This window comes from Arctopsyche grandis, chromosome 13 (assembly GCF_051622035.1).
Source record: "Arctopsyche grandis isolate Sample6627 chromosome 13, ASM5162203v2, whole genome shotgun sequence".
NCBI classification, from domain to species: domain Eukaryota; kingdom Metazoa; phylum Arthropoda; class Insecta; order Trichoptera; family Hydropsychidae; genus Arctopsyche; species Arctopsyche grandis.
In genome coordinates, this window is record NC_135367.1 from 25829860 (window position 1) to 25974038 (window position 144179).

Here is a 144179-nt window from a genome sequence, read left to right on the forward strand (position 1 = left end):
CATTTTTTCAGTTTTTTAATTTTTTTAATTTTTTCAGTTTTTTCATTTTTTTCATTTTTTCAGTTTTTTCATTTTTTTCATTTTTTCAGTTTTTTCATTTTTTTCATTTTTTTCATTTCTTCAGTTTTTCATTTTTTTCATTTTTTCAGTTTTTTCATATTTTTCATATTTTTCATATTTTTCAGTTTTTTCATAATTTTAATTTTTTTCATTTTTTCAGTTTTTTAATTTTTTTCATTTTTTCAGTTTTTTCATTTTTTTCATTTTTTCAGTTTTTTCATTTTTTTCATTTTTTCAGTTTTTTCATTTTTTCAGTTTTTTCATTTTTTTCATTTTTTTCATTTTTTCAGTTTTTTCATTTTTTTCATTGCCGGGGGCGCTGGCGGCGCCGAAGGCGTCAGCGGCGCTGGGGGCGAAGCCCCCGGGGTGCCGAAGGCATCGGGGCGCTGGGGGCGCCGGAGGCGTCGGCGGCGCTGGGGGCGAAGCCCCCGGGATGCCGAAGGCATCGGGGACGCTGGGGACGAAGCCCCCAGGGTGCCGAAGGCATCGGGGGGGCTGGGGGCGACGGGATGCCGAAGGCATCGGGGACGCTGGGGGCGAAGCCCCCGGGGTGCCGAAGGCATCGGGGACGCTGGGGGCGAAGCCCCCGGGGTGCCGAAGGCATCGGGGGGGCTGGGGGCGCCGGAGGCGTCGGCGGCGCTGGGGGCGAAGCCCCCGGGGTGCCGAAGGCATCGGGGGTGCTGGGGGCGCCGGAGGCGTCGGCGGCGCTGGGGGCGAAGCCCCCGGGGTGCCGAAGGCGTCGGGGGCGCCGGAGGCGTCGGCGGCGCTGGGGCCGAAGACCCCGGAGCGACGGAGGCATCGGGGGCAAAGGCGTCAGGAGGTCGGCGATGCACAAAACGTAGTTCGTAATTCGTAATCACTTCGTAATTCGTGCATCAATTTCTTTCCGAAACCAGTCGATTCAATATCTTTAACTTTATTTTTATTCGAGTTTCAATTCCTTTTCGAAACCACCCGTTGAAATCAACGGGTCCAACACTAGTAATAAATAATAATAATAATAATTATAATAAATAAATAAGTCTAATAATAATAAATAATAATAATTTTATGTCTATTCAAGGCGGTCGGTGTAGAAAACGACCTTAATAAAACCTTCACACACTTAAAAGTGTATGTACATATGTTTAACCAGCAACATACATAACTATGTGATTAATGTACAACGCTATCAATTGAAAGACTAACTCAAACATAGCGTAGTGGTTTGCGTGTAATACTATCAACCTAGGGGTAATGGGTTCAATCCCTGGCCCATCATTGCTGGCCAGATCTAGGACATTTGGATATATCGATATGGCCAGATCTAGAATATATAGACTCCTGGTCAATCGTTTCATATCAAAGTTTTTCCAATTTATCTGATAATATCATTACTGAAACCTGAAAATTGGAAACCTTTCCTTATTTGTCACCGTAATTTGTATTAATTGAAATTTATATTTATAATGTTATACACTTATATATAAGTATTCGTGTGTAAATTTGGCCATATGTGTCGCCTTGGGGTAAAACCTGTAATGGCTCCGTGGTAAATATATTTTTTTAATTAATTATTTAAAAAAAAAAGTCATATTATTTACGAAGGCCCACCCCCACTTAATTGGAAATCTAGGATTGTTGCTTTGCACAACTTTCCTTGAGGAGTTGCAATGGTACTTCCTAAATTAAACGACCTTTTGAAGTTCTAGCATATTGTATCAATCATCATTGGATTCATTTTCATGGTGGAAAAAAAAATATATATATGTACATATATGCAAGAAAATCGTTCAGTAATGGGAAATATTTAGTGCCTCTTTATCCCATAAACGTAATCTTATATACATATATGTATGTATGTACGTTCGACATATTCGTTTAAAATTTAAGGTCGTGTTGATTTAAATATATAATGCTAAATTATAGAAGGTTGAGCGCCCCTGGTTTACGCTTTAGCTTAATATAAATCCCAGCCGTAAATTATCTGATTAAATTCTATATTTGTTAACAAGTCAATGGCGCGAACTTTGAACGTCCCAGTTTGAAATATCAATTAAAAGTTACCTGAGACGAGTAAAGTGACAAAAGGGCACTTCCAAGTGGCTTCTCGTCGCTACGTGTTTTCATCCAAACTTTGCAAAAGTAACAGGATGCGGATTAAAAATGCAAAAATGGGAAAGAAAGAGAGGAGGGGAGAGAGAGTGAGAGAGAAAGAGAGAGATTTTGGAAAAGAAAAGTGGAGGGAAAGTTTTCCAGACGATGCGCTCCTCGCGAACCCGCACCAGTCGTTACGCCGCGGATAATAAAAGTTATGAATGCTCAACAATCTCCAGAGAACTTGCTCTCATTGAAATTTCCACTGGTTTTAAAGATAACGAATGAAAAATACAGTAATACCATTCATGCATTACGTCCGAACGCGCTTCGGATAATTTGAATACGTTGACTGGAATTCATTATACAAATCTCAATACTGAATCACTTTAATAACTTGCATATACATATGTACATGTAGAATTTTGTTTTCAAACCCAGAATTAAGTTGGCGCTGAGTCTTAGTTTGTCAATTGACAGTCCGTTTTGGTGCATCGATAAATAAACATGGCAAAACGAGTCTTAAGGTATATTCATACTAGCACAGCAACTGCACGTAACCAGCAGTACAAAAAGTGTGGTAACGTGAGAACACGATAGACAGTATCCACTTTCTAAGTGCATTCGTGGGTGAATAATAGGGACCCCGGATTAGGCTAACGTAACGTAAAATGCCCAAACAAAGGATACGCTGGATTTCTCACATACCCAGTGTTGTGTAGGAGTACATTCAGGATCCAAATGAAAGGCCAAAGTCACTTCACAGCATTTATTCAACGATCTCAGAGGTCCACATGGAACCACCGCTCACTTCAGAATAATCTGATCTACCATCTGAGTCGTGTTCTTGTCGTGATCGTGTACAGACGTTGATTACGTGTGTGGCGATTTGGGCAACGAAATTGTAACAATTAAAAAAATAAAAATAAATTTGTAATATATAATTATGTGTACGTTCTAAGTGTATAATAATGGCATCAGAACGCATAAGTGAAGTAATAACGATTGAAAAAAAAATTATGGACATTTTGACCACAAAAACTAACAGTATATCAAATGACAATAAGACATTTTTAATTACATCAGTAAAAAAATTAGTTGAATATATTTGTGAAAATGAAAATAATGATAAGGAACAATTTTTGGATGTAATATGTGAATTAAGAAGTGAATTTAAAAATTTGAAAAACAATATACAAAAAGACATAAATATGTTAAAAAGCAACAGTGAATTAAACATTTTAAAAAGGGGTGTAAATAAGAATCAAAATAATTTAAGTTATGCAAATGCACTTAAAAATAATAATAAAGACGTAACAATAATAGTTCCGAAAAAAATTCAAGAAACGGACAAAACAAAAGAAGAGTGCAAAAATGTAATAAAACCCAAGGAATTAAAAATAGGAATACAAGGGGTTAAAAAAATCGGTAAAGGGGGTATCGTTGTAACGTGTAACAGTGCACAGGATAGTATTAAATTAATAAAAGAAGTAGAAAATAAATTAGGGGAGAATTACAATGTTAAAAGAGGGGAATTAAAAAATCCCAAAATTAAAATTGTAGATATGTCGGAGGAACTTACAAGTGAACAGTTGGCTGAGTGTTTGATGAATCAAAATCAAGAAGTTATAAATGATGGTGAATTGAAGGTGTTAAAAATATGGAAAAGTAGAAAAAATAATAAATATAATGCGATAGTGGAAGTAGATTGCAATACATTTAAAAGATCAATTGAAGATGGAAAAGTAAATATAAATTGGGATAGATGTAGGGTTTTTGAAGAAATTAATATTCTAAGATGTCTAAATTGTTACGGATTTAATCACAAAGCGGTGGATTGTAGAAACAAGGTGACATGTGCGAAATGTGGAGAAGAAGGGCACAAAAGCGAGGGATGTAACAATAAAATAATAAAATGTATTAATTGCTTTAAGAGTAATAATAAATTAAAATTAAATTTGAACACGAATCACGGACCGTTGGACACTAAGTGCAGTGTATATAAAAGAAATATAAAATTAATGAGAAATAGAATTAAGTATAATAATATATAGCAACCACCAAAAGGTATCGGTATAAATGTACAAAGTTTTTTTGCTCACAAGGATGAGGTTTGGAGTTTAACTGTAAATCAAAAACCATTATTTATAGGTGAAACGCATGTAACTAGTGATTTTGAAGATTTTGAGCTGAATATAGATGGATATTGTGTTTTGAGATGTGACTCTAATTCTAGACATACGGGTGGGGTACTATTGTATTTAAGGGATGATTTAAGTTACGGTAATGTAATAGTTAATAAGGTTGATGGTGAGTTTTGGACAATTGGTGTGGATCTGCTTGTGAATGGAGTTACTGTGTTTTTGCTAGTAATTTACCGCTCTCCGAATGGTAGAAGTGGAAGATTCCTTAAATTTTTAGAAGAATTGAGTGAAAGAAGTATAGATGTGAGTAAAAATATAATTATGTTTGGGGACTGGAATTTTAATTGGTTACAGACAGAAGAATTTTATGTAAAAAAGTTGAGAAATTGGGTAAATGAATTGGGTTTTAAACAAAAAGTGACGGAAGCAACGAGAGTGAATAATTTATCAAGCTCTCTCAGTTATAACGAATATAATGGATTTGCGGTGTGAGGTGAAAGATGTACCGAAAATAGGAGACCATTCTATTGTCAACATGTTTTTGGGACAGCGGTTTAGTAACGGAGGACTTAAAAATATGCAGGTGACTGAAAGAGAAAACATTGATTATCAATTGATGAATGAATTGTTAAAGGAGTGTGTATGGGGAAAGGATGGTGATAGTGTGAATGAAATGTCGGAGATAATGTATCGTAATATAACATATTCTAAAAGTAAATGCGTAAAAACCACAAGAATCATGCATAAGCATAAGCTGAAACCTTGGTTTACCAAGGAAGTAAAGGAAAGCTTAGTTGATAAGAATGTTAGTTATAAAAGATATAAAATTATTAAGGAATGTCTATGGATGGAATCCAATTAGAAAAGGCTTGGTTAGAGTATAAAAGAAAGAGGAATAAATGTGTGAATGTTTTACGTAATGCGAAGAAGGATTGGCATGAAAGAAATATTGATGGTGCAAAAAAAGATCCCACAAAAATGTGGCGAATAATTAAAACTTTGATTTCCGAGGGAAAAAATGTTTCTTTGAATGAATTCGAAGTCGAGGGGGTAGTATATAATGATAAAGAGGATATGGTTGAAAGATTGAATGAGTTTTACATCAATAGTGTGAATGATATAGTTAATTCAATACAAACAAGGCATAATAGTGTGAATGATGATATTAATTTGGGTTTAAATAAGTTTGAAAGGTTTAAATTAGTGGAAATGGGGGGATTAAATGGTGTATTGAAGGGCATGAAATCAGTTTCTAGTATGGATGGATTGACTCTAGATATTTTAATCAACACTTGGGACATGGTTGGACCTCAGTTACTGAAATTAATAAATAAATCGTTAGAAGTGGGATCCGTCCCGGATGCATGGAAGGTGTCTACTATTGTACCGGTACCAAAGGTTACTGGCACACATAAAGCCAGTGAAATGAGGCCCATCAATATTTTACCAATTGTTGAGAAGATGCTGGAGGAAATCGTTATGATTCAATTGAAAGAGTTCATTAGTATAAATGATTGTTTGGTTGTGGAACAGTCTGGATTTAGAGTGAAACATTCAACAGAAACCGCTATCCAATTGGTGGTTTCTGATTGGATGGAGGCGATGGATGAATCTAGCGTGGTTGTTGGAGCAGTTTTTCTAGATTTTAAGCGAGCGTTCGAGACAGTAGATAGGAATATTTTATTACAAAAATTATATAAGTTAGAAATAAATGGTATAGTATTAAAGTGGCTTCAATCATACTTAAATAATAGAAGGCAAATAGTAAAAATTGATAAGGTGTTATCCTCTGAATTTGTAACACCTCATGGAGTGCCGCAAGGGTCCAAATTGGGACCCTTATTATTTATATTATATATAAACGATATTGTTAAGGTAATTAAGATGTGTAAAATACATTTGTTTGCAGATGATACATTGATATATATAATTGGAAAGAATGTTGATGTAATGTCTGAGATTTTAAATATAGAATTAAATTATGTGAATGACTGGTTGTGTGAAAATAAATTAAAGTTGAATGTGAATAAAACAAAAATGATGTGGTTGAATGGTAAAAATAAAAATATATTGAATGAAATTAGAATTGATGATAAGTTAATTGAAAAAGTTGAAAATATAAAATACTTAGGTGTATACATAGATTCAGGACTAAATTTTAAAATGCACGCTGACTATATAATAAAAAAATGGCTAGAAAAGTTGGTGTATTATGTAGATTAAGAAATATTTTAAGTAAAAAAAGTAAAATTTTAGTGTTTAATTCAATTGTCTTGCCACATGTGGTTTATTGTGCCACTGTGCTTAATTTGTTTAGTGGCCAAGATTTAGAAAAAATGCAAAAAATACAGAATAAAGCCATGAGAGCTATTTTGAATGTGAGTAGTTTTAAGAGTATTGGAAGTATGTTAGATGAATTAGGATGGATGAGTATTAGAATTAGTTTAAATATTAGTACATTGTCTTTTGTTTATAAGTTAGATCATAAGTTATTACCTAAGTATTTTGATGATTATATAATAAGGAATAGAGATAAACATAGTTTTTATAAGGACAAACTAGTTGTAAGTAGAGTAAGAAAGAATAAGACGGCTGGGGGTGTTTTTCACAGGGGTGTGCTCATGTATAATGCCCTCCCTGAGTGCGTCAGGTCTGCTAAAAACATGGATGCATTCCTGCGAGGTGCGAAGAGACACCTCTGTGAGGGACAGTACATATAAGTTAATTATAAATTTTAGAGTTAAGTATAATAATTAAGATGTATTTTTAAATTAGCTTGATAGCTAAAATATATATAAATAAATAAATAAATAAATATGTACCTCCTTATAAAGAACAAGTTGCACAGCACAGCTTCCCCGATCCATTAATGTATCAATTGTCTAGGCACTTAAAGGTCCACTCTGTCATACTATTCAATAGTACTCTGTCATCTAATCATACTATTCAATAGTACATGTCAACGTAACGTATCAAGCAAACCCGGTTTTCTTTGGCCACTTTGGAAATATTCACGCACAACGCAAAGTCGTAAATATGTAAGCCAATTTTGCTTTACACTCGGCCAAAACTTGTCTGAACAAGGCAAAATCTAAACGTGCGTTATTGTATAGTATGAATAGAAACTATCATTTACAGTATTAATAGACCTTTATTTGTCGGAAAACGAGTCTTATTGGTAGACTTAGGCTACATGAGGTTTTCGTGAAACACTTCATTGTCAATCTCTTAGAAAGGACATGTTTTTACAAGATTTTTTTGCCCTCTTGCTTTGAACACAATTATTTTTCTAAGAAATTGACCATTTCTGAGGAAAAAGAAAAGTCGTGTAGTCCCCCCCCCCCCCTTTACTTATTGGTCTATACCACGTGTCCCTAAACGAATTGAATCCTACATACATACATCCATACATAGTTTAAATACTGCAATAAATTGCCCTTACATTCCCATATATGTACATTAGTAAGCCGTCTTAAGCCTAAGACGTCAATTAGATGAGAAATAAAGGAATATTAAATGAAAAACCTGATTTTTAGACGAATTTTATATATGTAAAGAAATATATACCTACCGAAGGATCAAATAGTAAGATAAAATGGATCGGATTTTTCAAAATCAGCTATCATTAATAATACCTAGTACATTTTTTTTTTTGTATATACCCAAAACATTTTCAAGCTCATAATTCCCAATAAAATCTTAAATCAATAAATTATGCATATCCTCGCTGAAACTTTCACTGCCATCCTAGATTATCGCTCGTGTTCGAATTTAAGAGCGTAGTCGACGTGATTGAGTCATAACGAAAACTGGTGACTCACCTGAGACCTTTTGTCAATATTGGTCTTAAAGAACAAGTTTGGTGGCTAAAGTGAGGTCGACACTCTCAAGTTAACGTGTGCACACTTACTTAAACTTAATAGTAGAGGAGTACACTACAGGGTAGACCTTTTGCTCCATCCTTCCACCCCCATTCATCCCCGTTACCCCGAGGGGTGTTAAACCGTTAGGGGATGTTCGTGTGCACGATCGATTCTGCAGCGTTAATTTGCACCATTGTCTGTACTCATTCCAAAATGATCCAATACAACAACGCTAATTCGAAATAAACTTGTGTAGTCTATGTGAAGTTTGAGCTTGGAATATTACCCACATAATAGAGACTGTAGTATAATTATATTGTTGAATATCTTTCAAATGAATGAACAATTCAATTATAATACACTTTATTAAAAATTTAAATTTTTTTTAATAATACATTTTTGATCTAAGCACCTTTTTGACATTTTTATTTATTTATTAAAAAAAAATAATTCCCACGAAACTTTTGATATTGCCATAGGCTGAAGCATCTCAAACTTTTAACTCTACTTTTAACCCCTCTTCTCCCATTCTGAATCTAAGAAAAATTCTACTGTCATCTAATATAAAACCCATCACAATCCCGTTTTTAAAAACCTCCTTTAAGTTTCACTTACGATTACGGACAATTTACCTCTTATTAATATAATCACTTGTAGAGCTCTCTTCGAGCTACCAAGAGCCTCACTTTGAGGCCATTCTCAGGATGAGAGCAGCCTCCCTTCGTTATCGTGTCTCTGTATCGTCAAATTATATTATTGCTACAGTGAATATTCATTTCCATCACTATTTGGATGGAGCTGCTTCACCTGACCACCATAAATTATTTATCAAATGATTGATTACTTAATAATTTATTTATTATTATTATGTATTATATATACATATATTATTAATAATTATTTATTTTTATTATATATATTTTATCATTTGTATTATTTATTTAATGTACATATATACGATAGGGATTGCATTATTTTCCATATCGTCTGGAATAAAAAAATATTACTATTATTTTTAAGACAAAATAAAAAAAACCTATAGATTTTTCTAGAAAAATTTGCCCAAAACTGTTTTTGGGCGATCTGTATCAAGAACTCAATTGGACAACGACTCAAAATATTACTGAGTGCTCATGTTATGGATAACTTATTGCATGAGAAAAAGTTAAAATGATCCCCGAAGATATTTTCAAAAAAAAAAAAATATACTGGAATGAATTACGCAATTAAAGTGAGCAATTTGGCCACGATGTAAATATTGTAGAGGTAGCGATCTCTACGACAGACAAATCACTAGTTAGCAATTTTAATAAATTGTATTAAACCAAAAAAAGTCCTGACATACTTTTGTTCCCCACATACTTTTGGGTCTACGAAATCTTGACCTGCTGACGGAGAGTCTCTCCAATGACCGTGATATCGAGAGGCAAAGAAACACAATATGTGTAACATCAAATATGCTAACAAGACGGTTTTACGACTCCAGCATAGAGGTAAAGACACTATTATTTATGTCCTTTTGTAATAGCCGCTATAGTCTAAATACATGCAAAAGGCAATGAAGAGGATAATGGTAGAATACAACAACTGCTATGGTGCTCTCTTCGGGCTACAAAGGGGTTGCAGTGCGACACAGCTGTTTGTAGAATGGCATTTGCCTCACTTTGAGGCCATTCTCAGGATGCGAGCGGCCTCCCTACGTTGTCATGTATTTATATTGCCAAATTTATCAATTTATGTTCGGTGGATAGGCCTACATGCTAAACCAACCACCATAAATTGTCTTTCAATTGATTAATTAATTATTATTATTATTATATTTTATATTATTATTATATTTTATATTATTATTATATGTAGTTATTATACAACTAATGTTGTACCCGATGACATATCATCTCATGGGTGTTGGCATATTAAGTTATTAAATAAACAAAATCAAAAGAAATGTGTCTGTTCGATCCGCACGCGGTCGAATGTTTTTCAAATACCTTTTAAATATATTTAATTTAATATTTATATTTAATAGTTTAATAAGAAAAAAAGGTAAAAACTACCTACCTACCTACATATAAAACACCGATAGAAAAATTAATTAATTAATTAAATAAATTTTCAATAGATGGCGGTAAATTCTCTGCCAAGAGGAAACATTGGTAGCAAATAGTATAAATAAAAGTTTTTTTTCTTTTGTTATTATATTCGTATATATGTATGTTTTGGCAGGTTTAACTTTGACGTACATATGTATGTTCATACATATTATTTCAAATCGAAACGACTATTATAGTCCGGCGAGCGTTATCTCAGACAGACAGACACACAGACAGCATAGCTATATATATTATATATATGATTATACTATGATATTTATTTATTTTATCATTCATTTGTATTTGTATCTACATATTTTTATATGGACGATGGGGATTGCACTATTCTCTCTATCGTCTGGAATAAAATGTTACCTACGTAAAAATAAAACCCGTCAGTCACTCGAGTGTTTCGATTTATTTATAAAGATTCCTTAAATGGCCAAATGAAAAGGCGTTGCACGCCACTGTCGTATTTTCCATACACTTACTCGGTTGATTTGTTATTCTTGACAACTTAAATGCGCGCCGTAGTGAGTTGATTACGTCAGTGACGAGACGATTTCTTTATTTCTTGTGTCGAGTAAAAAATAAATAAAGATAGAAAAAGAAAGAAAGGAAATCCGTTCGAGTATTTCCATCGCTCCCTAATAAAATTTATTCCTGTTATGAATAAATTATTCAGATTTCCAGATGAAAGCGGCGGCGATGGCAGTCGCTTTTCCCGAGGACTTGATAACCGTCAAACGCTGGAAAATACTTCGACATTTTCCTTTATTTGGGTATGTACATATGTATGTATATCGAGAGTGACATTAACAGATATAATTAAGTTGTCAAACGAAATTTCAATCTTGGAATATTTTAAATGGACATTCGCGTCCCAAAGTTTCTAAAGAAAGATTAAGCAAATCTGAAAAATTACTGAATATTTGTAAATCGTACAATCATTTTAAAGAATCAAAGTATGAATATTAATATAAATGGATCTTTGAACACATTGTGTTAAAATAATTTATATTGTTTATGCTGGCCTGAAATATAAACGTTTAATATATGTATAAGTTGTGTGTGTTTTAATTTTATAATAGTGCAATTAAGGAAGAAGAAAAAAAACTCAAAAATATATTCAAGCAGTTTATTGGATAGTCAAAGTCGATACATTTTAGGTTTTTTTACATTTAAAGAATTATTATCTAATCTTAATCGTTTTATTGGTCGTTCTTGGATGCCGGTAGCGCAGAATGTCATTCCTGAAAAATTAGTCTTTTTATTGACTTCGTCGATTTTCCTCTTTCTATTTCCGTTTGTGCTGTCTGAAAGTTTTACATTTAGAGGGTCAAGTTTTGCAGTTTTGATATGTCGTCTTAATCTCCTTCTAAGTGTGCGATCGCCTTTGATAACTTCAGCAAAATATGAATCAAAATTTGAAGCCGTGTATAAAGATCGTCCGTCAAGCATTCTGTAACAAAAAGAAAAGGATTCATTAGTTCAAATATTCACAGAACAATTCAAATAAATCAAAATAAAAATTAAAACAAAAGATATTTACCTGAATATGCCGCAGACGATTTCGACAGGAAGGCTTTTAAGCGCGTTCCTGCAATCAGTAGAATCCACACAGAAAACTGGCAGAATAGAATAAAAAGCCTCCATCTTGGTTTAGATTTCAAAAAGTCGCAAAAAGCTCAAGATGAAGAGTATGATATTTCACAAAAAACGCAAGACTCCGTTGACCTATGCCGGAGCTCGCCGAAATTCACACGAATGTACCTCCCATGATATTCGACGGAGCTCGCCGAAATTAACACGAATGTAACTCCTGTGATATTCGACGGAGCTCACCGAAATTCACACGAATATTTGACGAAATTCACACGAATATTTAAAAAAAATGGTGGCTTGTAATACGTATATTCTGCTTTTGCAATATTTTGGACACATCGAATTAAAATAAAGTGTTTTTCGAACTGACTTCCGCCACTTTCAAATATAACGACTCATATATGTATTTATGTACATAAATACACATTTGAGAATATGATTTTTTTCTAAGACTATATTGTTTTGGGTTTTTTTTTGTACTTTCTTTGTATTATGTATTTGTTTTTTGTCTGTATTATATTTTGATGATATTATCTCCTGCGGCGAAAATTCGAGGTGCGAGAACGCGAGGGGTGGAAAATGAACGGCCCGTGTCACCTGCAGGAGTTTTCACGGAAAACTTTCGCGTCGTGGAAAAGTTTCAAAGAAAACGTGCGCACACTTGTCGAGATTGATGCGTGTCACACGTGCACAATCATGTGTTATTCATATTTGAACTTTTAGCAAGTTATCTTCATTCCGACTCTGATACTCTTAATCCAATTGAAAAAATATTGTATTCATATCTTATGACTAAATAGTATTTTAAAAAATAAACGAAAGCGCATTTTAAAAATAATTGTAGAACTTTTATATATAATTACATAATGCACATAGGTTTTTCTTTTACTAGTGCGAATCATTGCACGTAACACGTGTCGTGAGATGAATGCACTGTTCACGCTATTTCAAAACTATACATATGTAAAACAAACTATGTAGAGTAAGCTAGGCCTACCTATGATGTCATTTTTGCTTACAAAAATATAAAGCATAACAAAGAACAAATTTCTGTATTATTTGAAAGCATTCTGCGACAAAAATCATAAAATAATAAAGTAAAAACACAATTGGGACCAGGAGTTAATTTAAAATTCAAACGACCCCCAAAAATAAAACGGAACCAAACTAAATCAGCCATATTAGAAAATGTGGAGTTGGAGCGGAATTTTCAACGTAACATCCCCTTAAGCCTCTCGTTCCAGAACCACCCCCCCAGATCCACCTACCCCTCCAGAGGTCTCAAAGCGAAGATTTCACACGTGGGTGGGGCGGCCAAAACCGCACACTACCCTCGAACCCAAAATCGAAGCTCACACATGGTATACATACACATATACCCACTTATATATGTGTGCTTGTGAGCTCATGAAAGTACTTTGACTTAACTACACGGTGATTTCCATTTATATTGGTCTCTTTTCCGACACATACGTAGTCGTCCTCCGCCCCTTTCCTCTGCCTCCCTTCATCCCTCTCGGAGTTTTAATGAATGGGGATAGGGGGAGGGGTGTTGGTCCTGTATATATTTTGTAACGCTCCAATCAACATCAAAAAGGCTAACTTTTTGACCAACGGCGTACATGTACACATGGGCGAAGACCACCACTAGGGCAATATTGCCACGAGAAAGGTCTCCCCATCGAATTAATATTGCGATGATCGAAAGTTTGATAAAAAAGGATCCTTCCGTTAGATAAAACAGCTTCCCGAGAAAGGGCGAAGTGGGTGTACATTTTTTTAGAATTAAACTGTACTCAGCGCATGATAATATACGATACAATACATGTTTGTCGTACCACTATTCTTTATACATACACAACTTTTTTTCAAATAAATGAGGAGCTTTCATAGAAATATATCAGCTCATTTCATTTAACACTTGCCGCACTGTGATGGATGGCGAGTGACCAGGATTTATATTTTATTTTATTTCTCCAAATATACTGAATGCAAGGTCAAATATACTTGAATTTTATGTATTACTCGTCAAAATCTCTATGATGCGAAGTATGTCATTACAAATTAAAAACATTGATCAATATCAACAGAAACAATTATTTTCACCGGAAGCCCCTTGTACACTTGTCTCTGAGATGCAAAAGAGAGGGAAATTCAGTACGCCGCGTTCAACGGTCCGTTTGAGAATGATATACGCCTTGGAACAACGGCTCTGCTTTAGCCGTTATTTTTTTTTTCATTTCTTGCACTTATTTTATACTAGTTGTTTTACCCAGCTTCGCCCAGTATTTTTAATATAAACAGCGTAAACATGGCGAATCTTATAGTAAATATCAATTTGTTTTTTTATTAAATTTATTTAAATCGAAAAAAAAATCGACTCGTCGTGATAAAAATATTGACTTGTTTACGAAATTCCCAACCAAAGATAAATATATACATACTTATGTAAATACAAAGTCACTTTCAAAATTATATATTGGATAATTCGACGTTAAATATATGATAAATTGATTTTTATAGCTAACTAGCTATTTTCCCGGCTTCGCTCAGTGTTTGTAATATAAACAGCTTCAACATGGCGAATGTAATAGTAAATATTTCTTTTTTTATTAAATTTATTTTCATCGAAAAAAATATATATCGAATCGAAACCATATCGACTCGTCGTCATAGAAACTTTGATTTGTTTTCGATGTCACCAACAAACCTTACATACTAACATATACATATAGTTACAGATTATATATTGCACTAGTCGTTTTACCCGGCTTCGCTCAGTATTTGTAATATAAACAGCTTAAACGTGGCGAATCTAATAGTAAATATTCATTTGTTTTTTTATTAAATTTATTTGAATCGAAAAAAAATATATCGAATCGTCATAGAAACTGTTTTGTTTACGAAGTTCCCCTCCTGCGCCTCTGGAAGCCTTCGCCTCCGGCGCCCCCCGGGTGTTCGCCCGCTGGCGCCACCCGGGCCTTCGCCCCCGGCACCCCTCGGGCCTTCACCCCCGTCCCCCGTCCTGAAGTCGTCATGGAAATTTTGACTTGTTTTCGAAGTTCCCAACCAATATCCAACCAAACAATATTTACTTACATACAGTCTCTTTCGAAATTATATATTAGATTATAGCTAATTACAATAATTAATAACCTCGCTGATTTTGCATAAAATATATACATATGTATTTCAAGTTTTACTTTGTTCAAGTTTTAATTGTGAATCTGAATGAAGTATTCAATATGTCTATTTCTGTACATATATGAGTATCAAATCAATTCGAACAGATCGCTGAAAAGGTTGTTTCGGTACAAAAAGACCCACGACCTCTCGACGCGCTTACAAAAGTAAATTCATAAGTTGGTGACATTTATAAAGTAACACAAACGTTTATGCAAATATTTCTCTAAAATAACACGCATAATTATCAAAAGCAAACACATTGTGTACGAACGGACCAAGTTTGCGCCATAAACTCACTCCGGCCCGTTGATTAAATTCACTCGTGCTATTGACTAAATTAATTGGCTCCGGATTAACATGGCGCAAAATAATAATAACTTTAAAGAACTTCCGGTGTAATTACAGTAAGTGGTTGTGATGGCTCATTTATATCAATCGAATGAACGAAACGCTTTCATCAATAACTCGGCGAAAGTTTTCCGCGCGGTATATGTATGTAGTTGGCTTTTTCGCAATGCGAAAATTAACCCCCGGCTTATGTAAATTTTCCACAGTGAAAATCTTCTACCTCGAAAGTGAGGGAAGAATAGCTCCGAGGCTCTGCTCCTGCTGCTGCTTATCTGATTCGCCTCCGGTCCTTCAGTTAATTCCCCTCAGGTATCGGAAGCTTTCAGTAGTTTTACGGCTCGAAACTTCACCGTTGCTGAAAGCAGCCTGTTGCTGATCTTCATACAGCCTCCGACTTCAGTTCGAGACGCCTTCACAAGTTTCGAGGCTTGACCCAGAGATCGAGTGGTGTAAGCAAAACCTTGACTTTTTATCCCGGGCAAGTACATGCGTATGCCAGTCGAGTGACAACACATCGTAGGGCGAAAACACACTGGGTGGTATGGGACGTCACGTGTCCTTGACTTCCCACTGTGACCATAAACAGTGGATGTTCCCCGAATTCGGGTAAACTTACACGTGCAGAATGCATATGAATGTTTGGGAGGTCACACGTGTATGCATATCCACATGCAACCGACAAGTTTCTCCTACATTTCTTCAAATATGGGATTCGCCGTTATCGATCACTGTCAAGCAAGGATAAATACAAGGATAAAATATCACCGAAAACGCTCCATGGAGTGATTTTGGGACTGTGTACAATGTATGTACATATATAGACTAGGGGTGCTGCGTTTTTTTCGCATGTTTAAGAGTATCTAAAGAAACACGAACCACTCAGTGTGTTTTCGCCCTTATAATAAAGCTAATCCTTTACGAAGACACTGATAGATGAACTGACTCACAAAAATCAAGCCTTGTCAGGTCAGGTTAGTTCTAACTATAGGTACACCTTTCTAAGAATAAACTTTTTTCAAGGAAGTTGAACTAATATATAAAAATTGATAAAAACTAACCTAACCCAACTGTAAAGCAAAGGATATATTAACGTACAGTTAGAACAATGAACATAATCAAATAGTTTCCATTAAAAATATGCTGCCTTAATCCAAAATGCATAGATAAGTTCGTACTAGAATAAAAGAGTTAAGAAGAAATCCAATCTTGTCTCATTCGAATCAACTTGGTAGGAGGAAGATAAATACGCGATCCCTTTTATAATCAGCTAAAATGTTCTGATCAATATTCAAGCCATATTAAAGGTCACTGAGCTTAACCCTTACCTTGAACATATTCTGAAAGACAATTCCATCGAAGAATGAAACATTTGTCAAGCTTTGACCAATATTTTTAAATTCGCGGATATTAAGAGTTTCATAATGGTGAATGATCTGGGAATCTCATTCTGCGCGAATTTCGGGTTTGGACGGCACATTGATGATGCTCAAGAGTTGCAAAAATCTTGGGTTTCATATTGCGTGTAAGTAAACCTTTCCAGAGTGCATAAGTAATCCGTATCCTACATATGTACATTATGATTAAGTTTTATTCTATTATATGCAGCACTAGTGATATGGTCCATTTTTTGAGGATGAAGTACAGAGGAGGTTCCTCAGATATACCTACTCGTACATACATACTACATGATAGTTTACGGTTGCTATCCTTGGCTTTTTCCTAGTGCTCGCCTACTCGTGGCGCTAGGTTATAATTCCCTGGAGTCACGACGTAAGAGTATACATATTTGGGGAAACATTTCTATAAATTACTGGTTGGTTTTGTGAGCAATCTTCAAATTCTTGCAGAATTCAGCTTCAATGTTCCCAGCCAACTCAGATACGTTAGATGCCGCAATTTATTCTCTTCTCCTGGGGCACGTACCAATTTGATTCGCCTGTTGCCAGGGCCATAAAGCTCCTCAACCAGATTTCTGCTAACTTGGATTTGTTCAATCCAAAGGGTTGATTTTTTTTTATATGTATGTTAATTTTTTTCTCATTGTATCCTTTCTTTTTTTGTTTAGCCATTAGTAACGACTTAGAACTACTCTTTAATGGCAAAATTTAAAAAAAAGTTAATAACAAAGTTCGTCGACAAATGTGAATCGAGATTTATGTATGTAGAATTCGTCTCCTGTCAAGTTGACTGGAATGAGGAATAGGCATACCAGGAAAGTGATAACTAATTTATTAAAAGCCCCGTTTCTATTATATGTATAATGAAAAGCTTCGAAAATTTTACTATTTGAGTTTTACAGTTCTACACATACTACATATTTATGTATATTCATACATTTCATGTAATATATGTATGTATGTATATAGTTGAAACTACAATACTGCAAAACCATGACGAAGCTTCGTAAGTCAGATTACGTCTACTTAACAGAACGCCTTTCTTTCTCAAGACAATCTAATCGACTGTTGCATTTATATGTTATACTATAGAGTTCTTGCATATTTTCTCAAATCGAAGTCAAACGTCTGTAGCGTTTAGATTATGTGAAGATGGATTAGGTCAGGTTTTTTTTTAGTAAATAACCCCCTCACCCTTTTCCATTGCCAAGTTTTTCTAGAATATTCTACAATCGATACATTGGTTCGAGTTATGCTTACAGAAATACGGGCACTCGTTAAGCGTTACTCTAAAAGTGTAGGCGTTCAAATTAAGGAAAGTATAACTTGATTCTTAAAATCGAATATCCGTTCCCATCACTGCTCGTATCAAATATTAATAGATGCGAGCTCCATCCTTTTCTCGCCCCATCCCACGACCACCCCCTTAGCTCTGAAATATGTATAAATCATATTTCGAACTTTTGTCAGATATGGAAGGGGGAGGTTAGGCAAAGTGAGGGTGGAGAAGACGAGAGGAGGGATGGGTCGGTGAGGGCGAAACGTATTCCGGGAAGGGATGGGCGACCGTGTAGCGTTTCATCAACTTTCCTCCGAGTTGAAAGTATCATGCCTGTTTATTTGCAAAATTAATGTTCGCGAAAATCCGAAACTGGCAAGTCTTCCGTTTCAAACCGCTCCTTCAAATTCAGCCAACTTTGCTCCGGAGCGATAAACCGTGTGCGAGTCGGGCGGATCGGGGGAGGCGAATGGGGGAGGCTGAGAGAACCCACTCGAACTCCCCCTCCGATGGACTAAATCATTAATGAGTCTCAAAAATACATCCTCACTCTTAGCGACGAAGTAAAAAGACTAAAATACATATAGTACACACTGATATTTCGGGTCAGTCGAAAAAAATTGCAAAATTTCTTTCTTCTTTCTTGTCTTCATCACGATTTATCGTGACTCACTTAAAGGTCTTCTACCCACTTGGACAGGTGCCATATCCATGCAGATTATTTCCTTGAACTGATCAATATCGTTCTTGTCGCGATGTCATGCACTACATATAAAGCCAATTTCACTTGCCAGCATCCTACACCTGTTCCTGTTGGACCCTTGAGGCTGACCGCACTATGCGACAACCGAACGATCCGACACTTCACAACAGTACGAAACCAAATAGTTTGTATGAAATTGTATGAGACATAACGTACTGCGCGACAGTCGCATGTTGACTTTTCGACCAACTTTGACGCAAGGTGTCGTTCGCGACGTGACGCAAGTGTCGTTGAGAGGGGGTTGCCTTGCGACAATTATTCTCCTTCTTTATATCGTGACTTTGAAATAGCATGTAGCCAAATCCTTTGGTTTTTGTCGATTGTTCTTCTTCCTCGCATATCAAAGATACTATAATAGCGTCCGTTTCGTCCATCTTGCTCCGAGGTACCGAACGAATGATTGGCATAATTTACTGCGTGGTGTCGCATCGCTGTCGTTCAGTGCGGTTTACCTAATATTATCGCACACTGTTGTGAAGTGTCGGATCGTTCGTTTGACGCTTAGTACGGTCAGCCCTTTAGGTATAAATCATTCACACAGAGAAGAACGGCACGTCGTGTGCTTGGCTACCCACTGTGGGGGTTCTACATTTCTTCAAACATGGGATACACCGTTATCGATCACTGTCAAAGGATAAAATTTTACGGAAAACACTCCAGGGTGTGATTTTGGGACGGTGTGTGTTAAGCGTGACTTGAATATGTGCAAGGCATGCCACATTTTTTTCGCATGTTTAAAATTATCTACAAAAAAACATGTGCCGCGTTCCTTCCTGTGTAATTTCGCCTATAGAGTTCTGTATGCCAAAGCAAGTAGAATTCTATGACCATAATTGGAACATAGGTGGATTTATGATGCAATCCTGCGATATGTCGCATGCTTCGGAAACATCCTTAGGTCTTCTCTTCGACCAGATAAGCTTCCAATCTTTCAATATTCTGTAGCCTTCTATGAACGTTTTAGAACTCCAACACCAATACCATTTCATTATTTTACACACAAAACCACAGATAAATATATAATACAAATGGTCTGATCATACGTTTGCATCCACAGACCAAAATTTTAATGAATGACCAATACAAGACGCTGAAAAAATTTAGTCAACAGCCTGCAGCCCCAATGGAACAAAGAGGGATTTTGTAATGCACTGCAAACATTTGTCAGCGCTTTACTGACAAAATTTATATTCATAATTTAAGGTCTAGTGCCAAACAAGAATATTAAACCATGTATCAAAACTTTTTAATTAAGTTTCGAAAAGTTTTGACTGTTGCGTCCGACCGGAGCGTTTCGTTTGGAATAAATGAATTCTGATTTTTAAACGCGTTCCTCCAAAAAACCTTCGACTATATATTTATGTGCATATTATTATATTATATAGTGGGGTTTCAAATCGATCGTAAATAATCAATAAAAAAATTTCACATACTTTTTTCATACTTCAAATATATGTATATAATATAAATTTGACAGCATCATCGAAGCCAAGACAAAATACACTATAAAATTAGCAATCAAACAATTTTGAAACATATCTGAGAGAATACAATCTGATAATTACATAAAAACGTGGAAATAACAATCGACACACAATACGTGGCGACGAATTCAGGATCATCGATCAAATAATCATAAAAGTAATTTGATGGCATTTAGCAGTGGAAAGAAATTATTATTTGAAATTTTGTTTTTTATTTTTCCGTTTGGTCTTCATCGGATCGCTCGTCGGATTCGAGTTAGGCATTGTTTTAGTCGACGTACCCGGACCTGGAGGTGGTACCCCACTCTTTGTATACAGGTTATTTAAAAAGTCTTCCAAATCGGCATCGTGAATACTAAAACAAAAAATAAACAAACAAATAAAATATAGATGCAATTTAAAATACCCACAGGTCTTTCAGGCAACTTTCCAAAGTATTTTTATTTCCAAAGTCCAGATACTCAACCATGTACATTACATACTTTCTAGCGCCCTCTTGAGAGCATTGAGATACAACTAAAAAAAATTATATTCTCCAGAACTTCCCTTTTATTCATTTAAAGATTTTATTACCAAGGTTTATTACCAGGTTAGGTTAGGTTAGGTTTAATTTATCACTACCTCATATCACAGTCAATCAAAATAAACCCATTTCCGTTAACAATCTATTTTTAAAGATAGTAAACGATAATTAATTCTTGTTAATGTGCTCAAAAGTGGACTTCTTTTATCTACCTAACCAGACAGTGATGAAGCTTTTTTTTAGACGATTAATTTATTTTTTTAAATAAAGGTCCACTCAGAAAAACTAAAACTATCGAAAATAATTCAACTGAGCAACTTAACTATATATTAATATAGATAGTGCAATTCTTTATTTCTTTATTTAACAGGAATGCCAGCCATTGACAATAATTTACCATATTTTACTACCAAAACTTAATACATGGCTAGATAATCCAATAGAAAGACCCTTCTTATATTCCCAACATAAGGCTATACGAAGAAACTATTGAAGAGCATATCCTATATAATAATAATACTACTAAATGACCTCAATTTTTTATCGAATTTGCCGAAACTTTTCATTTCCCCCATTTAGACTTAAAATTTCTAATGGATAAGTTCTTAATCTTGACCAAATTGGCGACATTTCCAAATTTTACTGACAAAACTTAATGCATAGTTAGACCACCCAATAGAAAGACTGCTTATATTCCCAATATAAGACAATCTGAAACTATTGAAGAGCATATCCTATCTAATACTATTAAATGAGCTCAATTTTATACGAATTTGCCGAAACTTTTCATTTCCCCCAATTTTGGCTTGAAATTTCTAATGGAAAAGGTCTCGATTTGAGAATTACCATTTTATTTGGTGATATTTTACATCCTGCTTGCGCCCACGTATGAGAATACAAGCTGTATACTTTCATGGCGTGTATATGAGCAAGATGCAAGCCACACTCACCTACACACAAAACTACCATCTCTCTCCAAAATCGCAAAATATTCTTTTATTTAAAAAAAAAAAAAACTTTGGAACGCCACACTTCAAGGTCTATTCACACTATCCAGCAAGGCAACAAGCCCAGCACAACAGTGCACGTAAAACACTACTTCTATTCATACTATACAGCAGAGCGCATTCAGACAAACTTGGGCAGCATGCAAGGCAAAATCAGCTTACATATATAATACACTAGTTGTTTTACCCTACTTCGCTCAGTAATTGTAATATAAACAGCTTAAACATGGCGAATGTAATAGTAAATATTCATTTTTTCTTTTATTAAATTTATTTGAATCGAAAAAAATATATATCGAATCGTCATCATAGAAACTTTGATTTGTTTACATACTTACAAAGTCTCATTCGAAATTATATATTAGATTACAGAACGCGACGATACGGCGCAATACTGCTTGCATCGTATTTGTTAGTACACGTGCACTCGCTACTATGACGTCACGTCGTGCGCGAATACTTCCACAATGGCCAAAGAAAACCGGTTTTGCTTGATACGTTACGTTGACATGTACTGTTGTATAGCATGAATAGATTTTGTCAGCTACTATTGTTACATCTACTCACATACACATTACAGAACACATAAATGTGTCCATATAGAATGGTACCAAAGAATACTTTTCTGTGCTTTGTCCAGTGTGAGTAGACCTTCAATCGTCATTTCAAATATATATATATATTACTTATTATTGGCACTTTTGCCCCCACTGCCCTGCTGCGGCTTATTTCCATGAACAATTCGGTATTGAACGTGATGCGTATTCGCTTTGAGATGTTTTAAATTCTTTTTCTGCAACAAATAATATCCAAAATGAGCAGACACACATCAAACAAAAACATATGTACATATGTATTGAACCAAAATATTACTTGACAAGAAGCCCACTGTGTGATTTGATAGACGGCTCCGTCCATACAAGCGTAGTACATCCATATAAAGCCCCAAAAGCTCGACTCAGCCCAAATATCTCCCTGAAAATCGAAACCAAATTGAAAACCACATTGAAAAGAGCAAAAATCTGAATGTCTCAGCGCACGAGCTATTGACCTCCTTTGCCGAATGGTTGATTTTGCACTGAGCGCAGTAGCGAGCGGCGTAGCACGGTCTATTGGTGGGCGTACGAGCGTGACGGCGAGAGCATCCGCTGCATCGGATCGTCGAAGCGGCCCGACGGACCTTCTCCTGCAGCCTCGCCACCAGGTCGGCCAGCTCGGAGCGCGCCACTTCGGCGTGCCTCGATTCCAATACCCTCTGTTCGTAAGCCTCTCGACGCTCCTTCAAAACAAGCATTTCATTTAGGCGACGATGCTAATATGTATTACTCTTTTTATATATTTGATATACATATGTAAGTAATGTGAACTGACAGGTTCGCCGATCATGTCGAATGCGTGTTGCAATATTTTAAACGCCTCTTCAGCTCCGGGCTGTTGGTTCTTATCGGGATGGACGAGGAAAGCTTGTCGTCGATAGTATCTTTTTATATCGTCGTCTGTACATTGCACTCCCACGCCTAAAATGCTGAAACAATCGTACGGAAGTTGAAGTTTTCTTTTCACACAAAAAGTATATCATTAACACAAAAAAAATGGGTTTCAACATTGAAAAAACTCATTTGTAAGGTCAAATTATCCAATTTAACCCTATATAAACTAGTTATGGTACCAGTCGCTCGATAGAGGAGGCAGTGGACTTAAAATTTTTTTTAAAATGGATGAATGGATGAATTTGAATAATGGATAAAGATATTTCACTTATATTAGTTTAGTTTTGATATTTGTTGAGCTTTTTTTTGGTTGCTTAGATAAATAGTTCCTACGGTTCCACAACAAAACGTTCACAGACAATACATGTAACGACACAACATCCACAACAAAATTAATACGCGATTAAATGTTAACGCAGCATGATTTTCACAGACGAAATGATTACGCGACATAATGCTCACGGACAAAATGATTACGCGACATAATGCTCACAGACAAAATGATTACGCGACATAATGCTCACGGCCAACATAATATCCAGGGATAAAATGTTTACGCGACATAATTTTAAACGTAGAAGAATTCGATAGAACGTGTGATGATGAAGATCTACACACACACACACACTACCGGTTATATGTTAAAGACCAGGGGGGAAAGGCAATTTTCAAAGCTTCGTAAAACTTAAGTAGCATGAAATAATTTGACAAAATGGGTGTCAATTTGTTGCACACATGTTTAAATATCATTTTAACAAAAAAATGGAGGAGTTAGACCATTGAATTGTTTTTTTTTTTTGTGTAAACGCTCACAGTGGGTTCATTGTGGACACACATTTGGAATAGCCCCCATGTCCTTACGCAGCTCGTATTCCAACTTTTTGTTTTCGTACCATCCGATTGAAATGACATCAACACGATTTAAAAAAAACAAACCTTTAATGAATTTGGTTGAGTTTTAAACGATCAGTTCGACTAGTGAAGAATTTAAAAAAATAATTAATAGAAATTATATACAGCAGTCATATCAAGTGAAGGTGGTTTTTTCGATGAAAGTTACGTTTGATGTTTTTGTTTTTTTTTTACTTTTTTGTTTAAGTAGTTTTTAAAATCTGTTTAGTAATTTCAATAGAAATATAAATTCTGAATAAAACTGCGTTTATTTTTTTTAAATTGACGTAAAATAGTATAAGTTATGCTCAAAAACCGTGTTGGTCTTAAACACATGACCGGTAGTGTACATATTTATATAAGTCTTTTGACAATTCTATTATTTGTGCAAATAATTTACAATTAGCATTGTAAAAATCGATTTTGAACTAAGAGGTTAGCAAAAAATTATTATAACCAGTTTATTGTACTCAAAAAAAAAATTACGCCCACTAAAAATTCACAATTAATAAAGTGAAAAAAAATCATTGTTTTCTTGAAACAAAGAATTCTAATTCCAATGATAAAATTTGTTATTTATGATTAGATTTCGATGAGACTGACTTATCTAATATTTATTTATCAATCTGCCAAAGGACGTGTAGATCTTCATCACCACACGTTTTATTGAATTCTTGCATGTTATTTTTTCGTTTAAAAATTGGCTTTTGAACGTATGAATGTTTTGTATGTGAACATTATGTCGCGTTATCATTTTGTCCGTAAACATTATTTTGTCAGTAGACGTTTTATCCGTAAACGTTTCGTCATGACAATGGTCCATAAACCCAGGAAGAATTAGCATTTCGACCATTCGTAGTATTATATAGTCAATATGCATCATACGGTCAGTATTACATATATGTACATACATATGGTAAGTGTTATAGTAACTCAATACAAACCTATAAGGATCTTTTCCTTTACAAGCCAAAAGTCTTCTCATAGCATCTTCTCCGGTTGGAGGTAACGGTATATTTGTATAATTTTTTCTACTATTTTCTGATTCACTATCTGATTTAACTGTAAAATAAAAAATAAAAAAAATTAAGTCTAAAAACAATACTTTATTATACGTTCTTAATTAAAATAAACTTTCTCACCATTAGATTTGAACCATTTTAACTTCCTCCAAAAACCAAAATAAGTGTGTCCAAGTTTACCATCAACGTAATTTCCAAAATTGCATATCCACTGTGTGTTCATCGCCTTCTCTTTGAACAAGCCGTAAGCATTCTGCGTCCAAACAAACGTCTCCGTACACATCGACGAAACTCTGAAACGCAAAAACAAACACATTCAAGCGACAATCAAAATTAAATTCATTCAACCGTAAAAAAACAACATACAAATCGGCAGATAAATGAATGCTCATTTGGCAAATGTCCGAAACCAAATTAAAAAACCAAAAAACGACGCTCAGCAATATCGCTATCCAATTATCGAGGTACGTCTGAAGCAAGGCAATATATCCGGAACCTTTCGACTTCTTCGGCTTGGTCTGGTTGTTTCTTTTGTTCCGGTCCGAGTTGTTTTTCGGTGTCGATCTAGAGTTGTTATTCGGTCGTCCGTCTTTGTTTTTCCGTTTGTTTTTGTCGACTTCCGTGGGTGGCTCTTGGTATACGAAATCGTCGGGACCGTTCGATTCGTCTTGCTCGTCTGCGTCCACTTTCTGTTCGCTCTTCTCGGAAGTCTTGATCGGTGTGTGTTTTTTGGTCTTCTTCTTGGAAAACTTGTCATCGTCTCTGTTCACGAACACGAACTCGGAATTGTAATTGTCCGCGTAACTGTTCTGATGCAGATCCGAGTTCAACGAGTTGGTGTCGTTCGACAAGTCGTCCAAAGAGACCCACTTCCGGTTGATGTTTTCTCCGGCGGAATAGTTTCTACGGCTCGATTTAGTGCTTTTAGTTTCGGCATTGTTCTCACCGCTGTCACTACCCGATGACGGTTGAGATTGCATAACCTTCCTTTTACTATCGAACTTCTTCAACTTTTCGTCGGCGGGCATGGACTTTTCTCCGGAATTGAAACGGGACTTGTCCAATTTTACGTTGCTCAAACGGATTGGGTTTTTATTGAATTCTTTTCCGTTGGACTTTTTACCGCTCGGCTCTGGATTCGGTGAATTTTTAGGCGTTTTTGAAAGCACAGCCGAGTAGGAAGGTCGCATCGGTTTGACTTCGGCGACTATTCTCTTTTTGACCGCCGGATCGGCCAACGGTTCTACTTCTTTCTTCACTACCGGCTCTGGATGTTGACTGTCGGTAGTTTGGGAGTAGGACGAGTTGGTCTGCACGGATAGGAAATTGTGTCCGAAAGGGGTGTATACTCCGGACGAATCACCGGGCCAGTTTGTCAGGTAGCTTTCAGAGGAGTTGTTGTCCGGAATCGAAGGGTGTTCGAAGGGTCTCAACTGAGGCGGGTTCATGGGTTCAAGAGGGTTCATGAAGTTTCTGTTGGAGTCGTCGTAGTTGGGTAGGAGGTGTTGCGAGGGAAAGCCGTACGACGGTTCGTGTCTGGGAGGGTAGGAGAGTAGGTGAGGGGGCTGATGCTGCATCTGGTGATGCATCTGGTGGTGGTGAGGTACGTGGTGATGCGGTTGCGAGATGAGGGGTTGATGCTGTTGGTGATGTTGTTGTTGTTGTTGTTGGTGTTGGTGTTGGTGTTGGTGTTGGTGTTGGTGTTGGTGTTGGTGCTGGTGTTGGTGTTGCGTTTGGAGAGTCTGATGCGGCTGCTGGTTGGTGAAGAGCTCGTAGTTGGTGACCGGCAACATGAACTGCCTGTCGAAGACCAGCTTGTGCGCGAGAAGCCTGGCGTCTTGCAAGTAGGGCGAGTCGTCGTCGCGGCGATAGCAGGCGCCCCCCCAGCCGCACTCCGAGTCGGGGTGCTCCGCCCCCGAGCGGTCCGCCATGGTGTGGGCCGCGAAGATCGCCGCGAAAACAGCCTGAGCCCCCGGCGCCGCCGCCCCGTCACCTCGACCTGCCGCCAATGACCGCTCTACAAACACCTCGATTCGCAGCCATTGCCGTTGACCGCATTTTTTATTTATTTTCACGTGAATTTTTTCACTTTTAGTTACGACATGCTCTGTTTCAACCGATAAAATGTAAAATTATATTTTTGGTGATTCAATTCCTTGTTCACTGCAAAAAACAACAGATTTTTGCAATCAAGAAATGGAAGTCGTCGTATATTTGGTTCGGTGATTATTCCGCAAAAAGCGATCTCACGCACGTCACTAAAATCTCGATCACGGAACATCTGGCACCCAAAAACTACATCAATCGAAAGGTACGCACGTGAAATATTTTACTAACAAGAACACGAGTGCCACTTATTCCATATTCGCAATTTGCGCAATAATCTGTTTACCGCATTTTTATATGTTCTCATTCGCAATCAACTTCCGTTTGATAGGCGATTACCGTGCGTGTTCCGATTGACTTGGAACACATTCACGAGCATATTGTAAAATTTGCTGAACTTGACGATTGCATTAAGAAATTTTAAATGAAACAATTCAAACTGAGAATTTTTGACGACACGTTTGTGAGCGTGCTATACACAAGTCAGTCGCTGCCTTAAATTATGATATCGTTTAAAGGAAAATTTTCATTCGAAATAAAATTTAATAAGTTGGGAGCAGTGACTTCTTAAACGATTATGTGAATAAAAAAGAAAAATAGTTTGAAATGAAATCATAAATCATAATTATAATATTTTTGGCAAATAAAATTTTAAAGCATATTTTAATGTAAGTAATTATGATGCACTAATAAAAAAATAATTAAAGAATAGCCGACTAAACATTTGAACTTCGCATATTGATACGGACTTACGAGTCCGTATCGTCATTTTGAATTTGATGATAATAAAAATCTCGTAAAAAAAGCATATGCTGAGAAATATTTGAACAGTTTTCTGCATAGTAATTTTCCTGTGTAACGAGATCCGCACGCGCGATTTTCGTAGCGGCGATTATTCTGGTAGCTGATGTAACCCGTTTACCCTCTCTTTCATGTTCCCACTTTACAATATGAACAATATTGCTTGTAGTTCATATATTTAAAAATCGAGCGCTGAGAAAAAATAGAATATATTCAAAAATATAATTTAATGGGGCGTATGAAGTGAAACGACTGTTTAATGTGATGGGCGGGAAGGAAGTAAAGTAGCAACAGACCAACATGGCCGAGTTGGTTCCAACTCGTAAGATAGTGAACGAAACTCGACCATGTCGTATAGGCGCTAAAATTTATATTTTAAAAAGTAGCACAAGCTGCGTATAAAGAATTTAAATTGAATTTGAGTCGAGGTGAAAAAAAAATGTACAAATCCTAAGCGACATGGACGCTACGGCCAAAAGTGTCGTGCGCGCGTGAGAGCGAGAGCGTGTGCGTGTGTCAGTGTGTCAGTGAGGTGAGTGCGGTCACCGGTGTCGGTGATTTCGTCATGGCTACTCGACTACTCCTCGCCACCAAGGCGCACACGGTAGGCCTTCGCCACGTCGCGCCCCCGCACCCCCTCCCCAACCCCTGGCCCCCTCGCGACCCCCCTTCCCCTCGCGGCTCTCCACGGAAATGCCGGCATTATGCAACATACGGGTTACCGACTCGACTCGACTCGCCTCGCAGCCCTGACCCTTCCCCTCCACCTCACCTCACCCCACCCCACCCCACCCCACCCCACCCCTCGTGCCAGCTGATTGCCATTCCGATTTGTCCACGCTGGACACATATGGTCGTTATAAAATTAGCATGCTAATTTTGTGCAACGAGAGGTGACCTATTACAATAAATTACGAGTGAACGAGTGAACCAGATCATCAATATTACAATCGAACTCATCTCTACAGTTGTTATCACTTTTAATCGCATTTAAGATGATTGTACCAGTCTTTGATTCTTTGAATATTTATTTTCAGTTATACAAGTTATACTTCTATATGACGGTTTTATTTGAAATTATTATGTTGAAAATCTTATTACATACGATTTTTCATATAAGTTTTATGTAAGAAAATCATACGAGTTTTCCCCCATTCGTATCGATGGCTGAATTTTACAATAAACAAATAAGTATTCTGATATATGATATCTAGATTATGACTGAAAATGCTCATATTTCATAGTATAATTAAAAAAATTAACAAAAAAGAAAAAAAAAACAAGTTACTCTACTACAAATTTACATAATTTTTTACATTTGTACCGACGAATGAACTTGAATAATTTTTACAAGGCTTTTATATGTTTCACTTCTAGTAATATTCCTACATTCTTCCGATCGGTTTGAAACTTTGCCATTTTGCGTGGTTCGGTTACCTGTAGAAATTTAAAATCGCTTTCAATAGTTTGATGGTGAAAAATAATCTTAATAAACACGTTTTAGAACGAAAAAATTTTGGAGACGATGACGTTTTGTGGCCAGTAGCCTTATATGTTTGACTTTCCGCCACCCACTCGTTTTTTCAGATTTTAATTTTTTAAACGCCTATAACTTTCCCTTTTTCACACTAAGAGCACATCTAGTAAATAGTTTTTAAAAAATACATATTTTTAAATTGCAGTTTTAAGTGTCGACTATTGATACTTTTATACTGCGAAAAAAAAATCTCTAAATTTTTTTTAGAAATTTTTAACATCATTTAAGCCCAAAACCAAATCTTAATATTGTTCTAAATGCAGTAAATTGTGATAATTATTCGGAAAAGACGTATCTTAGAAGTTCAAAAATAGATATAATTTTCTTTTAATATAAAGTCAGTTAGTTAATCCATTATACAACTATTTATTTTTTTGCAAAAAATTATAAGCCTCATACATCATTGCTTCAAATTATAAACCACCCACATAACATCACATTGTATTTTTAATTTTTTTTTTTTACTTTATTATATTTGATTCCCAATCTTTATATTTTAACTGGAATTATCAACCACCTATATATTATATAATAGTATCACTAGTACTATATACATATCGAATATATACAATCTTGAACTCTGATATATGTATATCAACTCTCATACTTTCCCAATACCGTATATCATCTCCATATTTCGACAATATGAACATTAATTATAATCCAAATCGATTAATTACAGAAGAAATGCCTGTTCGGAGGAGTGCGGTGTTTCTCCGCAACACATGATGCCGATTTGGTTGTCATCGGAACAGGTCCCGGTGGATATGTAGCTGCCATCAAAGCCGCCCAATTGGGCATGAAGGTATAATATATATTCCGAGCGATGAGCACATTCACCGATTGATGCCGTGGAGTAATGCATATTTTGTCCGTTAGGTGGTCGCAGTCGAGAAGGAAACCACACTCGGTGGAACATGTTTGAACGTCGGCTGCATTCCTTCCAAGGCTTTACTCAACAATTCCCATTACTATCACATGGCGCACGGGGGCGATCTTCAAGCGAGAGGAGTCAACGTATCCGGAGTATCTTTGGATTTGGATACGATGATGGGCGTGAAGGAGGGCGTAGTCAAAGCTCTCACCGGTGGCATCGCACAACTCTTCAAAAAGAATAAGGTATACGAGACGGCATACAATCGATCGACTTGTAATGCAATCATAGAGAAAGAAAAATAGCTCTTATCTGCATTAGCGTTGATGAAACCTATCGAAGCATTGAACTTGTATATATATTTATTATAGATTACGTCGCTCAGCGGCCACGGAGAGATCATCGCCCCGGGTCAAGTTGCCGTTAAGAAGAGCGACGGAACCGTCGAAACAGTCAACACTAAGAACATTCTCATCGCTACCGGCTCTGAAGTAACGCCATTCCCTGGAATTGAGGTAATAATAATATATATATATAAAAACGGACGTGATGTGTGTATGCATGTGGGTATGTGGCAGACGTGTCGACCAGTGTGGAGATTTCAAAAAAACAAATTTTAGAAAACCAGAAGTATACGTTATGCACAGGGATGTGGCGTGACGACGCGAGGAAGTGGGGACCTGGCGCTGAGCGTCTGACCTGTCATATAAATTTATTTTTATTTGTGTATCAATTCCTTTCCGAAGCCACCAGTTGAAATCAATGGGCACAACACTAGTCATCATATATATAATAACGCTACTCTGTGTGTCTGTGTATCTGTGTGCGATAACGCTCGCCGTACTATAATAGTCTTTTCCACATACATATTATACTAGTGTTGTACCCGATGACATATCATCGCATGGGTGTTGGCATATTAAGTTATTAAATAAAAAGAAAAATTACAAAAAAATGTCTCGTCGGTCATGTGTTCGATCCGCACGTGGTTGAATTTTTTTCAAATACCTTTTAAATATATTATATTAAAATAAATATATAATAATATAAAACTACTTACCTACCTGCATATAAACAATATAAATCACCGATAGAAAAAATAATTAATTAATTAAATAAATTTTCATTAGATGGCGGTAAATTCTCAGAGGTTTAGTACCGTCTCATTGTATATACGTTTTGGCAGTGGTTTAGCTGTGACGTACATATGTATGTTGAATCGAAACGACTATTATAGTACGGCGAGCGTTATCTCAGACAGACAGACAAACAGAATAGCGATATTATATATATGATGTACGCCACAGCTAAAACAATGCCAATAAAATGTGTGAATACAATAACAAAAGAAAAAACCTCTATACATACTGTTTGCTACCAATGTTTCCTCTAGGGCAATAAGTCTCTAAGCATTTAGCGCCATCTATTGGAAATTTATTTAATTAATTAATTTTTCTATTGGTCTTTTATATTGTTTATATATATATATATATAGGAAGGTACATATGTAGGTAGTTTTTTCCATTTTTTTTTCATATTAAACAATTAAATATGCCACAATCCATGCGATGATATTTCATCGGGCACAACACCAGTGTGTATATAAACTTCATAGAGAATGCATTCAGCTCTTCTGTTCAAATTTCCATTGATTGATTTTTTTACCAGTATAATGGAAGCTTATTTTTATTGGGTTTCAGGTCGATGAGGAGACAGTAGTATCCTCGACTGGTGCCTTAAGTTTGAAGAAAGTTCCGGAACATTTGGTCGTCATCGGAGCTGGTGTTATCGGTCTTGAACTCGGATCGGTGTGGCAGAGATTAGGAGCCAAAGTCACGGCTATCGAATTCTTAGATACTATCGGAGGTTGTTTTTTATATATATATATATATATAAATACATTTTTTTTTTTTTTTTTTTTATCGTACTTGTATTTCACCGTACGTTCGCTTTCATAGGTGTCGGCATTGACTTGGAAGTTGCAAAAACATTCCAAAAAATCCTAGCCAAACAAGGTATCGAATTCAAACTGGGTACTAAAGTGATCGGTGCAAACAAACAAGGCAATACGATTAGTGTCAACGTTGAATCTGTCAAAGATGCCAAAAAAGATACGGTACTATTTGTTTTTATTTGCAAAACTATCAAGGAAAATTCGGTTTGTAATAGTTTTTTCATTTTTCAGTTGGATTGTGATGTTTTATTGGTCTGTGTCGGACGTCGGCCTTACACGAAAGATTTAGGTCTCGATAAAATCGGAATCATCACCGATGCTCGCGGTCGTATTCCTGTGAACGAAACTTTCCAGACTATCGTTTCCGGGTGAGTCATCAATGTAAATGTTCAATCGGGTCAAATGTTGGCAATCGATCGGAACTCGAAAGGTCAATTGTTTGAATTGTGTTCTGTTACGTTTGGACATTAGACTAATTGTGTGTTTTAACTGGTAAACACAACTGCAATACGATCGGATGTATAATATTTCAAATCGATACGTATTGTATTAATGTTTACAGCTAAGGTAGGCCCGCTACTAGAGCTGTCAGTTTATTGATATGAAGCTTTCAAACCTACGGTGAGGATTGTTACTATCAGTGACGTAGGGCGAAGGTTGTTTATTATATAATCTGCTGATCGTTTGAGTTTGAGCTTCTTATGTGTGTATATATGATTGGTAACACTGAGCAACAAACAAAATGGGGGCGATTTAACTGTACATTGAGAAAAATAGTTTGTATCTTTAAAAAAATTGTTTGTGCATTAAAAATTTGCATTATTTTCGGTGCATTAAACAAAAAAATATTTTGGCATTATTAAAAAATATGTAACGAACATTCGAAAAAATAGATTTTAGCATTAGAGTAGATATAAAAAGTGGCAACGTTACAGTCTTCCGCTATTGACAACTGTCAAAAGTGCTTACTTTTGTTTACGTATTACGTATGAATGATGATGTCAGGTCGGAGGTGTCGAAGGTAGCAAGCTGAAGAGTAAAAAGAAGGAATCTGGTAGAGGGAGAAGCATTGGTCGTTGTCGGTTCGTATTTTGGTATTCGAAACGTTGCCGCTACAGTTCATCTATCATTTTAATACACATTTGATCCGCCGTTTAAGTAGGAAATATTTTTTTCAATGATCAAAGCAATGTTTCTAATGCAATCTGCATCCATCATTTAGAAATGCACACAATTTTTTTTAATGTACAGAAACTTTTTAAATTGATTTTTTAAATGCACGTTTATTTTATAAAATGGACGTTTAAATTGTTCCAAAAAAAAAAATACCGGAGCGTAGACTTATTAATATTTACTAAGTTTGACCCACTGAATTCGAATATGACAATGATTTGTGTTGATTTTCTCTTATTGCTAATCAATATTTACTAAGTTTGACCCACTGAATTCGAATATGACTATGATTTGTGTTGATTTTCTCTTGTTGCTAATCAATACTTACTAAGTTTGACCCACTGAATTCGAATATGACAATGATTTGTGTTGATTTTCTCTCGTTGCTGTGATAAAAAGTATTGGAATCAATAGTCAGGTGTTTTTTCTATTGATTGTGATATTTTATTGCTTTAAAATACTTACAATTAATTATTTAGCAAATTTTAAAGTCTAGAATATACTTTTGCATATGAGTGGGTTCAGGAATGTATGTATGTATGTTTAATTATCGAATTTTGTTTTGTGATCTCATTATATTCCTTAAATACATAGAAAAAGTCATGGGTTGGTCACATACGAATTTTTTTACTTTCTAAACGTACCAATTAAGATTATAACGATAATGATTTTAAATCGAGTTAAAAAATGCGGTTCTTTATACCGTATGCATGTGTCAAGAGTAGTCACCGGAGCCTGAGGGGGCCGTGTATTGTTCAAAGGTTGTAAATGCATTGTTAAAGGTTTGCCGAACAATGGATAGCACTGTGACTATCCTACCTCTAGTCAAGAGCGAGATGAAGAATTGAGAACGCATCACTCCATCTCATTCTCTCACGCCTACTTACGAGCGATAGAACATTTCATATTGTAATTTAAAATCATTTGCCACTCAAATAGCACGTTTAGACAAAATAAAATAATATTTAGATTGAAACCCACCCCCTACTGTTGCGTAGCAACATATGTTAAAAAGCGTCGAATGACTAGTTTGCCATATGATCAGCAATCAGATTTAGGCCCGTTTAATTGTCACTCATCATAAGCACATGATCTGTATTCAGTTGATGGAATCAGCCTGATTTGTCATATAACACTGTTGAGAGTAGGCCTGTTCAATCGTCACTCATTAAATATAATCTGTACTGAGCTGTATCTTACATATATTTTTTCATGTTTAATTTTTCAGTGTTTACGCTATCGGAGATTGCATCCACGGACCGATGTTGGCTCACAAGGCTGAAGATGAAGGCATCGTCTGCGTCGAAGGAATGACTGTATGCTTTAAAATGTCAACGTAACTTGTCAAAAATAGTTATATAACAATAGTGTATTAATTTTATGTGGTTTTTTTTTAGGGTATGCCTGTACATATCGATTACAATTGCGTGCCTTCTGTAATTTACACACACCCTGAAGTTGGGTGGGTAGGAAAATCGGAAGAAGACTTAAAGAAAGCTGTAAGTACATACATATTATTATAATCTAATGGAGTGTAATTCATTGGTCAGTAAATATTTCGAAATTATCAGTTAGTATTCTAAATGATCAGTATAATCAGTTATTAAAGTAAATAATTAGTTATTAATGTAAATAATCAGTTATTTAATCGGTCGATGATTATTATAAGATGATCAGTAATCATTTGATTTTGACAGCCAGAAAATCGTCAGTGCTGCCATATCGCATTGTGGCTCCTAGTATAAAAAATCCTGATGAATTTTGCCACTTAGCAGCATTCTTTTAATAATCTCCCCCCTTTCCGTTTTCAACCCCCTCGGTCCTCGCTCCAGGTTCAGTTCAGTCTCACTGTCATGAATAAATACTGACCCTATATAAATAGTGAATAGGGCCAATCCTAACTTAATCTTAAATGAATAAATACCGACCCTAACAAACTAATCTTAAATGAATAGGGCCAACCCTAACTTAACCTAACCTAATCTGACGCTTTAATAAATAAGTGTTGGCTGCTAAGATATGTTTTTTTGTGAAAATATTGATGAAATAAAACTTAAAAAAAAAAGATATTACGATGTGTTTGGATAGATATTACGGTGTGTGGACTATGAGGAGAGGGGGAATGGATAGTAGCAGGGCGACACGTTATCATCCAACTGTCAAAAATTATAATATCTTTTTGATCAGTATTTAAATAAAATACTGATCAAAAAGGATTTATTTACTGATAAAAAAATAATTATTTACTGAACAATAATGAATAATTTACTGATCGTTTATTAGAATAAGTGACTGATCAAGTTTATAATTAATTACTGATAGATTATTCATTTTTTTACTGACCACTTTTGGAATTATAAACTTACCAAATAATTTGTTGCCTGATCTAATTAATAAGTATTGTATATGGTTTTTGTTTGATTTAAAGTTAAATTTTTATAGGGCATTGCATACAAAGTCGGCAAATTCCCATTCTTAGCGAACTCAAGAGCAAAGACCAACAACGAAACTGAAGGATTCGTCAAAGTGTTGGCCGACAAAGCGACAGACAGAATCTTAGGAACTCACATCATCGGGCCGGTAAGTTCCAATAAATCACACAGATTGTCTTAACATGTTTTTATTAGTTTATAACGTGTCTTTCTGTGTAGGGAGCCGGAGAATTGATCAACGAAGCAGTTTTAGCTATCGAATACGGAGCATCAGCTGAAGACGTTGCTAGAGTATGCCACGCTCATCCGGTGAGTCATCTTCAGGTTGAAATCGTGCATTTTTGATTTGTTAAAGTGTGTAATATAATGGTTATGTTGCTTCTAGACCTGCGCTGAGGCATTACGAGAGGCCAACTTGATGGCGTACTTTGGCAAACCCATCAATTTCTAAGAGGTTACGAATAGTAGTTCTTTATTTATTCGAAGATTACAACAGAAAGCTATTGTATAAAAAATTTTATTCATATTGTAAATAATTTATCGGCTTAATTTATACATAAGTTCATTACATATTTACATGTTGATTTATGTTTTCTTTTTCCAACTCAAATGTGTATTTTTATTGTTATTTATAACTTCTTAGAGAGTATTTAGAGGTAAAAAAAATTAAACTTACTAAAATGATGTGGCATTTATAGAGTATTTACACGCATTAAAAATTACGCCGAGGAATATAATTTTTTTTTTTTAATACACTTTTATAAAGTAAAACACATCTAAAAAAAATGACGTTATTGTGTACGTTGAAAAATTGTAATAAAACTAAAAATGAAAAATCATTTATTCTTTTATTATTTTCTTTACACTTCCGCTATATAATGTGGCAATTAACACACTCAATTCACTAATACACATATAAAATGATATGATAGCCGTCGATCGTATCAAACATTTCACTCGGAAGGGAGATAAACGAGATTAAACTTCGTAATAATGCAACGCAAAAACATAATTATATAATATATATGTATGCAAGTTCAATTGGAGAACAACTCTATATAGTAGCACCGATTTTCTTTCAAAATTAATCGCTTTTGACATCCTTCATAACGTTTGGTGTTCAATAATATAAGAGGGCGAGTGAATAATCAGCAAAAATCACAATTAATCATTGACTCATCTTAAAAAGTTTGTCGATAATAAGGAACAGAACCGATCATGCAGAGTGATCCGCATATATGTATGCAATTGTATACGTTTCATTCTTAATTTCTCTCTGAGAACGATAACAATAATATAAGCATAACAAATGTATAATAAGCGTGGCGATTTATAAAATCAAATTAGGAAAGGCTAATTTACAATTTCAACACAAATACTAGCACAACATGTTAGTAATATTAATAATCATTTTCAATATCAAACAAAATAGTTAGAAAAATCAATTCAAAACTTTCCAAGGCAAGTATTTCAATTTGATGATTTTTTTTTCATAATTATAAACCAACGCAAAAAACAACAATAAAGCTTATCAAATAATGAGTATAACAAATCTATCACAACGTTGTTTTTGTTACATATGAATATAGAAAAAAATTGAAACGCTCAGTTTCTAAAAAACTTGGTAACATTGTTCATTCAAAATAGTACAAAAAAAATTGTCTATTAAACACAGATTTTACAAATACAAATTTGTCTTTTTTTTTTTTAATGAAAGTCTCTAATATATTTACATCAGACCTTCATATGGAAACTAAAGTACTATCTTTGGTTTACGTTTTATACAATCTATATGTTACAATTGAAGTGTATCTTCCAATTGTAATATATATTGACTAGTTGGAATATGTTCCATCTAACCTGGTACCAGCTACCGTTATATTGTGTATTTTCAGTTGTAATATATTTTGACTAGTTAGAAAATATTCCGTCTAACTCACGTAAGTTGATTCATATGGCGAATTACATTCCAACTGGTCAAAATATATTACAACTGAAAATACACTTCAACTAAAAGTTGGTACCAGGTTAGATGGAGAGGTTAGGTTTTCATGAAAACGTCACTCAGCTAGTAAATTGAGTCATATTTTTGTTTTGAACACATTCTTAGAGTTATCGTAATACGGTGCTCATTACCTCTATTCGTAATATCTAGCAAATATTAACGTATTATTGAATTCTGAAGCATTCGTAAAAAAATCAGAGCTGTCAAAACTCAACTGTTATATTACAACTGGCACACATGTTGAAAATGTATTTGCGCTTGTAGAGATATAATTTACTAGTTGAATTGTATTCGAATATGAATGACCTAAAACGCCAGTTGAAATATATTGCAACTGAAAATATACTTCGACTGTAACACGATATACTAATATAAATAAAACATCCAATACAAAAAAGTACAGGAAGACATTAAGTTTAGGACCATGACTGTAAAATATTATCGCAGAGTTCCAAATTGAACGTGGACGAGAGATGCTTCTGATAGTTGATCCTGTCCTTGGCGCAGAACACGGCCGAGGCCATGTTGATGGCCTGCCCTTCGGAGGCCGTCTCCAACAGCACATTCTCCAGCTCGTTCATATCGAGCTTCCTCTCCATCCAAAACTTCGTAGCCTCGTTGATGCAATCAGTCCAAACCTTACTGTCGTCGGGCAACAGTCTCATAACGGCTCTCGTAATAGCAATGGCTCGTTTCAGAACATCCTCATCGGTACTATCATATACAGCAAACTCGGCATTAGTAACCATATAGTTGGGTTCACAACACTGACATTCCAAATCAACATCTTCCAGATCCCTCTCGTTGTTATCGCGAGACGGGTGTAACCATTCTTGACTTAGATACTTGATCTTATTCCTCAACGTTTCACTAGCTCTGGTCTCGATTTGATTTTCCATTTGATCTACGTATACAACCGTGCGTTGTACGTGTTGTACGTACCACGGAACGCATATTTTATGAGTGCCGACATATAGAGATGTTAATTGCAGGTTGAGAGCTTCTACAAAGTCTCCTCGGAGGCTGGCTACGACGGCTCGAAGCTGAGCGTCCATTAGAGGTGTATCGTCGTCGACGAATTCGTATAAGCAGGCTACGACTTTAGTGGCCCACGATGGGTCTTCGAAAGATATGTTTGAGTGGACAGGATTTTGTGGCCAGTCGAATTTGGATTCATAGCAGTCTGTCTTCAGTTGGTGTAGGAAGTTACTCATCTGCGGAACGTGTCGGAACGTTTTCTGCAGGTTAGCATGTGGTTTCGGAAGTCTGACGATGCGCTTTGTATTCTTGAACATGACTACGCGCAATTCACCCTTGGCTGGAAGAACATCCTGAAATAAATTAATACAAAAATGTCAAATGTTTTGATATAGACTTGTTTAAACTAAAAGGGCAATAAATTATTTGGTTAGTTTATACATAATTCCAAAAGTGATCAGTAAAAAAATGAAAAATTTATCAGTAATTAATTATAAACTCGATCAGTAACTTATTCTAATAAACGTTCAGTAAATTATTCATTATATAGTTATACAATCGGATCAATTTACTTATAAAAATGTATCCCAAGTTGTTTATTGTGTTTTTGAATGCATTGTGCAATTTTTACCGATGCTTGCCCATCTTGCAAGAAGTATAAACAAACAGAGAAGTTTTTATCGGACATACGTCGAGCACCAAACATCAAATACGACTGATGCTAAAATTATTTAGAATTGTCTGTGGACAATCGTCACGTGACAACAATATGACGCCTAAAGCCACTTCTATTAATATAACATTTCTCTGATAATATCTATCCAAACACATCGTAATATCTATTTTTTTTATTTCATCAATATTTTTACAAAAAAAAACCTATCTTAGCAGCCAACACTTACTTATTTAAAGGAAGGTTAGGTTAGGTTACGTTAGGGTTGGCCCTATTCATTTAAGATTAGGTTGTTAGGGTCGATTATTATTAATTTAAGATTAGGTAAACGTCAACAGACATGCGAGAACTGAGACTGAACTGAACCTGGAGCAAGGGGCGAGGACAGAGGGGGTTGAAAACGGAGAGGGGGAGAGATCATTAAAAGAATATTGCTTAAGTGGCAAAATTAATCAGGATCTTTTATACTAGGAGCCATAATGCGATATGGCAACACTGACGATTTTCAGGCTGTCAAAATCAATTGATCATTTTTAAATGATATTACTGATCATCTTATAATCATCGACCGTTTTATTCTATTATCCGATCATTTTAGTTTAATAACTGATCATTTAGTTTAATAACTGAGTACATTTCGAAATATTTACTGACGATTTGTTGATCAAAAGCTGAATACATTACTGATCAATATATACACGCCTTTAAAAAAGGAAATTTGAATCGTTTCTTCAAGTGTGTAAAAAATAAAACAAGCAGTACTTGTAAGTACGAATTTCCAGTGATGAACACGTTTCCATCATTCTTGACGAACACAGTAAAATCTCCTCCACAGCTGACATTGGCCAGGAATACTCTATTCGTCGGAGGACTGTCAGCCTTCTTAGCACATCTGCTCGTCCCGTCAGGCAACGGTTGATCGCATTTCACCTTCGTAACTTCAACGGATGTCGGGAGGTAGACTTCATTCCGATCACCAGTGCCTACAAAAACCAAAGTTATTACGGAACATATGACAATGCCTGATTGACCCAAAACAACATACCCAACTGACAATCGAGATTGAGACCCCACACGTACAGATATCCCATACTGTCGACTACGCACGAGTGATGCCAACCAGCAGCCATCTGAATGAGAAAGCCTTGGATTTAGATCAACCACCTTAATACGCACCCTTACAAATACGACACACACCTCGACAATCTTCCCTCTGATGTGTGAAAGGTCAATCTTAGTCGGATACAAATGAGTATTGTCTTCTTGCATGATCGGCAACGACGTTGGAATGCAACTGTCGTCTTGAGATTCCGTAACACCGCCTTTCATTTTGAACAGCTTTGCACTTCTGGCGCCTAATCGTAGCTTTTGAGGACTAGAACCCCACGTCCAAACTTCGTTCTTGAGCGTAAGAGCCAACTGAAAAGAAGAAAACCTTCACATGAGCAAATTTCCATACGTCTGCCTAAAATATGTAAATAGCAAAATACGGCTTACAGTATGGAAGTAGCCGACTGTTATCTTCGTTACTGGACTAGAACCGAGATTGATCTTGAGAGGTACGTTGCTTTTCTGTCTGCTCGAATCACCGATTTGTCCAAAAGCGCTATTACCGCATACGTAAACTCGGCCTTTAGTTGTTAATATGACAGTATGACATGAGCCACACCCAACGTACGCCACCTATGAATAATGTCAAATTTAATCGACGAATGAGCATATTAAGAACATCATACGTAGACTATCACATATAATTTAGTGAAGTTTGGACCAATGTGGCATTACAGGAATCTGTAATGCGACAAAATGGTCGAAAAATACAGAGAGATGAGAAAAATAAAAATATATACATATACACAAACGAAAATACATTTATACATAATCACAAAAAAAAACTAAAGCATTATAATAGTAGCAGATAAAATAAAAAAATTCAAAGTAGGGAATACCTTGCACCTACAGCCAGCACCTTATACATATATAAGAGCCAGCTGCAAATACAAAACAACCCTGCAAGGCCCAAATGGATAGGGGGAAGATCAAAATTGCACTCATATGTACATTACATTAAATTATGAAAATAAGTATGAGTTAAGTTAAGTTAAAATAATCTCTGATAATCTCACTGAGGTGGAAAATATCAGATTCAGGCTCAGCAGCAACGATTTCATTGAGAAGTCTGATAGTTCTTGGAATAGGAGCCATTCGATAAAAAACTGTGTGAGCAGGAGGTACAACCATCAAACGATCTACCACGGAAACAATTATTAGGGACATAAAGTTTTAACTGTTCTAGCAATGATGGGAAGGAGGTATTACCATGTAGAAACATGAGAACAAAACGAATTAATGAGAAGTTCAAAGGAATTATACCCAAGCATGCCCAAAAGGAAACGAGTAGGGTAGAGATGTGGGTAATATCCATACTCTTTCCTATATAGGAAACGATGAAATGCTTTTTCCAATTTCTCAAACATTTCTAAACCAGCAGAATAGACTAGTGGTTAACATATAATGCTTTGAACAGAGTGGTCACGGGTTCAAATCCCACTGGTTTCTGCTGGCCAGATCTTGGATTTGTGACTCCAGGTCGATCGTTTCCTATCAGAGTTTGCCAATTTATCTGATTCTCATTGAAACGGTTCCAACAAATTGGCAACCTTATCCATTTTCTCGCAAAATCTCGAGTTTTCAGCAATCTAGAATTTCGCTGAATTGTATAAAATGCTGCAAATTTACAAATTTGACCATAGATGTGTCTGTGAATATTAATTGATATGTATTTATGTACTTTGTGTAATACTAATAACATTTGTATCAATTTTTCTGGCAAGGAAGGCCCATTCGGGTTACCTGTTAAGCCTTCCTGGTATAAAATTAAAGATAAACTAAATTAGAGAGTAATTTGCTTCATGCAGATTCCACACAATCGTATTATACTCCAACTTGCTTCCCACAAGTGAGTTGAAAAGCAAGCGACAAGACAAAATGTTGAAGAATAGCCTAGCATAATACCTTCATAGATGAACGCATGGTCATAACTTTCTTAGGATAGAACTCATTGTAGATGTAACCATGACCTAGTTGTCCGTGAACTCCCCACCTTAGAACAGAACATATTTTCAAACCGACACAAACAATATAAACGACAAAATGATAAAATAAAAAAATAAAATAAATACCCCCATGTATATAAACAACCCGTATCGGTGACGCAAGCCGAGTGATATTGTCCAGCAGCCACTTGCACCACCCTTTCATTGTGCCAAGCACGACTAGTCTTGGCGCCATCGCCCAGAGACCACTTCTTCATAGCGCCGACAAGCATAGGCGTGTCAATGCTGACGGCCAAACTATTCCCGACACCTAATTGACCAAAACGATTATCACCAATGGAATAAACCTAAAAAGACCGTCACGTTTAGCAAATTGAAACAATCATCGGGCAGACTACGATCCAGCATTTCGTACGTACTCCGTTTTCAGTCAGTATCAGAGTGTGCTCCCTGCCGCACGATACATCCAAAGCCTTGCCTATCATGTCTATATCGATGTGGATTACGTTTTCGGAGCCGCTGCTCCGCAATAGACTTATCTTGCCCTGACTGACGATGCCCCAGTGGGTGTGTCCGCAAGATACGACCGATTGCACATTGCCTTCAAGATCGCTCGTCTTCGAGTTTGCACTGATCGAATCTCTGTGGTGCAATAGCTTTTCCTTTTTTATATCCGACGATAACAGCAATTGGTCGTTCACCGACATGCGAGAATACAATGTCGATACTACACCGAAGAATGTACGGATGAGTCTACGCATGCCGCTTAGCTGAAAACCGTATGCTTATTAACATCAATCTCAAAATAATGTGTTCCATTTACACAAACTATCCCCTTTCTCGTGGGGATAGTTTGTGTAAACAGAACTGAGCAACAAAAAAATTAACAAAGTGGAGACTATACAATAGTAACTAAATTTGACCCATTGAATTCGAATATGACAATGGTTTTTGTCGCTTTATTCTCGTTTATGAGATATGATAGTTTAAAAAAATGCGAATTTTTTTACAGATTTTTGGCTTTTGCAGTCTTTAACTCTAAATCTAATATTGCTGTGCCAAAAGTGAGTATTGAAAACAATAGTCAGTTAGTGATTGTAATTTTTTATTGCTTTAAAATACTTATAATTAATTATCTAGCGAATTTTATATACTTTCTCTTAAACATTTTTTTTCTCAGTATTTCCATATTTTTTTTACTATCTAAACGCACTAATTCGAGCGGCAAATGATTTTAAATTAAGATAAAAAATGCAGTTGTTTATACCGTATGCATGTGTAAAAAGCGAGATGAAGAATTGAGAACACATCACTCCATCTCACTCTCTCACGCCCACTTACGACTAGAACATTTCATATTGTAATTTAAAATCATTTACCACTTGAATAGTATGTTTAGACAAAATAAAAAAATACTTATGTTGAAAACCAACCCTTGTAAACGTAGTGAAATATATAACTGGTCAAATAAATACATGATACTCAAGAAAAACTTTTAAAATTTAAAATTTAAAATTTTAAAATTTAAAATTTTTTAGATACTTTTAAAATTCGCTAGATAATTAATTATACGTATTTTAAAGCAATTGAAAATCATAATCAATAGAATAAACATCTGACTATTGATTCCAATACTCACTTATGGCACAGCAATATAAAATTTTGAGTTAAAGCCAAAAATCTGTAAAAATTGCGCAAAATAAAATCAGTGTCATATTCGAATTCAGGTAATTTAACTTAAAAGATTGATTAATGTCTGCTCCGATAAGTAAAAATTATGATTTTTTTGTTGTTCAGTGTAATTATTAGTAGTATACATACATGAGAATTGGATTGAGATGTACACAAAGCTCTGAACGAGATTCGGAAGCAGTCTTGTAAAGGACACATCCAAAGACACAATTTCTGTAAAAAAAAAATAGATCAATGATGAGATTTGTACCAAAAAATATTTATCACATGTAACAAATCATTGATCTACCAATTCCATTCAAAGGTCAATAAGAAAGTTATTGATAGTGAAAACTTTACACAATATATTTGCATGCGATTACATGCATAAACATTAACACATTGTATGCGGGAGACGGAGATTACAGTCTAGCGTCTTGTTCACAAAATTTCTCAAAATTTAAAATATAGTAATTTTATTAACTAGGATAACCAACCTTTTTATACAAGAGAATTTTTGAATTGAGAAAAGAAATATTCCAATAGTCATCGTGCTATAAATTATTCCAAAATTTAAAATATAGTAATTTTTTTAACTATTTAGGTTAACCAACCTTTTATACAACAAAATTTTTAGTCAGAAAAAATTCTAAAAATATTTCCATCATCTTTATGCTATAAATTATTGCAAATTTTAAAATACTATAATTTTTTGAAATGAGAAAAAAGTCTAGTTGGTAACTCCAATCAAATTAGTCAAAGTAAATTTTGCAAACATTTATAGCACGATGACTATGGGAATATTTTAACAATTTTGTTGTATAAAAAAGGTTGGAACCCCCTTTTTAAAAATCCTAATTGATGAATTAGAAGGTTCTAAACAATCATTAGAACTCCCATTTTAATTTTATGAGTCAGTCGATGTGTTTTAAAGTTTTGTTCAATTTATAAAAGTTCTCATAAATATTTTGAGATTTTCCTTTTTGAAAATTTATCTGATTTGCCCGCTACACGGCAAGGGGCAATTTCGATTGACCCGCAGTGTTAATATGTACAAATTTAATTTACCAATACTTACTTTGAGTAAAAAATTATCGAAAGTATCGCAATATTGATCTATAAATTTGAGAAGTGGCAGACCAGAGTCCGTTATGATAAACGGTGCATAGTTTTGGTTCAGCACGGTGCTCAAAAGTCCTCGGCACGGAGTCGACAAGCGATGAATGAGCGTTTCGAAACCCAACCACACAAGACCCTTGTGAAACGCAATCTTATCTAACGCGTGCCATATTCCCAACTCGGCACACATCCTGGCGCACGTAATCACGTCGAAATGCGTATCAGAACAAATGAAATTTAACCTAAAAAGAAAAAAAATAAGCAATTCATACATTTAAATGCAAGGGATCGCTCAAGTATCACTTACAGAGTCTTCTTATTTTCCTTTTTACGTGTGAGCTCATGCAAAGTATGAGCAATAAAGCAAATGTTGGCAGTGCTGCAGGTTTGAGGATGAAGTTCACACGTTAACATCTCTTTGAGCATTCCCAAAGCTCCGAATCTCATCAAGATATCGTCGGACGGAATCTAAAATCAAAAAACATTTATGAAGAATTCCTCAGACGCTTCTGTCATCGTATTGAGAACAATTTGACATACTTTTGCTAAGCGATACAACGGCAAAGCTCTATTTACGATACCGTTAGTGAGTAATATATCGGCGGCACCGAGTAGCAAATCTTGGAGACGGATCTCTAAAGCAGCTGCTAACCGTTCGGTGCCACTTATTCCGTCGATTATATTTCTAACCAAAAATTCGCATGGATCACAGCTGGAATAAATACGAGTTGAATTAATCAAACAAAAATTGAGCAAAAATACTGTGCAAATCATCTGCCGATACCTTGGAGTGAGTAGATAAACTTTTTTATTAGTTACGACGATACACGATCCTAAATTAAATCGAGGCAATGCTAATTTTTCAACTTCGGTCGTATTGCACCACTGTTTATAATACTGAGGATATCTTTGAGTCCGACTCATAGTCCAGGCGTTTACTAAATATTCACCCTCATTCAAGGAATCTTCCCAAATGACTGTATGCTGATTACTATTCTAAAATGTATGAATAAATATTTAAATAAAATGATATTTAGTATGAAATTTTAATCGAAATATTTGTTCTATTTACCTGCTTCAATGATAAATGACAACTATGAATTTTTAAAGTATTCGTGCTGAATGAATAGATGATTAATTTTTGCCATAATACTTTATATATGTCGATTGGAAAATCTTCCAGTTTGTATGACAGAACGGGATCACGGTTTTCTATATTACAATGCAACTGAAAACATCATATTCACATCATTACAGTCAAATTCCAAATAAGCGTACGCGAAAATGTGAAAATTCTTTTACACTGAATGTGCCCGTGGACGAGTTCAAAATCGAAATGAAATGATAGCCGGCCGCATTCTGAGGACTCACGATCAGCTGGTACAAGTTTGGCCTGTCGCTCACTGCGCCAAAATCAGATTTCATATCGTCTTCGTCGTCGGCAGCCTTCAGGCAGATCGGTGTCGGATTATTGTGAGTTATGTGCGAAGCCAACTTATCAGGCACGTCTGCAATAAAACCCAACATACAAACACATTCTACGAAATCGGCAAAGTCATGCTTCAAACGTGTACTAACTCGAAGTCGACTGACTTCTCTGAAATAAAGAATAGACTTTATCGGATCCCAATTCTTTAATCGACGTGAGAAAGCTGTCGATCTTTTTATTGACATCTTTAACTTTCGCCTGTTGCTTCTTTTTATCGCTGTTGGTTTGGTCGCTATTTTTAGAACAGCGCTTTTCGAGCGTGAGGTGCCATTGCCTGTTTCTGCTGCTCGTTATCTAAAATAAACAATAGCGCATTTATACATATATTGGAATATCAACATTGTATTGCGATTGAACGTACCAATAGATCGACAGTGTCCAAATCATCATCAACACAAATCGCCAGTTCGCAAACTCTTCCTACAATATACGACTTCCCGATGACTTTCAACGTATCTAGAGATAAAAACAGCAAACCTCCCGTCTAAAAAATCAAGCATTTCAGTATATATGTATGTGTGTATAATCGAGCTACGACGAGAATGATACCTGGTCTCCGACGATGACGATGGGAAGAGAGTTGGCAGTTTGCCACCAGGTTATAGCCGTGGGAGTGCGTCCGGCTTCCAAAGGCAACGGAATGGCTGAGAGAGGCCATTCGCAGCTCCAACGGCCGACACCCGGAGGAGCCACGTACGGCTCGTCCGTGAGCGTTTTGAGGGCTCTCACGATGTGAAGCCTCGGTTCCGGTTGAGCGGTGGCACACACCAGCCAGTTTCCCGTGGGGTCGAAGCAGAGGGCGAGAGGGGGGGCAAATTTCCACGTCTCGACGTGCGTCACAGGAGGCCGCTTTCGGTAGTCGGAAGTGTCGTTATGAATGAGGACTAGAAGTAGGGCGCGTTCCGAAGCCGACGCGACGAGGGCGTATCGACCGCATTCCAGAGAGGCCGTTCGCGAGCTGGGAAATTGGCACACCTCTCGCAGGCAGAACAGCGATTCTGCTGGCGCCGGCGCCATCTCTGGTTCCGGTTCCGGTTCCAGTTCCAGTTCCAGTTCCGGCTCCATCGTCCTCTCTTCAACCCGAGGCCGACCTGCAGGCGGGCGAATCGGTTCGCCGAACGGGCATCCCGCGACACCGCGCCGACACAACACTCTCCGATTCTGACAGCTGATCGGTGCTGCCAGTCTGAAAAATTCGACCGACCGTATGATTGCTCGGGTTCGGTGATTACATCGAAAAAGAGAATCACTAGTTCACTACCAGAATAACCGCCTGGCGCACGAAAATTCTGTGTACAGAAAAATTGCCTTACAGAAAACTGCCCAAATATTGCATAGCAAACGCCTTTTTAAGGTCTGTTCATACCTATCCTGCAGCGGTCTCCGTGACGGGCCCGAATGTGAAACGCCTGAAAACGCAAATATCGGAAGGCAAAGTCGAAAGATAAAAAAAGGGTGCATGGTAAACGGTACATACACCCAGCGCAAAACGAAGCTTATCAGTTGCATCACATGCAAATAACGATATATTTTTAAAGACTAGGAAAGGAATTTAAAATAACAGTTTTCGTATTATTTTCTACAACTCTTCTTCATCAATATGCAGCAAAAAAAAGCGATTTCGTCAATAGATAACATTATGAGGGGAATCATTGTATATTTGGAGTAAAAATGATCATTTTTTTTATACATGGAGTAGATTTCATAAATCAAAATATCGATAAAAACGGATTTTTTTTCTTCTTTTTCAAGCATATCAAGGGGACTTCAAATAATAGTAGGGAATACAAATAAAAATGTTTTTTTTATTTTAATATTTAATGGGACCCCCTTTGTTTTTAATAAATAGTTTTATTCGTTTAAGTAGTGATTCATATTATTTTTTTAATAATTCATCACTAATTTCATTGTAGCATACATCATAAATAATGTATTTTAATTATTTTATCGTTTTTGGTTTTTTTTCTCTAATTTTTTTGCCTATTTTGCTTCAAATATTTTCGATTATATTTAGATCCGAGCTGTTTCCTGGCCATTCAATGGAGTTTATACCTAAACTATGTTTAAAACTTGATCGATATTTAAAAAAAAACTAATTGGTGATATACCAATGCATTAAAAATAATTAAAATAATTGTGAAAACAATTTGAATAATTTTGAACGATGCGCCGATGCTGAATCATCGTGAAAGACAAGATCCTTAACCATTTCCGGTAAGCCTTCTCATGAAGGAATAACGCTTTTGTCGATGATTTTTTTATACTCCTGTGAGTTGACTATCCCATCTAGTTTAATGATTGACCGAACACTATACCGTGTGATGGCCCCCAATACCATACCATGGCGAATGTTAAACAGTCAGCACTTAGCACGATTCTTTATAGCGTTCGCCTGATTTTCGTCGTACTAGCGCCATCCCATATGATCCAATCAGGTTGAATTTGGATTCATCTGAAAAAATAATCGTCTCCCAATCTTGAATTGTCCAATTTTTCTTCTCTTTGGCCCACCAAAGACGAGTATCCTTCATTTTCTTCGCGAGGAGGGTTTTTTTTTGCACGGCCCGTTAAAATAGACCAAGTTCATTTAGTTTATATTGAACTGTTCTAAGGCTTACTGTTTTTTCCAACTTCAATGAACTCAGACCTAATTTTTGACGCAGTTTTGAAACTATTTTGAAGTGAAATTCTCTTTAAAATCTGTTCGTCTCGAGAAATCAGTTTTTTGGCATTTTTCCTCTTTCGACAGGTGTTATGTCCATTGTTTTTTTATACTTCTTAAAAAATATAGTTATTTTAGGTAGAATACGTCCCCGTTCGTCGATAAATTTCCACAAAAGAATAATTTTCCTCCCAGAAAGTGACAATTTTTGATTTCTCGGCGATCGACAAAAATTCATATTTTACGCTCAACGCTCACAACACTAAAAAAAGACACGCACTACTTGAAAGTCTGGGGGAAAGTGACTTTAAAAGTTTTTGGCAACAATACGTTGAGGTATGCTGAAAACAACTGTAAAAGTATAAAAACAAAATTGCCAGAAAGTGAGACCCAATAGGGCGAAAAATGGGCCATTCCGGTAAAATTTGTGACTGATAAGCTTCGTTTTGCGCTGGGTGTACTCACTTAATTTGAGCGAGCAGGATACAACAGGAACAAGAGGAACAGGCTTTTCCTCCCGTATTAATGTGCGCGCGCAGAATGTACCGTTTACCATGCACCCTTTTTTTATCTTTCGACTTAAGATCTTTCGATTTTCGATCTTTGCCTTCCGATATTTGCGTTTTCGGGCGTTTCACATTCGGGCCCGTGAGGTAGACTCATCCTGCAGGTGTCATGCAAGTGCGAATAGTATTCTTTGGTACATTCTATATGGACGCGCATGAATACGTAAATGCGCATGCGCGAATGGAGTATAAATACGTCCATATAATGTACCAAAGAATACTATCCGCACTTGCATGACATCTGCAGGATACGGGGCGTGCTGGATAGGTATGAACAGACCTTTATAGGAGATTTTTATTATTATCGACTAGATATATGAACTTCGCATGTTGATACGGACATACGAGTTCGTACCATCATTTTAGATTTTAAAATTCGTTGTCAAGTATCAGGATCACAAATGATAGAAGATATAGATAACCGACTTGCGCTCGCTTCGCATGCGTGTGAAGAGTATATCCGAATTTGTGTGCACGGTAATTGGATTATTAGTCACATTGCGATCGCCTGAAAGACAATTTTTATCTTGAAAATCGCGAATATGGAATATTTGGCACTCGAATTCTCGTTAGTATGATAGCTATCGTTCGTATGATGGACTTTTCGGCTGCCAGATGTTCCGTTATAGAGTTTTTAGTGACTTTTGGGCGAGCACTTTTTGACCAATAATCACCGAACCATGTGTACATCTATCTTTTCCGGTAAACGGGTTACATCCCAAATTCTAATCGCTATCAGAATAACCGCCGCTACGAAAATCACTCGTGCGGATCACCTGGCGCATGAAAATTCATGACGCTTCGAAAAAACGTCACGAATTTTCCTCCTCTCCCTCCTGTTATCAAAAAAATGTATTGCACGTCCAAAAATTTTATATTTTTTATTAAAATAGCCATTTATATTGTCAAGGAATTATAAATTTTTTTAGAATGTATTAATTAGGGTTGCCATAACAGTCATTTTGACCCGAATACTTCGGGTTTGGCGGTCGATCTCCGGTCAAATAGTTTCTTTGGGAGCAAAATTCGGGAATCATTGAAGTAGTTCATCCAAACTGATCAGAAAAAAATTACAGTACAAGCTAGAGAAGTATATGAACGTGCTAATAGTTACATACACAAATATTATGATTTTGAAAATAGTTGTTATAAATATTTAGCAGCATTAAACATTAAGAAAAATGATCTGAAATACGACGAAGTTCTGAAAATTGCATCTGTTTTGAAAATACAAATTAATGAAGATCGATTATATTAAATGACGAAATTAATATTATCAAACAACATATTCATTATTTGAATAATGATTATAACTGTCCAAGCACGGACCGGATCTGGGTGACAATTTTTAAAACAGTCGAAAACATAACTGAAATTAAAAAAATAGTACCAAAAGTTGTCCATCCCAATCAGCAGTGCATTTGTTGAACGCATTTTTTCAATAAAGGAATCCATTTGACATAAGGACAACCATTTTATTCGTCGCGACAAAAATATTTTAAATCAATACATAATTTTAATACGGCAATGAAATTTAGGGGGGGGGGGGTCGATTGCTCCCATCGCCCTCCCTCTGGATCCGTCCTTGGTACGGTCACCTACACAAGCAAACGAACTAGCCGCACAATACTTATACAAATTTATTAGCATTTATGAGTTCATTTTTATTTATTTATTGTTATTATTTTTATTCTGTGAATGTGTGTGTGTGTGAGTGTGCGTTTGCTGTTTAGGTGTGTGTATGTTTTTGTGGTTTGTGTATGTGTGTGTGTGTGTGTGTGTGTGTGTTTGTGTGTGTGTGTGTGTGTGTGAACATACATACATGTATGTTTACTTGAAGTGTGCGTGCATTCGCATGGTACATTTCAGGTATTGTTTCCTAACGCATGCGCGTTTTATGTGTTCATGCGTTGTTGTTTATTTTGTACTTGATTATGTACAGTGTGTTTTTTTTTAATAGAACAGTGATGTGCGGTTGTTCTTGTGCGATATTCATGAACAACCGTCTCGTTCTCAGACGAAAGGGTCTCTTAGACTGTATTCGTTGGGGGGGGTGGTGGCCTCATGTTGAGGGCTTTAAGGGTCAAATTCCTTGACCTTTAAATCAGGCTTAGATATACAAATTTATAATTTGGTCCTATTATTTTTCTTGAAACATGTGCCAAAGTCATGTACAAATGTGTGTGGAATAAAGAAAGGTTGTAAAACGAATTTATATGGCAATCAGCTGATCGAATGAGACTTATTTAAATTTGCAGATTTTAGAATTGAAAATTCAACGAGCGGGCTCACCGACTGTGACTACGACACTTGCACAATGGTTTTGAATAAGCGGAGAGTAATAGTGCACAAACGAAACGAAAAATGAAAAAAGGAATAGGTATAGAGAGTATTAGCGTGTGAATGTTGGCCATATGAGCGGCGTTGCGGGCGAGCGGCGAGCGGCGAGCGGCGAGTGGCAACACCGGGTTCAGTTGTCAAACGAAAATTTGAAACAAACATGGAGGCGTCTTCGGACGAGGAGGCGCCGCTGGGGCGCGGGGCGGGCGCGGGGCGGCGGGGCGCGGCGGGGGCGGCGGCGAGGCTGGCGCGGAGGCAGCGGCCGCCCCCCGCCGCCTCCAAGCCCCCTTCGCACGGCTTCAGCGCGGCTGCCAAGCTCATGCGGCGCGAGGTTCTCTACCCACCACTACCCACTACCCACTGCTCACTGCTCACTGCCCACTGCCCACTACCCACTCCCCACTCCCCACTGCCCACTTCCCTCTACACTACACTCCTCACTGCCCTGATATCTGCGACTCTTCTCTAACCACCACCCGATCGCTTCACGCCCTTACACTAGTAGTCGTTCCAACAAATTATACTGTGCGTCCTTGGCTTTTACCCGAATGAAAATCGTTATAAAAATTTAATTCAAACCTATTTAATTCTTCGATGGATTTTTTGTGCAATTCTATTTTTTTTTTTATTACGATAAGTCACGTTGAATTTGAATGCAATATTTTGGATGAAAAAATGCACACTAAATTAAAATAATAATTAATGACAAAAATTGTATACAAAAATGCAATCATAAAAACATCATTTTACATTTAATGTTTGTAGTTCATAATCATTTTTTAGCTATATATACATATACATATATATTATCAGAAAAAAATTAAATTAATATTTGTTTATTTTTTTTAATTTATTGTGCTGTTAAATCCAAATCGATTGTTTGAATTGAATTTTAATACCAGTAAATCTACACAGGCTGAAATTCACTTTTTTGCTATCAACACTTCATTATCAGTGACTCGCAGCCGTCACCGATTTGATTTAATGAATTTATGTCTTTATACAAACAATAGACATGTCCGGTAGTAATGAAGAAGAAATAAAGATACGTATGAAATTAGGATGGAGTGCATTTTTTAAATCAAACTTACCACTTTGGCCTGAAGAAAAAAATCTTCTATCAATGTGTTATGCCAGTGATGAAGTATGGATGTGAAACTTGGACATTGAACGCTAAGTTGTTACACAAAGTCCAAAACGCTCAAAGAAGCTTAGAAGGTAGCATGATTGGCATAACGAAGAAATATAAGAAACGGAATACATGGGTGAAAAGTATGACAAATAGTAATAGATATAGTGGATAGAGATATTGAAATGGCAATAGGTGGGCCACGTAGTTAGAAAAATAGACGATAGATAGACAAAAGAAGTGTTAGAATGGTACCCAAGAGAATGCAAAAGGGTAAAAGAAAGACCGCAGAGAAGATAGGTAGACGAAATTAAGAAAATGTGTGGGGTGAGATGGATGAGAGTTGCGCAAAACAGAGACGAGTGGAAACATGTTGGAGAGGCCTTTAACATTTCGATTTATAAATAAACAAGCTTCATTTTCATATATATGGCAATTATTCAATGCAATTTGTAATTTGAATTGCATTCAATCCTTATCTATATACTATTTCCGCACTCAATTTCCCGTAATATGTGCTATCTACATATATACACAATACGAACATAATCTACAACACCAAAATTATATTATATATTTAACAATCGAACGTAATTCCATTTCAGATATACGGAACATTCTCCGGAAAGCCGACTCAAATCCACAATAGGATATTCGAAAAGATACCTCCTCGCTTACGCTTCTCGCTGATGGACATCGTTCCGAATGCATTTTTACGCGATCACATCTTCATGGGATTCACACAGTGTGGCCAGTTTCTCCTTAGCTTTACCTACCACGTGAACATGATAACCAGAACCGACTTCCGCGAGGGCTTCAACTTCAAGTACGCAACGTCCAATATGAATGTGTCTTCAATGTGCGTGTGTGTGTGTTAATCGTTTCGATTTCTCTTCAGGTTACACTTCCTGTCGTGGGCTCCCGGCCAGAAAGCCAAACTCGTACATTCTGTGCCTCTATTTGATGACGATTGTGTCGATAATAGGGTCGCCGTGTCCATTGCCCAGTGGAAACACAATCCGTCTCTGCTCGTGGTCTACGGGATAGCGTGAGTCTTTTGTCTTCGGAGTGTGTATATATTTTTTTCTTATTTTATTGTAATTTTTTGGTATTCAATGTGGTTTCAGTGAAACTTCGACTGAGCATTCGTATTTGAGTGTCATCGGTGTGCCGCGTCTCGGTTGTCGGAAATGCTCCTTGCTTGCGAATTCCAATGAAGGTATATATTGTTTATTTCATACAACAACTATTGTACTGTCAATAAACCCCAATTGCATTCCAAATAGCGTTGCATATCAAATATACTGAATATACGTGAGCTTATTGAAAAATGTCTGGAGTTTCAAACTCCAGCCGTTCTTTGTTTTATAGACTATAAAAAAGCTTTTGACTTTGTGAACTGGGACTATCTGTGGAAAGTTCTACTGGACATGGGAGTCCCCATGCATCTTGTAAAAATTATATATAACTTGTATAATGATAACAATGCAGTAGTTCGAATCAATTCGCTAAACTCGACAAATTTTCGAGTACAATGTGGAGTAAGGCAAGGGTGTATATTATCTCCAGACCTATTTAATATATATGGAGAGTATATAATGTGTAGAGCACTGGATGGTTGGAAGGGTGGAGTGTCCATTGGTGGAAAAAAACTATCCAATCTTCGGTATGCGGATGACACAACGCTCATAGCGAATAATCATGAAGAAATGGCCAAACTGATCCGTCGTGTTGAGACAGAGAGTAATGTGCTTGGCCTCCAGATAAACCGCCCCAAAACAAAAATTATGATAATTGACCGTCACCAACAGCTCAGCTTTAAACGGTATAGAGGTGGTCGATAATTTTGTCTATCTGGGGTCACTCATCTAACAACGGCGGCAGCGAATTGGAAATACGGCGCCGGATTACATTAGCAAAATCGACAATGTCACAACTAACGAAGATTTGGAAGAATAGAGCCATTACAACTGCTGTCAAAATCCGACTCGTGAAAAGTCTCGTTTTTTCTGTCTGCCTTTATGGTGTCGAGACGTGGACCATGAAGGCGGCGGATCGATGAATCGATGCCTTCGAGATATGGTCCTGGAGACGGCTACTGCGCGTGCCTTGGACCGACAAACGCACGAGTGTGTCTATTCTCGAAGAATTAAAAATCAAGGATAGACTGTCAACAATATGCCTGAAACGTATATTGCAGTTCTTCGGCCACATTGCACGAAGAGGTGAGGAGAGCCTGGAGCGGTTGGTTGTGGTTGGTAGCGTCGAAGGCAGAAGAGCCAGAGGCAGATGCCCCGCACGCTGGACTGACCAAGTATCTGCAGCGACGGGCGCTTCCACGGTAGCAAGTCTTCGCCTGGCCGAATTTAGAACTGAATGGAGGCAGCTGGTTGACCGGACATCATAGTCACGATCCTCAGTGATGAGGGAACCGACAGCAATATCAAATATGTTTATACAATTTGTATCACTCGCTATTGGAGTGTATGCTTTTATGCTTTTAAGAGCGGAACTGACCGGTAATGGTGTCTCATCCGCGAGATTACTTTCAGGATAGGGAATTATAATTGAACAATATTTTTCTGAGAACATTATAATCAAAAAATATATGTGTGTATGTAAGATTTGGTTTCGAATGTGTAGGATGGTATGGGTGGAATGTTTGTGTACTACCTAGCTACCTAACTACTACCAAGTACTACCTAACCATAGATGAGACACTTGCCCTATGGCATGCCTGATGTAAAGGCGTACAATAAACACTGCCTGATCTAGTCCATGTGCATCATTTTGAACCGCATCCTGATCCTTTGTGTATATACTTTTTTCACGTACAAGCTTTCAGATAGTATTCTACATATACATATACAAATATTTATTTTATTTTACACATCTGGAGTCACAAATCCAAGATTTGGCCAGCAGAAACCATTGAAATTTGAGCCCGTGACCTCTCTGTTCAAAGCATTATATGCTAACCGCTAGTCCATTCTGCTGGTTAAGATCAAGATAGATCAATCATAGGATCACCATCTAGAGGTACATTTCCAACCTTCCAGTGTACTGATTATGAATTATTTTCTCGGAACACTCGGAAACAGATCTATAAACCTGGACGTGTCCCAGTCTACTCAGACGTATGGCAGTCCAACTCTATAATCATCATTTACAGTCAATCGTATTGGATGAATCCTTCTGTTTTGCGCAACTCTCATCCATCTCAACCCTCACATTTTTCTAACTTCATCCAACGATTTTTCTTGCGGCCTTCCTTTCATCCTTTTATATTCTCTCGGGTACCATTCCAGAACTTATATTGTCCATTTTTCTAGCTCTGTGACACGACCATTGCTATTTCAATCTGTTCACTGTCCCCACTATGTCTCTCTCTCTCTACTTTTGTTATATTTTTCTCACCCACATATTCCGTTTTCTATCTCTCTTCCTTATACCGATACAGCGTTCCATATTTCTTTGTGTAACAATTTGGCGCTCAATGTCCAAGTTTTACATCCATACATCATCACTGGAAACCCTCTTTAATATTCTGTATTATTTACTAGTTTATATTTAAAAGTTTAAATCTGAAAACATATTCAAATAGTAGGTAGGATGGTTTAGCCAATTCGATGAGGAACCGCTTCAATAATTAAATCAGATAAATTGGTAAACTCATATAGGAAGCGAATGATTTGGAGCCACAAATTTCCACTGCAGAAATATATACTCGGTAATAAATTCTTTTCAATCGAGGTCAACTCAGAGCTCAAACCCGGCAACATCTCGGTGTTTAGCATTAACGCAAATACCGAGCTATACTGCTGGCTTATTATTCTTATTACTAAATAATAACTAATACAGTGTATAGTTCCTTTGCCTATTCAATGTAATGAAAAGTACCCGAAAATGTTCTTGAATGTGAGGAAAGTCTACTGAAAAGCCTCGAGTTAAAAAAATATATTTTAAAAGTTTCGAATTTGAATATAATAAAGAATAGAAAAATTGTTTATTGATGTAAAATTGATGTATTTTTTTTTTTGCTTTCAGTTTTAGATTGCGGTGGCAAGAGGTGCATCCAACACAACTTCACCATACACACAAAGTTCTACTGCGCTGCCGAGTCGGCCATCTGCGAACCAGTCATCCAGCTAGCCTACCATAATCAAATTATCATATACACCGATTTTATCCATATATTAGAAATAGACTTAATTAAACCTGATCAAATTCAAGACGAGAAGGGTCTCGAGGAGAAGTCGATCAACGAATCTTGCCCCCCGCCAAACATATTTCCAGTTCCTAAAACGTCCCAATCGTCGAACGCCTACGGCTCTTCGGCGCACACGGTCATCCAGAGCATCATCGCCGACTTCACCGACATGGAAATGGAGCCGTACGTGAACGTCAAACCGATCCAAGTGCCCGATATGATCAGCCATGAAGTTTGCATCCAGGCTTTGCGTACGGTGCCACAGCCATCGCCGAGCTGCAGCGAGGTGTACGTCGGAATCGAAGACGGCTGGGACTCGGTGCCATCGCCGAGGACGCTGATCAGTCCACCGTTGCGTTCGCCGAGTCGCCGACCCGCCGAAAGCCTGCTGCGGTTCAACGAGATGCATCGAATCGCCGACAAGACGTACGAGTTCGTCGAAGAGACGGAGCCCAAGTGCGAAAAGCTCAGCTTGTTCCGCAAGCGTCGCCTCGCCGACAAGAAGTATGAGTTCTCCGAAGATAATAGTGAAAATATTGTTCCTTTTAGGGTGCTTCGTAGCAATAGGAAATATTACATAGGGACTTCGAGCAGGGGTCCTCCGAGGAGGGCTAAGTCGCCGCCGTCCGAGGGTGTGGTATTGAGGGTACATAATCAAATTACGCCGTCTGTGCCGATACACAGTGCCGATATTAAATATGGGCCGGTGATCACTCACATGCCTGTCGCCAGGGAGACAGTCAACGACACCGAGTATAGGGTCACTGCGATGCAGGAGGACGGCTCGTTGAAGACTATCGCCATACATGACAACTCGTCCAAGACGCTGTCTGACTGCACGGTACATCCCCAAGATCCTTACCTCGTCCATTCTGAGAACTCCAAATGTAGTAAACACTTCAAGAGACGCTTCATAGAGAGTGAAGACGATATCACGTCTATTATTACAGACTCGGAAGGTATGATCTTGACCTCGCTATAAAAATTTCGATTAATTAATTACATATAAAAAGTGATTTCATTAGCATGTCATGATGCCCTTGAAAATTTTATATATTTTTCAGGGTCATAATTAGAAATCGGATTGTCATTAGGGTAATATAACGGCAATTGTTAAATTCGTAAAAAAAGAATTATTGTCCTCACAAGAGAAAAGACCTTTTTTTGGGTGCATTAGTGTCGGGCAGGCATAAAAATTGTTACCGTAGGTTGCTCTCTTTTTGAAAACGGGACATTACGACGTACCAAAGCTGGGCTTGGGGACAACGGGATAGGCTACCTAAAAGCGGGACGGTCCAGTTCAGAACGGAACGTACGGTCGCGTTAAGTATACCTAACTGGGATCCTGAAATCAACCATTTAGGAGCTTAAAAAGGAATGTAGCATCAGTGAGTCATCGCCTGACAGAAAGATTGCTAAAGGATAGGAGTTTTAAAATATCAAGAACAGTAGTATGGGCAAGATAGGAAAACGGTAGCGTAAGGATTTGATATGTATGGATATAAATTGATAAATAAGTAGATAAATTTGTCTTATTATATGTATACTAGTGTTGTACCTGATGACATATCGCATGGGTGTTGGCATATTAAGTTATTCAATAAAAAATAATTAAAAGAAATGTGTCATCGATCATGTGTTCGATCCCCACACGGTCGAATTTTTTTCAAATATATTTAATATTTATATTTAATTTTTTAAAAATGGTAAAAATAACTACCTACCTACATATAAACAATATAAAACAGCAATAGAAAAATTAATTAATTAAATAAATTCTCTGCCAAGCGGAAACATTAGTAGCGATCAGTATATATAGAAGTTTTTTATTTTGTTATTGTGTTCTTATATACGTTTTGGCAGTGGTTTAGCTGTGACGTATATATGTATGTCGAATCGAAACGCCTATTATAGTAAGGCGAGCGTTATCTCAGACAGACAGACGCACAGACGGAATAGCGATATTATATACATATATGATACAAAATTTAAAGGGCATCTTTACATGGTCAAATTAACGAGTCACTTTTTAAGTTAGATCCTATATGTTTAGGTATATGTATATTTCATACGTCTTATAATGTGAAATATACATACATAACAAATGTCTTTGTGTTTATTTTTTTAGACGATTGTATATCTGGCTACCATGTAGCTTTGCCTTTAGTCGCCCACGGTGCAGGCTACGCACCCCTACAGCCCGTTTCTATGGGTGCGTGGGACAGGATGCGTACGGGAACTCCCGTCCTGCAAGCCTCGCAGAGATCTTTAGATATCGAATTGCTTTGCAACGAAGTCTGTCTCCGACTGTGTCGCCTTCACAAAAAGAAATTCATCTATTGCTTCGACTGGGGATGCCACGTCATCAACGTTTGCCAATCCAGCGGCTGCATTTGTGGCGTAAGTACATATAATTGCTCGGTTATTCTGCAACCCCTTGTCTTCTCGCGTGTTAGAAGTAAGCTAGAGTATAATGCGGTTGTGTCGAATCCACATGAAGCAAATTATTCTCTTATGATCGAAAAAGTGCCAAAAGCATGTCTTCGTTTTTTCTATAAGAAAGAGTTTGGGTACTACTCACATCTCTACCCTACTCCTTTCCTTTTGGTCATGCTTGGGTATAATTCCCTTGAACTTCGGAGAAATTTCACATTAATTCGTTTCGTTCTCTAACTACTGCGTGGTAATACGTCATGCCCGTTGTTGCTGGACCAGTTCGGACTTTATGTCCCTAATAACTATGTATGTGCGTGGTAGACATCATCATTTGATGGTTGTACCTCCTGCTCGCACAGTCCTTTTTCGAATGGCTCCTATTCCAAGAGCTGTTCTCGACTTCTCAATGACATCGTTGCTGCTGTGCCTGAATGCGATATTTTCCACCTTGGGGAGCGTAGATTATCGGATATTATTTTAACATATTTGTCTGGTAAGCTGCGCTCATCATTATTTTCTTGATTTGAATGTGATGTATGAGGAGTGGAGTCTTAATCTACTCTCTTTCGTTTGGGCCTCGCTGTGATTTTTTTCCCTTATGTACATTTTCACGTACTTTTTTTTCTTTTGTTTTATAGTATTTTTCTGCCTTTACCTTTTATTTCTTTTTAATCTATGAATTATTACTATTATTATTATGGTTTTTATTTTTCTCTTATTTTCTTATGGAGGCCATTGTGGCGCATTTGGTTCTTCCTGTGTAATTCTACAATGGTCCAAACTAATGTTTAAATAAATATTATACTCACTTTATATTCAACTAGTTGTTTTACCCGGCTTCGCTCAGTATTTGTAATATAAACAGCTTAAACATTGCGACTCTAATAGTAAAATATTCATTTTTTTTATTTATTAAATTTGTTTGAATCGAAAAAAATATATATCGAATCGTCGTCATAGAAAGTTTGTTTTGTTTACAATGTTCCCAACCAAAAAAATACTTTCGAACAAACATACATACTTACATAGAAAGTCTCTTTCGAAATTATATATTAGATGTGAAACTAAGAATAGGAGGTGCTACTTTAGTATGTGGTCTACCTTAGCATGCGATCTACCTTTGAATCGCAGTCGACTATTTTTTTTTAATTTGTATCGTAGCAACGAAATGTTTATTGTAATTTTTGTTTTTTCCTGCCGCCCCATAATGTTGTTGAAGCATTTCTATCAAAATATCGTCGGCAGATGCATATCTCTCAACCAAATCTTAAATGAATAGGGCCAACCTTAACTTAACCTAACCTTTAAATAAATGGATGTTGGTTGCTAAGATATGTTTATTTGTTGTGAAAATATTGATGAAATAAAACTTAAAAAAAAAAACATATCTTAGCAGCCAACAACTATTTGTTTAAAGGTTAGGTTAAGTTAAGGTTGGCCCTATTCATTTAAGATTAGGCTATCTGGGTCGGTATTATTCAGTCTCAGTGTCACACGCGAGAACTGAGACAGTGAGACCGCATATTAAAGTAAAAACGTGAAGGTAGATCGGTAGATCAGCCAGCAGCATAGCTCGGTCGTTAAGCTTCTGCTTAGCGTCGAGAGGCGCTGGGGTTCGATCCTTGGGCCCGGGCCTCGAATGAAAATGTATTTTTCAGAGTATGCTGTTGGTCAGACCTGGATTTGTGACTCCAGGTTGATCGTTTCCTATCAGAGTTTGCCAATTTTCTCTGATTTCATTGTTGAAACGGTTCCCGGAAAAAAAATTGGCTAAAAATCCTTCCTACCTACTATGTCGGATGCGGTGCATCCGCTCTAAAATCGCCAGACAAATTGAACGACAGATTAATGGACGGCTGCTTTAAATGCAATTCTCGTCTTCTCGAATGATAGATTGCATCTGTGCACATCGATAGGTTACTCGTCATCTGATGTGCAATCTATCATTCGAGAAAACGAGAATTACGTTTACAGCTGCCGTTCTGTTAATCTGGCGATTTTAGAGCGGATGCACCAAACCCACTATGTCACCACTATTTGAAGTATGATTTATGTACAATTCATAGATGTCTCGTTAATTTGCGAGTTTTTCAGTGTCAACGACTTGTAATAAAAATGCTGCATTTGTAATTGTAATTGTAATTTGTAATTGGCCAGGAAGGCGCATTGGGATTTACCTGTAAGGCCTTCCTGGTATATATGTAAAAATAAATCTTCTAATATATAATTTGGAAAGAGACTTAATATGTATGTATGTATCCTTCGTTCGTCGTCCGTAGATCGGTGACGTCATCGAACACGTGATTCGTTTTATATTTTTTTTCGATCCATAGGCGCCGATTTGATTTTTTTCGATTCAATGGATTCACCCCCCGTGGGGGCGCGAGACGAGTAGTTTCATGGGTCCCCGCCAGGGTCGCCACAAGGGGCGCAGCCTTATGGGGCCCCAAAGGTGCGCAGGGGGGCGCAGCTTTATGGGGCGCAGCCTTATGGAGCTCAGCCGCATGGGGCCCCGAAGGGGGCGCAGCCTCATGGGGCGAAGCCTTATGAGGCGAAGCCCTAAACGGCAACTGAGCATGGGGGCAAAGCCCTAGACGGCATTTAATCATGGGGGCGCGGAGGGGCGAAGCCCTAAAAGGCATTAACTAAGGGGGGCGAAGCCCTAGACGGCATTTAATCATGGGGGCGCGGTGGGGCGAAGCCCTAAAAGGCAACTGATCACGGGGGCGAAGCCCTAGACGGCATTCAATCATGGGGGCGCAGAGGGGCGAAGCCCTAAAAGGCATAAACTAAGGGGGCGAAGCCCTAGACGGCATTCAATCATGGGGGCGCGGAGGGGCGAAGCCCTAAAAGGCATTAACTAAGGGGGGCGAAGCCCTAGACGGCATTTAATCATGGGGGCGCGGTGGGGCGAAGCCCTAAAAGGCAACTGATCACGGGGGCGAAGCCCTAGACGGCATTCAATCATGGGGGCGCAGAGGGGCGAAGCCCTAAAAGGCATAAACTAAGGGGGCGAAGCCCTAGACGGCATTCAATCATGGGGGCGCGGAGGGGCGAAGCCCTAAAAGGCATAAACTAAGGGGGGCGAAGCCCTAAACGGCAATTGCTCATGGGGGCGTGGAGGCGCGAAGCCCTAGAAGGCAAAGGCTCAGGGGGCCGCCGAGGGCGAAGCCCTAGAAGGCAAAAAAAAATTTTGATTTTTTTTGTATTTATTTTTTTAATTTTAAAAATTTAAAAAAATATATTTTTTTTTAATTAAATGTTTACTATTAGCTTAGTCATGTTTAAGCGGTTTATATTATAAATACTGAGCGAAGCCGGGTAATACAGCTAGTAAATACTAAAGTAGATATGTGAAGGTACATAGACCGCATACTAAAGTAGCACCATTTTTCTTTTGTCTCTTTTTTTTTTTACTATTGTTTTTTTTATAATGTTTTGCTGCTTTTGCTTTTTCCTTTTTATTTTATGCATGTTCTTGTATTTTATTTTTGTGTTCTTCTCTTTTTCAAATGTAGGCCATTGTGGCGTATAAGGTTCTTCCTGTAATGCCACAATGGTCCAAAACTATAAATGAATAATCACATATTATACATAAAATTGTATTTTATATGGATGAGATATTGAAGTGTACGCTTTTTTTTAGGTTTGTGCGATGTGGCTTTGGGCTTCCGAAGAGGAGGCGAAGAGCAACGGCGGCTGCAATTCTTGCATGGAGAGCGATGCCGTTTGTTCCATCCATCGGAAGCAATACGCAGCTGAAGTGCGTGTCTCTAAATTGAAATATATGATTCGTACTCTTTGCGGTTATTGATTTTATTATGTTCGTTTTTCAATTTGCAGTGTTTGTTTGTTTGGGATCTTGTCAGTGGCTTGTATAGAACGGAGCATGTTGCATTTAAAGAAGACTCGACTCCGGACACTAATAGAGGTTGGATTCGGAATTGGGATTTGATTCGTCTGGGTTTTCGCTGTGATTAATTGTTGGTTGAATGTTTCAGAAAGTGGCAGTGAACGTGCCAGGCAGATGGCTTTCAATTTAGCTCCGATACCGTCCTCGCACGGACATGACATTAAGCTACTTACTACACTTACAGGTGAGTATATGATTAGTATGAATGTGTGTATTGTTTTGGGGCTCTCAATTATAATGGCTATATTCGGTCCGATATAGCGTGAGACTTACGAGAACCGAGCATGAAATAACCTCTCTAAAATAGCTCGCACGACAGATTCGGTTTTCGCCCGGCAAATCAACCGTCAAATGGGTTGCCAGTAACAAAAATAAATACCAACCCTAACAACCTAATCTTAAATTAATAGGGCCAACCCCAACTTAACCTAATCTAACCTAACCCTTGAATAAATAAGTGTTGGCTGCTAAGATATGACGATTACCCAGTGAAAGTGTAACTGGTTATGATTTCACTGGAACGTCAAATTTTATTTTTGTTACTGGCAACCCGTTTGACGCTTGATTTGCCGGGCGAACGCCGATTCTGTCGTGCGAGCTATTTTAGAGATGATAATTTGACATTAAAATGTCGTTTTGACGTTTGTCGTGTAATTTATTTTACAGCCGTGCAAAAAATATATACGTATTCCGTAAGTAAATGAATAATATCAACAACTTGCGTATTTTATATTAAAATTTTATTAATGTAAATATTTCAAAACACGAAACAAACTCAAAAAACTAACAAAAAATAAAAGTCAAATTTATTCATACACGAAGAATGTTGTATTTCTTGACCAAATGCAAACGCGAAACTGAAACGAAATGTAATTGGCTATCGCGGGTCGAGTAGGCGGTGAATGCGACAGCTTGTACATTTTACGTAAGTCTCATATGCTAGGTCGGTTCGACTGTAATATTTGTATATAACATTATGAATACTGTAAGTCTTGTATATATCAAACTAATATCTTTTTGACAAGTGCGAATGGTATATTATTCGTTTCGATGTTACTTCACTATTTTTCACTGTGCCATGTGCTTGTTGATCAGTATCGATGTGTGTCGTTTGCAGGTCGATCTCTCAAACGCTTAACGGACATGGACCACTGCATCGAAATAACCAAACAGCATCCGGACATTTCGGAAACTGACACGTCGACGTCAGAAGACAGCGATTCGGACTGACAGCCATTCTACGATATTATTATTATTAACAAAATGTATGTTTCCAATACAAAGTTGGCTTTGTCTCACTTTGTTTCAATAGTGCAGTACGCTCACGTCTATTGTCGATATTTTTCCAGTATTTCTTTTAGCATTTTATTAAAAAATAAAAAACTATCACACGCCATAGTGTATGTATGTATATTATATGTACGTTAAGTGTGCTCAAAAGGATTTATTATTTTTAATCTCACAATAATTGCATTCGAGTTTATTCAATCATTGAATATGACGCTACTATGTATGTATGTATAATTGGTAAACGGACTACTAGTCATATGTGAACCAGTTACAGGACAACCGGTCGCTCTAGATCGGTCACACGTGATCACCCATCACACTAAAACTGGTCACGCCCTAAAATCGGTCCAGAGAAAACTGGTTGATCGATTTTAGGGTGTGACCAGTTTTAGTGTGACGGGTGATCACGTGTGACCGATCTAGAGCGACCGGTTTACATTTGACTAGTAATCACCGAACCGTATAATTTTACTAATAAAACCGAGTATTTTCCTTCATTTTAGAGTTGGACTATGAATTCTTTTTATTTCGGATGAATTGCAATTCTATTGAATGATATTTATTTTGAAACTGATGGTTGTGCGCTTATTTATTTAATATCACTGCAATAACTCTGATATTACGCTTATTATTAAAGCAAACCCCCCTTCCCTTTTAGGATATATTTCACAACCCTATATAGGTCGTGCTAAAGCTAAACGTTGTGTATAAAACATTTTCTATATATATATATATATATATTATTATTTAAAATATTGCCATGTTTTAATGATATTTATTTATATTTTCACACGTCACGAATTCTCTTTAATGTATTTATTTCTACCTTTTATAGTATTTAATGGCAGTGAGCAGAAAAATATTGTTTTAATTAATTTTAATAATGTTTTCATGTTTCATGCCTAAATTATTAAAAAAAATTAATATTTGTATTATAAAACGGTTTATTTTGGTGTGTGAATGGTCTTCAGGTTGACCGTATAGTGTTTGTTTTATTTTAATATATATATATATATATATATATATATATATATATATATATATATATATATATATATATATATATATATATATATAAAATTTATTTATCTTCTAATAATCTAATATTGAGTTGCAATTCTAACGTATTAAAAAAAAAAAAATTGAATTATTATAAATCACTGGATGTTGCTATTTTCCGTGTATTTTTTTCCTAGAATTCCGATTTTTTTTCCCTCTCGCATTCGATAACTTTCGAAAGTATCTTGTAGTGTAATCGAGATCATACGTAATCTACATATGAACTGATAGTCTATATCTGTAATTATTCTTTAGTAATTTAGTGTAGATATACATACTGTTATCATTGAGCAGATTTTAGTTTAACGTGAACTATTTTAATCGATGATGTGTATTCATTGTAAGAATGAGTGTAACACATAGCATTTGTGACATTGAAATAAAAATACTTTTTTAATTTACTTGCGTTTCTTTCTTTTACTTCATCTTAATTTACAAATACGATCTTTGTAAAATGTGAATCGAGGTTTTGTTGTCGACTTTACTTTAAAACTATTTAATGTTATAGCTTTAGCTCCTGATCTTTGATTCTTACTTATAACTACATATGTACTATTGCCGAATATTAAATTACTATTAAATTAAGCTATGGAACTAAAGTTTTGATGAACGTTGAAAGTAAATATTCTAGTCTTATACGCATTTTAATGAAATACTCAAATATTGAGTACTAGTATTTTTACCTGGCTTCGCTCGGTATTTGTAATATAAACAGCTTAAACATGTCAAATCTAATAGTAAACATTTTATTTTATTTATCTGAATAGTTTTATTTTATTTAAATATTAATTTATTTTTTATTAAATTGAACGTCATGGATTCTACGAATCAAACAAACATACAAAGTCTCTTTCGAAATTATATATTAGATGTGATAGAATGATAATGATGTTTTTTTAATATGAAAATTGTTTAAAAATACAGTTTTCTGCATTCCTACAATCGAATAAGCTCACATAAGAGATGCAAACAGATATTGACATTGGATGCTATTTAGACATTCCACTAGGCCAAGCCAATGTTGGCGTCATGTTAATAGTTTTGTAATAGGCGTTCCGAGACAATTCACGAGACCAATATTATCTTGGCTTAGTGGAATGCTTTAACAAATTCGCCTCGTGTGAATTCAGTATTAGATCCATTTGTGTCTTAGATTGATTTGTGCATATATGTACATAGGTAAACGGACTACTAGTCATATGTGAACCAGTCACGGGACAACCAGTCGCTCTAGATCGGTCACATGTGATCACCCGTCACACCCGAAAATTGGTCGAATATTTGGGTGACCAGTTTTTCGTGACTCATTTTCGGGTGTGACGGGTGATCACATGTGACCGATCTAGAGCGACCGGTTGTCCTGTGACTGTTTCACATATGACTAGTAGTCCGTTTACCCCTGGCTTAGGATGATGAAGAATATTTACCAAATTAACTCAATTTCATCCAATAAATAAAAATTATAACATTTAAAATAAATAAAACAAGTAAGCCAACTAATACATCTGTGTATTTAATTTTCAATTATAATTTCTCTTAAAATTATTTAAATAAACTACAATGAGAAGAAATTTCATGTAAAGGGGGCACCAGAAACACAATGGCACGCATGCAGCCAAAATGTAAAAATTTTAGCAGTATATAATGACAATTTTTTACAAACCTCCTTTTTTATATTTATCCCAGCATGCAATTTTTTATGTTACTTGAGGGTAAATTTTTCAGAAAATGATTTTAAACAAATTTCACACTTGTAGGGCTTTTCCCTCGTGTGCGATCTCAAATGTGACACAAGATCATCTTTACGAACATATGATTTTAAACAAATGTAACATTTGTGTAGTTTTATCCCAGCATGCATATTTTTATGTTCCTCGAGGTTAGATTTTTTATAATTTTTTCAGGTTCGTCTGTGTTCGGTATTAATACAGCTATATGTTGAATATGGTATTTATTTGGTAGTAACACGTATACACAAGTATGGTTAATTGTTGGTAAAAGTATGTCGTTCAGCGGTCTCTGGATATGGTAGAGTGTCGCTGGCTCGGCATTCAGCTATGTTCAGAAGGTCTCTGGATGCGGCAGTGTGTTGCTGGCTCGTTGTTCGGCTATGTTCGGAAGGTCTCTGGATACGGCAGTGTGTTGCTGGCTCGTCCGGCTGGTTGATCTTCCAAGTCCGCGTAGTGTAGTGGTGGCTGGTCAGGAGCTGTATGTCGACGCTTGCTGCTGTGGGTCGACTGGCGTTGTTTGGGTTGTACCTCCTTTTATAATGTTTCTGGAATCACCTGATCGATGGTGGTGGTTTGTTGATGCGTAAGAGAGGAATGCACTTTTGTCGAGGCGTAGAACTTTCTGGAACGATTGGCGCCGTTCCGCTCGATGTATTTTATGGTGGCGGCGTGTTTCGACCGTTTTGGTTCCACTCGACTGGTAGGGGCGTTCCGCTTGAGTTTAATATAATGACTGCAGGTGTGTGTCGTCTGGGTTTCGTTCCGCTCGAGTGTGAAGGGTGGATCATTCTCGAAGGATTTTGGCATCGTTCCGCTTGAGTTGGATTTGGCGCCGTTCCGCCTGAGTTTAATATAATGACTGCAGGTGTATGTCGTCTGGGTTTCGTTCCGCTCGATGTAGTTTGTTGTTGCGGAATATTCTCGAATGTTTCGATGACGATGACGATGACGAGATTCCTACACCAGCATGCAATTTTTTATGTTTCCTAAGGTTAGATTTATTAGAAAATGATTTTAGACAAATGTCACATTTGTATGGTTTTATCCCAGAATGCATTTTTTTATGTGTCTCGAGGTTACATTTTTGAGAAAATGTTCTTAAACAAATGTCACATTTGTGTGGTTTTATCCCAGCATGCAATGTTTCATGTTTCTCGAGACCAGATTTTTGAGTAAATGGTTTTAGACAAATTTCACATTTGAATGGTTTTATCCCAGCATGCAATTTTTTATGTTTCTTGAGGTTATATTTTTCAGAAAATGATTTTAAACAAATGTCACATTTGTGTGGTTTTATCCCAGCATGCAATTTTTTATGTTTCTTGAGGTTATATTTTTCAGAAAATGATTTTAAACAAATTTCACACTTGTAAGACTTTTCTCTCGTGTGAGATCTCAAATGTGAATCAAGTTGTATTTTTTGAATAAATGATTTTAAACAAATGTCACATTTGTATAGTTGTATCCCAGAATGCATATTTTTGTGTGTTTTGAGGTTAGATTTTTGAGAAAATGTTCTTAAACAAATGTCACATTTGTGTGGTTTTATCCCAGCATGCAATTTTTTATGTTTCCTGAGGCTAGGTTTATCAGAAAATGATTTTAAACAAATTTCACACTAGTAAGGCTTTTCACCCGTGTGAGCTTTTAAATGTCTGACAAGTGAACCTCTTCGAACAAATGATTTTAAACAAATGTCACATTTGTGTGGTTTTATCCCAGCATGTATTTTTTTATGTACCTCGAGGTAAGATTTTTGAGAGAATGATTTTAAACAAATGTCACATTTGTGTGGTTTTATCCCAGCATGCAATTTTTTATGTTTGTTGAGGTTATATTTTTCAGAAAATGATTTTAAACAAATTTCACACTTGTAAGGCGTTTCTCTCGTGTGAGATCTCAAATGTGACTCAAGTTGTATTTTTTGAATAAATGATTTTAAACAAATGTCACATTTGTATAGTTGTATCCCAGAATGCATATTTTTGTGTTTTTTGAGGTTAGATTTTTGAGAAAATGTTCTTAAACAAATGTCACATTTGTGTGGTTTTATCCCAGCATGCAATGTTTTATGTTTCTCGAGACCAGATTTTTGAGTAAATGGTTTTAGACAAATTTCACACTTGTAAGGCTTTTCCCCCGTGTGATATCTCAAATGTGACACAAGATCATTTCTACGAACATATGATTTTAAACAAATGTCACATTTGTGTGGTTTTATCCCAGCATGCATTTTTTTATGTGCCTCGAGGTAAGATTTTTGAGAAAATGATTTTAAACAAATGTCACATTTGTGTGGTTTTATCCCAGCATGCATTTTTTTATGTTCCTCGAGGCTACATTTTTGAGACAATGACTTTAAACAAATGTCACATTTGTGTGGTTTTATCCCAGCATGCATTTTTTTATGTTCCTCGAGGTTACATTTTTGAGAAAATGACTTTAAACAAATGTCACATTTGTGTGGTTTTATCCCAGCATGCATTTTTTTATGTACCTTGAGGTAAGATTTTTGAGAAAATGATTTTAAACAAATGTCACATTTGTGTGGTTTTATCCCAGCATGCGAATTTTTATGTTGCTTGAGGTTAGATATATAAGAAAATGATTTTAAACAAATTTCACACTTATAAGGCTTTTCACCCGTGTGAGTTTTTAAATGTCTGACAAGTGAACTTCTTCGAACAAATGACTTTAAACAAATGTCACATTTGTGTGGTTTTATCCCAGCATGCAATTCTTTATGTTTCTTGAGGTTAGATTTATCAGAAAATGATTTTAGACAAATTTTACACTTGTAAGGCTTTTCCCCCGTGTGAGTTCTTAAATGTTTGACAAGTGTACTTTTTCGAATAAACGATTTTAAACAAATATCGCATTTGAACAGGTTTTCTCCAGTATGTGATATTTTGTGTAACACAAGTTCGGATATATTGGGAAATGGCTTTAAACAAATTTCACTATTCTTTCGGTGAATTGTTGATAGTGAAGGCTCATCGTCCCATATTACATCTTCCAATAAAACTTCTTCAGTCTTGATCTTCAAGCAATCATCTAAGCTCAGTAGGGACTTTTCGTTGCTTCGAAAACAAGCCTTTCGAAAGCTGATCAATAATTCCAGATTGGTTTTACACGAAAGACACACCGTGTCTGGCAATCCATCGCTTCTTTTAACCTGCAGATGAAAAAAGTAGGATCGAGCGGTGAGAAGAGTTAACCACAATAATTATAACCTGAATATTATAACCTATAAGCAGCACCGACCTGAATTTGACAGCAGGTCCGAATGCGTTGCTCCAGACGCTCTGGATGAGGATCTGGTGTGGAGCTGAAGATGGAGACGGAAGATTCGGCCGGAGCTGGTCCAAGACAAAGCCTGCACTCCATCGTCCCTGTTTTGAACTCTGACGCAACCAGATCGACTTGCCTTCGCCTTGCAATTGTTTTTGGTCTAAATTTGGTACTAGTTATACCAGAGAAATGGGTTCGGTGATTACTAGTCAAATGTGTACAGTATTTATATAATTTTTTTTATATTTATCCCAGCAAGCAATTTTTTATGATTCTTGAGGTTAGATTTTTGAGAAAATGATTACTAGTCAAATGTGAACAGAATTTATGTATATAATTTTTTTTATATTTATCCCAGCATGCAATTTTTTATGATTCTTGAATATAGATTTTTGAGAAAATGATTACTAGTCAAATGTGAACCGGTCACAGGACAACCGGTCGCTCTAGATCGGTCACACGTGATCACCCGTCACACTTAAACTGGTCACGAGAAAACTGATCACACCCCAAGACTGGGCACGAAAAAACTGGTCACACCCTAAAGTTGGTCACGAGAAAACTGGTCACACCCAAAAATTAAAAATTGGTCGTATGATAACTTTTCACACAAAAAAAAATATACTCGACTAGACATACGTATTATGGGGATGAACGAATGAGATGACTGGCATGTTAATGCACGTGTTTTATTTATGACATCTGAAGGCAGAGTGAGTAGCTAGCTCCGAACACAATCGAGTTGGTCCCCACTCGCAGGAAGGTGACCAAACTCGACCATGTCGTATAGCGAGCCGCCACAATATGTTCGAGCCAAAAGCCCTCGTGGCCGTTGGTTGTGGTTGGAGTTGTGACAATAATTTGTGTGGTTGGAGTTCGTTCGTACGAGGAGTTAGGTGCGTTGAATCTTCTTCCGATGCTCTACTGCTGCAGAGCGATTTAGATTCACTCGTTATTTGGTCACACTCAAATTATTGTCTTCCGATAAGCATTGACAAGTTTCAAGTTTTCATTTTGTAATTTTATTATTTAGCATAATGTGTATGTATGTTGGTTTTATCTATATTTATATATGTATGCTATTTTTTATTTTTATATATATGAGTAATTTATCTTTATTTATGTGTATTTATGTGTATATTCATGTATAATGTTTGTATGTATATGGATGTATGTATTGTATGTGTATGTTTATGTGTATATGTATATATATATATATATATATATATATATATATATATATATATATATATATATATATATATATATATATTTATATATATATTTATATATTTATATATATATATATATATATATATATATATATATATATATATATATATATATATATATATATATATATATTTATGTGTAGGTGTGTATGTATGTGTATGTATATATGTGTATTTTTATATTTATGTATGTATGTATGTATGTGTATTTGTGTATACGTGTAAGTATATCCAAAATATATGGATGGTGTACATATATGTTTATATAATTGTATTTGGCCAGGAAGGCGCATTGGGTTTACCTGTTAGGCCTTCTTGGTGTAAATTAAATAAAAAAAAAAAATGAAAATGTATGTACATATGCACATGTTACAGCGAAATCGCACCATATTTAAGTTACACATGTATATATATATCACAATGAAATTATATCAGCAGTGAAAATATATTTTCACTGACATTTCAGTGAAAACATAACCAGTTACATTTTCAGGGTTGGTTTTATGGAGGATGAACGAATGAGACGACTGGCATGTTAATGCACGTGTTTATTATATGACAGCTGAAGACAGAGTGAGTAGTAGCTCTCCGAACCCAGCCGAGTTGGTTCCCACTCGCAGGAAGGCAACCAAACTCGACCATGTCGTATAAGCGAGCCGCCACAGTTTTATTAATTTAAGATTAGGTTGTTATGCTGCGTACGGACCAAACCAACGACGATTTTGGTCCAACGTTTTAACCAGCAGGATAAAACCAGTAGCGTACAAAATATCGAAATAAAAATTAAATTTAAAAATTGAAATTAAATATCAAAATTAAAACTATTATTATTATATTAAAATTAAGTTTCAAATATCAAAATAAAATTATAATCAATATATTAAAATTAAAATTAAATATTGAAAGTTAAAACAGAACATGCCCAATTTAAATAAATTTTCGAGATTGACCTAAAATTAGATCATCAACAATCACATACAGGTAATCCTCGACTTTTGTTTGTCGAAGATGTTTTGACTTACGAAGATACGCACAAAGATCGAAAAAAAATCAAAGAATTATGGAGGATGAACGAATGAGACGACTGACATGTTAATGCACGTGTTTATTATATGACAGCTAAAGGCAGAGTGAGTAGTGGCTCTCCGAACCCAGCCGAGTTGGTTCCCACTCGCAAGAAGGCAACCAAACTCGACCATGTCGTATAAGCGAGCCGCCACATCACTCCCCCCCCCCAGCATCAGCGATACCAAAATTACAAAGAAACAAATTTTACAAAAGAAAAAAATTATTGTTACAAAAAGAGAAAAAAAATTATTGAGTGGGGAGAAAAAAATTGTTGACGTGGGTCATCCGCTGTGTAGGTGTACCGCCCTGAATGGTCGGTACATTCGAGGGCGGTGACGTCGCGAGCAGGACGGTGGCTGGTCCGATGGTCGCGCCGATGCGATGCTGCGGCGGCGCCGCTCTTCCGAGGCTGATGTCGGTTGGTGGGGCGGCGGGGGCGGCAGGGGCATCGATGTGGTTGATGATACTCCGAGCTGGACCGTGAGTCGTTGTGGCTCGTGGAGGTGTTGTAGCGCTACCGCCCGTCTCGGCGTGACGACGCTCGTGGGGACGGACGGGGCCTTGATGATGATGATGATGATGGTGCTGAGGTGGTGTGTGATGAATCTTGTGGTGCTGGATGACCGTTCTATGTGTACTGGATCGCGCATGACTCCACATCCAGCTGTCAAGATCGTCGTCTCATTCGCTCCCCCATTTTTTTAAGCACCTGTCATCGACGTTGTGGCTGGACTCCAGTCGGTAGGTAGGTAGCCGTGTCTGCTCGTTTATTGTCACCCGCGGGCCGCGACGCGTGTTGATGGCGATGGCGGCGCGGCTGGTAGCTTTCCCGCCTGGCTCGGCGAGGCAGTGATGAGCGGCATGTTGAAATTGATCGAGGCTACGTGGCTCGATGTCGGGGATTATGGAGGATGAACGATTGAGACGACTGGCGTGTTAATGCACGTGTTTATTATATGACAGCTAAAGGCAGAGTGAGTAGTGGCTCTCCGAACCCAGCCGAGTTGGTTCCCACTCGCAGGAAGGCAACCAAACTCGACCATGTCGTATAAGCGAGCCGCCACAGAATTATTATTTTTACTTCCCCGTAATGCGCAGTTACTGAGAATATCTGATGTATTAGTATGGGTGACCGAGCGATGATCGCAATCCGGAGCGTTGTCGGTCTATCAATCGAATTTTTTTTAGTCTTCAATTGTTTCTCTCGTCGAAATAAATCAATTAATTAAATCATTTCAGAGGTAAATTTTATCGGATAATGTCTTCAATTGTTTCTCTCGTCGAAATAAATCAAATAATTAAATCCATCTCAGAGGTAAAATTTATCGGATAATTATGTGATATTTAATGTGTGATTATTAATTTTATTTCGATGAAAGAAAAAAAAAACCCTTTGACAAATCACCGACATTTTTTTTTGTTAAATATTTCATCGACGGCGAAACACAGTAGTATATCGTGACGACTTATAAGAAACAATAACAAGGTTTTTTTCGCTCGTAATTATAATATTTCTCTGGTTGTAATGCGTATCGTCGTAATTCAAAACATCAACGATGATCTAATTTTAGCTCAATCTCGCTCGTTAACTTAATTTTGATATTTAATTTCATTTTTATTTCGATATTTTGTACGCTACTGGTTTTAAAAGTTGGCCCAAAATCGTCGTTGGTTTGGTGCGTACGGACCATTAGGATTGGTATTATTTAAGGGTTAGATTAGGTTAGGGTTGGCCCTATTGTATGTTATCTTTTGGTCACAAAAACACGGCCAAAGCCGGGCGACTGTTATTTTTACTATTTTAAATTTCTATTGTATATTTTTCTTTTCATGCCTTATTTTATAATATTTTTTTAAATATAATTTTCCTTTTTTTTCATTCAATATTCTATTGTATCTCTCTATATCTTTCTATCGTCATTTCCTTAGTAAAGTTATAAACCCCTAATATAATACATATGTAGTCTTCTGCTTTTTGTATGTTTTCGATTTTATATGCTAAAAAAATCGATTCACTATGTTAAAAAAAAATCTCGAGAACTCTCGAGAAACAAAAAAGAAAATATCGATTTCTCGAGATACAAATATTCCGAGAAAATGAGATTCTCGAACCTCGAGAAACAAAAATAGTCGAGAAATCACAACCTCTAATTGCGATTACAACATTGAATTTTAATATTACCAATATGGAAAAGAAAACGCGTAGTATTATCATTAAAAGACAAATTAGATCAAAAATCAATGCTTTAAAAAACGGTCTTAGGACGTTTTTTGTCAGATAAATATGGTGTTGGAAAGTCAACGATCTCGGATATAAAAAAAAACAAAGTGAAAAAATAATGAAGTTTACTGATTCTAAGATGAAGGCTCAAAACGTAAGGTTATGAAAAAATCAGGAAATTAAGTAGTCTACAAGTATATTTTTATGTGGTTCATTAAAAGACGATCGATTTAAAATAATTATTTGATTTTATTATTATTTTAAGAATGTTTATTTACATATAAGCTCTATGATTGGATCACATTTTTTTACCGATTACACATTGCAGTTCTTTATACGACACTTTATTGTATCATAATTTAACTTCAACATGAAATGTATCTTATGGAGCGGTTCAAATACATAAAAAAAAAAACCTGTAAGAACATCGTTGACAATAGTGGCTACTAAATTATAATTGTATGACATATTTAGTTTCAAATAAATTCTAAAATATATACCTAAATCTAAATTTCAGGGACAAAATTAAAAAAAAACTTTTTATGCACAGTAAATACAATGATTTATTATGTTTTCAACACATTATACATAAACATATTCTTGAATATATATATATATATATATATATATATATATATATATATATATATATATATATATATATATATATATATATATATATATAATAATATATACATAGATGACATATAGAAAATGTTATACAATGTAACAAAGATAAACAAATAATGTTACCGACGATTTATTTATGTAGATGAGATGTAACAAGTTCATAATAAAATGACGAATTCACTTTTAGATACCGTCCATATTAAAGATGATTATTCATAATGTTTCTTAGATCTGTCCGTAACACGATAGATTTAATAACGACAAGGATTTCTTTAATGTATGATATTAGAAACTTTTTATTTCAGTAGACGGAGAACGAAATGTTAATGAGATAAATTATTTTAGTCACCAATTCGTCCATGTTACATACATATAATTGGTATTAGTTTATCACCGGACTGATACCAAAATATTCAATACCCTGTAATTCATTTCATTGCATTCTTTCAATACAAACATTTTCATTGAACATCTGAATTATTTTTTTATTCTTAATCGGCTATTCAGTACATAAGTATATGAAATGACAGCATACATATGTATGTACTTAAATGTTTCTTAAATCTGTCTGTAACGCGATAGATTTAATAACGACAAGAATTTCTTTAATACATACATATGAAATTTGAACAGTATTTATAAAAAAAAATTTATATTTATCCCAGAATGCAATTTTTTATGATTCTTGAGGTTAGAATTTTGAGAAAATGATTTTAAACAAATGTCACATTTGTGTGGTTTTATCCCAGCATGCAATTTTTTATGTGTCTTGAGGGTAGATTTTAGAGAAAATGACTATAAACAAATTTCACACTTGTAAGGCTTTTCACCCGTGTGAGTTCTTAAATGTTTGACAAGTGTATCTTTTCGAATAAATGATTTTAAACAAATGTCACATTTGTGTAGTATCCCAGCATGCAATGTTTTATGTTTCTCGAGACCAGATTTTTGAGTAAATGGTTTTAGACAAATTTCACACTTGTAAGGCTTTTCCCCCGTGTGATATCTCAAATGTGACACAAGATCATTTTTACGAACATATGATTTTAAACAAATGTCACATTTGTGTGGTTTTATCCCAGCATGCATTTTTTTATGTACCTCGAAGTAAGATTTTTGAGAAAATGATTTTAAACAAATGTCACATTTGTGTGGTTTTATCCCAGCATGCATTTTTTTATGTACCTCGAAGTAAGATTTTTGAGAAAATGATTTTAAACAAATGTCACATTTGTGTGGTTTTATCCCAGCATGCAATTTTTTATGTTTCCTAAGGTTAGATTTATTAGAAAATGATTTTAGACAAATGTCACATTTGTGTGGTTTTATCCCAGCATGCATTTTTTTATGTTCCTCGAGGTAATATTTAAGAGAAAATGATTTTAAACAAATGTCACATTTGTGTGGTTTTATCCCTGCATGCAATTTTTTATGTTTCCTAAGGTTAGATTTACTAGAAAATGATTTTAGACAAATGTCACATTTGTGTGGTTTTATCCCAGCATGCAATGTTTTATGTTTCTCGAGACCAGATTTTTGAGTAAATGGTTTTAGACAAATTTCACACGTGTAAGGCTTTTCCCCCGTGTGATATCTCAAATGTGACACAAGATCATTTTTACGAACATATGATTTTAAACAAATGTCACATTTGTGTGGTTTTATCCCAGCATGCATTTTTTTATGTGCCTCGAGGTAAGATTTTTGAGAAAATGATTTTAAACAAATGTCACATTTGTGTGGTTTTATCCCAGCATGCAATTTTTTATGTTTCCTAAGGTTACATTTACTAGAAAATGATTTTAGACAAATGTCACATTTGTGTGGTTTTATCTCAGCATGCATTTTTTTATGTACCTCGAGGTAATATTTTTGAGAAAATGATTTTAAACAAATGTCACATTTGTGTAGTTTTATCCCAGCATGCATATTTTTATGTTCCTCGAGGTAAGATTTTTTAGAAAATGACTTTAAACAAATGTCACATTTGTGTGGTTTGATCCCAGCATGCGAATTTTTATGTTGTTTGAGGTTAGGTATATCAGAAAATGATTTTAAACAAATGTCACATTTGTGTGGTTTTATCCCAGCATGTATTTTTTTATGTACCTCGAGGTAATATTTTTGAGAAAATGATTTTAAACAAATGTCACATTTGTGTGGTTTTATCCCAGCATGTATTTTTTTATGTACCTCGAGGTTAGATTTTTGAGAAAATGATTTTAAACAAATGTCACATTTGTGTAGTTTTATCCCAGCATGCATTTTTTTATGTTCCTCGAGGCTACATTTGTGAGAAAATGACTTTAAACAAATGTCACATTTGTGTGGTTTTATCCCAGCATGCATTTTTTTATGTACCTCGAGGTAAGATTTTTGAGAAAATGATTTTAAACAAATGTCACATTTGTGTGGTTTTATCCCAGCATGCGAATTTTTATGTTGTTTGAGGTTAGATATATTAGAAAATGATTTTAAACAAATGTTACATTTGTGTGGTTTTATCCCAGCATGCAATTTTTTATGTTGGTTGAGACTAGATTTTTGAGAAAATGATTTTAGACAAATTTCACATTCGTGTAGTTTTATCCCCGAATGCATATTTTTATGTTTCTCGAGTTGTGATTTGTAAGCAAATGACTTTAAACAAATGTCACATTTGTGTGGTTTTATCCCAGCATGCAATTCTTTATGTTTCTTGAGGTTAGATTTATCAGAAAATGATTTTAGACAAATTTTACACTTGTAAGGCTTTTCCCCCGTGTGAGTTCTTAAATGTTTGACAAGTGTACTTTTTCGAATAAACGATTTTAAACAAATATCGCATTTGAACAGGTTTTCTCCAGTATGTGATATTTTGTGTAGCACAAGTTCGGATATATTGGGAAATGGCTTTAAACAAATTTCACTATTCTTTCGGTGAATTGTTGATAGTGAAGGCTCATCGTCCCATATTACATCTTCCAATAAAACTTCTTCAGTCTTGATCTTCAAGCAATCATCTAAGCTCAGTAGGGACTTTTCGTTGCTTCGAAAACAAGCCTTTCGAAAGCTGATCAATAATTCCAGATTGGTTTTACACGAAAGACACACCGTGTCTGGCAATCCATCGCTTCTTTTAACCTGCAGATGAAAAAAGTAGGATCGAGCGGTGAGAAGAGTTAACCACAATAATTATAACCTGAATATTATAACCCATAAGCAGCGCCGACCTGAATTTGACAGCAGGTCCGAATGCGTTGCTCCAGACGCTCTGGATGAGGATCTGGTGTGGAGCTGAAGATGGAGACGGAAGATTCGGCCGGAGCTGGTCCAAGACAAAGCCTGCACTCCATCGTCCCTGTTTTGAACTCTGACGCAACCAGATCGACTTGCCTTCGCCTTGCAATTGTTTTGTGGTCTAAATTTGGTACTAGTTATACGACAGCGTTAACACTAGAGCAGTGTTTCTTAACCCTATTGAAAGAATCGCCCCCTCTACCATAGTAAAATTATCCAGTGCCCCCCCCACACAAAAAATTACTCTATTTTCTATGTATGTATTTCATGCAATGATTTTCTTTACAAATAAAAAACATGATTATTTTTATAAACATTATGTATTAATTGCCATTTATGTCATATTAACATTACATACATTATAATGTTATTTCAATTTAAAAGTAAATAATTCAATGGATGTGAATTTTTTATTAAAAAAAAAATTAATGAGATCCTTGAGCCTCATGTGACTGCGCTATTTTCGTAAAATTAGGTTCAAGTTTAGTTAAATACAGTCTCAAATCTCCTCTTTGGCTTATCTGTAATCGATTTCGGGATTTTTTTAATATATGCGTTACTGCGCTAAAGCCCTTTTCTACTAAATATGATGAAGGAAATGCTACGATGGGTAATTTTACCTCTTTCCACAGAAGAGGGTATCGATGGCGAAAATGGACCCAAAAAACATTATAATCACGTTGATTGAATACTATTTTAGCTTCACAGTCATTTTGTAGCTCAATAAACTGCTTTTTTAAATTTTGACTGACACATCTGATAAAAATGGATTAATTATCCAATCTGGTATTAAAAGTTAATACAAGTCTTTGAATCGTATTATCATATCTTCGATAAGGGCGTCAATGTGGCTACAGTATGTTTCCAAATCAGAATCTTTGAGCATATCTTCTTTTAATTGTTGTAACGAAGGAAAATGATGAAGTTCTCGCCGACGAAGATTATTTTTAAATAATTTGAGTTTGTTGATAAAGCTCAGTAATGCCTTTGGCTTTAATAAGACTGATATTGCTTCCTTGAAGCTTCAGGAGATTTTCATTACTATCACACAACAAAATGCAATAAGCAGAAAAATGTTCCCCCAACTTGTGCCCTGTGCGGCCAGCAAGGACATCCAGCTAGCTACAGGGGGTGTGAGGTCTATAAAAAAAAAAATAAAAGCATCATAACCCAAAAAGTTAACAGTACCGCAACGCGTAGAACAAAATCAAATTGAAGTTGTTGATAAACAAACAACTGCGGACAAAACATATAGTGAAGCAACTAAGTCCCAAGAAGACAAAAGCAAACAAGATATCGGGCAGAAAAAAAAATTAATTGAACCTACCATCGGTGACATGATGCAGTTGCTATGTGACTTTCAAACTTAAATAAAACAACAATTCAACTGGCCCATAACCAGAGTGGAAAAAATTGAAAATCATTCGAAATCACAAAGTAAACATAGTAATAAAAATGACAGATAATTCCCTACGCATATTACATGGAATGCAAATGGAATCAATCAGAGAGTCCATGAACTTGAAGTGTTTTTAAAGACAAACAACATCGATCTAGCACTAATATCAGAAACACGCTTTTCACAAAAAAGTTATATAAATATAAATGGATACTCAGCTTATTGGACAACACATCCTAGTGAACGAGCTCGCGGTGGTACTGCCATTTAATCAAAAAAAATATCCAGCACTTCGAACGAAAATATATCAGAGAACCATTCATGCAAGCTACTATCATCACAATTAAATATGGCAATGCTGACTTAAATATTGCTGCAGCATATTGTCCTCCAAAGCATACCATCACAGAATAGCAATTTATAAATATATTTAATTCCCTTGGGCCAAGATTTATTATTGGAGGAGACTACAACGTTAAACATACAGCTTGGGGATCACGACTTATAACTCCTGGTAAAGGAAACAACCTTCTATACATACCAATATCCTTGTTGCCTGCGATCTCTAAGCTATTTGAAAAACTATTATTAAAATGACTCGAGCCCTTAATCGATGTTCCCGACTTCCAATTTGGCTTTAGGTCGAAACATTCTACCATCGATCAAGTGCACCATGTTATTTCAAAAAATAGAGCAATCATTAGAAGAAAAAAAGTATTGTCCGGCTGTATTTCTTGATGTCTCACAGGCCTTCGACAGGGTATGGCACGAAGGACTTATCCACAAAATCAGCAAGTCACTACCTGGAAATTATGTCAAATTACTGGAATCATACTTATCCGGACGCAAATTCAGAATTGCTCGTGAGGAGGCATTCTCTAACTTTTTCACAGCCTCTGCAGGAGTACCACAGGGAAGCGTGATAGGGACTATACTGTACCTGATATACACTGCTGACATCCCGACAAGCGAAGAGACATTCATTGGAACATTTTCAGATGACACAGTCATTATGTCATCGAGCGAGTCGCAAGCGGAAGCATTTGAACGCCTGCAGCGTGCACTGGATAAGATCAGCAAATGGACCAAGCATTGGAAGATGAAACTCAACGAGCTAAAATCAATGCAGGTCACATTTGCACAAATATTTAGGACTGCATCTTGACTCAAGGCTTACGTGGAGTGATCATATTAAAAAAAATAGAACAGATTCGAATGAAACAAAGAGAAATGCACTGGCTCATAGGAAGACACTCCAAATTAGACCTACACTCCAAAAAACTGATATACCAGGCAATCGTGAAGCCAATATGGACATATGGCATACAACTGTGGGGATGCAGTAAGCCATCCAACATCGAAAAAATGCATATTAACAGTTTTATTATGTTTAAGAGTCACTATTCACGTGAAAGTGCACCGCACAGAAAATATTTGTCATCAGAGTTATCAGTAACAAAAATTTACTCTCTGTATAAAGATAAAATTTGATTTTTAAATGCTTTTTATTATTACGAAATTATGTTCACAATACATCTTATATCTATTTCAATAGCTTCTGATCTACTGATCATTTTCTATTTTACAATTTTAATTTATTTGGTTAGTAATCATAGTATTATATTATTCTAATGTAAATCTACAGCATAATAGGAAAAATAGCTCGAAAACCTATTTACAATGAATATATATTATAATATATACATGACATATAGAAAATGTTTTACAGTGTAACAAAGATAAACAAATAATGTTACCGACGGTTTATTTGTGTAGATGAGATGTAACAAGTTCATTATAAAATGACGAATTCACTTTTAGATACCGTCCATATTAAAGATGAAGACGATGGCATAATCATTGCTCTTGTACAAACATGCAGAATGAATATCTGGCAACGTCCCATTGGCTCGGAAGCTGAGAAACGAAAAAGACCTTCTTTTTTACATATAATTACTATTGTAACAAGTGAACATAAATAAAGGATCCTCTTAGTGCTAGTACACAATCAGTGTTTTCATAGAATTAAGATTAGTGATTTGACATTCGAACTGTCAAAGTGAAATGAACGCAAAAGCGACTGCCAACCTTCTCGGATGCGGATGCGAGCGTCAGATGAGCTGACAGATGCCCGCGAACTCCTCGCGAAGACCACAAACAACGGCCACGAGGGCCTTTGGCTCGAACATATGTCTAGTCGATAGTAATAAAAATTTCGTAAATAAAAAGTATTTGAGAATATTTTTGTTTGTGTGACTAATTTTAAATTTTTGGATGTGACCAGTTTTCTCGTGACCAGTTTTAGCGTGTGACTAGTTTTCTCGTGACCAGTTTTAGCGTGACGGATGATCACGAGTGACCGATTTAGAGCGACCAGTTGTCCTGTGACAGGTTCACATTTGACTAGTAATCACCGAACCGTAATAATATCGAACACGAATTTTTCTAATTTCGAATTATTGAGTCCATAATTTAATTGACAGCCAGCGAAGAAAATCAAGCTGGCAGCACTGACAAAATTTACATGCAGTTGTAGTATTGTATCAGCAGTTGACTTTTGTCGTCCTGGGTAAGTGAAATTTTTTCGTTTTTCCATCTCAATTTACATCCATAGCATATTCTATAAATTAAAACGAGCATTCTTTAAACTAATCTTGATATTGAAACGACTTTCAGCCGAGACGGTATCTTATATAATTAGACATAACCTGACCTAACCTAAGCTAGCAATGGGCAATAGTGTGAGCGCTGAGGCGCCGCCCCCCGAGTGCCCCATGCACCAAAAGCAGCCCCCACCTGCTCCCAAGCCAGCCTCCGTCGGAGAGTGTCCCGTCAAACATGATAAGGACGATATCAACCCTTACAACATGGTAACCCAACTCCATACATACATACATATAACATATGAAACATTTCCTATATAGAAATACTAAAAAACATGTATACGTTTAGATGCCACCTGCCAACCAGCAACCGGCTCCGGATCAACCGTTCTCTCTTCCGACCGATCGGCAAGTATCATCCATCCCTCGTGCCATGCCAGACGGCACCAGCGAGTTTTGGGTATATCCCAGTCAGCAGATGTTCTGGAATGCTATGCTCCGTAAAGGCTGGCGTTGGAAGGACGATCAGATCCATCAAAAGGACATGGACGATATAATCAAAATTCACAATGCTAATAACGAACAGGCTTGGAAAGAGGTGTTGAAATGGGAGGCTCTCCATGCACGAGACTGTTTAAATCCGAGATTGAAAAGCTTCGGAGGAAAGGCCACACAGTACAGTCCGAGAGCACGCATGCGGCAACTCATGGGGTGCTTACTTGTTGTCGTATCATATTTCAAATTGTAATTTTAGCTGCAATCTCATGTATCGTTTGTGTTTTTAGGTACGAATTGCCGTTCGATAGACACGACTGGATCGTCGATCGATGTGGTAAGGATGTTCGGTACGTCATCGACTATTACGATGGAGGCGATGTGGATAAGTCGCACCAGTTTGCTCTCCTCGACGTGAGACCGGCTTTGGACTCGTTCGACAATTGGTGGGATCGGATGAAAGTCATGTACATGCGTTACAAATATGAATATTTCAGCAAAGATTCGACGCAAGCTACGCAGAGCTAGCTCGTTTTGACGCTCTGTTAATGTTATCTATGTAAATGTCCGACGATAAGGATGATGTAAATATCATGTATTGATTTCGGGAATCAAATTAAACTCTTTGTTTTGTTTCGATGTGCATTTGTTAAAGCATTTCATTTTAAATGTTGATTTAATTAGTGTATCTTTTATGAATTGCCATATTAGGAGGATTCTTACAAAATTTGTAGCTGTCGTACATTTGAAAAATTATACGTATATAGAATGAAAAATTGTATGTTAAATTTTGGACTATTGTCTGCGTGTAGTTTCACATACGGAAAAATAATACATTTGATTGTATGTGTATGTTATTATCGGTAGTAATACACTTTCATGTTTCAATAACACGATTTTTGAAAGCATATTGTTATGCTTTATGTTAAATGTGTGTTATTTTGGCACAAAACGTTGAATAATTTTAAGTAGAATTGTTAAGTTATTTATCATTGTATCAATAAAATTTTTAGATGTATAGTTTGTTTATTTTTTGATTTATTCCAGTCTTTTTTACACTACTCAGTACTCTAGTAGGATACTTAAGTACATTTATACTTTTTTACAAGCTTTTTATTAGCTTCATTCTGTTAGTTCAGTGACATTCCTGCCAGTCAAAAAATTGTGATCTGATTTTGAACCACTTTCACTCTTCAGGTCGCTTTGATATCTTACCGACATACAAGGTTTAGCTAACATTGAAGTAAGTTAATGTCTCCGACATGAAGCTAAAGGAGTTTGATCATTAACGAACTCATTAAAAATTACATCGGAATCTTGTGTCAGATTGAAATGATGACAGCTAGCTATTCAAACAAGTCTTTCTACCGCTCTTTCACAACTCACAGGCTAATCCGTTATAACAGTTACTGTTTTCACTCATTTATTTAGATTATTTTGGCCGGTCTTAAATTTTCTTAAAAGCAATAAGTTCATAAATACTCTACTACAAAATATTTTTTCAGATTTCTATGTGTTTTGGATAAGCTATGTATGTATGTATGTATATAAAGCCAAAACCTTCTGCCCTAGAGAATCAAGCTGTGGAATCAAACAAAGGCATTATGAAGCTTCACACCATTTTGGTTAATATTTCTAACGACCCTTCCAATTAATCTAAAAAAACGAAGTATCAATAAAAAGCTAGACATTTTATTTTACATAGATATATGTATACCAGGAAGGCCTAACTGGTAGACCCCAATGCGCCTTCCTAGACAATTAATTATAAACATTGCAACATTTTTATTCCATAAATAGCTGTATTTCGAGAGGCTGAATAACACGAAATTAATAATTAATTAATGAATCCATAGAGACATCTATTGTTTTAGATTTGCACATAAATTTTTACATATTGTACATAAATCAAATTCAGATATTTGCGACAGCGGATAGCGGGTAGGATGGTTTTAGTCAATTTGATGGAGGAACCGTTTCAGCAATGAAACCAGATAAATTGGCAAACTCTGATAAGAAACGATCGACTTGGAGTCACAAATATCCAAGTCTGATCAGCAGTATTAAAAATTAGCACGGGATCGAACCCGGTAACCTCTCGCTACGAAACATAAATGCAACCACCGAGCCATACTGCTCGCTATGTCATCATCATCATTTACAGCCATTCGCCATCCACTGCTGGATGAAGGCCTCTCCAACACGCTTCCACTCGTCTCTGTTTTGCGCAACACTCATCCATCTCATTCCACACATTTTCCTAATTTCGTTCACCCATCTTCCTTGCGGTCTTCCTTTTACTCTTTTGCCTTCTCTCGGGTACCATTCAAGCACTTCTTTTGTCCACCTTTCGTCCATCCTCCTAGCTACGTGACCCGCCCATTGCCATTTCAATCTCTTCACTCTATCCACTATGTCCACTACCCTTGTCATATTTCTCACCCACGTGTTCCGCTTTCTGTCTTTCCTCGTTATGCCAAGCATACAGCGTTCCATACTTCTTTGAGTGCATTGGATTTTATTTAGCATCTTGGCGTTCAGTGTCCAAGTTTCACATCCATACGTCATCACTGCCAAAACGCATTGATCAAAGATCCTTTTCTTCAGGCAGAGTGGCATTTTTGATTTAAAAACAGCATTCATCCGTCCAAATGCACTCCATCCTAATTTCATACGTCTCTTTATCTCTTCATTTTTACTACCAGACATGTCAATTATTTGACCTAAATATAAATAATTATTTACTACTTCTACTGGTTTATCATCTAAGGGGATGCTATCAGGCATGCAATAACTATTGAACATTAGTTTAGTCTTATCTACGTTAATTTTTAATCCTACTTTTCTACTTTCCCTGTCCAGCTGTGTTAGTCTGATAAGTAGGTCAGCTGAATCACGAGCTACTAAAACTATATCGTCTGCGAACCGAAGGTGACTCAAAAAGCGACCATTGATGCTTACTCCGGCTGTATCCCAATCCAAGTTCCTGAAAACTCCCTCAAGCACCGCATTGAATAACTTGGGCGAGATTGTATCTCCTTGTCTTACTCCTTTTCCTATGCTAAATCTATCTGTACCTGAAAAAATTTTAACCGAAGCTGTGGCATTCTTATATATTGCAGCTAACAGTCCCACATAGGGTTCCGGCACTCCCTGTGTTTGTAGAGCGTTAAGTACTGCATTATGACTAACTGTATCGAAGGCTTTCTCATAATCGACGAAACCTAGGCACAATGGCCGTTGATATTCGTTGGCGCGCTCGATTACTTCGCCAACTACTTGGAGGTGGTCCATTGTGCTGAAATTTGCCCTAAACCCTGCCTGCTCTATAGGTTGGTTCTCGTCGAGGATATTCTTCAGCCTTTCTGTAATAACCTTCGTGAAGAGCTTGTAGACCGCTGAAAGTAAACTAATGGGTCGGTAGTTCTTGATATCGCTTTTGTCGCCTTTTTTGTGTATTAAAATGATAGTTGCGTTATTCCATCCTTCTGGTATAGCTTGGTTCTGGATGCATTTGCTGAAAAGCCTAGCTAAGATATTAATTAGGGGGGGGCCGCCACATTTTAGTAAGTCAATGGGAATATTATCTTCCCCTGGGGTTTTACCGTTTTTTGCAGTTTTTAGCGCGGCCTCTACTTCGCTAGGCAATACTGCAGGAACCCTTTGGCCGTGTGTCGATTCCGGAGCGGGAAATTGACCGTTGTTGTTCTCGTAAAGTTTTGCATAGAACGTATAAACTCTGTCTATGATCTCTTCTCTATTCCATTGAGTATTAATCCCTGATCACGTTTTTATTTTATTTTATTTATGACTCGTCTATTTTGGGTGCAAGTTTATATTTTTATGATACCTTGGTAAGTGAAATGATATAAAATACAATAGGGAAATATGTATATACGCAATTTTGCGTCATTTGTCGATGTTTTTAGACTTACGGTGATACACCTGTTGCATTCGCCTCGTATTTATTTAAAAGTTGGCGTTCAATAGCGTTCCACTGTTACGAGAATAGTTTTAAGTTAACTTTATATTTATACAGGGTAGTTTCGTCGGATAGATATATGAGCGTGGGGGGGGGGGGGGGGGGGGGGGGTGAGAAATAACCGTAACCGATTTATCTGGTGCGCTATATTTCACTCCGGGACTATTTTCGATCGTTTTTGGGTTCTCCTATTTAGGTTTTCGTTCACGATTCAAATATCATGCTTGGTCAAATCCATCAGTTCCAGGGTTTAGAGAGAAATTACGCAGTTCAAAGGGTGAAATCGTGCGTATACGAAATATTGAACCCCCTTGAAAATATAATAGAGCGAACGAAACAAAAGCAGAATGCTTCGTTTCCGTTGGTCCTATAATAAGAAATCTATATTCGATTATGGGGTAATTCCAAATTTTCCTCTCCTACAGCTCCTGTCACATTTTTGGTCGATCTTTCAATATTTTCATATGTAATGTCTGTATTTAACTTATTAATGTTAATGGTTAAGATGCACTTTTAATCGCAAATCATGAACGAAGAATTTTTCTCAGCTATAATATTGTGGGATTTTATGTGTGTGGGAATTGATATGAGTGAATGTAATGAGTATAATGTTGAAGAGTAATGACAAACAGTGGTACACATGAGTGTACGGTTCGGTGATTACTGGTCACAAATTACTCGTAACAAAGTCACTAAAATCTCTATAACGGAACATCTGGCAGCCGAAAAGTCCATCATACTAACGATAGCTTGGTGATGGTTACACGACAATTGGTGCAAGTAACTATGCTATCATAGTAACGAGAACTTGAGTGCCAAATATTGTGTATTCGCGATTTTCATGGCAAAAATTGTCTTTGTGACCACCCCAATGTGGCGAATAGTCCAATTACCGAGTGTACACTGTTAGGAGTTTGCAGAAGTGTGTGATGGTGCGTACGCACCAAGCCAACGAACGGCCCACAGGCCAACTTTTAAAACCAGTAGCGTACAAAATATCGAAATAAAAATTAAATTTAAAAATTGAAATTAAATATCAAAATTAAAACTATTATTATTATATTAAAATTAAATAAAATTATAATCATTATATTAAAATTAAAATTAAATATTGAAAGTTAAAACAGAACATGCACAATTTAAATAAATTTTCGAGATTGACCTAAAATTAGATCATCAACAATCACATACAGGTAATCCTCGACTTTTGTTTGTCGAAGATGTTTTGACTTACGAAGATACGCACTAAGATCGAAAAAAAATCAAAGAATTATTATTTTTACTTCCCCGTAATGCGCAGTTACTAAGAATATATCATGTATTAGTATGGGTGATCCAACGATGGAAGCTAACCCGGGGTGTTGTCGGTCACATCAAACGGATTTTTTTATTCTTCAATTGTTTCTCTCGTCGAAATAAATCAAGTAATTAAATCATTTCAGAGGTAAAATTTATCGGATAATGTGTGATTATTAATTTTATTTCGACGAAAGAAAAAAAACCCTTTGACAAATCACCGACATCCGACACCGCGTTTTTTATGAATTGTTTTTTTTTTATCGATCATCCACGTGGAAATACAGTAACATCTCGTGACGACTTTAACAATATTTTTTTTTCGCTCGTAAGCAGAGAAATTATAATATTTCTCTGGTTTTAAATGCGAATCGTCGTAATTCAAAACATTGTTGTAATTCAAAACATCAACGATGATCTAATTTTAGCTCAATCTCACTCTTTAGCTTGATTTAGATATTTAATTTCAATTTTAAAATTTAATTTTTATTTCGATATTTTGTACGCTACTGCTGGTTAAAAAGTTGGCCCAAAATCGTCGTTGGTTTAGTCCGTAAGCACCATGACGCCAACTGACAGTAGGTAGCGGTTGTGCCGCTGGCCGGATGCGCATGCGCATCGAGTGTATACGTTATACTTCAATAAACGTGGATCATTAATATAGATCGCCTTTTAATTGTCTCTCTCCTGCAATCCTCCCTATACCCAGCGAACCCTACAATATGAAATGGACTAGCTGAGGTATTAGCAGTGATAATATTTACTTCGCATCGTGTTGCGTTATGTCTCACCACTGTACACGCAGTCTTAAACTTTCACGGGTAGTATTTCTGAGATTTTAGAACTTTGACAGTTTTAAACCGATGTCTATTACCACAGCCATATCCAGGGGGGTTGGGGCTATAGGGGCGCTAGCTCCCCCTTAAATTAAAAAAAAATAGCAAAATAGCACAAAAAAATTATAATTTTTTATTTTAATTCAACTTTCAGTTGCAAGTTTTTTTAAATAAATAAATACTTAGAAAATATATGAAAACGTAAATTTGTTTTTTTTTTTTATTAACAATATGATAAACTTTTTGTATAAAACCGTACTGCAGCCATAATTTTTTTTTGAAAAAATATCATTACGGGAACAACAGGACGGTGTGGTTTAATGCACAACTATTTAATACGATGGCCGAGAAGGAAGTAAAGTGGTAGCCACCCATATGGTCGAATTGAACTCTCAGGTTGGCGACCCAAACTCGACCATCTTGTAGAGCTCCAACAGCATTATAAATTAATTTGATAATTTGGTCAAAAAAAAAAAAACATAAAAATGACGCAAAGTCGTCAACTTGTTTTGAAACATAAGTTTTGAAAAAACGCTTGGTGGGGTAGAGGAGGCGGGGTTTTATCTGTGTTTCAGCCCCCCTCTCTAAATAAATCCTGGCTATGGCCGTATTTAGTACTCATTGATACATTTGGAGAATTCCCCTCCCTTTCTTTTTTCTGTCAGTAAGTCCAATTGGCATTTCAAATATAGCTTGTTTTATCTATGATGGCCCACCTCTCACTAAATTGGAAAGATGCACATGTTAGAATTGGGTATGTACTTATTATTGTTTCTGTGCATATTCAGGGTTAGGGATGAGCCAACGTAAATGGTATGGTTTACACAAATAAATAAAAATGTTGAGGGACTCTATAAACTACACATGTAGTATATGAATTGTGAAGATTAATTTACTATTGGTATTATGGGGGTATGACGAGTGAGACGACTGTGTTGGTAATACACAACTGTTGTAAATTTCGGCAGCCGGGGAGGAAGTAAATGCTTACCGGCGAAGCACAAGCCAACCGATGATTTTACGGCCCGTACCTCGGGGCTGCCACAGTATCATAGCTTATATAATGTTTATTGAATTCATTAGTGCTATTTTTTACAAGGCTTTTCTTAGTCTTACTTATTGTTAAACCTCAGTTAATTACTATTTTTATCGCTAGTGGGAAGGTGGGACTCGGCCAAAATAAGAAAACCCGTGCGTCGTGAAAGGGTTAACCCTATCGTTTCGGTAATATTTTTGCGTGACGTATAATGAGCATGCGCGTCAAGTGCGACCTTTGGGCCATAAATCACAGCACAACCGGAACCGAAGGGCTCGCGTCCGACTTGCGAAAGGAGGGGACGGGAGAAAAGTGAAAGGGGAGGGAGTGAATGGGGGGAGAAAAAAAACGGTTCGCCGCTTTCGATAAGAATAAATGCGCGTTTTAAGTATCTTCCGAAAGCGGAATTTGATAATGTGTTCCGCCGTAAATTATAGTGCGGACACTCGACCGCGTTATGTATGGCCGACGTTCGCGTCGTTTAGACCGTGCCGAGCTAGAGCGCGCGCTTTTCCAACGGCCCCGCCGAGTGATTTAAGTCGTTTCGTACCCGACGACTATTTCTCGCACATTGGGTAATATATGTATGTACGTACGCTCTTTTTTTACTCCCCCCCCACCCTTTCCAGGTGAGTTTCAGAAATGTGACGCGTGAAAAATGCGCCCTTTCATGCCGAAACGTGCGTCGCTCAATAACGACACTCGCCCGGTTTGGAAAAACCCGCGAAAATTCAGTTGACGCCGTGGAAAATTCACTCGAAGGCCTTCTCGGGCTGTTAATAGAAAAAATCTAAATTCATCACGCTTTATGTTATGTAGTAAGTTCATTCGCTTTGCATATTCCAATATACATATGTTTGAATACACGAAGGTTGAAAGTTTTTCACTTGTCACTATAGCCTATTGAAGTTAGCCTGCAGCATTAATCATCAGCCGAATCAAACCGACGGATCCACGCGCGGTTTGCTCGATATCATATCCAAAAAAAATGTAAAAATGATTAAACTTGAACGATAGCTTATGTAAAGGTTCAATCTTCAAAATTTACTTTCAACTTGGCATCACTACTTGATGTAAGCTAAGTTAAACGTTAGTGATTTAAAGCTTACGAGCAATTAAAGGCTTAACTTTCAACTTCCAATTATATGCACATTAACATAAATGTGCCGATGACCTTAAGCTTTTTATGACAGTTAAGTCTCATAGTGACGCAGCCCTTCTCCAATTGGACTTAGATGCGCTGTCAAGTTGGTCTGTCGATAATAAATTATTTTTTAGCATTCAAAAATGCTGTGTTCTCAATGTGACAAGATCTTCAAATCGCTTGATTTATCCATATCGCCTAAGTGGTGTTGAATTAAAGTTTGTAGATGAATATTGTGATTTGGGGGTCTTGTTCTCGAATAATTTTCAATTTAAACGACACATAGACAATATTTGTTTGCGTGCAACAAAAATGCTGGGATTCTTACTAAGAGTTAGCAAACCTTTCCAGAGTACGTTGGTGCTTAAAATTCTTTATGAATCTTTAGTGCGTAGTATTCTAGAATTTTCTTCTATTATATGGAATCCTACCCATATAACTCATTCATTGAAGATTGAGATAATCCAAAAACGGTTTCTCAGATATCTTTATTTGAAACAGTATGGTTATTATCCTTGGCTATATCCTAGTGCATTCCTATTAGGGGCGTTAGGTTTCAACTCATTGGAGTCTCGTCGGAATATGTTACTGGGAAGACACTTTTTTAAGCTGTTGAATGGGATAATACACAATCCTCAGGTTCTAAAGGAATTTAGGTTTAATGGACCTTGTAAATTCAGGGACTTGAGAAATCGTGATTTGTTTGTTCCTCCTGTGGCTCGCACAAATATGTTGTCAACGGCTCCTATATCTAGAGCGATATATCTGCTTAACAGGATTTCTGGTGAAATTGACCTCTTCAATATAAAATATACTAATCTGGTTGAGTGGTTGTTGAGGAATGCCAGTGGTTGATGTTGCCTATTATAAATATGAATGATGGTTATTACTTTATCTATGTTTTTTCTTTTTTTTTATGATTTTATGATTTTAATGATGTTGTGTTAATATTGTTATTATTATAAGTTATTATTACTGTTATCATGTTATTATTACTGAATGACCGGCCACAGCGACGCGTTGGAGATCTCTGTAATGTCACTGTGGCTAATATGTTAAATAAATAAATAAATAAATAAACACTTGCTTTCCTTTGTGCTAGCCACTGTGCTGGACGCCAAGCGTCAAGTTAAAAAGTCGTGTTTTAAGTCAAAATAATGCAAAATCTGCGAGATTAATTTATTGTAATTAAATATTAAAATCATTTTATCTTGTATTAAAAGTAAAATAATATAAAATAAGTGCAAAAAATAAATACCGAAGTAGAGCCATCATTCCAAGGTGATTATCATCTAACACTGACCGTTGAACGCAGTGCGTACTGAATTCCCCTTCTCTCGTATCTGTGAGTCACGTGTAAAAAGGTCTGTCTGCGAAAATAATTATTTCTGTTGATTTTGATCAATGTTCTTTTTATTTCATAATGGCATAATTCGAATCATAGAGGTTTTGACGAGGAATTCATAAAATATGAAAACCCTGCATTCAGTATATCTGTAGAAATAAAGTAAAATATTAGTCCTGGTCACTCACTATCCACCACAGTGCACCAAATGTTAAGCTCCTTCATACACGATACGAGTGGATATGTTTGTTAAAAGGTGAGTCACTTGCTCATTTGTTAAAGTTAACTTATCGAATCAAATCAAGCCAACGGGCCCGCGTATGGTCTGCTCAGTCCAAATGACCTCATTTCAAGTGTGCAGGGGACTGAACTTTAAGCGCTGATATTACAGGTCCCAAAATTGGATTAGATAAATAAGTGGTTGCGTTAATGCTAACCACTGAGAGGTTCCCGGGTTCAAGTTCTGGGTTAAATTCGATTAAAGAGGAATTTATTCGGAATTATTTCTGCAGTACTTCTGGTCGGACTTATTTATTAGATATTTCTGACTACAAGCAGAGTGGACTAGTGGTTAGCATAATATGCTTTCGAACACAGTGGTCACGGATTTGAGTCCCGCTTGTTGCTGCTGGCCAGACCTTGGTTTGTGACTCCAGGTCGATCGTTTCCTATCAGAGTTTGACAATTTATCTGATCTTCATGAAACGGTTCCAACGAATTTGCAACCTTTACCCATTTCTCACGATTTTCGAGTTTTTAGCATCTTGAATTTCGTTGGTTCGCATGGAAATGCTGCAAATTTTTTTTTCAGCATCTCGAAATTTGACGATTTATATATAAAAAAATGCTCCGAAAATGAAAGTTTATTTATACATGTCTCTATGATGCTTTTTTAAAATAATTCTAAAAATTGTAGATCGATGTATGTAATTGAAGTCGCATTGAGGTTTACTTGTTAGGCCTTCCTGGTATATGTATGTATTTTTGCATTTATATGAATTTGCCAATTTATATGAATTAATTATTGAAACGGTTGCTCATCAAATTGGCAAAATAATCCTACCCACTATGTCACCACTATTGAAATATGATTTCAAATTTTTAATCTATAAATTTATATATTTATGTACAAATTGTCATGAGTATCGCTCGAGGCAGCCCATAATGGGAAAAAAATATTAAAATAAGTGTATATTTCATGGCTGTTTGCAATAGGGAGAAAAATGTGAGCTAAAATGTTGGAGTCGCGTATTTTTATAGAGGTTCATAACAAAGCTTTTTAATCATTAGTAATCGAGACTTGGAGTTTTCCTGTTGGAGAAACAAATGAAATGAAAAAAAAGAGCAATTTAAAACTTTTTCCACGGAAAAATGATTCAAATAAATCAATGAACACAAGCAAAATATTTAAGTGAAATTTATGCGCATTTAAACATCAAATAATGCAAGAAACAATGTCTCGACGAGCTTTACGTCGCTTTAGGGACTACTTTTATATGACTTATACACCCTTAATATAATATAAAGTCTTGTTAAGCAAAATTAACATTCTTGCCGCTTGTAAAATTAGGTCATCAATTAATTAATTATATACAACGCAACGCTGATACGGAACGGAATGGTTTAATTCATTTTGATTAAAATAACTGACGCAATATTACGAGTTTAATATTATATATATATGTATGTATATGTACATACATTGACGTGTATAAATTTGAGTTTTCATCTGGCGAGAACTTTGTGCATTTCGAAAATATGCAGTAGGTTACCTGGTATTTGTTACACCTGCTGCACTGGGGCTCATTAGTAAGCTCAAGAAACAATTTAATTAAATTCAAGCGACAACCGCCATATTATACGGGGTTGAAAATAAATAACGTACAATCTGAACGCGCCGGAACGCGTAAAATCACGTGATGTGAACAAATTTACATGCGAACACAAAGAAACTTCACTGTCGTTTGAAATACGGCATCGTATTTCAATGTGGTTTATTGTTGTTATTGTGGTACTAGTCGGTAAGACCGTCATACGACGGTTGGTGTTCAAATGATTCGTTTTTTTTAATATTTTTGCAACGATAAGTGCGATTTAGTGTGGAAGCTTTATGGAAATGGCTTCAGAAGTGGTTCACCCCGCACCGCTACCCCCTGTAATCTCTCATGCTCATATAAACCACACCTTTTTACATTTGCAAGTCTGTTGTCAAGGAATAATTCAAAAGTTTCTCTTCTACCACGTTTGGCATCAAAAATGCACGATTGTTTAAAAAATTAAATCTTATACCCAGGGCTGAAGCGAGGGAGGGGACAAATTCCTAGGTCCCTTATTACATATTTGATTTTGGAGAAAACCAAACAATAGACATAGACATACTAACGGATTGGAAGGACTATGATGTGCAACTTGTCCTTCATAAGAAGGTACATACGGTAGATTAGATATTCTGGAGTAAGTGGCGCTTCCGTGTGGACCTCCTGAATCGTTGGATAAATGCTGTAAAGCGACTTTGGCCTTTTGTTTGGATTCTGAACTCGCCTGTTCAAATCAAATTAAAAATCGACTGAAAATAAATCAACATTCTTTAATGTTTATTAAGGGTATTTTTTTGCCTGCGGTGTATGCTTTTTTTTAATTCTTAGTAATTGAATATAGGGTCGTAGAAGTCGCTCCCAAAAAGGGGGGGGGGGGGTATCGACAAAAAACGCCTAATATCGGCTGGTTCGACCTTATTATACTGGCTGCTACCCGAGTTTGCTTAAAACATGGCCGGTTGAGCTTACCTTTAATCTTCCCCAAGACCGAAACGGACACATGACAACGTCGTCTTGCGACAAAACGCGGGGAATACCGGAGCACCAAAAAACTCCCTGTATTATGAAAATGTTATATTTTTTTGAATTGAGACATTTTAAAATATTAATTCGTACATTCATACCACAGTTCGACAACTTTTTTTTTGGTTCAGAAACGAGATATGACTTTTCTTATAGATATGTAAAATAAAAATGTCTGGCCCTATATTTTCATGTATGGTTTTGAATTATGTAATGATTATGTATTAAAAATATATATATAATATCTTGATGTGTATAGTACACTCGTTGCATTGGAGCGATCTGTAATGACGAGTGTACTTTGATTGATTGAATAAAATAAAATAAAAATATCAAAATTCATCTTTGTTATGTACATACATACATATATGTATTACCTTGTGTTATGTACATATATATATTTTGAATGTATATACGTACATATTTATATATTTTGTGTTTAAAAACAATAATAAATTTATTTTAAGAATGAGCTTTAATTTAACTAAAATACTGAAAGCTTTTATTTACTTTTTGTCGCCGTATGCCTTCTGAGTGCTAAGTAAAAGCATACGTGTCACCTTTCAAGTGATTTTATGTGAAATGGAAAAGGTTAATTCAATCTTGTATGTATATGTACATATGTGTGACTATACAATACAACTCAAAGATAATATATATTTTTTACTTATTTAAATTTGGACAGTTGTGGTATTACGGGAATCCCTAATGCGCCACAATGGTCGACGATATAACAGAGAAGAGATTTATACAAACAAAAATACATTAATAAATTATCATAACAAACAATAGCATTAATAATAGCAGAAAAGTAAAATCATCAAATTAATAGAATACATAGCATAGAATGTTTTGCATCTAAAGCCAACACCAAGTTAATGGAACCAGTCGTAAATACAAGACATTCCTGGAAGGCTCAAATGGAATAGAGAAGATCAAAATTCCACTTATACATCACATACAATTATACAATTACACTGCGCTCAATGATGAGCGTAGGCTACCAGACAGATAGGTTAAAATAATATCCGATAACCTACGTTCACTGAGGTGGAAAATATCACATTAAGGCTCAGCAGCAACGATTTTATTGAGAAGTCTCAGCAGCAACGATTTTATTGAGAGCCATCCTATAAAGAACTTTGCGGGAAAGAGGTATAACCTCTGATGTCTACCACGCACATAATTACTAGGGACATAAAGTCCCAACTGTTCCAACAACGACGGGCATGACGTATTACCAGGTAGAAGCTGGAAAACAAAACAAATTAAAGATAAATTTCTCTGAATCTCTCTCTGATTCTCATGAGAATTATACCCAAGCGTGCCCAAAAGGAATGGAGTATTTTAGAGATATGGACAATACCCATACTCTTTCCTGGGTTTACCTCACGGGCCGGAATGTGAAATTACCGAAAACGCAAATATCGGAAAGCAAAGATCGAAAATCGAAAGATCTTAAGTCGAAAGATCAAAAAAAAGGGTGCATGGTAAACGGTACATACTCACTTAATTTGCACGGGCAGGATACAACAGGAACAAGAGGAACAGGCTTTTCCTCCCGTATTCTGCGCGCGCACATTAATACGGGAGGAAAAGCCTGTTCCTCGTTTCGCATCCGCGACATTTATTTATTTTATTTTATTTCATACCAGGAAGGCATTACAGGTAAACCCCAATGCGCCTTCCTGGCCAAATTACAAACAATACAGCATTTTTTATTATATACATAAGTCGCTAAATTACGAGACACTGACAAACTCGACAATTAACGAGACATCTATGAATTGTAAATACATTTTTATTGTAATATTTAAATTAATCATACTCAAATGGCGGTGACATAGTGGGTAGGAAGGATTTTTAGCCAATTTTTAATCGGGAATCGTTTCAACAATGAAATCAGAGAAAATTGGCAAACTCTGATAGGAAACGATCAACCAGGAGTCACAAATCCTGGTCTGACCAGCAGCATTACAGATATACTCAGAAAAATTCTTTTTCAATCGAGGTCAGCTCAAGGGATCGAACTCGGCGCCTCTCAGTGTTAAGCAGAAGCTTAACGACCGAGCCACGCTGCTGGCTCTCTGGCTGGCTCGCTGGCTGACATAGAAGTTTACACTTCAAATATATGTACATATACATATCTCGCCCATCATTGAATGTGTATAATAACCGCAGTTTGCATTGGAATCCGACAGACAGACCGTTCAGAAAGTAGACGGTCGATTAGTGCATGCGGTAGATTGCGCCGAGGGGGTTGGGGATGGGGTCGGGGGGGGGAGGGGGTTGAAAGTAAGGGCGTACTGGTATGGGTGCACGCCTGAATTTAATTACGCCGTCGTGGAAAGCTATTAGCAGACATCCGCGAATTGAATTGTTCGACGGTCGGTCGGTGGGTCGAGATGGTTGCCGTTGCACATACCGATGCACATGCACATGGCTAATGGAAATTGCAACTCGCGAAACGGCAAAGAACACGCCAGCCGGCAATTAAGAGGCGGGCGGGTGGTAGAGGGCGCACGCGCAATGCGCCACTGGACTGGAGCCCAGTGGGAGCTTTGCATAAAGCACGCTGTTCAAAATTTTAGCATGTTCATGCAAGGTGGAAAAATTAATCGTAGGCGAAAAATCCGTATAAAAAATGTCCAACGATTTTTACAAAAAAAATTCGGGTGTGACCAACCCATGACTTTATCTATATATTTGAGGAATATAAGAAGGTTACAAAACAAAATTCGATATTGAACTGATGACTATGATAGCGATACAAATTGAGCGCAAATGTATGGAAACTTGCACAAAACAAAAGTTCTACTTGCGGTTGTCAGATTTTGTTCAAATTTTTTTTATTACTAAAAATCACTATCAGTATTATACTGATTAAATATCAAGAAAATAAAAATAATTTTACAGGTCAAAATAAAATAATTAAATTTTGTTTTAAAAAAAATACTACTTCCGGTTTACAAATTCTGACCAAAAGCCTACCAGCTCTAAGTTAGTACATAAAAGATATAAATATAAATTTTCAGCTTAATACGTTCAGGGGTGTGGACAGAGTAGTGGGCACAACATTTTTAACCTTTCTACGAGGAAAAAAAATCCACTTCCGGTTCATTAAATTAAGTGATTTATTTTTATTTTTACTTAAAATTACGATTTTTATTATACACAATAAATATCAAGAAGCTTAAAACAATTTAAAAGGTCAAAATAAAATAATGAAATATTGTTTTAAAAAAAAATACTACTTCCGGTTTACGAATTCTGACCAAAAGCCTACCAGATCTAAGTTAGTACATAAAGGATAGAAATATTAATTCTCAGCTTAATACGTTCAGGGATGTGGACAGAGTAGTGGGCACAACATTTTCAACCTTTCTAAGAGAAAAAAATCCCACTTCCGGTTTATAAAATTTAATAATTTTTTTTTTTTATTTTCATCACATTGCTACAAGAATTATACTTGAATTTTTTTGTGACGAACACACATGTTTAAGGGGTCGAAAAAAATAGTGGAAGAAAAATCGAACAAGAGTAAACTGCCACTTCCGGTTGACAAATGCTTACTAAATTTTATAAATAACTTGGTATTAAGCTTAAACTTCTAGATATGAAATTTCAGTTCAATAAATCAAAAAGTTTTTGAGAAAAACATAAAAAACCTCGATTCTCTAGAGTAAAAGTACTACTTCCGGTTCAGATAGAAATATTTAAAAATTATTAGGTTATAAAAATTATTATTTCTATTATATTTAAAAAAAATTGAATTATAAACTAAGAGTAGGGCAGTCATAATTGTCGAGATGCCGATCGGAATATTTGGGAATAGAATGATAAATGGTAAAATTCAAATTTTTTTTCAAAAAATTAATTTTGAAAAAAAAAAACAAGAGTAAACTGCCACTTCCGGTTGACAGATGCTTACTAAATTTTATAAATAAATTGGTATTAAGCTTAAACTTTTAGATATGAAATTTCAGTTCAATAAACCAAAACGTTTTTGAGAAAAACATAAAAACCTCGATTCTCTAGAGTAAAAGTACTACTTCCGGTTCAGATAGAAATATTTAAAAAATATTAGGTTTAAAAAAATATTATTTCTATCATATTTAAAAAAAATTCAGTCTGATTCAGTTAATGGTTTGGGAGATAAGTGAATTCAAAAACTTAAAAAAAAAGAGGACACCTATAAGGGGAGGTACCATTTCCGGTCAACTTAAAAATTTGAAAATATATTTAAAGAATTTCAGTAACCGATACTAAGTTTCAGTTCGATAGGACTAACGGTGTTTAAAATATCTCCAAAATACACACACACACACAGACACACAAACAGACACACACACACACACACACACACAGACACACACATTTTTCTAGATCATAAAAACGTGATCAGTGATCGATTCTGAGTTCGAATCAGTCAAAATCTCGAGTTCGAATTTTCGCATGATCACAAAACTTCATCTATTGTTACTACGTACATAGATAAAGCAAAAATTTGAATCGCCTAGTGCAACTTTTTCAGCGACGGAACACTTGGCAAATCCGAAAATTTTGACGGAACACTTGGCTTATTTTTTAGGCGGGGTAATTCATAGGTAAAAGTCGGAATTCTCAACATGGGAATTCTCGGAATTCTCCCTCTAGGTTCGGAAGCGAGGCTCGTTCGACCCGCTCCTTCCTGTGATTTTGCTACTCTTTGCCAGTACTTAAGTATTGACGTGCCCTGAATTAACTCGACTTTAACCTGATGAAATACTCCGACATATAGTGCCTGGTTCGCATATAATTTCGGACGGTTGGGTAGCGTACGGAAATATTGAACAATAACAGAAGAGATATTTCACAAAAATTTACTTTTTAGTTTGGGAAACCCTGGCCTAGTGTTAAGCTGTCTTTTAATGTAACTAGAAAAAAATATGTATCGGTTTGTATGCAGGGCTGACACGAAGAAGGGAGGGGGGGGACTTTTTGAAAATTCTCTGATCTGTAATCCACGAAATGCTCCGTTTCGGTTGGTCTCATTCATACTCAACTGGTACAATATGTTTATTTCATTTTTTATTTACATATTGGCAACAGTGACACGTCAGATTACAGAATACTCAACCGTGTCACTGTGACCAGACATATAAGGATAATACAAATACTATATACATACATACATACATATAAGAAAATTAGTGAGACATCTATACTATAGTTAATAAATTTTTGAAATCAAATTGAAATAGTGGTGACATAGGATGTTTTTTGGCAATTTGATGGAGGAACCGCTTCAATATTGAAATCAGATAAATTGGCAAACTCTGATAGGAAACGATCGACTTGGAGTCACAAATATCCAAGTCTGACCAGCAGCATTAAATATTGTACTCGGAATAAATTCTTTTCAATCGAATTCAGCTCATGGGATTGAACCCGGTGACCACTTGGTGCTTAGATTCAACGCAACCACCGAGCCATGCTGCTGGCTATGTATAATTAAAACCAAGCGTAGCTCATACATAAATACTGAGGTACTGTAGTATTCCAACAAAACTGATTTTTGTATAATGTACTTACTGCAGTGGCGTAGCCAGGATTTTGTCAAGGGGGGGGTTTTTGACAGGAAAAAAGGCATGATAATTTATATAATTTATATTTAATTAATATAAAATCACAACATATAAATATAAAGTAAAGCTAACTGCTAACTGAAGTGTATGATGCAATCGACCGATCAATTGCAACAGGAGTGGGATATTTTGCCGCTGCGCTCCGCCAAGGGGGGGGGGGGTCCAGACCCCCCGGACCCCCCCTTCGCTACGCCACTGACTTACTGCATCTAGGAAAAGTTAATTTTCCTTATAATAATTAAAATAATTTAATATTTTGATATAGCCAAGTCAAAATTAGTCACTTTTGGCCAGTTTCATCAGTCGGGTGACCGCTGTGCTTGCTCGTGCCCCGTTGAGTGACGCGGCCCACAGCTTAACAGCCGCAGTTCTGCAAGCACGCAACTTGCAGAAAAGTCCACCCCCCTCATCCCCGACCCCTCTATCTCTCATACCGCTTTTCCACGGACCAATTTCGAATTATATGCAGACAGCTTGTGCACGCCAATCTAAACTAATGCATGCAAGAGTCTGATCCATACCAAGTTACCAAGTGTTTCTAGCAGTTTGTCTTGGTTTGGCGTGGCTCGATTTGTAATTAAAAATAATTTAATCTTCTGAGAAGGATATTTAGCTTAATTTAATTTTTTAATTTATACAAGGAAGGCCTAAACGGGTAAGCTCAATGCGCCTTCCTAGCCATAAAAATTATAAATTTGATACAAGTATTATTAGTAATGTAATGTGGGAACATGAGAGAGACTATCCGCTGTCTAAGTGCATTCAGGCGCTAACAAGGGAGACCCCCAAATTGGTCTAATGGTGCGTACGAACCAAACCAACGATCGGCCTCTGGGCCAACTTTTAAAACCAGTAGCGTACAAAATATCGAAATAAAAATTAAATTTAAAAATTGAAATGTCGAAATTTAAAAATTGAAATCTCGAAAATTTATTTAAATTGTGCATGTTCCGTTTTAACTTTCAATATTCGAATTTAATTTTAATATAATAATAGTTTTAAATTCGATATTTAATTTCAATTTTTAAATTTAATTTTTATTTCGGTTTTATCCTGCTGGTTAAAAAGTTGGCCCAAAATCGTCATTGGTTTAGTCCGTAGGCACCATAACGGGACTCGGTAAGTGGCCGCTAGAATTTTTAGAACCTGAGAAGGTGAGAGCGCGAGAGCGAGCGACTCACTTAAAACTGTGCGTGCCTAGACAATAGATACATAAACGGATCGGGGAAGCTGTGGTGATCAACTTGTTATAAGGAGTTACTAAGGCCATATCAGATTATTCTGGAGCGAGCGCTGGCTACGTGTGGACCTCCTGAAACATTCAATAAATGCTGTGAAGGGACTTTGGCCTTTCACATGGATCCTGAACTCGCCCCTACGCAACAGTGTTATACAAATATATGTATATCAATTCGGTCTCCGTGACGAGACAGAATGTTAAATGACAGAAAACGCAAATATCGGAAAGCAAAGATCGAAAATCGAAAGATCTTAAGTCGAAAGATCAAAAAAAAATGGTGCATGGTAAACGGTATATACTCACGTACATACTCACTTAATTTGCGCGAGCAGGATACAACAGGAACAAGAGGAACAGGCTTTTCCTCCCGTATTAATGTGCGCGCGCAGAATACGAAAATTAATTATGTACCGTTTACCATGCACCATTTTTTTTTGATCTTTCGACTTAAGATCTTTCGATTTTCGATATTTGCCTTCCGATATTTGCGTTTTCTGTCATTTAACATTCTGTCTCGTCACGTAGACCCATATCAATCAACACCCACAGAGACATCTATATAGATCTATATATTTTATTTTATTTATTTTTATTTTATTTTATTTAAATAGGCACACATACAGAATAAAATATAAAAAGAAAGTTGTATAATGAGACAAAAAATAATAATAAACATAAATAAAAATATAATATTCCATTTACAGTGAGCACCACATGGTGATATAAAAAAGTAAAATTACAAAAACATCAAGATTTAAAAAAAAAGAAAAGAAACAGATAAAGAAAAAGATACAGATAAAGTAAAAAAGAAAAAGAAAGACTATAAGGGTGAAGAAGCAAATCAACCACATATTATTTTCTTCACCTTTGTCCTAAAAATACTAAAAGAGTCACTAAAGAGGTCAGGACAATCATCTAAGCTATCGTAAATACGGCATATACGAACGATTGCACTATTGAAAGAGGTGTTGCTTTGACAAATAGGTGGATAAAAAAGATTTGTGCATCTGGTGAATCGGGCATTAACGTTAAAATTAATCTCGCTTAAAACAGATGTGTCAAGAATACCATTAGCAATCTTATATAAAATTAACAAATCAGATACCCTTCTACGCTGAGACAAACTTGCAATATGGAAAAAAGAAAGTCTGTCATTATAAGATGGTAACAGTTTTTTAAGACCAATCTTATAGGATAAATGGCGCAAAAAACGCTTCTGGATTGTTTCTAAGTGCTCAATGTGAGTTTGGTAATAGGGAGACCATATGATTGAGGCATACTCCATATTACTACGAACTAAACTGTTATAGAGTAGAATCAGAGTATGGGGATTCTTAAAGGGCTTCGCAACTCGGCAAATAAATCCCAAGAGTTTATAAGATTTAGTAACAATATGATTAATATGTTCATTAAATGATAGTTTGGAATCTATAAGTATACCTAAGTCTCTGGCACAATTTTTTGCTGTAAGATCTACGTTATTAATATTGTAAGTAAAGTCAATTAGGTTACGATTTCTGGAAAGTGTCATTGAGAAGCATTTAGAAATATTGAGATGCATAAGGTTTACACTACACCATTCAGATATTATATCAATGTCGGATTGTAATTTTAAGCAATCCGACTCACTATTGATAGGATGGAAAACCTTAAGATCATCGGCATAAAGTAAGCATTGACACTTCAGTAGGGGGATTAGGTCATTAATAAAAATAATAAACAGAAGTGGTCCAAGGTGAGAACCTTGAGGAACTCCTGAAAGGATTATTCTAGGGGCAGATGAGAAACCCTTAATTGTAACCAATTGACTTCTCAAATTAAGATAAGAAGTTAACCATCTAAGTAAATTTCCATGAATTCCAAATTTAGATAATTTACGAATTAGCAAACCGTGATTAACCTTGTCAAAAGCCTTTTGAAAGTCTGTATATATAACATCTACTTGTGTACGAGTATTAAGATATTTATAAATTGTGGTAGTGAATTCAATAAGATTAGAAACGGTTGATTTTTTTTAACAAATCCATGTTGTTCCTGTGCAATTTTAGGCACTACATGAGAATAAATATGATTATAAGTTAAACATTCAAAAATTTTAGCAAAACAGGATAAGATACTTATTGGTCTATAGTTATTACAAAGTGATTTATCGCCAGACTTGAAAATAGGTACAATATTGGCTAGTTTCCATTTAGAAGGGAATACACCAGCAGATAAAGAATTGTTAAAAATTATAAATAAGGGTTCCACAAGTTCCAAATAACAAGTTTTAATAAAGTATGGAGGTATGCCGTCAGGTCCAGCACCCTTATTTACATCTAAATTTAATAGGACATAAGTAATCTCCTTTTTTTCAACATATATTTTATCAAGGCAGTACGAGCAATTGTCAATGTGAGCGTCCACATATGAAAGGGAGCAATCATCATTGTTATGCACAGATGAAAAATATTCAGAAAACAATTCACACATATCTAAGCCAGATGAGGCACAAATGTTATTAACTCTTAAAGTTTCGGGCAAAGAATTACCCTTGCATTTAGACTTGGTGTAAGACCAAAAGCATTTAGGGTTCAATGAAATGCGGGATTCAGTATATGACAAGTAGTCAGTATGGCATTTGGACAACAGTCTCTTGGAGCGAGTTCTTAATAATGCAAAGATGTCGTAATCTCTGGGATTACCAAAGACTTTGTAACTTTTATGTACTTTGGCTTTCTCCTTGAGACATTTCACCAATGATTTACTGAACCAGATTGGATATCGGCCAGTGTCAGATACAATCTTCTTTGTAGGTGTATTGTCACCAATAATACTGTATAATGTGTTGTAAAATACACTGACCGATTCATCAATGCTCAAATTATTAAAAAGATCAGACCAATCTATTAATGATAAATTAGTTCTGCAATTACCAAAATTACATTTTCTGTAATTCAGTACAATGTTATTACATAAGGGCTTAAAATATTTTATCTTCTTAACAACTAAGAGCACATCGAATGCTGGATGGTGTTTATCCAACTTACTAACTGGACATGCTATAGATAAGCTAGATGGTTCAAAGCTACATAAGAATAAGTCCAAAATACGACCATTAAAATTTTTTATATAATTATATTGACATAAATTACCATAAGCCATAAGATTAAATAACAAGGACGATTTCGAATCAATGGGATTGTTTATTAACATTTTAGTGCTACTAGAGTCTTTTGACCAAACAATGTTAGGTATATTAAAATCACCAACAATAATGAATTCATGGTTGGTATCAGTATTAGAAAAAATTCCATGACATTTTTCATAGAAAGCCTGTAGAAGATTATTATTTAAGTTAGGGGGTAGGTAAACTAAACAAATGTTAATAATAAAATTACAATTTAGATATATCCTAGCCCAAAGATCTTCAACAGTGCTTTCCCAAGATAATAGCCTAAATGAGGTAAACTGTTTTTTTATAGCTAGGAGGACACCTCCACCTTCCTTTTTGGAGCTATTCAAAACATCTCTGTCTCTACGGTAAACTATATATCTATTATCAAACAATTCTTCGCTAAATATGGAGTTATCAAAGTTTGTTTCCGCAAGGCAGATGATATCGAAATTATTGGCAAGTACTTGAAGGTGAATATTGGAAATTTTAGACTTACATCTGTTGACATTTTGAAAAAATAAAGAAAAACCTACGAATCTAGGAGTTATATGTAGTATATTTGTTTGTTCGCTATACAAATCTACAGTTCTTAATTAACTACTACCGAATTTTAATAAAATAAGTGGTATATTTCCAATTTTCACTCGTCCGAGCAACATCGAGTAGCTCTACTAGTTATTTCACAATTGAAAGCATCAAAATAGTACTCGAAGAGCTAAGCAGATGCATCACGATGCAGCTCAGGGGCGGATTAGCAGCCAGAACTAATTAAATTATGCATCTCTACAGTGCGGTGGTCGCACTCCTGGCACTTCACGCTCTAAAATTTCATTATCATTCGAGCTATTCGAAAAGCTCAGTCAAAGGAGCGAAGCACCCACGTAACTTCTAACCGAACCAAGCAGGAATAGCCTCTTTGGTACAGAAACGATTAGTTTAGCGAAAAGTATATACTCGGCAGTACATAAGAAGGCGGGGAGCCTGGGGTGGGCTAAGACTCGGGTCGGACCGTAATCAGCCAATGGTAAAACTATCGAAATTCGGTGAAAATTTGATACTGTAAACTATCCGTTTAACTTTTCGAATTAAACGCCCCGAACGTTGAGGCAATAACACTTTAAACTTTGTTACTGCCGAGGCAGATGGTGGACGCCGAAGAAACAACTTGCACCCAAATTACGAATCGCACACACACACACACACACACACACACACATCGGTACGTGTTAATTAATACCTTTGCAGAAAGTCTGGGTGATTCGCAATTTAATTTTCACTTTGAAATGTTTTTATTGCGTAGTATCCAAATGAAATACAAACCTTTTTTTTTTTTTGATTTTTAAATGCTTTTTATTATTACTAAATGATATTCACGATACATCACATATCTATTTTAATAGCTTCTGATCTACTGATCATTTTCTATTTTACAATTTTAATTTAATTTTGTTAGTAATCATAGTATTATATTATTCTCATGTTGATGTACAGCATAATAGAAAAAAGAGCTCAAAAACCTATTTAAGATTCTTATAAATGCTCATAATACATCTAATACATAATATTAAATAAATACTATCTGAAGTCGACGATCTAAAGCAGATTGTGTTTAGGTAATCAGTGTTTATACCTGAAGAGTATAGACATATTGTTGTCATCACCAAGACTCTTCACAAGTGTGTTAGTATGGTTATTAGTATTCTGTCATAAAATCTACTGGTTAGTTTGTTATAAAGTGTCTGTAACCAACGGAATATTATTTATGGCATGCAGTTTTTTCAAGATAGTATATATGGGTGTGTTATAATAAATACATACATATAAACGAAAGAAGTGGCAAGAAAAATATTATTATATAATATATAATATATGAAATATGGACCATTATACAAATACTAGGAAATAATAACCATATAATAACCAGGTGCACGTATTAGTGCACTGTGTACGAAAAATGAGTATGATGTAGGTCTCCCAAATATCTGTCCATAGTCGAACCGATCTAAAATGAGAAAATAATCCATTCACGCCGAAGACTATGAATCTTTCGATAAGTCGGATGCTAAGACTATACTGACGGAGTCTGATGTTGTGACTGACTGTCGTACCTTAGCATGGTTTATATCCTGAATCAGATGATGTCAGTGTTTTTTTTATCGATTATAGTTGAACCAGTCTAGCATGAGACTTACGTAAAATGTATGTACATGCTATAGCATTCACCCCCCACTCGACCCGAGATAGCCAATTACAATTCGTTTCAGTTTCGCATTGTATTTTGGTCAAGAAATACCACATTGTTCGTGCGTAGTTGTCGTTAGAATTTGACGTTTATTTTTTGTTAGTTTTGAGTTCATGTTTCGTATTTTTAAATATTTACATTAATTAAATTTTAAAATTAATACGCAAGTTGTTGATATTATTAATTTATTTACGAAATATGTATACATATATTTCATATTAATGAAAATTTATATTTTTAGACGATAAAAGTAATTGTCAACGTCATTTTATGAACAGCATAACTTACAGTAATATTAATAAAGACCTGGCATTGAATTATCTATATATATATAAAATTGAATGTCTGTTTGTCTGTCAGTCTGTTTTCCGTCTCGTATAGGCTCCTAAACCACTCAACCAATTACAATGGAACTTTCAGGATTTGTTGTATGCATGTCCTGGAAGATTACTGTGAAAAAAAACGGGAAAAACCTCTTTGTAATAATATTCGTAATTACGATTTTACCGACGCGAAAGTATGAAGAGCCATTGTGTAGTCAAGGAAATGTGTTTGTTGGTAACCACACTAACAGGTTGGTTTATGACGACACGGCGTTGAAGAGACGTTACTCCATGGCGTTGAGCTCCAACCATCACTTGAAACGGGAACGGGAATCACATGCCTTATTCTGGCATTGCAACGCATGCTGGGTTCAGCTAGTATTGTAGTAAAATTATATAATTAAATAAGAAATAATTAAAAAAAAAAAAAATTTCAGCGAGTTCCGTCGAAAGTTGAAGGAGGTAGAATGTATGCCAATTTCAGCGAGCTCCGGCAAAGGTCAACAGGGTGGTGAATTTTTTGCAAGTTTATATTTGCTTTGAGTTTATGAAACTTTTGAGCTTTAAACTGAAATGGAGTTTTTTCGATCTTGCCAGTTTTCTTTGAGGTATTTTCCAATTGCGGGAATGTGCTTGAAAGCTTTCGTGCTGAAATCGTCTGCATCATATTCAGGTAAATATGTTTAGTGTTTTTTTTTACCGCAATTTATTAAAAACTTTTGTGGATATTTGAACTAATGAATATTTTTTTCTTTTTGTTGCAGAACCCTCGATGCTTGATCTTTATATACTGTTTCGACTATTTTGCTGAAGTTATAAAAAGTATCGCATACTTAGAAGAAGATTAAGAAGATTTCTTAATCTTCTTAATTCACTTCATTTTAAAACTTGACTCTTTAAACGTCAAGCTTTTGGAAATCACCAAATGGAAAGAGGAAAAAGAAAAATGACGAAGCTATAAAAAAGACAGAATTTTCTGTAAAAATATTCTGCGGAATCGCTGCCGGAATCCAAGAGCAACCAATAAAATGATAAATATAAGATTTTTTTAAATTTATACCAGGAAGGCCCACAGAGACATCTATGGTCAAAGTTGTAAATTTGCAGCATTTTAAATCAATTCATCGAAATTCATACACAAACTATTACTGTCTTAGATTTTTAATAATTGATTTAAGTTTTTTGTAATCAAATTTCAAAAATCAAAAGGCCTCAAGTCATATTCTATTCAGCTTTATACTTGAACTAGTGAATAGCCCGATGAAACATCATCGCATGGGTATAAAACTATTATATACTCGTATAAACCAAAAAAAAATCCGGAACCGGAACCGTTATTTTCGTAGACTCTCATATGTAGATAGTTTTCAATTCTTTATTTGTAATAATTTTCAATTCTTAAAGTTAACGTCAATAAAATGTTAATTAAAGTTAACAAAATGTAAAATTTTCCGATTATACCCAAACGGTCATTGACCTCGTAACGTTGAATATTATTATTACACATAACAAATTAAGTACACATATGGCATGTGGCGCGGGCCCGTGAAGCACATCGCGTTTGGAATCAGAGGTCCGAGGCTCGATGCCCGGCGCCCGCCCGTAAATAAAAGCAATTTTTTTCGAATATCGTCAAAATAAAAATAATTTCAATTTCAATTTCAATTTAATTAAAAATGTATATTTAATTGTTTAATATGAAAAGAAAAAAAATGGTTCAAAGCCTCGCTATATAAAATTATTATAATTACGTATTTTTATATGGCGATAGCGAAAATCTTCAATTAATGTTTAAAAAAAAGGAGAATTTCAAATTGGACCGTGGCGTAATTGGTTAACTCGAACTTGAATACACCTATAAGAGGGTATCTGAGTGAGAGGGGTGATCGGTTCGAGTCGTGACACAGTCGTCTCGTCGAAAAATGAATTTATCGATTTTTATCGATTCATTCATTATGTTCGGCGAGAGTTGGTACACACACACACACAGATTACCGTCTTTATATGTATGGTGTTTAGCGTGTCTCAGAGTTAGTTTCTATTCTCTTAGGTGCAATCAAGTTGAATGATAAATACATGGCATAGATTAAATTTAAGTGTTTATCTCAGTCTCCATGGTTCGTCCCAGAATGAAATTCCTCAAAATGGCGATACGCCGGTAAAGTTTCAGCTCAAATTCATTTTGTTAGTTCGTTTATTTTTAATCGTCCAGTTTAAAAGAACGAAACATTACTCGAAAAGGTGAAGTTTTGACGAGCAGCAGCATAAGGACGATCGCAGGACGAGTGAAGGTCCTACAGGGGACGATTGCCAAATTCGACAAACTTTACACCCCGAATAAAGTTTCACTCCTCTGCTGTTGATAGTTACGTAATGAAGTCATACTGCTGAAAAATCGAGTGGGCGAGAATACAGAACTGAGATGGGCGGGGGGGGGGGGGGGGGGGTTTGAACACGAACGACGACGACCAATAAAGCGAACGATGGGATTTATCGACGGGAAATAGGACAAGTTGTCTGTCTGTCTGTCTGCTTAGCCCAGTGGTGTCGTAAAACTTTACGAGCTCGCAGACGAAACCAGAATCACCGCCAGGGGGCAATTATCACATGTTACACGTACCGTACGTTATTTCAAACCCGAGATAATACTACTTTGCCCCACTGGAGACGAGATGATGATACTTAGCCAGTGAGAGAATCCGTACTGCTATACTGTGAGTGATAGTGGTTTAAAAAAGTACGTCAGACGTGGGTAAGCCAGATCACGTTATGACCGGCCCTTATGTTGCAGCACATTGCCAGCAGTATGGTTCGGTGGTTGCGTTTATGCTTAGCACCGAGATATTACTGGGTTCAATCCCGTGCTAATCTTTAATACTGCTCGTAAGACTTAGATATTTGTGATCGTTTCTTATCAGAGTTTGCCAATTTATTTGATTTTCATTTCATTGTTAAAACGGTCCCTCCATTAAATTGGCTAAAACCATCCTACCTACATACGATGTCACCACAATTTGAGTATGATTTATTTACAGTAAAAATTTATGTACAAGTTTAAATTCATAGATGTTTCCTTAATTGGATGGCAATTTTGATGGAATCTTAATCTACTCTTCCATTTGGGCCTCGCTGTGATTTTATTTTTTATTCATATTTTGTTTTATTTTATTTTACTTTTTCTTTAACCTTTGTACATTTTTATGTACTATTTTAATTTTGTTCAATGTAAACATAGAATGGGATTTATGGATTTTATTTTTGATTTTTACACTTTTGTTCATTTTTTTTTCTGATGTATTATTTTCTTTTTGTTACTTTTTTTTATTATTATTTTATTTTACCATGTTTTCTGTTTTTGCTTTTTTCCTTTATTTTATATTTTACTTGTTTTTATATATTTATCAAATGTAGGCCATTGTGGCGTATTAGGTTTTACCTGTAATGCCACAATGGTCCAAAACTATGAAATAAATAAATAAAATAAATATGTATGTAAGTATTTAACATTGTGAACATTTTTCTAGAATTTTGATTGATTCGGAGAAAAATCACAATGCCGTCGATCACAAAGTCCAGATCTGAAAGAAAAGGTATAAAACAAAGTATATATTGTTCGTCCACATGGTGCGGGGTTGATATTTATCATGGGGGTGATTTATGCGTGGGTGCTAGCCGCCGAAATTGCCCCGGTAATACAAATGCGGCCTATCGATTCGACTGATTGGTTTACGTACGGGAAAACCGCTGGAAAACGGGACCCGACGACTCGCTAAATGAAAAATTCGCCCCCGATACGATAAATCAACCCCCTCCCCCCCATTCGAAGCCCCAAAGCCCCCAAGTTCCCAAACCTCGTGTGCCTAACTCGTACGCCACAAATGCTTAAAACACGTGATTTTTTTCATTCATTTATTAAAAGCCTGAATGTCACATGTAATATCCATTTTGAATCATGTATGTATGTTTTTATGCTACGATTTAAATTTAACTTTATACATGTACACATATACTGATGTATAGTTGAGAGCAAATAAAAAAATAAACTTATCTATCCACTGTCTTAAATACTTCTGGAATTAAGGATAGTAAATATCATTATTCTTTTTTTTAATTAAATAGAAAGTTATTATTACTCTGGTTGACGAATGCTTACCAAATTTTATACATAACTTTGTATTAAGGTTAACTTCTAGATATGAAACTTCAGGTTTCTGAGAAAAACATAAAAAGCCTCGATTCTCTAGAGTAAAATTACTACTTCCGGGTCAGGTAAAAATATAAGGTTATCAAATTTATAATTTCTATTACATGTAAAGAAATTTCAGTTCGATTTAGTTTAGAAATTCAGTTCGATAATTGAATTCAAAAACTTAAATAAAAAAGAGGACACCTATGAGAGGAGGTACCATTTCCGGTCAAAAATTGACGTCTTGTCGATAAGAGTTTCAGTAACCAATACTCATTTTCAGTTCGATAGGACTAACGATGTTCAAAAAATCATGAAAACGTGATCAGTGATCGATTCTGATTTCGAATCAGTCAAAATCTCCAGTTAGAATTTTTGAATGATCACAAAACTTCATCTAGTGTTACTACGTACATAGATAATGTAAAAAAAACTGTGAAACGCAAGTTTACATATTTATGGTTGTACAATACAGTACTGCCGATTTTGGTACACTATCTGATGGTATCTTTAGACATATTTTGGAAGTACATACGTACAAACATATATACCTCGGAGTTTGTGGTCGTAGAACTCCCATACTAGGGTTTGAAGACAGTTATAACCGAAATCGAAAAACTAGATTTTTGACCATTTTTGAAAAAACCGAAATCCAGCTATTTTGGCTTAATGTAATGGCTTTTTAAATTTTTTTTTCGCCTATGTAACAACCAAGAATTTCAAACTTCTATATATGTAAGAACGAAAACAAGAGCATATCCACTACTATCTCAGGGAATAGGCGTATATTTCTTTGAACGACAAAAAAAAGGATAGCACTTAAACAAAGCAATAGGACATTTTGCTATGGACGCAAAGATTTGAGGGGCGATTCAAACGAGAAGTAAAACTTTCTTACGACGAAAGATACAACATATACCATGGTTCTCCAACCCTTGGCCCTCGAACTCATTTAATCTGACGTCTGATTTACCTTGAATACGACCCGTGGCCTTTTATTTTTTAAACTTCACCCAGATAATAAAAGAAAACTGCTTGGCAAAAAATGACAAGTAAAAACTTGTCCAATTAAATTTATAAGCAATTTAATAATTTATAAGTATTATATTTGCAATTTTTTTGCAATATAAAAATTTAAAACTTAAGCCGGTGAAAACTGGCTGACTAGCTTTTGATTTGTAAAAAAAACTGAGAACCGGCTTTTTTTCGGGCGGTGTTTTGGTAACACTACTCCCATACAAAAATGTCTAGTCAACGCCGGGCAAGAAAGTGTTTGTTTGTTGCTATTTTTGTAGTTTTATGCAGAATCAATTTTAGTACAAGGGAATAATGATTGGAAGAGTTTTATACCAATAAATTTGCTCCCATACAAACTCAAGGCTCTCAAATTCCGGAAAAAAACTGGAAATGCACGGCGTTGCCAGACAACGCTGACTAGTTTATCAGTTTATATGTGTATCATAATTATTATATGAGTTTGTTAAGAGGGCTGTACACCCGAAACCTTAATTTTGTTACCGTTCCTTTCTTCGATATATATATTGACTGTATGTATATATTGAGTAAATGCGATAATATATATCAAATATATATATTGAGTGAATGCGACAGTTGCGCTTCTACCAGATAAAACGTGTTTTAAATTGACAAAATCGAGGTTTCGTATTCTACTATTTTCTCCTCCAAAACTGGACCAATTTTTAAAAAAATTTCATCATCGGTATGAGAAAGATATTTTCTTTGCATCTATCGGCGTATTTTTTTTAAAATCGACCGTTAAATAACCACGTTAGACTCTTTTCGTGGGTATAAAAAAGAGGCGATTTTATAGATGTTTGGCGGCTCCTAGCTCCTATAAAAAATAATTAATCAAAAAAAAATAAAACGATAGATGCACCCCAATGGTGGATATCCATAGCATATTAAAAATAATTGAGGAAGGGAGAAGTTTAGTACGTTTGTATAGACAAGGCGCTGCTGTCCAGCCCTCTTAAGTTAGTCAAATTTGTTTTATAACTGTATGATTGTCAATTAATCTTAGATGGGTTTTTGGAAGGGGATGGAATTCTTTGAAAGGTTTTGTCTCTCTTTTGCCACTCAATATAATTACATATATACGTATGTATATATAATATAAGAATTTCGCCAATTTTAATCCTATAATTTGGAGAGCATTTTGCGCTTCGAATATAAATAGATAGAAGCCGTTGCATCGGACGTGGGCTTTGTCGCAGTCAATTTGATTTGGGTTCAAGTGGCACGTCGCGTGACGCGTGACGTCCATTGACACGCGGGGATTACGCGACGTTTGCGACCCCTGACAGGTCTGAGCCCCTACAAGTGGCCGCTTAAGCCTTCCTCCCCCCGGACTCCCACCCCAGACTCCCCGTCCCGAAATTATCTCGCAAAAGCACATTTCTGCAGCCCGCGAATTTATTTATACTCTCGAGCGCTTTCCGCGTTTTCCTCGGCCGGAGGAACGCATCGTTTCCTTCCGGTCCGGGGAAATAAATAGGTCGACCGGTCGAGGCATAAATCTAGACCGGTTGTCGGTGGTCTGCGGTCGCCCCTGTATCGCACTTTCAATATTTATGTATCTCTCCGGGTTATTGCATTATTAAACGGTCTGAATGTCAATGCTTTATCGCGGAAAGACCAGAAGTGGTGACAATTTGGCGAGCTTTTGAACTGTGCTGCAATAAATGTTTTCGTATGTAAAACATAAGAAAATACAGCTGAATTTGTTGTCTTTTCTACACCCAAAACATTAAACAGCTCTTTCGGAGATAAAGACACGGCACCTGAAATAATACAATATTTTAGAGGATTGCATTTTTTTTAAATAATTGTGTATGTACTTTAATGTATAATTAATATATAAAAAATATGTCAGCTTAAATTCATGCGGTCATGGAAAGTTTTGGCCAAATATAATACAAAGTATCTAAAATTATTGATAAAAATGACTCTCTAACTTTGTATTAAAAATACTACTACTAAATAGTTATTAATATTAAACTAAAGTTATGCAAAAAATAGTAAATACCTGTACATAAAATCCCCGTAGTTTTAAAACAAAAAATAAACTTAAGTACTTTGAAAACAGTGTGCTTACTTTAACGTTTAAAACGAGATTAATTGGAAAATGATAATTTTATTATAAAAAAAGGAAGAAGGGCGGAAGGGGCTAATTTTGTAATCCTTCCAAGTACTAATGGAGTTTCATAATAGCTCAAGGTTTCCATTTTAATTAACATTTATTATACATATATAACCTATTAGTGAAGTAAAAATATATATAAGAGATAATGAGAGCCTATAATGCAAATTTTTTAAGATATATTTATTTTTTGCAATTTCACCATAGTAACATTACAGATTAGCTCCAGGTCGTCACTATGGCTAATTTATTACAAGACATTGGAAATTCATAATTAACGACATATCTAAATACATAATTATTACATAAATACATGTAAATCGAAACAATACTTGACATCTATGGTCTGATATTACAAACATCGTATAAATACGATTAATAACATTTTTCATGTAACAATACGAATTTTTACATTCGATAAACAACCACAGAGACATCTATGGTGAGAAATTTGGCGAAACCTGAGATATAATAATAACTCAAAGTTTGCAACAGAAAATTGGGAAGGAAAAGCCAATTTTACAGGAACCGTTTCAATGAAAATCAGAAAAATTGCCAAATTCTGATAAGAAACGATCGACCTCGACAAACCAAGTTCTGGCCAACAACGAGACTCTTATTGGGAATCGAACTCGTGACATCAAGCACGAAATAATTCAATACTCACCACTAGACCATGCTGTTGGTTAATCTATGTAGTGTGAAAATGATAAAGTTATAGACGTTTACACAATTAAAATATGGCAAAACGAGTGGGGGGCGGAATGTCAAAAAACAGGGCTACTTGGAGTGGGTGAGCTGTCACCTTCTTCAAATTTTTTGGATTACGATTATATTTCATCATCGAATTGTCTGATGCAATTAAAATATCTATCGGTAGAAAAACCTCACAAAAACATACCTCTTCTATAATTTGTATATAAAATTATTATTTTGAATAAAAATACCAATAATTTTATTTTACTACCGCCATCTATGTTTAAAACTAAAAACTGGATAAATGTCAGGCACTTTTTAGAAATTCAAATTTCAAACGCGTCTAAAACGATTTTTTTCCATCGTAATGACGGAGGATACATTTACTTATATTAATGACCAAAATGAGCAATATGGCAAATTTTCCTGAATTGTAATTGTAAGTGAAACTAAAAGGAGATATGTAAAAATGGCAAAGCTTCAAGTGATCGGAAAAATGTAGGAAGTATCAATTGGCGAAGTGAAACTAATAGATTTTACACCATGTAAAAAAACATAAAACAAAACACATGTATATATATTTAAGGTTTCAGATATTGTAGAATGTATCGTGGTTATGCGATCAAATGAGATCAGTAAGCAAAGGTACACGCAATTTAATCTTTGGCGAATAATTCGGTTTTCACTTGCGAGGCGTCCCGTGGGGTCTCCGGGTCCGGTCGCACTAACGATCCGGATTTGGTCCCCCGGTTGAATGAGGGTATAAATCGCCGGACGAGCATTGTCTTAGCGGTGGCGACGAAAGGGTTAAGCCTTAACGTGCATTGAGAGCAGTTCAGAAGGTTCGGCCCTTGGACAGCTCAGGGTCGTGACCGGAATGGAATGGTGGACGGCTAACACGCCGCTATTTTATCACCGATTCCGGAAAAGCCGGATGCTACATCCATATTTAGTGCCATTGTATCTGCCATTTTTCAATTTTGAGCTACCATATACTTGATTCCATATATTATATGTCCTACGGATGAAAGCTGAAATTTCTTTTTTTTTTGTATGGGGCCGACCCTTTCCAAAAACCATGTGTTCTAAATTTATAAGTTTTTTTTTTCATTACTGTGCCATGCCCTTAAGGCTGGACACCAGCGCCTTGTCCATACAAACGTATTAAACTTCTCCCTTCCTCAATTATGGCACTAGAGAACGCCATGGATATCCACCATAGGCGTGTTTCTGTGGTTTTATTTTTTTGATTAGTTATTTTTATAGGAGCTAGGAGCCGCCAAACATCTATAAAATCGCCTCTTTTTTACAACGAGCGTGCTTATTTAACGGTTGATTTTTAAATTATATATACATATGATTTATTATATATACAATTATATATACTATAAATATTTAAATATTAGAGATAACGAGAACCTATAGAGCAAATTTTATAAAATATAGAGTGAATTATAGGCGTTTAAACAATTAAAATCTGAAATAGCATATCAAGGCGAAAAGGTTGAAGATAGATTATGGTAGCCTTACGTACCGTCATAAACGTCACCGTATCCGAGATTCTGGATATTTGTTACGCATTGTATACGATATTTTATCTCCAACGTAATGGCAGACGATACATTTACGTATATTGATGACCAAAATGAGCAATATGGCAAAGTATGAAAACGATCGGATAAGAGATAAAAATGATCACTGACACGAAAGCCACGTGAAACGTAAAGGAGGTATGTAAAAAAATACGAGCACACAAACATAGAAAATATTTTTCTCATACCGATGATGAATTTTTTTTTTTAATTGGTTCAGTTTCGGAGAAGAAACCTGGAGAATACGAAACCTCGATTTTGTCGATTTAAAATACGTATTATCTGGTGGAAACACAACTGTCGCATTCACTCAATATATATATATATATATATATATATATATATATATATATATAGATATATATATATATATATATATATATATATATATATATATATATATATATATATATATATATATATAGATATATATATATATATATATATATATATATATATATATATATATATATAGATATATATATATATATATATATATATATATATATATATATATATATATATATATATATATATATATATATATATATATATATTTTTTTTTAATTGGTTCAGTTTCGGAGAAGAAACCTGGAGAATACGAAACCTCGATTTTGTCGATTTAAAATACGTATTATCTGGTGGAAACACAACTGTCGCATTCACTCAATATATATCATCATCATCATTTACAGCCATTCGCCATCCACTGCTGGATGAAGGCCTCTCCAACACGCTTCCACTCGTCTCTGTTTTGCGCAACACTCATCCATCTCATTCCGCACATTTTCCTAATTTCGTTCACCCATCTTCCTTGCGGTCTTCCTTTTACTCTTTTGCCTTCTCTCGGGTACCATTCAAGCACTTCTTTTGTCCACCTTTCGTCCATCCTCCTAGCTACGTGACCCGCCCATTGCCATTTCAATCTCTTCACTCTATCCACTATGTCCACTACCCTTGTCATATTTCTCACCCACGTGTTCCGCTTCCTGTCTTTCCTCGTTATGCCAAGCATACAGCGTTCCATACTTCTTTGAGTGCATTGGATTTTATTTTGCATCTTGGCGTTCAGTGTCCAAGTTTCACATCCATACGTCATCACTGGCAAAACGCATTGATCAAAGATCCTTTTCTTCAGGCAGAGTGGCATTTTTGATTTAAAAACAGCATTCATCCGTCCAAATGCACTCCACCCCAATTTCATACGTCTCTTTATCTCTTCATTTTTACTACCAGACATGTCAATTATTTGACCTAAATATAAATAATTATTTACTACTTCTACTGGTTTATCATCTAAGGGGATGCTATCAGGCATGCAATAACTATTGAACATTAGTTTAGTCTTATCTACGTTAATTTTTAATCCTACTTTTCTACTTTCCCTGTCCAGCTGTGTTAGTCTGATAAGTAGGTCAGCTGAATCACGAGCTACTAAAACTATATCGTCTGCGAACCGAAGGTGACTCAAAAAGCGACCATTGATGCTTACTCCGGCTGTATCCCAATCCAATTTCCTGAAAACTCCCTCAAGCACCGCATTGAATAACTTGGGCGAGATTGTATCTCCTTGTCTTACTCCTTTTCCTATGCTAAATCTATCTGTACCTGAAAAAATTTTAACTGAAGCTGTGGCATTCTTATATATTGTAGCTAACAGTCCCACATAGGGTTCCGGCACTCCCTGTGTTTTTAGAGCGTTAAGTACTGCATTATGACTAACTGTATCGAAGGCTTTCTCATAATCGACGAAACCTAGGCACAGTGGCCGTTGATATTCGTTGGCGCGCTCGATTAGTTCGCCAACTACTTGGAGGTGGTCCATTGTGCTGAAATTTGCCCTAAACCCTGCCTGCTCTATAGGTTGGTTCTCGTCGAGGATATTCTTCAGCCTTTCTGTAATAACCTTCGTGAAGAGCTTGTAGACCGCTGAAAGTAGACTAATGGGTCGGTAGTTCTTGATATCGCTTTTGTCGCCTTTTTTGTGTATTAAAATGATAGTTGCGTTATTCCATCCTTCTGGTATAGCTTGGTTCTGGATGCATTTGCTGAAAAGCCTAGCTAAGATATTAATTAGGGGGGGGCCGCCACATTTTAGTAAGTCGATGGGAATATTATCTTCCCCTGGGGTTTTACCATTCTTTGCAGTTTTTAGCGCGGCCTCTACTTCGCTAGGCAATACTGCAGGAACCCTTTGGCCGTGTGTCGATTCCAGAGTGGGGAATTGGCCGTTGTCGTTCTCGTATAGTTTTGCATAGAACGTGTAAACTCTGTCTATGATTTCTTCTCTATTCCTAATTATTACTCCGCTCTCTGATCTGATTGCGATCATTTGGTTTTTGCCTAAGAAAAGATCCTGTTTGCACTTTTTCAGGCTACGGTTATTCTTAATGGTATTTTCTATTAGCTTGCTGTTAAAATCCCTGACATCCCTGACTATTCTCTTCTTAATTTCCTTATTTACTAGATTGTATTCTTGCTTATTATTATCCCTATCTAAATTCCTTTTATGCTTAATTAGGTTTTTTGTTTCCGCTGAAATTTTGCTTAATTTAATCTGTTTCCTGAAACCACCTAATTTCTTACCTGTTGAGGTTAGAACCGAACTAATTACAGTGTTCAATTCCTCGATGTCTGCTTCTGGGTTTAATTTCCCGTATCGATTTCCAAGTTCGAGTTCGAATTCCTTTTTCCTAGACCTTAGTTGAGCGAAATCTGGAGAGTTACTGCATCCTTTTATTAATTTCCTACGTTCGCAATTTATATTAATGGCCATCTTGGCACGGACTAATCTGTGATCGCTGCCTATATCTACTTTACTTAAAACACTAACGTCTTTAACGGAGTGCAGGGCATTTGTTAGGATGAAATCGATCTCGTTTCTGTCTCCTTTAGGACTCTCCCAAGTCCACTTATTGTTGGTGTTTTTCCTGAAAAATGAATTAGTGATGAAGAGCCTGTTGTGTTCTGCGAATTCTATGAGGCGATCGCCTCTGTCGTTTCTTTGGCCGGTACCAAAATTGCCTACTGCTCTTTCTGTGTTTGCCTTTTGTCCTATTTTTGCGTTAAAGTCGCCCATGATTATTTTAAAGTGGTGGCGGCTATTATCGTATGCGCCCTGTAGTTTTTCGTAGAAGTCTTCTATTTCCTCGTCTGGGTGGCTAGATGTGGGGGCGTACACTTGGAAGATTTGACAAGTGTACCTGCTCGAGATTCTTAATACTACATAGCATATACGTTCCGATATGTCGTTTATTTCTATAATATTTCTTTCTATTCTCTTATTGATAAGAAACCCTACTCCTCCTATTCTACCATTTGGTAGCCCTCTCCAGTAGAGACAGTTACCACTTTTTAGGATTATTTGGTTTTCCTGTTTTCGTCTTACTTCGCTAAGTCCTACTAAATCCCATTTGATACTTTCTAGTTCATTCTCTAATGCAAGCACACTTCCTTCACTCGATAACGTTCTTACATTGTACGTGGCTAAATACAGGTTTCTATTAGCTAAGCTATCATCCATCGTCACTCTTACCTTGTTGGAGGTTTGGATATTATTTTTCTCGCATTTATCCAAGATGTGTTGAGAAAAAGGCGGTACTTGAGAGAGATTTCCATTCAAGGAGTGAGTTCTTACCGCCATAAACTCTTCTCTGTGGTCAGCTTTGACATATAGTCATCCTAGGTATCACTTGGATCACTTATGAGCTATTACATGCCATTTAACAGGGTTACTTTGTAAGTGAAAGTAGTTAGTTATGATAATAATAGATTAGCAATTGTTATACTACTTTTTTACAGATCTTTATCGTGAGACGCCTCTTTGGAGACAACGGATTTATATATGTGAGTGCGGTTTGCAATTTAATATTTTAATAATAACTTTAGTAAAGTATATAAAATTACACGAATTACTTTAATATAATTTAAATATGAAAAAGAACTGATAGACAGTTGGGAAACACCGTTTCTGTTTGCTATTATTCTATTAAGTAAAGTTCGTTAAAGATTTTTGGCTGGGAGCAATTATGTGGAAGATTTATTGCTTCTGTGGGACCGACTTGGCTGGCGAAGGACCCTTTTTTTGTATTCAGGTAGGGAGATGTATCTCGTTTGACACCGATTTGACACAAAAATTAGCACAAAATTTTTCGAAATAACTGATATAAAACCGCTTTTTACGACCGATTTGCTGTTTATTTTTACACTTAAATTATACTAGGATGCAATTAGTAAAATAAGTGATTAGATGGTTAAGTTAAATTTCGTGCAATAGCCGGGTTTAAGCGAGTAATAGCGGGAGGAACGCAGAAGCACGTCCTCCTCACATGACACGAAAGACCGAACTCTCAATATATATATATATATATATATATATATATATATATATATATATATATATATATATATATATATATATATATATATATATATATATATATATATATATATATATATATATATATATATATATATATATATATATATATATATATATATATATATATATATATATATATATATATATATATATATATATATATATATATATATATATATATATATATATATATATATATATATATATATATATATATATATATATATATATATATTGATATATATTGTCGCATTCACTCAATATATATATATATATATATATATATATATATATATATATATATATATATATATATATATATATATATATATATATATATATATATATATATATATATATATATATATATATATATTGATATATATTGTCGCATTCACTCAATATATATATCGAAGAATGGAACGGCAACAAAATTAAGGTTTCGGGTGTACAGCCCTCTTAAGCTCGTAAATATATTTGATACAGGAAGTGTTTTGATTTTGAATTTTAAATGCTTTTTATTATTACGAAATTATGTTCCCAATACATCTTACATCTATTTTAATGGCTACTGATCAACTGATCATTTTCTATTTTACAATTTAATTTAATTTGGTTAGTAATCATAGTATTATATTATTATAATGTTAATGTACAGCATAATAGGAAAAAGAGATCAAAAACCTATTTATAATTCTTATAAATGCTCATAATACATCTAATACATAATATTAGTTAAAGACTCTAAAGTCGATGACCTAAAGCAGATTGTGTTTAGGTAATGTGTGTGTTATACCTGAAGGGTATAGATATTTTGTTGTGATCACCGAGACTGTTCACAAGTGTGTTAGTATGTTTTCACAAGTGAGAAGCCTACTCTGAATAATGATTTCCAACTTCAGGAAGAAAATGTAATCGATCCGAGATAGGAACCCTCCGAGTCGGGAATGTGGCTTTGTTAGTGTAACATGAAGGTTTAAAGCTGGTTTTTATATTATAAATGTGAGGCTTCTGATCTATTTTGGTATTACACTGTAGCCCGGCTTTGTTCGGTAAATGGAAATGAAATGAAAAATATGTTCATTTGTATTTTTACTAAGGCAAGTCTCTGAGCATTTAGCGCCATCAATTAAAAATTTATTTAACTATTTAATTGTTAAATATTTTTTTATTGGTGTTTTATATTGTTTATATTTAGGTAGGTAGGTAGTTTTACCATTTTTTTTCATACTAAACAATTAAATATAAATATTAAATTAAATATATTTAAAAGGTATTTGAAAAAAATACGACCGTGTGCGGATCGAACACAGCACCGAAACATTTCTTTTAATTAATATGCTATAACCCATGACATGATTTTTCATCAGGTGTACCTGATAAAAAATCTAGTTATACAGTAATGTTGAACAATACAGAAAAACGTTGAAAAATGTTGAACAATACAATACAGAAAACACTAGTTATACAGTAATTTTGTGCTCGTTGATATTTCAACGCGTGGTGTTGCAAAAATAATTAATACATGCAATAAAAAAAATATCTATAATAACAATAAAAACAACAAGAATTGTCGGAATCGGAACTGAAATAGTTATTGGAATCGGGAATCAGAACTGAAACTGGAATCGGAAATCAAAACTGAAATCGGAATCGGGAATCGGAACTAAAATAGGAATCGGAAATCGGGAATTTTCACTCCGGCCTATGCAGTGCGTTCACCCATATATGCCATGTTTTTCGTACATTTTTACTTTGAGTATTTGAAAGTAATACTGTGTCCATTAAATTTCTGATAATGTTCTTAATTCTTCAATAAAATATATATTTTGGTAGAATTATTTCTCGAAATGGAGAATCACAGGAATACTCCATTCGGGGCTACTTCATTCTATAGAAAGCTGTAAAGACATTCATCATGATGAATTTGAGTGGGTATGTTACATTGTGATGAAACTATTTCGGTGTTAAAACAGTTATTCAGAATGTGTAGTCTGGATTGTTTCGAAGCTATGTATGTACATATGTACAAATGTAATGTTATATGTAGTCGTAATGAGTTTTAAATTAAAGTTTTCACTTTCAAATATATGTACATGCACAACGTATACATTGGAATTACCAAAATACACTAAATAATTATCTTGAAAGTTAATATGTAAATATGTGTATATTTCAAATGAACATGTTAGATATTTCGTATATTTTTGTTTGAAATGAGAATTTTTAGATATTTTGGCTTAATAATGTGTATGTATGCAATATGGGCTGTGGAATCAAACTCTGACGTTTCCGATTTCGCATCTATTTTTTTTACTTAATAATGTATGATATACATATGAATATTGAATTATAAACTAAGAGTAGGGCTGTCATTATTAAAGGGCGGATAGGAAGCGTGTTTTTTCCAGGAATCATAAGGTTTTGGGTCTATTTACAAAGCTAGAGTGCAAAAAAAAGGTTTTTCATAAAATTGAACAAAGCCGCTGTGCTTTGTCTAGATGCCGATCGGGACATTTGGGATTTATGTATATTATATATACAAATATACACAAATACATATATATGTATATATATTTGTGTACCTATATATATATATATATATATATATGTATATAAAAAATGTATATTTATATATAATTTTTTTTCGGCCAAGACACTATTACATGAAAGCTCATTAAGCTTTCAAGATTTCTATAATTTTTAAAACAAATTATATGAATTTTTAGATTAAATACCGGGTTTCCGGAAACTTTTGATTTTGAACAACGGGTTTCTGGAAACCCATGGAAACCATCAGGGTGACAACACTGTTGTGTCCGAAAACATAATGAACTATGAAATATTTCCATATTTTAAAGTTATTTTACACATCGTTTTAGCTTAAAACAGCAAAGAATTCTTACGATAACGTTTTCTATACTTTTATACCTGAACACGCAAAAACTCCAAATTATTGAAAACCCAATTTGCCAAAATTCTGAAAGGCCTTGTACAGGTTATTGAAACTAATTTCAATAATATTTTATTTGTTTTAGACCTGGTCTTCGTCCGTTACTAAATCTCAAAGCCACCGCTAAGTGCTGTACCATTTTTGTCGTTCAAAAAAATATACGCCTATTCTCGAAGAAAGTTTGGATATACACATTTATTTTGATCTTTCATAGAAATTTGAAATTCATAATTGTTTTTTTTGAGGTGAAAAAACATGAATTATATAAAACCTTAAAAACCGGTTGATCGAGCCAAAAAAGTCGGTTTTCGGTTTTTTTGAAAAATGGTCATGGTTTTTCGGATTCGGTTTAAACCGGCCTCAAAGCCCTATGCAGATCTAAGACACAGTTTTTCTATATTTGAATTTTCCTCATGCTTAGGTCAAATGAGAAAAGGCCTAAATATTAAACTACACACTAAATAACTGAAATTTCCTTTCACAAAATCTACATACATACATATCAGCTAAGAATAAAAATTATATTATAAAAAAAAGTTTTTTGAAAATATACCTCTTCTATAATTTAAATATAAAATTATTATTTTGAATAAAAATAAAATAATTTTATTTTACTACCGCCATCTATGTTAAAAACTAAAAACTGGATAAACGTCAGTCACTTTTCAGAAATTCAAATTTCAAACGCGTCTTACACGATATTTTTACACCATCGTAATGGCGGAGGATACATTTACTTATATTGATGACCAAAATGAGCAATATGGCAAAGTATGAAAACAATCGGATGAGAGGCAAATTTTTAGGAGGTATGTAAAAAGGTTAGACTTGTGAGGAAACACTTTGGACGATTATGTTGAAAGTCGTATCACTCTAGTTTCATGAAATGCTTCAGCATTGCAACGGGAAAAGGGAGGGTTAGGTGGGATGATGGAGAATGTGACTTAATTTCAGTTTCATAGAATGTTATATTCTAGCAATGATGCTATATTCTTCTTTAAGCTCATAAATGGTTTCCTTGATTGTTCTGATTAACTGAATAAGGTTAATTTCAGAATCCCAGTTCGATACTCTAGACGCGTTGCACTCTTTTCACTTGATCCTTTCAATACTAATTCCCAAAAATATTTTTATCTGCAGCGCTTTTATCGTATGTTTAACGGAGAGCTGAATGAGGTTGATCTGTTTGGTATTTCCCTACATCAATTCAGGTCTAACATCAAGAGAATCTTGACCGATTGATTCATTTTTTCTCCTATTCTATTTTTCCAATATTTCCATTATTTTTATACTTTAGTTTAGTTATGTAATGTGCTATTTAATCATATTATAGCTTTCATTCTTTTCCTTTTCATTTGTTTATTTTGTATTTACCTTTTTCATTTGTTTTATATTTGTAAATTTCAATTTCTTCTTATATTCTATCTTATAACCTTTTCCAAATATTTTAATACTATAGTTTAATAATGCAATGTACTACATATTTTGTCATGCCTTTATTCTTTAGTTTTTAATTTGTTTTCCTTATATTTATCTTTTTCATTTTTGTAAAAATCTATTATTGGACTCGGATGTTACATATATTATTTATTTACTTTTTGTTTTTTTTATACCTATCTCTGTAAATCCTGTCTGTTGATTTTTCAATTAATAAAATAAAATAAAATAAAAAATAAAATGTTTCAGAGTAGCGAATTTTCGGGGATATTTGCATAATAACAGTAGTCCAAGAAGATGTTAAACTTCCAAAAATATATATTGAAGGTATATTTATAAGCTTACGTATACTAATAAATAAGTAAAATGTGTTTGTGCAATTCGTTTTTGAAACTCGTTATAATGTGATATTTCACATTAAAGCATTACGCAAAAGTGTACCTTGTCAAAATCACAAACACAAAGTTTGCAATTCATTAATTGTGATTTGCGTTAAGTGTGCGCACGCACCTAAAAACGTACAGGTATATGCACCGATTGCCCCGTATGAAAAAGAGGGAAATTTATGCGAAAAGAAAACCGGAATGAAAAATAATTTATGTCATCCGTGCGGAAGTTGTCGTGATGCCGAATCAGATAAATTGGCCTATGGCGTGACTGCCCCTTATAAATTTCAAATTTTAAATAAACCAAATTTCTGTGGTATAACTGAAATATATATACATATATACATGCATACATACATAGAAAACCGCACTCTTTTTCTCATATTTGCATAATATTTTGTTTACACTGTTCCAACGATTAATCTGTAGTGGTTGGAAACGCTGAAACTTTCTCGTCGTGTTCTGGTATGAAAACAATTCACTAAGCACGCGAAAATTCTTTCATTTTTTTTTTCACTGCTAGTTTGGGTTTTGATATTTGGACATGTGATACAGGTAACCTTTTACATTTTGATGACGTATTTCGTTTGAATGTGCGTGCTCTTGCTCACGCACCATTAATACAGGACTACCCCCTGCTGTGACGCGAGACGAATTTCCCGAAATTTTCAAGGTCTGCAACATACTGAATATCGACCATAACTTTGGTTTAGATATTATGATTTTTTAATATATATGAAAAAAAAATGAGATTTATAAGAGGGGAAATTTCTCACTGACGAAAATTCCAATTAGTGCAATTAAAACTTGAAGAATGTGTCGAAAGAAGTAAACAGTAAACGTAGAAAGTTTTAAGATATAATATATTATTTGGAATTGGCCTTCTGAATTAAATACATATGTACGTATTTTATATGTTTGAAATAGTGTAATGACGTGTTTCAAAAACTGTAAGGCAAAAGCTGGGACTAAAAGTGGAAGAGTAACTGGTAGAAGTTTGAAGTTAACGTTGGTTCAAGTTGAAAGTTGAAAGGTAACATTCCATTAAGTATAATTTAAATGGAATATTTGAATGAATTAAAATGAACCGAATATTTTTAATAAGAAATATGATCAATTAGTTAAAAGATGGGCGAAGTCGAAATCTGTTTAGATGTCGATTAAAGCTATAAAATTAAAATGTGAAATGTTGAGAAAAAGTTGGAAGGCATGTGAACGTTTAGTTAAGTTAAAAAACTTGTAAAAGTTAAAGTAAAAATAAAGAAGCAAAAATTAAGATGAAGGGTGTAAGTTTATTTATTTACATACATATATGTATACATACATATATACCAGAATTTTATTTTTTACATACTTACATACATATATACAAATATACCAGGAAGGCCTTACAGGTAAACCCCAATGCGCCTTCCTGGTCAATAACATATAATGCAGAATTTTTATTTCACAAGTCGCTGAATTATGATACACTGAAAACTCGAAATTATCGAGATATCAATGAATTTGTAAATATTTTTTTATTGTACATTAATCACAGTGTATATAATCATATAGTGGTGATATAGTAGGTAGTAAGGTTTTGAGTCAATTTAGAACCGATTCAATAATGAAATCAGCAAAACAATGGCAAACTCTGATAGGAAACGATCGACCTGGAGTCACAAATATCCAAGTCTGACCAGCAGCATTACATAAAATACCCAACCACTGAGCCGCACTACTGTATAATATTATTTTATTACATTTTAAACCAGGAAGACCTTACAGGTAAACCCCAATGCGCCTTCCCGTCCAATTACAAACAATACAGCATTTTTATTATACAAGTCGCTGACTTACGAGACACTGAAAACTCGCAAATTAACGACACATCTATCAATTGTACATAAATTTTATTGTACATTAATCATATTCAAATAGTGGTGACATAGTAGGTAGGAAGGATTTTAGCCAAATTTAAATCGGGAACTGTTTCAACAATGAAATCAGAGAAAATTGGCAAACTCTGATGGGAAAGGATCGACCAAGAGTCACAAATATCCAGGTCTGACCAGCAGCACTACAGATATACTCAGAAAAATTCTTTTCAATCGAGGTCAGCTCATGGGATCGAACCCGGCGCCTCTCAATGTTTGGCAGAAGCTTAACGACTATGAGCTATGCTGCTGGCTAATATATGTACATATATAAATATGTGTTAGTTTATGTAATCAAAAATAACAGGGAAGAGGGGTGGGGGGGGGGATATAATAAAAAATAAATTAAAAGAAAAACGATCCTGTCTCAAAACTGACATCACTCAATCAAGCATTACACATGTAACATCTCTTTGTTCACCATAAGCTGTAATAATCACACAAAGCAACAAAACCCTATTAAAACACTTATTCGTACACACAATGTTACCTGTCATATTGTTACGCTAGACGGCGCCACCATCGCGCACTCTTTCACGACAGACAGTACAAGGGGGTGACAAAACAAACACCAGATAATTGAGAGAATTAAAACGCGAACCCCATACAGGGGGGGGGGGGGGGTAATTAACGTCTGAGTGTGACAACACACAAAGACAAACACGTTCGCCCTCGACACTTCACCCCTTGCCCGCCGTCGCTGTTTTAATTCAATTAAAATTCTCATCTGTAACGGCGGGAAATTCCGGCCGCCATTGTTCTGCACAATGGCGGCCACCGAACGCAACGTTATTTATGTTGCGGCGCTTTTAAACCGGGTTTTTATTCACGATCGCCAGGCTAAATTTTAATTATCGCCTTCAAAGAGGACGCGCGGCGAAAGGGTCAAGCGTTGACACGAGTTGTCATGCGAGAGGGCTCGAAAGGGTTAACGCGTCGTCGTCCGTTTTGACGTTAATTGGTTGTATGTGCTAAATTCACCCTGTCGCTCGTTTGTTCGCAAATTCGTACGTATTAAAATGACGTTGATGTCGTTCGTTCGAATGACGTATTATGATCTGATGACGTGCAAAGTGGGTTGAATTAATACATTAGCTCGTTTGACAAGACTAATACACGCCAGAATAGTGTCACCTACAATACTTAATTAGGGATTGACAATTTGACTTGTGCGGCTTTGCAAAAATTGATCCAACCCAAATGTAAAAGTAAAATTTAGTAATAGTACGTAGAATAAACTATAACTGTAAAGCAGTGCCGGCGCCAAATAAGTTAGGGCGCCACTCGATGCGCCAAAAGCGTTTTAAAATTAAAATTAGAGCGCCAAAGGCCCTACATTTGTACTCGGCAAATTCTATTCAAAAAATCTACTGGAAAAAGCCAATCTTCAAATTAAACTCACCGCGAATTCAAAATCTGATATTATTAGCAATGAGCTTATCAATTTAAAAGCCTTTCATCCATTGTATTAAATTTTATAAAACAGCACAATTTACAAGAATTATATCCAAAGATTTGGGTTTCTATGCTTTTGCTGACACTGCCTGAAACTGTAGCAAGGTCCCAAGGCCGGGAAAAAGGAGGATGGTAATCCAGTTTTTTATAATTTTTTTCAAAGGGTGTTTGGAAAAAATGCCCGAGGGCGCCATTGAGTGTACTGCTGTGAAGCCATACAAACACACACAGACAGAGATGGATGTGAAGGAACAGCAATTTTAAACAGAAAAGGACACGGATAATGGTAAAAACACACTGCATTGTACGGCATGGACGTGCTCGTGACTTCCATCTGTGATGGGAGTATCTACGTGTCATTGTTAATTCAAACTATTTTATTATTTTATAAATTAATTTATTAATATTGTTTTATTCATTTGCAAAAACCTCTCAAAAAGCTATATGCACATAATCTTAACCGCTGTCTCTTTGTGACCTTTATACATTTAAATAATAAAAATTTACACTTTTTAAAAATTTGTGTTTGAAGTTAAAATAATGCAAAATCTGCACGGTTCATTATTGTTATTAGCTATACAAATCAATTTATCGTGTATTTAGTGTGAAATAATATAAAATAAGTGCAAGAAATAAAAAAATAACGGCCGAAGCAGAGCCGTCATTCCAAGGCGGATCTCACACTGACCGTTGAGCGCGGCACGTACTGAATCCACCCCCCTCTCTCTCTCTTTCGCATCTGTGACGCACGTGTATAAGGGGCTAACCGTGAAAATAATTGTTTCTGTTGATATTGATCAATGTTTTTATTTCGTAATGTTATAATTCGAATCATAGAGGTTTTGTCGAGGAATCCATAAAATATAATATTCAGTATATTTAGGGAAATAAAATAAAATATAAGTCCTGGTCACTTGCTATCCATTATCGTGCGGCAAATGTTATCAAAATCAATATCAATATCAATATCGAAACACATATATCTCCGAATCTCGAGCTATTCAACATTTTTTATTACCAGATTCGTGTTTACTGGGCATAGATCTATAAGAAAAGTTATATCTCGTCTCTGAACCATTTTTCGTATCGAACAGTGTTATTATATTTGTATTTTTACTTTATCTGCTATTATTATAATGCAATTTTTTATGGCTATGTATAAATGTATATTTTGTCTGTGTATATACATATGTACATATGTATTTTTATTTTTCTCATCTCTCTATATTTTTTCGACAATTGTGGCGCATTAGGGACTCCTGTAATTCCACAAGGGTACAAACTTAAACATAAATAAATAAATAAAACAGTCTGAATTAATAATAATATAAAAATAAATAATAATAATAATTATACGTCCGATATTAATTTTCATAGAACAGTGATGGTGTTAATTTTCTATTAAACTAATTTCTTTCGATAATTTTTGGCATAGCGTCGAATTAATAATGCACAGTTTGCTTTCAAAGCCTTAAATTTTTTAAAGATATAATGGTGGATTTCTTGAAATTAAATTAAAAAAAAAACCACACATGTATGTACATACATGCAAAAATGACATATTTCATAAAAAGAGATCCTTTGAAAATCTGCAAAGCTTTTAATCCGATAACGACAAACTCGATGGATCGCATCACCGTATGTATTTATCGTAGGGAAAAAAACATCACCATCGATCAATACGTGTCATTGTTCTCGTCTAAAATTCGATATAAGAAATTAAAAAAGTTTTGGGAAAATTCTTCGGGAAAAAAGTTAAAAGAAAAAACGCAAACAAATGGATACTTAAAGCGTCGTACCCGTCAAAGGAAACAATCCTATTAAAATATTATACGCCGAGGAAAAAAAAGCTTCGGCACACTCAAAGTTGATTTAATGACACGTCTCGCTTTTGTAATAATTCCAAAAGTAAGGAGGGGGGGGGGGGCGATTTTATTTTATTGTTTGTAAATTTTCGCCTCTGAATATTCATCCTTTCGAGGCGTTTAATTAAGTCTGAGGCGCATTATCATCCGGAACGTTATGAACATTATGAATTTCATTAGGCATCGGGCGCCTCTTCATAAATATTAATAATTGCGAAATGAGACGAATCTGTGCTTCACCACCCCCCTCTCCCACTTTTGGGTGAATTATATGTATGTAAATTGCCCCTCCCCGGGGGTCCAGCCGTGGTTCAGTTGACCCGTCGTGACCCTAAAGGTCCACCTCAAACATCGTTCGCAATCCTGTAGTGCTCGAGTGGATTGCATGTTCCAGTTTAGTCGGACATTATTTACTCATCTAATTGCTACTGCTATGGACTGCTTGTGTAATTTACACGGACAATGCTTTGGTTAAATATTGGGATTAGGTGCATTACATTACAAGAAAGGTTGAATTTTTTTTGAACATTATATTATACTAGTGGTTTTACTCGGCTTCGCTGGGTATTTGTAAAATAAACCGCATAGACATGGCTAATCTAATAGTAAACATTCATTTTTTTTTTTATTAAATTTATTTAATTCGAAAAAAAAAACCAAGAATTATACTTGAATTTTTTCGTGAAGAGCACACATGCTTAAATTGCCTCGTTTTTACACCCACGAAAAGAGCCCAGCGTGCTAATTTAACGGTTGATTTTAAAAAAATACTAAAACACAAATATAGAAAATGTCTTTCTCATACCGATGATGAATTTTTTTTTAAATTGGTTCACTTTCGGAGGAGAAAACTGCAGAATACGAAAGTTCAATTTTGTCGATTTAAAATTGGTATTATCTGGTCGAGGCGCAACTGTCGCATTCACTCAATATATACATATGTATATTGATTTTTGCTGTCGTATTCACTCAATATATATATATATATATATATATATATATATATATATATATATATATATATATATATATATATATATATTTATATATATATTGAGTATATATATATATCTAGCCCTCTAAAAAAAATAGTGGAAGAAAAATCGAACAAAAGTAAACTGCCACTTGCTTACCAAATTTTATACATAACTTGGTATTAAGCTTAAACTTGTAGATATGAAATTACAGTTCAATAAACCAAAAGGTTACTGAAAAACATAAAAAACCTCGATTCTTTAGAGTAAAAGTTCTACTTCCGGTTCAGATAAAAATATTTAAAAAATATAAGGTTATAAAAATTATTATTGCTATTACATGTAAAAAAAGCGGTTTGGGAGATAATTGAATTCAGAAACTTAAAAAAAAGACGACACCTATAAGGGGAGTTACTATTTCTGGTCAACTTAAAAATTTGAAAAAAATTTACATCGTGTCGATAAGAATTTCAGTACCCGATTCTAAGTTTCAGTTTGATAGGACTAACGGTGTTCAAAAAATCCCTAAAATACACAGACACACAGACACACACACATTTTTTCTAGATCATGAAAACGTGATCAGTAGTCGATTCTGAGTTCGAATAAGTCAAAATCTCCAGTTCGAATTTTCGCATGATCAAAAAACTTCATCTATTGTTACTACGTACATAGATAAAGTAATTAACGACAGCTGATAGATCTATTTGAATATAAAGGGAAAATGAAAAAGTTTTTTGCTGTTATTTTTCTATCCAGAGAATTTATCTAAATTTCATCAGATGATAATCCATTCTGAAATGCTCGAAACTATGCACTTTTTTCTCTCCGAAAAAAGAAGACATTTTATATATTTAACTTGCTTTTGGTTTTTTTTTATTCATTTTTTACTTACTGTGAAGACGTTTATCTTATATGCAATATTTCACTGCGTTGTCGTTGCTACATTTACGAAGATTGTGGCTATGAAGGTCTGTAGATTAAGCTTCTCCAATCTCGTCATATACACATATGTACATACATCTAATATATTATTTCGAAAGAGACTTTGTATGTATGTATGTATATTTTTTTGGTTGGTAAAATCCGTGACGTTCAATTTGATAAAAGAAAACAAATGAATTTTCAAATTAACTTTAAATAAAATAAAACTATTCAAATAAATTGAATAAAATGTTTACTATTTAGATTGACCATGTTTAAGCGGTTTATATTACAAATACCGAGCGAAGCCGGGTAAAAACACTAGTAGGTTATATAATGATTTGCAAAAAGCAAAGTTTTTATATATACATATACTTTCAAAAGTTTTTATATACCTAACACAAAAATCTAATTTTGGCTAAAATTTAAAAAAAAAATGGCTAAAAATCCTTCCTACTATGTGACCACTATTTGAGTATGATTAATGTACAATAAAATGTATGTATATATATGTAGATGTCTCGTTAAATTGCGAGCTTAAGTCAGTGTCTCGTAATTCAGCGACTTGTATAATAAATAAAAAATGCTGTATTGTTAATTGCCCAGGAAGGCGCATTGGGGTTTACCTGTAAGGCCTTTCTGGTATAAAATGTAAAATAAAATAAAATGCACTCGATACTGCATTGAAAGCATACATTTTGATCGTAGAAAGTAATCACGATAGTCGCGATATTACCGGCGCTGCCCTAGAAAAACCATCAATGGCACGGAGCTGAATTACACGCTAGATTGAATCGAAACGTGTATCGGGTGCATAATTGAAAATCCAGCCATATTGACAAAGCCTATCTGCGATATCTCGAGGAAAATCCACATCCACACGGGGCATGTTTTCGATAGCGGCGTCATCTTTTCACCTGACGTTGCACATTCGAGCGAAATCGCACATCGTTTTTAGTACCTAGGAAAATTTTATCGTCCTTCCTTCTACGCCTATTACCGCCACAAAGGCAACCGGAGTGTACACAGAAGATACAGCTGGAGGATGGGAAAATCCACGAGGACAAGACGTGGAAATAGCTCGCATCGGTGGACATATTCGTCTCAAACGGGCCGAGCGAAACGGCAATTTAATTTGACAAACCGATTTTCGCCGGTAAAACCTGACACAGCAATACACTGCGAATAAAAAGGAAGTGGGTGAGCCACTACAAAGAGTCCGTTTTCACGTGCCGTGGGGTGGTTGGGGGGTGGCGGAGCGCTCTCCGAGCACAAAAGGAGGAAGCTTTCAATAAAATCTTGTTGTTTTGCGAGAAAGAGGTATTTCTGTCAAACGAAATACAACCACATATAGCGTTCCGCTGTATGGGGAGATAAGTGGCCCAGTTCGAATAAACGAACTTAGCGAGAGGCTTCTCTTATAGATGTGTAATTGAATCTCGGTACGATAAGATAAAATTTCTGCATCGTTTGACTAATCAGTGCCTACTTCACAATAGAGTTGTGAGGAATAAGATTTTTCTACTCTGAAAATGCTGACGGTTCTACTAACTAGATTTATAAAAGTTTTACCGGGAAATCATTTTTTTTGAATAAACAGAGCTACCGAGTTGGAGTTTGAGGCTTTCACTTTTATATGGGCACTAGTGTTGTGCCCGATGACATATTATCGCATGGACTGGTGACCGGAAAAATGCATCTCGAGACATCCAAACTTTCAAAGATGCTCAAGGAGAACTAACGCAATAGAATTCCACACAAAAGCGTCACAGGGTATTTCTATATTATTCGAGGGTGCTACATTTTTTTAGTGGAATTCTATTGCATAAGTTCTTTTTGAGCGCGTTTGAAAATTACTGCGCTACTATTCAGTGCAATTTAGTGCATCTTTCCGGGAACCGCATGGGGTGTGGCATATTAAGTTATTAAATAAAACAAAATTAAGAGAAATGTGTCGGTCTTGTGTTCGATCCGCATCGCGGTCGTATTTTTTTCAAAATCCTTTAAAATATAATTCATTTATGTTTAATATGAAAAAAATAGTTCAAAACCGCGCTAAATCTAATTACCTTTATGTATTTTTTATATGGCGTGATGTAAGTAATTTCTATTATACATACATAAGTCTGTTACTGAGTGTAAGCGCGAACAAATGAACTTGTGTAGTGTCTGTGAATAGGTGCATTGCATTCAATAATATAAAGCCGCTTTGTCTCTTTTTCGCGCATATGCGTGAGTATGAGAACGCGCCAACTCTCGGTAACAGACCTGTAATATAGTGATAGACCCAATGAAAATTAATTAATCGGGGCTATTATAAGTAAAAACTACCCACCTAGTTACATATGTATATTAAAGCCCGCTTTAAAGGTCAAGGAATTTGACCCTTAAAGCCCTCAACATGAGGACACCACCCCTCCAACGAATACAGTCTAAGAGACCCTTTCGTCAGAGAACGAGTATGTACATATGTATATGTATATCTAATATGTAATTTTTAAAGAGACTTTGTAAGTATGTATGTTACATATGTTGGTTGGTAACATCGAAAACAAATCAAAGTTTCTACATATGATTTGTTTTTTTTTTTTAACTTTTCAGTGTATCGAATTGAAATGTATCTATATGTACAAAGTTTATTTTTGTCAAATATGTATATGCATGTTTGTATTTACATAGATTCAACTTTGTATTCTCATCTTTATACACTTGGTTTTGAAACGGTGTTTCTCTTTAAAATATTTGAAGTGATAATTCCATATTGGTTTATTTTTGTTTGAGAAAACTCGTCTGTATAATACTGTAAATAGAAAATTTTACTTCGAGACTCGTTCTGTTTAATTTGTCTGGGGCGTTGAACTGCAAATAATGACACTTGTTGCTTTAAGTTTTTCTGTAGCTTAAAGTTTAATTCCGTTTCAATTAAACACGTAAATTATTCTGTAGATACAACACTGGTTCATTTATAGACTTGTGAGTATAATATATAAAGTCAATCAATTAATTAATATTTTATGATATTTTTAAATGCATATTAAAATAAAAGAAATCAGTTTTCAAAGCAAATACGTTTCAAAGGTTATGTTTAATTTCCGTCGTTCATTTTTCGAGATTAATAGACGATATTCGAATCGTTTCAAAGTGTTTCTTTTACAAATTTTAATAGTTTGGCAGTGTGTGTTAATTACTAGAAAAATCATTCATTCTTAAAATACATTTAACTGATAAAATCATTCCACGAAAATAGTGATAGGATTTTCAGTGGAAAAATAATTAATTTATTGTCTTTTTTATATGTTTTTTATTTAAAAAATAATTAAGTGATAGTGAAAATGAAACAGTGCATTGAATCGTCAACGTAGATATCTGAATGAATAATCTTCAAGAGTGAAGCTGAAAGTGTTTTTCTAACTGTCTTTTTTTTACGTAGACTACTTATTTTGTTTTTTTTTCATATAAAAATAAATAGAAATGGTAAAGTAGAGTGAAGAGGTGATTAAAGACGAAGTGAGATAGGACAGAGATATACCGAATGTAGTAAAACGACTTCTCATTTACTTTTATCTAGCGCTTGTACTAACTATTGCATCTACTTATATTTTTATTACGGCCATTTTTTTAAATAATTTATACCATTCAACCATCCTTCTGATGTGCTATATTATATTTTCGTCTTTGAAATATTCATAAATGATATTTCGAAAGTTTTTTTTGTGTGTAATTTTTTAAAAATATTTTTGAATTATTATACTTCCATTATTTCGATCGCTTTGATATTTTACCAACATACGGAGATTAGCTCTGATTAAAGTAAGCAAATATCTCCGACATAACACTAGAATAATTTAATCATTAATAAAATCGACTGTCACATCGACGTGATGACATTTGGCTACCAGGTGTATCTGAACTAGCTGAACCCGGCATGCGTTGCAATGCCACAATAACGCATGCGATTTCCATCCCCGTACCCATTCCTGTTGCGTTCCCGTTCCCGTTCTCGTTCTCGTTCCCGTTCCCATTTGTTGGGAAAATGCAGACAGTGAACACATTTGAAATTATTTAATTGTTTGTTTATTTTATCCTAAAAACGCAGGTTGCGATGCGAAAACATTTGAAATGATTGCGTTGTAATGCCTCTCATTCCCGTTTTTCCCGTTTCCGTTTCTGTTTTTGGAAACGTGGTAACCAACGAACGCATATCCTTGACTACACAATGGCGCTTCAAAATTTTGCATCTGTAAAATAGATATATTTGTTGACGTGGGCCATTCGCTATGTTTGTGGTACGGCCCTGAATGGTCAGTACATTCGAGTGCGAGGTAGGCGTGGCGCGATTGTTGACACACTCGCGACGTGATGCGTTGAAGGCGGGATAGCTTTACTTTCGCGTCAGTAAAATCGTAATTACGAATATTATTATTTTTTAGAAGTTTTTTCCCGTTTTTGTTTACAATAACCTTTCCCGACATGCATACAACAAATCCTGAAAGTTCCATCGTAATCGGTTGAGTGGTTTAGGAGCCTATACGAGACAGACAGACAAATAGACATTCATTTTTTTATATATAGATATATTTATATTTTATATTTTATTAATTGAAAAATCAACAGACAGGATGTACAGAGATAGGTATAAAAAACACAAAAAGTAAATAAATAATATATGTAACACCCGAGTCCAATAATAGATTTTTACAAAAATGAAAAAGATAAATATAAGGAAAACAAATTAAAAAGTAAAGAATAAAGGCATGACAAAATATGTAGTACATTGCATAATTAAACTATAGTATTAAAATATTTGGAAAAGGTTATAAGATAGAATATAAGAAGAAATTGAAATTTACAAATATAAAAAACAAATGAAAAAGGTAAATACAAAATAAACAAATGAAATGGAAAGGAATGAAAGCTATAATATGATTAAATAGCACATTACATAACTAAACTAAAGTATAAAAATAATGGAAATATTGGAAAAATAGAATAGAAGAAAAAATGAATCAATCGGTCAAGATTCTCTTGATGTTAGACCTGAATTGATGTAGGGAAATACCAAACAGATCAACCTCATTCAGCTCTTCGTTAAACATACGATAAACGCGCTGCAGATAAAAATATTTTTGGGAATTAGTATTGAAAGGATCAAGTGAAAAGAGTGTAACGCGTCTAGGGTATCGAACTGGGATTCTGAAATTAACCTTATTCAGTAAATCAGAACAATCAAGGAAACCATTTATGAGCTTAAAGAAGAATATAGCATCAGAATGTCGTCGCCTGACAGAAAGATTGTTAAAAGAAAGGATTTTTAAAATGTCGGAAACAGTAGAATGGGTATAGGTAGGAAAAAGGTAGCGTAAGGATTTAATAAATTTAAGTTGAACTTTCTCAATACAATTAATATGGGATAAATAAAAAGGTGACCAGATAATTGAGGCAAATTCAAGGTGAGACCTTACAAAGGAAAAATAAAGTAATTTTAGTACATAAGGATCATTAAAGGGTTTTGTTGAGCGGAGTAGGAATCCAAGAGATTTAAATGCTTTGTTGGTAATAAAAGAAATATGTTCAGAGAAATCTAGTTTATTATTGAGTATTACACCAAGATCCTTAATAGAAGATGACGTGTTAAGGATTGAATGATTTAATTGATATTGATTAGTAATAATTGACTTATTTCTAGTGAAATTTAAAATAGAGCATTTTTCTAGATTAATAAAAAGATCATTATTTAAACAATATATAGAGAATCTATCTAGATCTTCTTGTATCTTATGACAATCGTCTATGGTGTATATAGGTTTGTAAATTTTTAAATCATCAGCGTAAAGAAGTATAAAGGAATGTTTGAAGATGTATGAGATATCATTAATATAGAGTAAAAAGAATAAGGGACCTAAATGCGACCCTTGTGGGACACCGGAAGGAATATGTCTAAGTGATGATCTAAAACCATTGAGAATTATGATTTGGTGACGATTTAGTATATACGAAGAGATCCAACGAAATAAATTTCCTCGGATTCCAAGGGACCAAAGTTTATTGAGTAAAAGGTTGTGATTGATTTTATCAAAAGCTTTAGAGAAATCCGTATAAACGACGTCTATTTGGATTCGTTTGTCCATATAAGATGTGAGAGTACTAGTGAAATTAAGCAGGTTAGTCTCTACCGATCTCCCCTTAAAAAAACCATGTTGTTCAGGTATAATGTAGTTTTTGAAATTGGAGAAAAGGAAATTATAGATAATTTTTTCAAAGATTTTACTAATGACAGATAGTTTAGATATAGGACGGTAATTCTCAATAAGATTCTTATCACCTTTTTTAAAAATAGGGGTGATGTAAGATAATTTCCAATAGTCAGGAAATTTACCGTTCGACATAGAAAGATTGAAAAGGATTGTTATGGGAAGAGATAATGGGACAGCACATTTAACAAGGAAAAAAGAAGGCAAACCATCACAACCCGCACCAAGATTAACATTGAGAGAGTTGATGTGACTGAGTACAGTAGATAAGTCAAAATGAAAAGTAGATAAGTTACAAGAAGAAGTATCTGTATTAGAGATAGAAAGGTTAATGGTAGAATCACTATTGAAAGTGGAGTCAAAATAGTCAGCAAAAATGGTACAGATTTCAGAACCATGTGAAGCCGACTTATTTCCATAATACATTACGGAAGGATATGAAGAGGAGGTATTTTTTTTTGAATTTATATATGACCAAAATGATTTGGGATTAGTTTTAATATTATTTTGAATAAGAGAAATATAATTTCTAAAGCAGATTAAAGAATATTTTTTAATTCGAGCTCTTAATAGTGAAAAACTTTGATAATCTAAGGGATTTGAATAAATTTTAAATTTTTTATGGAATTTGTTTTTTTCTTTTATTATTTTAATAAGAGACGATGTAAACCAAGGGGGATATTTGGTACGCTTAGATTTAAGAGTAAAAGGGACGTGGCATTCAATAATATTTTGTAAGGTATCGTAAAATTTTTTACAAGCTAAATCAATATTTAAATTGGACAAAAGTGAATTCCAATTATAAAAAAGATGTTTAATTTTGTTCTAATTTTACTGTTACAGAAATGTTATTTCTGTACTGGATAAATATAAATATGTATATCTTGTATATTATAGAAAAGATAATAGTTAATTTGTTCCCCAATTTGACTAAAAATCTATGACAATCGACAAAGTTAGTTGTTATTAGATAAATTTTGTTGATGAAAATTTTTAAATAAGACTTAAATTTCACTGAAATAGAGTAGTGCTACTACGTGGAGACCAAAAAAGTAAAAAATAAATCTGGACAGGGAAGCATTAAGCGACCCCACGTTGAAATTCATTATCGTAGGAATTTTTCAACTGAAGTCCTCGAAAATCAGTACCAACCCCCCTCAACGGTATTTTTGAGATTGGGGTGAAAAAAGTAGTAAGTGAGCGTGAAGGGGGTGGGGGGAAAAAACCTGAAATATTTCAACGTCTAATTAAAAGTGCAACAAAAATAAAATTAAGGCTAGCGGGAGGGGAGAGAGTCGAGAAGACGTATTAAAACGGACGTCAAGATTCACAATTTTTGCCCATCGCGAATATGCGGTTAAATTAAATTCCCCCATGACTTATGGCGGGAAAACGGTCCTCGGATGGGTGCGACCATTTAAAAAGACCCTCCCCCTATCCCATCTCCACCACCGCGACCGACGAGCATTAATATCCAAAAAGATAATATAAAATTTCTCGAGAGCACCTTTCTAGGTAGACGACGGGCCCAGAGAAAGCTTCCTTTGGAATTCATGAAAATTTATGAGGACGTGCATTCCAGATGAAAGAGCAGGCAATGTTAAATCGTTGCCTCTGTCCTAAATCCCACCCCCTCCCCCCCATCACCTCCCACTCCACCGTTTATGAAGTGATTTTTTCTTCGGTTAGATGAAATTTAATAACGTGTGCGTCCCGGTGTGTAATCTTGATTAGTGCGTCGAATTACTTTTTTTTTCGCCGAACAGGTTCTGGGTGTATGGGGTTGACGAGGGGTGCGGTGGGAGTAGGTACCCTTCAGAGCCACTCGCGGAATACCCATTAAACACAGATTTTTCTTTATTAAAGTCTAAAAGGGAGGACGTCTACTCACTCCCACTCTGTCTCTCTCTTCGCCCAGAGAAGAAAAACCCGTTCGTAAGGACGAATTCAATTTTAACAGACGAGAGACTCGTCCTCGTATTACTCTCGCTCTCCGAGATGCGAATCTCTTAGGGTTAAATTCGCTGATAAACGTTTTCTTTCTGCGTTTGATCGTCGTCATACCTGCCCATCCTCTTATCCCACTTCAGCTCTCCCGAGTTATCCGAGGAAAATATTAGATTATACTGTGTATCTTATATTACCGGCGATTCAATAGTGTGCGAGTTGTATCGAATGGACGTATTCGTAAGTGCGTTTTACTTGCAGTAAAACAGTGAAGTAAGAAGAGGCTAGCAAAAAAGAAACAATTTTAATACTGAAATAGTAACGGAATGGCGT

General features: G+C 35.4%; 10 protein-coding genes and 1 long non-coding RNA gene across 13 annotated transcripts; 4 read left to right on the forward strand and 7 right to left on the reverse strand.

The window, feature by feature from the left end:
- Positions 1 to 18696: 18696 nt before the first annotated feature.
- LOC143921046 (uncharacterized) lies at positions 18697 to 19936 on the reverse strand. The gene is made up of 2 exons (XM_077444150.1): positions 18889 to 19936; positions 18697 to 18849 (listed from the first exon to the last, which is right to left on the reverse strand). The coding sequence occupies exon 1, from the start codon at positions 19219 to 19221 to the stop codon at positions 18916 to 18918; it is 306 nt and encodes a 101-aa protein (XP_077300276.1). The 5' UTR covers positions 19222 to 19936; the 3' UTR covers positions 18697 to 18849; positions 18889 to 18915.
- On the reverse strand, positions 19440 to 27913 carry LOC143921045 (uncharacterized). The gene is made up of 8 exons (XM_077444149.1): positions 25598 to 27913; positions 25352 to 25524; positions 25154 to 25271; positions 23200 to 23353; positions 22880 to 23107; positions 22702 to 22803; positions 22515 to 22621; positions 19440 to 20653 (listed from the first exon to the last, which is right to left on the reverse strand). The coding sequence occupies exons 1-8, from the start codon at positions 27160 to 27162 to the stop codon at positions 20491 to 20493; spliced, it is 2610 nt and encodes an 869-aa protein (XP_077300275.1). The 5' UTR covers positions 27163 to 27913; the 3' UTR covers positions 19440 to 20490.
- A 699-nt stretch (positions 27914 to 28612) lies between these two features.
- On the forward strand, positions 28613 to 36797 carry LOC143921050 (dihydrolipoyl dehydrogenase). The gene is made up of 12 exons (XM_077444152.1): positions 28613 to 28742; positions 30358 to 30480; positions 30555 to 30794; positions 30921 to 31064; positions 32250 to 32415; positions 32508 to 32665; positions 32735 to 32871; positions 34905 to 34992; positions 35074 to 35175; positions 36119 to 36256; positions 36328 to 36417; positions 36494 to 36797. The coding sequence occupies exons 1-12, from the start codon at positions 28704 to 28706 to the stop codon at positions 36557 to 36559; spliced, it is 1491 nt and encodes a 496-aa protein (XP_077300278.1). The 5' UTR covers positions 28613 to 28703; the 3' UTR covers positions 36560 to 36797.
- Positions 36798 to 36939: 142 nt separating this feature from the next.
- Positions 36940 to 53168, reverse strand: LOC143921047 (uncharacterized). Its single transcript, XM_077444151.1, has 19 exons — positions 53012 to 53168; positions 47649 to 48388; positions 47461 to 47583; positions 47189 to 47393; positions 46913 to 47118; positions 46683 to 46838; positions 46395 to 46606; positions 46151 to 46322; positions 45918 to 46078; positions 45570 to 45852; positions 44642 to 44725; positions 43240 to 43590; positions 42947 to 43167; positions 42780 to 42867; positions 41262 to 41447; positions 40962 to 41183; positions 40810 to 40894; positions 40527 to 40747; positions 36940 to 39444 (listed from the first exon to the last, which is right to left on the reverse strand). Exons 2-19 carry the CDS (start codon positions 48162 to 48164, stop codon positions 38530 to 38532), a joined length of 4407 nt encoding a protein of 1468 aa, XP_077300277.1. The 5' UTR covers positions 48165 to 48388; positions 53012 to 53168; the 3' UTR covers positions 36940 to 38529.
- A 722-nt stretch (positions 53169 to 53890) lies between these two features.
- Positions 53891 to 65791, forward strand: LOC143921682 (uncharacterized). The gene is made up of 10 exons (XM_077445035.1): positions 53891 to 53932; positions 54402 to 54622; positions 54695 to 54844; positions 54924 to 55015; positions 57850 to 58965; positions 60135 to 60406; positions 64089 to 64205; positions 64286 to 64373; positions 64444 to 64539; positions 65473 to 65791. The coding sequence occupies exons 1-10, from the start codon at positions 53891 to 53893 to the stop codon at positions 65583 to 65585; spliced, it is 2307 nt and encodes a 768-aa protein (XP_077301161.1). The 3' UTR covers positions 65586 to 65791.
- Positions 65792 to 68644: 2853 nt separating this feature from the next.
- On the reverse strand, positions 68645 to 72043 carry LOC143921053 (uncharacterized). Of its 3 annotated transcripts, XM_077444157.1 has the most exons (4): positions 71699 to 72043; positions 70932 to 71609; positions 70220 to 70847; positions 68645 to 69800 (listed from the first exon to the last, which is right to left on the reverse strand). In XM_077444157.1, the coding sequence occupies exons 1-4, from the start codon at positions 71819 to 71821 to the stop codon at positions 69796 to 69798; spliced, it is 1434 nt and encodes a 477-aa protein (XP_077300283.1). In that variant the 5' UTR covers positions 71822 to 72043; the 3' UTR covers positions 68645 to 69795. The 3 variants fall into 3 exon arrangements, with proteins under 3 accessions (XP_077300283.1, XP_077300282.1, XP_077300284.1); XM_077444158.1 differs by lacking the exon at positions 68645 to 69800 and having other exon boundaries at positions 70431 to 70790; positions 70876 to 71609; positions 71699 to 71891; XM_077444156.1 differs by having other exon boundaries at positions 68651 to 71609; positions 71699 to 71938.
- A 358-nt stretch (positions 72044 to 72401) lies between these two features.
- On the forward strand, positions 72402 to 74808 carry LOC143921054 (uncharacterized). The gene is made up of 2 exons (XM_077444159.1): positions 72402 to 72488; positions 74139 to 74808. Exon 2 carries the CDS (start codon positions 74407 to 74409, stop codon positions 74728 to 74730), a length of 324 nt encoding a protein of 107 aa, XP_077300285.1. The 5' UTR covers positions 72402 to 72488; positions 74139 to 74406; the 3' UTR covers positions 74731 to 74808.
- Positions 74809 to 77369: 2561 nt separating this feature from the next.
- On the reverse strand, positions 77370 to 80321 carry LOC143921052 (uncharacterized). Its single transcript, XM_077444154.1, has 2 exons — positions 80089 to 80321; positions 77370 to 79999 (listed from the first exon to the last, which is right to left on the reverse strand). The coding sequence occupies exons 1-2, from the start codon at positions 80209 to 80211 to the stop codon at positions 77672 to 77674; spliced, it is 2451 nt and encodes an 816-aa protein (XP_077300280.1). The 5' UTR covers positions 80212 to 80321; the 3' UTR covers positions 77370 to 77671.
- Positions 80322 to 80464: 143 nt separating this feature from the next.
- Positions 80465 to 82489, reverse strand: LOC143921055 (uncharacterized). Its single transcript, XR_013261389.1, has 3 exons — positions 82438 to 82489; positions 82096 to 82357; positions 80465 to 81295 (listed from the first exon to the last, which is right to left on the reverse strand). It is a non-coding gene; the product is annotated as an uncharacterized LOC143921055 (long non-coding RNA).
- LOC143921683 (uncharacterized) lies at positions 80581 to 81041 on the reverse strand. The gene is made up of 3 exons (XM_077445036.1): positions 80959 to 81041; positions 80776 to 80911; positions 80581 to 80676 (listed from the first exon to the last, which is right to left on the reverse strand). The coding sequence occupies exons 1-3, from the start codon at positions 81039 to 81041 to the stop codon at positions 80581 to 80583; spliced, it is 315 nt and encodes a 104-aa protein (XP_077301162.1).
- Positions 82490 to 83375: 886 nt separating the features above from the next.
- Positions 83376 to 85680, forward strand: Cchl (Cytochrome c heme lyase). Its single transcript, XM_077444160.1, has 4 exons — positions 83376 to 84123; positions 84231 to 84424; positions 84507 to 84868; positions 84943 to 85680. Exons 2-4 carry the CDS (start codon positions 84284 to 84286, stop codon positions 85178 to 85180), a joined length of 741 nt encoding a protein of 246 aa, XP_077300286.1. The 5' UTR covers positions 83376 to 84123; positions 84231 to 84283; the 3' UTR covers positions 85181 to 85680.
- Positions 85681 to 144179: the final 58499 nt, after the last annotated feature.

What these genes read in the sequence shown, in the direction of transcription:
- LOC143921050 (XM_077444152.1), top strand. Translation starts at nt 28,704, where the DNA reads ATGGCTACTCGACTACTCCTCGCCACCAAGGCGCACACG. An exon ending in AACTCTTCAAAAAGAATAAG is followed by an intron (nt 30,795 to 30,920) that starts GTATACGAGACG and finishes TATTTATTATAG; the next exon opens with ATTACGTCGCTCAGCGGCCA. An exon ending in ATTCTTAGATACTATCGGAG is followed by an intron (nt 32,416 to 32,507) that starts GTTGTTTTTTAT and finishes TCGCTTTCATAG; the next exon opens with GTGTCGGCATTGACTTGGAA.
- LOC143921054 (XM_077444159.1), top strand. Translation starts at nt 74,407, where the DNA reads ATGCTGCGGCGGCGCCGCTCTTCCGAGGCTGATGTCGGTTGGTGGGGC.
- LOC143921053 (XM_077444156.1), bottom strand. Translation starts at nt 71,821, where the DNA reads ATGGAGTGCAGGCTTTGTCTTGGACCAGCTCCGGCCGAATCTTCCGTC. An exon ending in GGACCTGCTGTCAAATTCAG is followed by an intron (nt 71,610 to 71,698) that starts GTCGGTGCTGCT and finishes TTTCATCTGCAG; the next exon opens with GTTAAAAGAAGCGATGGATT.
- Cchl (XM_077444160.1), top strand. Translation starts at nt 84,284, where the DNA reads ATGGGCAATAGTGTGAGCGCTGAGGCGCCGCCCCCCGAGTGCCCCATG. An exon ending in ATATCAACCCTTACAACATG is followed by an intron (nt 84,425 to 84,506) that starts GTAACCCAACTC and finishes GTATACGTTTAG; the next exon opens with ATGCCACCTGCCAACCAGCA. An exon ending in CGCATGCGGCAACTCATGGG is followed by an intron (nt 84,869 to 84,942) that starts GTGCTTACTTGT and finishes TTGTGTTTTTAG; the next exon opens with GTACGAATTGCCGTTCGATA.
- LOC143921045 (XM_077444149.1), bottom strand. Translation starts at nt 27,162, where the DNA reads ATGGCGGACCGCTCGGGGGCGGAGCACCCCGACTCGGAGTGCGGCTGG. An exon ending in TCAACCATTCGGCAAAGGAG is followed by an intron (nt 22,804 to 22,879) that starts GTCAATAGCTCG and finishes TTCGATTTTCAG; the next exon opens with GGAGATATTTGGGCTGAGTC. An exon ending in CACAGTGGGCTTCTTGTCAA is followed by an intron (nt 22,622 to 22,701) that starts GTAATATTTTGG and finishes TATTTGTTGCAG; the next exon opens with AAAAAGAATTTAAAACATCT.
- LOC143921052 (XM_077444154.1), bottom strand. Translation starts at nt 80,211, where the DNA reads ATGGAGTGCAGGCTTTGTCTTGGACCAGCTCCGGCCGAATCTTCCGTC. An exon ending in GGACCTGCTGTCAAATTCAG is followed by an intron (nt 80,000 to 80,088) that starts GTCGGCGCTGCT and finishes TTTCATCTGCAG; the next exon opens with GTTAAAAGAAGCGATGGATT.
- LOC143921047 (XM_077444151.1), bottom strand. Translation starts at nt 48,164, where the DNA reads ATGGAGCCGGAACTGGAACTGGAACTGGAACCGGAACCGGAACCAGAG. An exon ending in TCGATAATTTTTTACTCAAA is followed by an intron (nt 44,726 to 45,569) that starts GTAAGTATTGGT and finishes TTTTTTTTACAG; the next exon opens with AAATTGTGTCTTTGGATGTG. An exon ending in CAGTCGGCTACTTCCATACT is followed by an intron (nt 41,184 to 41,261) that starts GTAAGCCGTATT and finishes TCTTCTTTTCAG; the next exon opens with TTGGCTCTTACGCTCAAGAA.
- LOC143921046 (XM_077444150.1), bottom strand. Translation starts at nt 19,221, where the DNA reads ATGCCAATCATTCGTTCGGTACCTCGGAGCAAGATGGACGAAACGGAC.
- LOC143921683 (XM_077445036.1), bottom strand. Translation starts at nt 81,041, where the DNA reads ATGCTCAAAGATTCTGATTTGGAAACATACTGTAGCCACATTGACGCC. An exon ending in ATAATACGATTCAAAGACTT is followed by an intron (nt 80,912 to 80,958) that starts GTATTAACTTTT and finishes CATTTTTATCAG; the next exon opens with ATGTGTCAGTCAAAATTTAA. An exon ending in ACCCTCTTCTGTGGAAAGAG is followed by an intron (nt 80,677 to 80,775) that starts GTAAAATTACCC and finishes AATCGATTACAG; the next exon opens with ATAAGCCAAAGAGGAGATTT.
- LOC143921682 (XM_077445035.1), top strand. Translation starts at nt 53,891, where the DNA reads ATGATTGGCATAACGAAGAAATATAAGAAACGGAATACATGG. An exon ending in GCTTGCGAATTCCAATGAAG is followed by an intron (nt 55,016 to 57,849) that starts GTATATATTGTT and finishes TTTCAGTTTTAG; the next exon opens with ATTGCGGTGGCAAGAGGTGC. An exon ending in GACTCCGGACACTAATAGAG is followed by an intron (nt 64,374 to 64,443) that starts GTTGGATTCGGA and finishes TGAATGTTTCAG; the next exon opens with AAAGTGGCAGTGAACGTGCC.